The following is a 144179-nucleotide window of genomic DNA, read 5'->3' on the forward strand; positions in this document are numbered from 1 at the left end:
ATCACACGCACGGCACAGCGGACACACCAGGAACCGCGGTGTTGGCCGTCGAATGGCGCTAGCTGCGCAGCATTTGTGCACCGCCGCCGTCAGTGTCAGCCACTTTGCCGTGGCATACGGAGCTCCATCGCAGTCTTTAACACTGGTAGCATGCCGCGACAGCGTGGACGTGAACCGTATGTGCAGTTGACGGACTTTGAGCGAGGGCGTATAGTGGGCATGCGGGAGGCCGGGTGGACGTACCGCCGAATTGCTCAACACGTGGGGCGTGAGATCTCCACAGTACATCTATGTTGTCGCCAGTGGTCGGCGGAAGGTGCACGTGCCCGTCGACCTGGGACCGGACCGCAGCGACGCACGGATGCACGCCAAGACCGTAGGATCCTACGCAGTGCCGTAGGGGACCGCACCGCCACTTCCCAGCAAATTAGGGACACTGTTGCTCCTGGGGTATCGGCGAGGACCATTCGCAACCGTCTCCATGAAGCTGGGCTACGGTCCCGCACACCGTTAGGCCGTCTTCCGCTCACGCCCCAACATCGTGCAGCCCGCCTCCAGTGGTGTCGCGACAGGCGTGAATGGAGGGACGAATGGAGACGTGTCGTCTTCAGCGATGAGAGTTGCTTCTGCCTTGGTGCCAATGATGTTCGTATGCGTGTTTGGCTCCGTGCAGGTGAGCGCCACAATCAGGACTGCATACGACCGAGGCACACAGGACCAACACCCGGCATCATGGTGTGGGGAGCGATCTCTTACACTGGCTGTACACCACTGGTGATCGTCGAGGGGACACTGAATAGTGCACGGTACATCCAAACCGTCATCGAACCCATCGTTCTACCATTCCTAGACCGGCAAGGTAACTTGCTGTTCCAACAGGACAATGCGCGTCCGCATGTATCCCGTGCCACCCAACGTGCTCTAGAAGGTGTAAGTCAACTACCCTGGCCAGCAAGATCTCCGGATCTGTCCCCCATTGAGCATGTTTGGGACTGGATGAAGCGTCGTCTCACGCGGTCTGCACGTCCAGCACGAACGCTGGTCCAACTGAGGCGCCAGGTGGAAATGGCATGGCAAGCCGTTCCACAGGACTACATCCAGCATCTCTACGATCGTCTCCATGGGAGAATAGCAGCCTGCATTGCTGCGAAAGGTGGATATACACTGTACTAGTGCCGACATTGTGCATGCTCTGTTGCCTGTGTCTATGTGCCTGTGGTTCTGTCAGTGTGATCATGTGATGTATCTGACCCCAGGAATGTGTCAATAAAGTTTCCCCTTCCTGGGACAATGAATTTCCAGGAGTGTAGATTGTGGTCTGCGCTTGTGTGTGTTTTGGTGTGATATAACTCTTTTTTTTGCATCGAAAGAAGTGTTCAGTTGATAGTGCTGTGGAATGCGGGGAAAAAACCGCGAATTGGCATTCATAAGAAGCAGAACAACACCAAGAATGCAGCAGGAGCGTAATATGTAGGCAATCGTCCACGCAACCTGTAAGTACGGTTCAAAATATATTACTACTTAATAGGAAATACCAACCACCAGAACTGTTTGTAACCTATAGGTACAGTGACCAAAATGTAAATTAAATAGCACACATATGTACATATTCCTGGCCTTACGGAAAATAAAGGCGAAACGCGTATGGCACTAAAATTGTGTTTTATTCAGTTGCTGTCAGACAGTCCATAAGTGTAATATTACACGTAACTGGGGAAGACAGGACTACAAAAGTTGAAGGTTGAAGACGTTCATTTTAATTCGTTAACCGCTCTTTTTTATCTAATTATACACGCTGCATGGATTTTAGATAAATTTCCATAAAAAATATCGAGTACCTACAACTATTATTTCTGCACGACATGTTACATAGACAGGTTGTTAACTCGATTTGCTTAGCAGAATGCATCTTTAGAAAGTATCATGTTTATCGGCTGACACGACCGGCTAGTGAACGAAAGACAGTAAAGGGGAGGCCAGAGCAGGCTGAACGGAATTACGGATTATGGAACTTGCTTACGACCCAGCACTGACCATCACAGCCGTCATTCACTTTCGAGGTATGCTCGTGATCGTAGTAAGTACCAGCGTCTTCGTTTTCCGTTCGTTTGTAGAAAATAATAGGTCCTATATACTCGCGTCTGCTTTACTAGCATGAAACAGCTGAAAGTTAAGCGTCATCTATCAGTTCAACAACAATAGTTTTCTTTTACAATGTGTGGGTGTGTAAATTAGGTACACATCAAAGTGTCATACTATCTGCGTGTGAAGTGAAGATTTACAAAATCAAGACTTCCGACACAACAACAAAGAAATTGCGTACTGAAATGAGAAGCTTTGTGTCAGCAACGCAGCCAGCTACATAAATATGCTCGGGGATCGTCGAAACTCCTCAAGCGAAAAGAAACAACGCTATTTTTTTTCCAAAACCTTCGAGACGTAGCAAACATCATGACTTTGAAGATCTCTGCAGTCGAAAAAGGTAATAACTTTTTGATCAGTAACAAGCTGAAAGGGGCGCCACGATATGCCATCAGCCATCATTTCTTAGAGAAAAAGAACTTCTGAGCGGTCGCAGGCAGCCATTAACAGACGAGAGTGAAACGAATACGAAATTCAACAATTTACTAAATACGTATTAATGTACTTAAAATAGAAATGTTACACACAAATGTATTTCAAAATAAGAGGCAATTAAAGTTCACCACTAGTTCATGCTCATAATTTCACTCATATTTCGGTCGTTTAACTTACTACGGAAAAGAGCAGGAACTATCCATGAAACTCGCGCTGAATGGCTTTTTAGTTTCATCATTACTTTCTTTCACAACACCATAAAATATGAACACTTTTAGAGATGTGTGTGTTTTAATTAGAAACATTTTGGAAAAATATCTCTCATACTTACTTTGCAGGTGTAACACGCATGAAATGATTATATTGATAGATTGCGATGATTTTGTAAAAACTGCGAACTATCTCGAACAAGAACCATCTCATGGACTATCTTTTCGCACTCCAAGGGGATCCATCATGCAAGGTGGATGGTGAAAACGTATATGTATCGAAAACGTTTATTTTGCCTTATCAAATTGTATTACGACCATGAGAACAAGCTGCATTTTGTTCTGTTCGTATTTTCCTTGCCGGTACGTGCGTCGAAACATAATAATGTGCCGCTACAGAAGCCAGAGATCCATATTTGGATTTCAGGATTGTTTCAAATATACAGGGTGGTCCATTGATCTTGACCGGGCCAAATACCTCACGAAATAAGCGTCAAACGAAAACCTACAAAGTACGAAACTTGTCTAGCTTGAAGGGAGAAACCAGATGGCGCTACGGTTGGCCCGCTAGATGGCTCTGTCATAGCTCAAACTGATATCAACTGCGTTTTTTAAAAATAGGAACCCCCATTTTTATTACATATTCGTGTAGTACGTAAGGAAATATGAATGTTTTAGTTGTACAACTTTTTTCGCTTTGTGATAGATGGCGCTGTAATAGCACAAACATACGGCTCACAATTTTAGACCAACAGTTGGTAACAGGTAGGTTTCTTAAATTAAAATACAGGACGTACGTACGTTTGAACATTTTATTTCGGTTGTTCCAATGTGATACATGTACCTTTGTCAACTTATCATTTCTGAGAACGCATGCTGTCATAACATGATTACCTCTAAGTACCACATTAATGCAGATAATGCTCAAAACGATGTCCGTCGACCACAATGCATTTGGCAGTACGTGTAACGACATTCCTCTCAACAGCGACTAGTTCGCCTTCCGCAATGTTCGCACATGCATCGACAATGCGCTGACGCATGTTGTCAGGCGTTGTTGGTGGATCACCATAGCAAATATCCTTCAACTTTCGCCACAGAAAGAAATCCGGGGACGTCAGATCCGGTGAACGTGCGGGCCATGGTAGGCTGCTTCGACGACCAATCCAGCTGTCATGAAATATGCTATTCAATACCGCTTCAACCGCACGCGAGCTATGTGCCGGACATCCGTCATGTTGGAAGTACATCGCCATTCCGTCATGCAGTGAAACATCTTGTAGTAACTTCGATAGAACATTACGTAGGAAATCAGCATACATTGCACCATTTAGATTGCCATCGATAAAATGGGACCAATTATCCTTCCTCCCATAATGCCGCACCATACATTAACCTGCCAAGGTCGCTTATGTTCCACTTGTAGCAGCCATCGTGGATTTTCCGTTGCCCAATAGTGCCTATTATGCCGGTTTACGTTACCGCTGTTGGTGAATGACGCTTCGTCGCTAAATAGAACGCGTGCAAAAAATTTGTCATCGTCCATTAACTTCTCTTGTGCCCAGTGGCAGAACTGCACACGACGTTCAAAGTCGTCGCCATGCAATTCCTGGTGCGTAGAAATATGGTACGGGTGCAATCGATGTTGATGTAGCATTCTCAACACCGACGTTTTTGAGATACCCGATTGTCTGCTAGTGATTTGCGGATTAGCCGCGACAGCAACTAAAATACCTACTTGGGCATCGTCGTTTGCTGCAGGTCGCGGTTGACTTTTCACATGTGGCTGAACACTTCCTGTTTCCTTAAATAAAGTAACTATCCGGCGAACGGTCCGGACACTTGGATGACGTCGCCCAGGATACCGAGCAGCATACATAGCACACGCCTGTTGGGCATTTTGATCACAATAGCCATACATCAACACGATATCGACCTTTTCCGCAATTGGTAAACGGTCTATTTTAACACGGGTAATGTATCACGAAGCAAATACCGTCCGCACTGGCGGAATGTTACGTGATACCACGTACTTATACGTTTGTGACTATTACAGCGCCATCTATCACAAAGCAAAAAAAGTGGTACAACTAAAACATTCATATTTCTTTACGTACTAAACGAATGTGTAATAAAAAATGGGGGTTCCTATTTAAAAAAACGCAGTTGATATCCGTTTGACCTATGGCAAGGGCTATCTAGCGGGTCAACCATAGCGCCATCTGGTTCCCCCCTTCAAGCTAGACAAGTTTCGTTCTTTGTAGTTTTTTCGTTTGACGCTTATTTCGTGAGATATTTGGCCCGGTCACGATCAATTGACCACCCTGTATAAGGTCGTAAAAAGTGTTACTCGGCTTGTGGCTTTAGAGAAATTGAAAAATCGTTTATGGTTCCTGTCTCCTGTTCTCTCGCCTTAATCTTCTAAATTAAAAATGAAAACTGTCACTACACTGAATCATTAAGTCCCAAACACCCAATGTGGCTTTCGACCTTCCTTCTCTGCTGATGACCAACTCCTCCGCCTCACTCATCTCCTCTCCCTCCAGCTTAACTCCCGTCGCTCCGCCATTTTTGTCTCACTTGACCTCGAAAAGGCCTACGACCGTGTCTGGCATCCCGGTTTCCTGTTTAAACTCCAAACCTACGCCCTTCCTATCAACTACATCCGTCTGGTGGCCTCCTTCCTCTCCCACCGCCCCTCCTATGTTACCATCCATCATCCCAATTCCCACACCTTCTACCCCTCTGCCGGTGTGCCCCAGGGCTCTGTCCACTCCCCTCTCCTCCACCTCCTGTACACGGCAGATATGCCCCAACCCCGCCCCCCCTCCAGTACACCTCTTGCAATATGCTGATGACACCGCATACCTCGCCCTCGCTCCTACCCTCCAACGGTCCCAACGCCTTCTCCAGAATCACCTTGACCTTTTTGCTGCATGGTGTAACTAATGGCTCCTGAAACTCAATCCTTCCAAGACCCAGGCAATCATCGTAGGTCGTACCACTCGCTCCTTCCGGCTCCTGGATTTCTCCCTTACTGTCTGCGCACATCCTGTCCGCCTCACCCCCACCCTCACCTACCTTGGCCTCATCATTGACCGTCACCTCACCTGGATACCTCATCTCCGCTCCATCCAATCCAAAGCCCACAACCGCCTCCGACTCCTCAAACTCCTCTCTGGCCGGACATGGGGGTTGCACCCCTCTACCATCCTCCACACCTACAAATCCTTAATCCGTCCCATCCTCTGTTATGCCAGTCCTGCCTGGATCTCTGCCCCCCCCCAAATTCTATCAGTCCCTCCAGATCCTTGAGCGTCATGCACTCTGCCTCGCCTTCTGTATCCGCCTCCCGTCCCCCACACGGATCCTCTATGATCTCATTCCTTTCCCCCATATGCTCCTATTTCTCGAACATATCCGCATCCTCTCCACCTCCCGCCGCCTTGATCCCCCTCACCCCCTGGTTGCTCCTCTCCTCTCCCATCCCCGCCCCCTGCCGCGTCCACTGTTGTGTCCCCCCTACCCTCCATCTCTACACCCTCCATCTCCTTTCCCAAGGTGGCTTCCGTCAACTCCCCCTCCCAGATGATGCCCTCTCTCCCTCCATTTATCCTCCCTATCAACTCTGATCCTCCATCCCCCTCCTTTCCTCTGTCCTTTCCCTGGGCTCCCCCTTCCCCCCCCTTCCCCCCCCCTTCCGTCCTGTTTTTCTCCCCACTAAACCTCTCCCTACCTCCCTTCTCCCCCCCCCAGTCCTTTTGTATTCCCCTCCTCTGCCTACCCCACTCCCTGTCGCGTCTGCCCCCCACCCCTCTCATGGGTCCTCATCCTCCTTCAGCTCCTTTCCCGGCTCCCCCCTTCGCTTTTGCTCTCCTTTCCCCCCCTTTTTTCCCATCTTCTGTCCAGTTTCCCTCCACCTGCTCTCGACTGTGGTGTCACATTTGCCGACTTTTTAGTGCAGTGTTCCAGTGACTATTCAGTGTTGTTTGTCTTTCTCGTGTTGCGAACAGAAACCATGCTGTCGCTAGGTGTGAATTTTATGTCCTTTGCGAACAGAATCCAGACTGTCGCCGTGTTTTTTTTTAATTGTCTACTGTTTTCCCTGTCTGCTTCGTATGTATTTTTATTAGCGTCATCATCCCTGTGTTGTTGTTTTAAGTTCCACGATTTCTTTTCGCCTTGTTACTCTCTAAGTCTCCGATTTTATCGCCTGTTTTTTATTATTTGTTCTCTTGATCTTTGTCACAAAATCTGTCGGCTGAAGAGCGGCATACTAAGCTGCTGCCAGCCCGCCCCCTTCGGGGGGAATTGAAATTCAATAAATGAAAAAAAAATCATTAAGCAGAACCAACAGAAGTAAATACTTAAGGATTCAAGTAGGTATCGATTAAACCCCAAACATTATGACTTATGTGACATAACAGGGCATGTTTAAACAGATTCAAGTTGAGTGATAAGTTCCTTAAGACAGATTCTTCACGGCGAGATGAAAATTAAGATGTCACTAACGGCCTGCATCTAGTTGTTGAACTAAACGTTGCAAATCATCCGGTTCAGACAGGCGCCAAGCTCATGGAAAACAGTAACAAATGGTTAACAACAAACAACGAGGAACAGAAGCTACAGTATATATATATTTTAGGTTTTATCTGAGTATTTCCTCAAGGTTCCAGAGCAAAGAAACTTTATCGAAGAATAGGTATGCTTAAAATAAAATGTGTTTTTCACATCGTATTTGCCTGACACGGTTAGTAAATTGTAGCTTTATAGGTTGTATTACTGAAGTTACTGCACAAATACAGTAATAGTTCAGTTGAAATCACAAAAAGTATTTTGTTATAAAGCTACTTCTGAACAATATTTTCGAGATAAAAAGTAAATACGATTTTACGCCATTCCACGATTTTTGAAATGGAGAGGCACCACTTCCACTTTTCGCACTGATCCGAAATTTTGCACAATTAATTTTTTGTGCAAAGAAACCAAACTAGGGTATACCACAAGAAGCCAAACTTGAAAACTAAGAGGAACCTTAAAGTCTCAGAAGGCGCCTCGGTCTCTTCGTTCAATTCATTGAAAAGCCCCTTTGTACTCTTTCGTTCGCGAACGACCCACCTCTCGTCCTTACAGGGGATGGGTGACGGCTGTGACGAACACCGCTAGCAACGTCAAAAGGTGGAGAGATTCCAGGTGGGCTCCAAACTACACTGGTGGTATGATTAACAACTGTGAACGTGTTACATTTTAGTACACGCTTGTTTCAATAAATTTGCAACGGATATTCAAACAGTCTGCCTGGAGCGTCATTACATACCTGATACCTTCACAGCAATGACAGTTCCACTCTGCCAAGCATGGCAAGTTTTCGGTTTCACGTCGTGAAACGGATAGTTGATCCGGAATATTAAGCCTGCTGTTGTGGCAATCGGAATGATGTACGCCACACTCCTGACATGACCCCAAAGCGAAAGGGTAAAGGGCGTAAATCAGGAATATGCGTTAGCCACCCAAAAGAGCCTCCACGCCCTAACCAGCGTCCCCCAAAGTCGTGTATTTTAATGTTTGACTAAAATGCCTCCTAAAATAACTAGCATCCGTAACGTAAGCTTCATCATCGCACCTGTGAATAATGTAGAATAGTTACTATTCTGAGCAAGTACGTATTTCACCAATTCTACGCAATGTTCGAGACGTGTTGGTCCTAGTACCTGAAGTTATGAAAATGGTTAAGCTGGTATGTCTTATTCACACGATTGCCTCCAAATGATTAATTTAACTGTGCGTGGATTCACTGCTACAGACAATCTCAATTCATTATGCTGCAATCTAACGTGCCATTCTGCGACATCACTGCAGGATGTAGCATTTGTGAGTGGGTGTGAGCCAAATGTCCTACTGCGAAAGGTATGACGACACTTCCTGTGGGAACTCGGCTTTGCAACAGTGTTACGGCGCCAGGTTGCATGATGGACGACGTAAAGGTGAATCCACTTGAACTTCTCGGTTGATGACAGAGAGAAACGGAAAGAGAGAAGAGAAGGAGAAAGAGAGAGAATCATGAGCAATATCGTGAATGCTGAACGTATCAAAAATTAACCTACGTTGTGGTACTAGTACACACACGCAGATTGTTGTGTTGTAAAGCCACCTGAACAAATTTGGAGGAGGACGTAATACGGTAGTGACTTGTGAATCAAAACTTTTTTCCGTTGTGACGCAAATATATGCTATTTACAAATCAGGTTGCTATGACAAGTGAATTGTAAAAACGTCATTTAGGAGCATATTTGGTGCACACCACCTGTGGTACCATAATCAAAGCTAAAATCAAGTAATAATCTGCAGGACATTTAGTATTCAACAGAGGACAATATTACTTTTCCACAAGATCAATCTTTAGGATTATTCAGGAGAAAATGTTCAAAGTGTATAGCAAGTTTCAACAAAATGACGGAAGCTCGAAATTTAGTGTGTACATCAATGCGAGATGCTTTTAATAGTTTCCGCAATGAAATGTGGTCTCAAAATATCGTCGAAAACCTAAAGACATTCTGGTCTTATGTAAAGTACACCAGTGTCAAAAAACAGTCAATACCGTAACTGCGCTATACCAAATGAAATGTTACCGATGATGGTTCCACTAAAGCGGAGTTACTAAACACAGTTTCCCGTAATTCCTTCACGAAAGAAGACAAAGTAAATATTCCAGAATTCGAAACCAGAACAGCTGTTAGCATGCGTGACATAAAAGTAGATATATTAGATATTGCGAAACTACTCATATCACTTAAGAAAGGCAAGTCTTCCGGTCCAGATGGTATACCAATCAGGCTCCTCTCAGAGCATGCAGACACAATAGCTCCTTTCTTAGCAATGATATACAACCGCTCACTTGACGAAAGGTCTGTTCCTAAAGACTGGAAAGTAGCATAGGTCACACCAATATTCATGAAACGAAGAACGAGTAACTCATTGAATTTCAGTCTCATATCGCTGACCTCAATTTGCAGTAGGATTTTGGAGCAAATACTATACTCGAACATTATGAATCACACTGAAGAAAAAGACTTATTGATACATAACCAACACGGATTCAGAAAATATCGTTCTTGTGCAACGCAGCTAGCTCTTTATTCCCATGAAGTAATGAGTGCTGTCGACGAGGGATCTCAGATAGATTCCATATTCCTACATTTCCAGAATGCTTTTGATACCGTTCCTCACAAGCGACTATTAATCAAATTGCGTGCATATGGAGTATCGTCTCAGTTGTGTGACTGGATTCGTGATTTCCTCTCAGTGAGATCACAGTTCGTAGTGATAGACGGTAAATCATCGAGTAACCAGAAGTGATACCCGGCGTTCCGCAAGGTAGTGTCACAGGCCCTCTGCTGTTCCTCATTTATAGAAATGATCTAGGTGATAATCCGAGCAGCCCCCTTAGAATGTTTGCAAATGACGCTGTAATTTACCGTCTAGTAAAATCATCAGCCGATCAATTCCAATTACAAAATGATCTAGAGAGAATTTCTATATGGTGCGAAAAGTGGCAATTGGCACTAAAAGCACTAAACAAAGAAAAGTGCGAGGTCATCCACATGGGTACAAATAGAATCCGATAAATTTTGGGTATATGATAAATCGCACAAGTCTAAGGGCTGTCAATTCGACTAAATACCTGTTGTTGTTGTGGTCTTCAGTCCTGAGACTGGTTTGATGCAGCTCTCCATGCTACTCTATCCTCTGCAAGCTTCTTCATCTCCCAGTACCTACTGCAGCCTACATCCTTCTGAATCTGCTTAGTGTATTCATCTCTTGGTCTCCCTCTACGATTTTTACCCTCCACACTGCCATCCAAAACTAAATTGCTGATCCCTTGATGCCTCAGAATATGTCCTACCAACCGATCCCTTCTTCTAGTCAACTTGTGTCACAAATTTCTCTTCTCTCCAATCCTATTCAATACCTCCTCTTTAGTTATGTGATCTACCCATCTAATCTTCAGCATTCTTCTGTAACACCACATTGCGAAAGCTTCTATCCTCTTCTTGTCCAAACTATTTATCGTCCATGTTTCACTTCCATACATGGCTACACTCCATACAAATACTTTCAGAAACGAGTTCCTGACACTTAAATCTATACTCGAGGTCAACAAATTTCTCTTCTTCAGAAACTTTTTCCTTGCCATTGCCAGTCTACCTTTTATATCCTCTCTATTTCGACCATCATCAGTTATTTTGCTCCCCAAGTAGCAAAACTTCTTTACTACTTTAAGTGTCTCATTTCCTAATCTAATTCCCTCAGCATTACCCGACTTAATTCGACCACATTCCATTATCTTTCTTTTGCTTTTGTTGATGTTCATCTTATATCCTCCTTTCAAGACACAGTCCATTCCGTTCAACCGCTCTTCCAAGTCCTTCGCTGTCTCTGACAGAATTACAATGTCATCGGCGAGCCTCGAAGTTTTTATTTCTTCTTCATGGATGTTAATACTTACTCCGCATTTTTCTTTTGTTTCCTTTACTGCTTGCTCAATATACAGACTGAATAACATCGGGGAGAGGCTACAACCCTGTCTCACTCCCTTCCCAACCACTGCTTCCCTTTCATGTCTCTCGACTCATACCTAGGAATTAAAATTACCAGCAACTTAAGCTGGAAAGACGACATAGATAATATTGTGGGGATGGCAAAAAAATACTGCGCTTTGTTGGCAGAACACTTAGAAGATGCGACAAACCCACTAAAGAGACAGCCTACATTATACTTGTCCGTCCTCTGCTGGAATATTGCTGCGCGGTGTGGGATCCTTACCAGGTAGGATTGACGGAGGACATCGAAAAAGTGCAAAGAAGGGCAGCTCGTTTCACGTTATCGCGCAATAAGGGTAAAGGAGTCACTGATACGATAGGCGAGTTGTGGTGGCAGTCACTGAAAAAAGGCTGTTTTCTTAGCGGCGAGATCTATTTACGAAATTTCAATCACCAACTTTCTCTTCCGAATGCGTAAATATTTTGTTGACACCCACCTACGTTGGGAGAAAAGATCATCATAATAAAATAAGAGAAATCAAAGCTCGAACGGAAAGATTTAGGTGTTCCTTTCTCCCACTCGCCATTCAAGAGTGGAATGGTAGAGAGATAGTATGAAAATGTTCCGATGTACCCTCTGCCAGGCACTTCAGTGTGAATTGCAGAGTAACCATATAGATGTAGATGTAGAAATACTGCGCTTGAGCCCTGTAAAACGTAGTACCACTCTCGTTGTTTTGTGGGTGTGTAATTCGTTCCTCCTTCCAGCAGGTGGTCGTAGATTTGTTCTGCAGTTACACACTCTTGCGTCCCAATAACGACCTCACACTTCGTTTATATGAATGACGTATTGGCATCTGACACTCCAGTTATCCATCAGTTAAGTTAGCTGTCGTGTTTCGGTTTTAATATACCACGATAGTCATCTTGCCGAAGAAGATTTCAAGTCGCAATTAATGTCATTCTAATCTGAGATTTATGTAAATCGTTTATTGCAACTCGTTTGTCATTATCTACAACTGTTATCCGAGATGCTTAACTGCGGGTAATTAATTGCGCTTCAAATTTGACCAATTAGTCTATCTCAGAAACTTAAATATCTGAAATGAAACCGCCGATACTTATCGAGAAACATATTTAATTCGTAATGAAAATCGCAGCCAAAAGTCTACAACAGTTTAATATCTGTAAACGTACAGTATTCTGCATTGTTTTCGTGAAGCAGTAAGTTTTGTGCAAACATTTACGAAAGGTGCATAATTTTTGCATGAGCAGCTCTAGAAACAAAACAAACATTCACATTGTAGTCAGTTTCATTAGTATAATTAGAAAGCACCGAAATATTCTAGTAGCTACTAGAAGTACATAGAATCTAATGGTCTTTGATACGAAGCACATTTAAACCCTTGTGAAGTCTCATGGAGAAATATGTCATTCCGCCTTAACCCGGCGGATCATTCAACAGTGGCAGCAACAGCACAAAAATCCCTATATTCAATGTATTCTTACTCCGTGATTCCTTGTTAGATGTCTAAAAGAGTTTCATTCACAAAAAGTTTGATGCACAAAATACGTATATGTAGCAAATTTGGGCTATGTAAATGGAGCTGTATCTTGTAAACACCTTCCTCTCTGCACAGTGCACTCAAATAGTCGTATATGTAAAGAGAAACTGTGCCACCACAAATAAATGTTATGTTTAATATACGTCATCATAGGTAAGTTTTATGCTATTAATAACCTGTTATCTACATAACATGTGTTTTACGGCTTTATGTGCCATTTATAACTTGTAATTTTATTATGTCCCTTTAAAATTAGTTTTGTAACTGCGTATGTTTTTTAGACTTTTATGTGTGAACGCCCGAAAAAGTGGCGGATATATGCCATCGTTTAGTGATATTTGTTTTTTCTGTATCACATAGCTTTGCATAAGATTTCATGAAGTAGTTTCAACGCAAGAGCGTAACGCCAGGGCTCTGACTCTATCAACAGGAAATGCTATATCTTGCTGTTTGATCTTAGAATGCATGTAGCGTTCTCGCTTCCCACGCCCGGGTTCCCGGGTTCGATTCCCGGCGGGGTCAGGGATTTTCTCTCTGCCTCGTGATGACTGGGTGTTGTGTGATGTCCTTAGGTTAGTTAGGTTTAAGTAGTTCTAAGTTGTAGGGGACTGATGACCATAGATGTTAAGTCCCATAGTGCTCAGAGCCATGTGTTGGAATGCATCTGACCAGACTGTTTACGTTAACTTCACACAACCAACTTACTCCATTTTACATATAACGGCGATGCCACACACGGGCCCGACAATAGTTAACAAGTGGCCCTCGCCCACGCAATGTAATTTATCATGTTGTAAGTTGACCCGGTCGTAGTGGCCGAGCGGTTCTAGGCGCTACAGTCTGGAACCGCGCGACCGCTGCGGTCGCAGGTTCGAAACCTGCCTCGGGCATGGATGTGTTTGATGTCCTTAGGTTAGTTAGGTTTAAGTAGTCCTAAGTTCTAGGGGACTGATGACCTCAGAAGTTAAGTCCCATAGTGCTCAGAGCCATTTGAACCATTTTTTTGAAGATACGCTCGACTATACAACTGGAGATGTGAGTTCCCTAGCAGACGAAAACAGTGAATAGTCTTTGAGACGTGCTGGTGAATTGCAAACAATGTAGAAATAAATAATACAAAAGACGATTGTTACAGTTGAAACCTCTTACAGCACAATGACCGCTTCTCATCGCGCACACGCGATTATTAACCACAAACACGTGAGTCACTTAAATGTGACCGCTGTTTCTCAATGACTTCTTATAATACCTCTGCACTAAATTCTTAAATAATCTTCTACCTGTTATTCTTCTCACTTCCCGTGGATATTTATTTCACTTTCAATATTCACAGTATTCAATATGACTTTCTTTTACTCGGTATTATGCCTATCTCTCTTCACAACGTGACCTGCTGGCTCACTCTTCCACACTCGATTTCCCGTTCTCAGCTGACTAGAGAAACTTCCGCGCGCTTTTGAGTTGTAAGAGTCGCATTGCTAACACGATAACGCTCAGCGAATGTCTGTCTCCGGTACAACTGGTAGGTATTCTTATACATTGAAATAGACTTGGCCACTGTTTCTATGTTTCGATACAGTGTATCGATACGCGGACCTGTTTCAGTGTTTCGGAACGGCTGTGGTTCACTGTTTCGAAACAGTAGTGTTTCATTCCGCCTCTGTCTCGGATAACCGCACCAGATTCGATCTCGAGCCAGACACATGAACTGTATCGTTGTTTCAAAATAAGGCTGTTTCAGTCCATCTGCGCTTGGAACGGACTAATTGTATCGAAACAGTGATGTTTCATTCCGCTCTGTGTCGGACGAGATTCGGGCTCGGCACAGATACTGAAACACAACATAACACTTAATGAAACACTTTCAAGAGTGGCGAAATATTTTTGACAAGCAATAGAATGAAGCTTAAGATATCCGAAAATAAAGCTTCGTTTCTAGCTGACTGTCCTATTACGAAATGGCGTAACATCTGCTTTATAAACACTACCCAGCCGGCCGCGGTGGTCTAGCGGTTCTAGGCGCGCAGTCCGGAACCGCGTGACTGCTACGGTCGCAGGTTCGAATCCTGCCTCGGGCATGGGTGTGTGTGATGTCCTTAGGTTAGTTAGGTTTAATTAGTTCTAAGTTCTAGGGGACTGATGACCACAGATGTTAAGTCCCATAGTGCTCAGAGCCATTTGAACCATTTTGAAACACTACCCAAACAATAAAACAACGCATACTATTCATATTCAAAATAATAAATATGTGAAAATCATTCGATTAGATTACACTTTTTTTTATAACATACTCTTCTCTTTTCATTTACAGTAATCGTATTAAGAAACGCAAGTAAGCCTACAACATTCTGAATAAAAAAAGGCGTAGACTGACAGTTATTAGACATATACATAAATTTGATGTAGGTATAATTGCAAGCAATCTGTTTGACATATCACTGATAGTGTAGTGGTGAACGGGAAGGGCTGGGTTCGAAACACCATGAAAGACAAATTTTTTTTCTGTTATATTTTGTGATTTATTCGATACCCTTTGTGTGCATGGAAATTAGCAGGATGGGTATATTACCCATACTAACGGAATGTGGGAATCCCAGTAGCATATCCGTTGTTTCTGCAGTTTGCTTCCACCTCCAGTTCCGTTCGTGGTGGTTCTTCTGTCTTCAGCTATGACTGTCCTCAGCCAGTTGAAAAGTATGAAAGTCACATCACACGAAAGCAGCGCATTTGCTGCAGGAAATATGAAACTGCCAAGACGCCCAAGTGATAGATTCATACTTTCTGCGAAATGATTAGCTCTCTCGCACCTCATTTGTGTTTATATGGACATACTTATACAGTAGACATTCGAGATGATAAAATGTGTAGGTTTATTAGATTACATCTCCGACTGCACTGGAAGTCGTCATTTACTGAAACACACCGAGCGAGGTGGCGCAGTGGTTAGCACACTGGACTCGCATTCGGGAGGACGACGGTTCAATCCCGCGTCCGGCCATCCTGATTTAGGTTTTCCGTGATTTCCCTAAATCGCTCCAGGCAAATGCCGGGATGGTTTCTTTGAAAGGGCACGTCCGACTTCCTTCCCCGTCCTCCCCTAATCCGATGACCTCGCTGTTTGGTCTCTTCCCCCAAACAACCCAACCAACCCATTTACTGAAACAACATACTGCTCGTTGCGTGGCAGTCTGTTGATGGGTACCTTGACGGAGCAAGTGCTGCCGGCTAAGTGGTCCGTGACCAGCAACGGCCGACTCTAAATAGATGGGCGCGTCTCATGGCTGTACTCCAGGTATTGACCAAACTCATTGCATAGCTTCCGGCTGACGCTTTCTCAATGGGGCGAAGCGGACATTAATCTGTCTAAACTTAGAGCTGCAGGCCGTTCTCCTACACAAATAGGAGACAATAAACTGTACGACGCCTCCACGCACACAACATCGAACATTCGTCGCACGTATGGCGGAGTTTTTGTCACGAATTTTCGCAGTAACTGGAAAGAAGGAGTGGCTGGGGACTCGGAATGATAAAAAGATGTTAAACGCAGATGTGACAGCGGTCTGCCAAACGTCGTTGACTAGAGCGACCATCTCTCCTGTACGTTCCGCGACTCTCATATTATAGCAATTTTTTAAAAATCCCCCCAACTCCCTTTTTACTGCCTGTTTGTCCCACATATCTCGTCATTGATCACTGTTGACAACTGAAATTCCATGGCCGTCATATCTCGAAAGTCTTCGTATAGTAATCGATACTATTACCGACATACAGTCTTTTTTCTATTCGTGCTTCTACGGAAAGAAGACAGGTTGCTTCAAGGGAATGTGAAGCGCGGAGAGAGAACGACATGGCCTACAAGTCTAGAGGGGCCGACAGTGGACGAACGTTTACTTGTTTCTCGAGTCAGTACAATCAACTGGATGGATGGTCTCTCCTCGTACCGATCAGCAGCTATGATATCCATAAGACATGGAAATAACAAGGACTCGCGAAAGCCGGTTATAGAGACTTTCATGTTTAAATACATTTATTTCATTTTATTTAAATTTCTCAATGTGAGTCAATTGTTTACATTAGATTAGGTGTATTTTGCATTTCATGGACCCAAAGATGAAGAGATCCTCGTAGTTGTGGAACATGTCAGAAAACATAATCAAACACTTTTAGAAATTTTATGTAATACTCGTATCGCTGATCTTTAGTTGCATGCTGTTAAGTTGAAATGTCTAATATTTACATAATTCTACATCTACATCTACATATATACACCGCTAGCCGCTAAGCTGTATGTGACGGAGGGCACAATTCGCGCCGAAGTCGTATTTCCCCCCTTCCCTCTGTTCCACTCGCGGATCGCGCGAGGGAAAAACGACTGTCTGAACGCCTCGGTACGAGCTCTAATTTCCCTTACCTTTGCATGGTGATCATTAATATAATATCAGAACGAAACATAAACATACATTTATAATATATTGATCACATGCAAAAGTACCTAATTGCCTGACTACTGCAACTAAATTTTATAAAAAAAAGTAATCTATTAGGTAGTGTTGCCTAAATTCGTCTAACAGTTTAAGTCATTCATCTACAGAGCAGGACTTGGCCAGCAAAACGTCTTTCGAGCACTGTTAAAACTGTGCTTCGTCTGACACTAAGCTCATCACAACTGCTTGCTGCTCATTGAAAATATATGTTGCTGAATATTAGGCCCCTTTTTGCAAAAAAGTACGTGCATTCAAGTCTTTACATCCATTGTTTTTATTCCTAGCATTGAAATTGTGTACTAAGCTATTCGTAGCAAAAAGAGATATGTTACTTAAACAAACTGTGTTAAGGAGTAAATATACAGAGGAGCGGTAGTTAGTATATACAATTCTTTGAATAGATTCCTCTTGAATTTACATCACAAATGAGTCTCGTTACATGCTTCTGCTCTCTAGCAACTTCCTGTCGGTTTGTGGAGTTACCGCAAAATGTGATACCGTTTGACAGCAAAGAATAACGGTAAGCAAAAGATGCCAGTTTTTTATATCTCCATTGTCACCCATTCTAAGAAAGTGCGATTAAATTTCCTTTCAACATCGCTTAAAATTATGATCATGTGCTTGAAAACCATATCAAATGTTTGTAGCCCTATCGTTGGCTGAGACAAGAAATTGATGACTGTGGAATTGATGAAGTTTACACTCACAGTCAGTAAACCTGTGAAAATCCAAATATGTACAAATGCCATATGACATATCTATTATGAGTAGCCAAGAGCACTACGTCGACCAATCAAACACTTTTTCGCACACCATTGTTTTCCGTTTATTTTTATACATCTGTGTATTGTGGTTTGTGTTTTGTAGTGTTGTCAACATAACATTTGCGCTGGTTTGTCTCTGACCTATACTTTTTTATTTTAGTTAGTTGTACGTATGTAATTCTGTTTAATACTGTGGCTCCTTTTTTTGGTGTGAGATGAGGAAGCCATAACGAATGTCATAAGGGTATAGTACCGTGATGGAGTGTGAGTTGGAGGAGAAAGTAAGGAGCAAGAAGTGAAATGAAATGGGGGGGGGGGGGGGGGGTGGATTGGGAGATCGTGAAGAATTGAAAAGGCTCATTTGTTTGTTATGTAGTTTCTTCAGTTATTTTATATAGTGCCTGGTTTCCAATATTTATTTGGTCATTGAGCAACTGTTTATTTTGTGTTAATGATTTGCGCATTTGGAAATTTTCTTGGAAACAGAGGAGGTGTCTGTCTTTACCGATTCGTTCATATTTCTTTCGATGTTGCTTGGTCTATGGTATTCTTGTTTTAGATGATCTGCAAATGTTGAACGGTTTGTAGCATATTTAAATCTTCTGAGATGTTCTTTATATCTTGTGTCGAATGTCTTGCCAATCATTCCAATGTATATCCAAAAATGGTTCAAATGGCTCTGCGCACTATGGAACTTAACTGCTGAGGTCATCAGTCCCCTAGAACTTAGAACTACTTAAACCTAACTAACCTAAGGACGTCACACACATCCATGCCTGAGGCAGGATTCGAACCTGCGACCGTAGCAGTTTCGCGGTTCCAGACTGGAGCGCCTAGAACCGCTCGGCCACCGCGGCCGGCGCAATGTATATTTTCCACAATCTCTGCAACTGTGTAAAACATAGGAAATGCATAGTTATGCAGAGCAACTAAAAATTAGATTACAAGTATCACTGTCTCATGAAGAAAAACACCAAAGACTTGCTGGCAGACGGCATTTGCCAATGTAGCGGAGAAACCAAGAGGAAATCACCGTAAGTAAAAACTGTTTTTCGATCTTAAAGACAAATCAGATTGTAAATATCTTTAATTACAGACCACAGATGATGCTTTACCTCAATAAAGCGAGATGGTCTGGAGAAAAAAAGCACGCATTTTCTTGCAGTTGCAACCACAGAATGAAAATACCCTAATATATTGTAAATCAACTACGGAAAATATGGCCACACAAATGAACAATTTACCTTACATTCAAATCTTGAAACAAATATTGGAGAGTGTAATCATACATTTCAATACACAGGGTGCTTCCGTAAAAGCGTGCAAAAATGTAACAGGACATAGAGAATGCTTTACTGAGCAATTTGAGGAAGGGAAGCTGCGGTGCGAGAAGCCGCCTCAAGGAGATATGGAAGTATTCTCGTCTACAGCTTTCTCTAGCTTTACTGTTTTCCGGTTTATTTACAACTAAAATGCGTGCAAGTTTACACATAGTGCACTGTGTATTTACATGTACATTGTTTATTTCCTGCAAAGAAACAAGACAGTCGGTCCTGATTACTAGGAAGTCATGCTGCAGGTTCAATTGACTTTACTTGTCGATAAGGTGGCTCTGTTCTACCTGAGTTGTTGGAGAACGTACCGCTGGCTGCGCGTGAGAGGATTTGCGTTCAACACCATGGTTCACCGCCTCACTTCAGTGGGATGTCCGCAACCATGTCAGTGCTGTATTTCCTGGTAGTTGGATTTGAAGGGGAGACCCTATTAGCAGGCCTGCGAGGTCACCTGACCAGAATACCCTTGATCATTTTGTATGGGGATATCTACAGTCACATGTGTATGAGAGTCCAGTGGATACGGAGATGGAATTAGTTGCCAGAATTGTAGCTGCCTGTGATGTGATTTGAAGCACGACAGGGATGTTTGACAGAGTGTATCAGAAACTTTTTCGCCGATGACGTGCTTGCATTGGGGTTGATAGCCGTCAGTTTCAGAACATTTTGTAAGATACAGTACAAATGGAATGTTCATTGTGTCAATGATGGTATTTGCTGTTAACTGTAACTAATGTAAATGAAAAAGTACGCAGTAATGTAAATTTATTCCTATTATTTCCTTAAGCTGGCTTTTCCGACCCCAGGTTCCCTGCCTCAAATTGTTCAGTGGAGCATCCTCTAAGCCCTGATAAATTTTTGCACGGTCTTGCGGAAACGCCCTTTATATCATTATTTCATTACTTTGGTGTAGATCTGCAGACATTCTACTTAATTATTCTTTCATACAGAGAAACTGCGAAGTTTATGCACACACGTAAGTTTTGAAAAAATTTCCAAAGCTGCTTGGGTACTGACGACTTGGTTTGATCCTGCAAGAAAAGATCCTTGTAGTCAGAGCGTCCGTGCTTCGAACGCAGTCACAGCTGTTCTGGCATAGTAATTCGCATTTCTTCTACATGAAGCTAGGCAAGTGAGGGGATGATTTTTCTGATCAGTTTTTTTCCACCCTTATTAAATAGTACCGTATCGTTCCCATTTACATACAATAAGAAACTGACCAGTTTCGTTACCACGGATCAGGTAAAGTAACTTCTCCCAACAAACTGCACAACATCGCTCAGGGTGGATACAACTGACGTTGTAGCGTTCTTACTGCATGACGACGTTGCTAACTAAGCTGTTGCACTTCCAAACTTAGTGCAACGAAGGGTAGAGCTGAACGTCCGGTTTACGTTGATGTTATCAAAGATGTAACAACACTTCGGGTGAACCAGAGTGGGGACGAAAAAAGGCCATGAACGCAGTAAATACATCCTTCCGGCAACCGTTAGCTAGCAGTGACTTAAAGAAACTTCAGGAAACCTACAGCACTGCCGCTTAGGGATCTGATTCATGTCTTAACTTCGTTTTTAGAGTTAAACATAGTGAAAGTGAGTTCAGTTTAACGAAGAAATTTTTGATGCAGTCATCTGGAGATGCAGATAAGAAGAGCACGAAGACCAGCAGCGCGTATACAACAGTTTAGAGGACATTTAAGTTCTTAAATGGAAGGTAAATATCTAATAAAGCCATAAAATTTTCCACGTCAGTAATTAGGGGAAAGATAGGCCCATTTTACGCACACATAGACCTATCCAGTGATCTGAATTAGTACTTCAGATAGAATCTTGAATTTGGACTCCTGCTGCAAAGCGTTTAACAGTAAATTTTGAGACCGTGAAGTTTTGCGATGACCAGCGTCGTCGGAAGGCGTCGGTTTGTTTCTCGTTATGAATAAAATAATTTTTGAAGCGGAATTGTATGCTCTTATTCGATCGAACGGTTTCGTATTAGTCTCAGCAGCGGTAGCATTCAGCGGGGGGGCCATTGTGCTACTCAGTCACTGCTATAATACTGGTTATTCTTCATGTTTTACTGTCCCGTTAATACTTACGTGTAAGACGAATATCGCAATAGATTAATAATTTGGAATCGCTCTGTCAAATGAGAACGTTAAATTCTGGTTTAAAGATAATTTTGTTCGTAACGGGAAAGAAACCGACGTTTTGCTCTAGTAATACGACACATTTGGCCCCGTTAATGTAACTTACTTTTTGTTGACATTACGTATAACCAAGACGAGTAGGATGTAATGTGACAAGGTTGCTTTCGTAATCCATTTAATTTCGCATTTACTGTATTTGTATCGATAGCAAATCAAGCTAGAACTCCGAATCCAACAAAGGCTTGTTTGCTTACTGGTACTGTTTCTTGTTCGTCACATTTTCAGCCCGTACGCACAACATTTTTAATGTTAACGATTGCAAAAAACTTACCTGCGTGTTCTTTGCTAGCACATAAATGTGTGCAATGAAAGAAGACGCAAGGCATGCTATCGTATCTTGTGCAAGTCAACAAAGTGAAAGATTGATGAAACGTGAAAGAGACAGAACTGCATAGAATGCAGAGGTGTATCTCCATGCAGAATAGCTTTCTTGTTTTATTAGACTGTCAGTGAATTAGTTTCATTAGGTTTACACATCTTCTCATTTTGAAGTCCTACCTGTGATGTCCTGTTCAGTGTGTGGCCAATAATAGCAATTTACAATGTGAAAAAGGATAAAATTTTTTAAATCTTCCAACATTGTATACTGGTATAAATGTGATAAATGATCTCAAACGCTTAAGACATGATAAAATGGATATTTTGCTTTAACAAGTATGCGCGTATTTTTTTTTAGTAATGATAGCCTAACCTGTGCAAGATATAGGCCTACCTTTCCAACAGCAGCCTATTTGCTTCTTTTCGCAGAATACTTCACGCTTGTAGCTCTGTCAATTTTTCAGTAATAATCAAGCACAGCACAGTTAGAATGTACGTCTACTTTGATCATCTGCTTGATTTTGCTGCTGAATTTCGTTTCCAGGTTTTCAAAGTATATAATACCCATACCATGCTTTGAGATATAACAATATTTGGCTACTTAGTTCGTTAGTTACATGTATCATTTACCATTTGCATGACAAATCGTTATTATGTGAAACGAGTCATTATATACTGACATCAATTTTTTGGATAAATATGCCACGACGCTGATCATTTATTAGTTTTTTTCGTTCTTTAATCAAATACAGGCAGATGTTAGTCTGTAATACCTATCCATCATCACTTATACATTACAGTAACAGATAATGTTTTGGGAAACAGGAGGAGTTGTCAAAGCGAAACCTTTACTGTATGGTTAAATGATTATGGCGTCCTCTTGGGTAAAATATTCCGGTGGTAAAATAGTCCCCCATTCGAATCTCCGGGCGGGGACTACTCAAGAGGATGTCGTTATCAGGAGAAAGAAAACTGGCGTTCTACGGATCGGAGCGTGGAGTGTCAGATCCCTTAATCGGGCAGGTAGGATAGAAAATTTAAAAAGGGAAATGGATAGGCTAAAGTTAGATATAGTGGGAATTAGTGAAGTTTGGTGCCGGCCGGGGTGGCCGAGCGGTTCTAGGCGCTACAGTCTGGCACCTCACGACCGCTACGGTCGCAGATTCGAATCCTGCCTCGGGAATGCATGTGTGTGATGTCCTTAGGTTAGTTATGTTTAATTAGTTCTAAGTTCTAGGGGACTGATGACCGCAGAAGTTAAGTCCCATAGCGCTCAGAGCCATTTCAACCATTTCTTTGAAGTTCGGTGGCAGGGGGAACAAGACTTATGGTCAGGTGAATAGAGGCTTTATAAATACAAAATCAAATAGGGCTGATGTAGAAGTAAGTTTAATAATGAATAAAAAGATAGGAGTGCGGGTAAGCTACTACAAACAGCATAGTGAACACATTATTGTGGCCAAGATAGACACGAAGCCCATGCCTACTACTGTAGTATAAGTTTATATGCCAACTAGCTCTGCAGATGTTGAAGTAATTGATGAAATGTATGATGAGGTAAAAGAAATTATTCAGGTAGCGAAGGAAGACGAAAATTTAATAGTCAAGGGTGACTGGAATTCGATAGTAGGAAAAGGGAGAGAAGGAAACATAGTAGGTGAATATGGATTGGGGGTAACAAATGAAAGAGGATGCCGCCTGGTAGATTTTTGCCCAGAGCATAAATTAATCATCGCTAACACTTGGTTCAAGAATCATGAAAGAAAGCTGTATACATGGAAGAAGCCTGGAAATACTAGAAGGTATGAGATAGATTATATAATGGTAAGAGAGAGATTTAGGAACCAGGTTTTAAATTGTAATACATATCCAGGGGCGGATGTGGACTCTGACCACAATCTATTGGTTATGAACTGTAAATTAAAACTGAAATAACTGCAAAAAGGTGGGAATTTAAGGAGATGGGACCTGGATAAACTGACTAAACCAGAGGTTGTACAGAGTTTCAGGGAGAGCATAAGGAACAACTGACAAGAATGGGGGAAAGAAATACAGTAGAAGAAGAATGGGTAGCTTTGAAGGATGAAGTAGTGAAGGCAGCAGAGGATTAAGTAGGTAAAAGGACGAGGGCTAGTAGAAATCCTTGGGTAACAGAAGAAATATTGAATTTAGTTGATGAAAAGAGAAAATATACAATGCAGTAAATGAAGCAGGCAATAAGGAATACAAACGTCTCAAAAATGAGATCGACAGGAAGTGCAAAATGGCTAAGCAGGGATGGCTAGAGGACAAATGTTAGGATGTAGAGGCGTATACCGTTAGGGGTAAGATAGAAACTGCCTACACGAAAATTAAAGAGACGTTTGGAGAAAAGAGAACCACTTGCATGAATATCAAGAGCTCAGGTGGAAACCCAGTTCTAAGCAAAGAAGGGAAAGCACACAAGAGCGATGTACTTGAGGACAATATTATGGAAATGGAAGAGGATGTAGATGAAGATGGAATGGGAGATATGATACTGCGTGAAGAGTTTGACAGAGCACTGAAAGACCTGAGTCGAAACAAGGCCCTGGGAGTAGACAACATTCCATTAGAACTACTGATGGCCTTGGGAGAGCCAGTCTTGACAAAACTCTACCATCTGGTGAGCAAGATGTATGAGAGAGGCGAAATACCCTCTGACTACAAGAAGAATATAATAATTCCAATCCCAAAGAAATCAGGTGTCGATAGATGTGAAAATTTAATAAGTCACAGCTGCAAATTACTAACGCGAAATCTTTACAGACGAATGGAAAAATTGGTAGAAGCCGACCTCGGGGAAGATCAGTTTGGATTCCGTAGAAATGTTGGAACACGTGAGGCAATACTGACCCTACGACTTATCTTAGAAGAAAGATTAAGGAAAGGCAAACCTACGTTTTTAGCATTTGTAGACTTAGAGAAAGCTTTTGACAATGTTGACTGGAATACTCGCTTTCAAATAGTGAAGCTGGCAGAGGTAAAATACAGGGAGCGAAAGGCTATTTATAATGTGTACAGAAACCAGATGGCAGTTATAAGAGTCGAGGGTGATGAAAGGGAAGCAGTGGTTGGGAAGGGAGTGAGACAGGGTTGTAGCCTATCCCCGATGTTATTCAATCTGTATATTGAGCAAGCAGTAACGGAAACAAAAGAAAAATTCGGAGTAGCTATTAAAATCCATGGAGAAGAAATAAAAACTTTGAGGTTCGCCGATGACATTGTAATTCTGTCAGAGACAGCAAAGGACCTGGAAGAGAAGTTGAACGGAATGGAAAGTGTCTTGAAAGGAGGATATAAGATGAACATCAAAAAAAGGAAAACGAGGATAATGGAATGTAGTCGAATTAAGTCGGGTGATGCTGAGGGAATTAGATTAGGAAATGAGACACTTAATGTAGTAAAGGAGTTTTGCTGTTTGGGGAGCAAAATAAGTGATGATGGTCGAAGTAGAGAGGATATAAAATGTAGACTGGCAATGTCAAGGAAAGCATTTCTGAAGAAGAGAAATTTGTTAAGATCGATGTAGATTTAAGTGTCAGGAAGTCGTTTCTGAAAGTATTTGTATGGAGTGAAACCATGAATGGAAGTGAAACATGGACGATAAATAGTTTAGACAAGAAGGGAAGAGATTCTTTCGAAATGTGGTGCTACAGAAGAATGCTGAAGATTAGATAGGTAGATCACATAACTAATGAGGAGGTACTGAATAGAATTGGGGAGAAGAGGAGTTTGTGGCAGAACTTGACCAGAAGAAAGGATCGGTTGGCAGGACATGTTCTGAGACATCAGGGAATCACCAGTTTAGTACTGGAGGGCAGTGTGGACGGTAAAAATCGTAGAGGGAGACCAAGAGATGAATACACTAAACAGATACAGAAGGATATAGGCTGCAGTAGGTACTGGGAGATGAAGGAACTTGCACACGATAGAGTAGCATGGAGAGCTGCATCAAACCAGTCTCAGGACTGAAGACCACAACAACAACAAGACTGATGAGAAGATCCAGCAAAAAGATGAGCAGAGAATCTTTAACTTCTTGCTAGTCGTCTGAATATTCAATAATTCTGACAATTTATAGAAAGAGCTCTATGAATTTTGTTTGACCCCTAGTTATGATTTTACAGGAACTTACAATAAGGAATACAACATGCCAAGATTTTAGTGACGGTTTACAGTGAGGAATGTCATTTATACGGACTACAGGTCACAACTGCTGGGTATTTGTGAAGTCTATGGGACATCTGTATAGATACAGTACTCTATAGGTAAATGGCTAAACATAATGTTACAAATGATTGAGTGCACGAAAGACAAATTCTCAAATTCTTTTTGGAATATGGTGACTACGAGTTAGTTTGGAAAGCCGCCAACAGCGGCGCCACCGACCACAGATGCAGAAAATGGCGGTGAACAAGGCAGAGAAAGCATTTTGTTTGGTTGTATTTGCTCCCTTTCTAATCGGCAGTGAATGTGCAAAGAAATTCCCTTGGAAAGTTTCACAAGACACCACCAGCTTACAACAGCACAGTAAAGTGGTACAAGAAATTCGAGGAAGATGGTTGTTTGTGTGAAGAAAAACGTTCGGGCTCATGAGGCACGTCAGAACAGACAGTGGACCATGTGAGGGACGTGAGTTTGCGACGTCCCACAAAGTCTATCCATCGAGCTAGTGTCGAAGTGACATACATCAGCCAACAGTGTGGAAACTTCGTAAGCGATTAAGAATAAAGCCACGCTAATTGTACCTCCTGCAAGCCACAAGCCATGACGGCAAAGTGCGCTGTCTGCTGTTCTACATTGATATGCAGAACCATCTTGACGCTTTCGCAATAATCTTCAGTGACAAAACCACTTTTCTTATTTCAGGAAAGGTCTATTGGGGAAACTATTGGTCTCTTCCATCCCTCTTCCAGGAGTCTGACGCAGGGAGAAGCTAGTGCAATACCAATCTTTCACACAAATGACGTCAAAATGACGTGTCATTTGATGCGACTACGAAAGTCGGTAGCAGTCGGCAAATGAGCAAGGAGCCATCCATACTGGATTCCGTTGTTTTCGTGTTATAACAAATGTGTTATGACTGTGGGCCATTTTAAGGCAATGACGCCTTCAAGATTTATCCCAAACATGTCACTCTTTTTCATTTAATAACACATCGTCGGTAAAAGCTTTCAGGAGATCCTAAGGCGAATTATAATATAGATGACATTTTTACGTATTCACTGTGGTCTTGCGATTAGAGATGTGGAGTTATTGTTTCGAAGAAAGTATGTTCGCGTCTTGCCATACGCTACATTCTTCTTTTTTACGTTTGCAACAGATTTGGGGCCTTTCTTATTATTGTAACAGAAGTATTTTCTGCAGTTTTCTATGTTATTTGTGTATAAGAGCGCATTCTCTCAGGAATGAGTTTCTTCTATCTTGTGACTTCAGTCTGATTAATAAACGATACATGAAATTTCTGTGATTGAATTCGTACGGCTGCTTGTCACAATATTTGGCTGTTTATTTCCTAATATGTCGCGATTTCTGAGTGCCTGGTTAGCACAACTTCAGTTGCCGCAAGTGAAACCAGCAGCAATGACAATTATATTCTTGTATGTCCTAAATATTTACCTGTTCTTTTTTCTTTTTTTTCCTGTCGCAATTTCCAAATGTTCACTTACACAACACAGGAGAAGTTTTAGTGTCAGTCACAACTTGCTGGGTTGACTGCAATAGATTTTCGTGACCGCATTGAGTGACACGCGATTTTGACATAACTTCTGTGGAAGATTCGTGTGACTCCAGTTGCCCCTTAACCTGCGGGTATCGCTGCCATTGCTATCAGCTGTTCCGTTATTAAACCTGTGCCTATTGTTTGTTTGTTGTGCTTGTTCAGTCCATTCGTGGCGTGAGTAACTCTTTCCTGCCGTCGCGTCCTCCTGGACAACATCAATTAACTCTAACACCGTGATGAAAGAGAAATACGAATGTCAGCTGCATGAGGGCGCTCCATTAATTCTGTGGTGACGAGTGAAAATTCGTGACGAACCGGGCCTCGAACCCGGATTTCCGGCTTTATGCGGGAGCTCACCTTTACCGTTCGGCTACCCGAGCATGCTTATGTCCGAACCAAGTTCCCAACTTGTCACCCACTACTTCCATAAGGTCCTCCTGTCCATTTTCCTCACTATTTGTAGCATCTCGCATGATTCCCGCGAGATGTCGGACCTAGGCTGCATCCACACTGAAGGTATCGTGAAATGCAGTAAAGGCTTAGATATTACTATTACATGCGTGGTTTCTGTTCTTTTGGACATGTCGGAAAGAACAGCCAACATATATATAATAATAAATATAATACTGGCTTAAAATCTCCTATGTCAGATTCTGGAACATTTATTGGTTGATTGGTTGGTTGGTTTGGGGGAGGGATCCAAACAACGAGGTCATTGGTCCCATCGGATTAGGGGAGAAAGGAGAACGAAATCTGCTGTGCCCTTTCAAAGGAACCATCCCGGCATTTGCCTGAAATGATTTAGAGAAATCACGGAAAACCTGAATCAGGATGGTCGGACGCGGGTTTGAACCGTCGTCCTCCCGAGTGCGAATCCAGTGTGCTAACCACTGCGCTACCTGCTCGGTGAACATTTGTTAATTTTTTCCTTAATTCAATGGACAACTTTGCATTTAACAAATGTAGACCATCTCGATATGAGATAGGCTTATCCCAGTACCTAATCTTGTTGAGAATTTCTCAAAATATCGACGGAGATCATCCCAGTACCCAATTTTGTTGAGAATTTCTCAAAATATCGACGCAGATCAATCTGGAGCCTTTTCACAGTTTGCGATGGAGCGTACTTTTGATTTATACTCGTATGTATAACAGTATTCAGCGAGACCCTAATGTGTGGTGGTGTTGAAGCCGCATCGAAGCTCGACTACTGGAAATGCTGCAGTCTCATCTGAAATGTTGGGCTGCAGTTCTCCAAGACTACAAGGGTTGTTGCGTTACACCTCAGACTCGAGGACTCCGCACACAAAGCAGTCACACACTTACAGATCAGGTGAACTGGGCGGCCAGCTAGTGCGGCAACCAGACTGAGCTCTCCTAACAACTCTGTCAAACGTGAAGATTACGTAAATGTGTTCCAAGGGTAGGCTGGCTGTTTGGGCAGTTTCTCCATCCTGTTAGAGGTTACTGTAGGTCATTCCTCCACCGTCAATGCTGCCACAGGTGGTTTCAAAAAGTGGCAATGTAAATAAGTTAGCCTCCGAGACAAGAAGATGGGACGCATTATTAAGCAGCGTGGAAACACTGCACACCAATACCTAGCCTTGCGACCATGCAGTGGTGTTTCTACTGCCCAGATCCTGTACTCTGTGAGGTGACACGACCAATGAGGTGCAACCAGGCTTCATCAGACATAAAGACCTAAAGAACAAACCCGTGTCCAAGCCATTCATTGTTATCTCAGTGAACAGCCTCTCACAAATGTGGAGGCGCCGATGAACATTTGCTGGATTTAATGCACGGCACAGACATTCGGTAAGGATACATGTGTAGGTCCAGAATACAGTCCACATGATCGATGTGATATGTCGGTCTCTTGAGACAGGCCTCAGGTTGATTTGGCAGGACTCAGAATCACTTTCTAGTAAGCTGCAGCCACATTTTCTGGTGTGTGGCGATGTTTCGTGTTGTTTTTTGACCTCTACAAAACATTTTTGATTTTATCCATACTGGATCAGAGGTCGTGGTTGTCAATGTCAATGTTAAAAAATATATCGGCTCAAACCATAAACAAGTGGTTGAGCCGATATATTTTTTAACCTCTACAAAACAGATCCTGTCTGACGCCACTTTCAGGCAAAGCATTGCCTGACACTCGTTGCTGGCACTTTGACACCATTAACCGTGTCAGCAAACAACAGACCACAGTGATTCCAGGACTTTGTTGTCACGTAACTTTTCACAATGAACATCCGCTGCTGCACTGTGAGTACCATCGTCCCCTTTGGACTGCTCCACTCACACTGACATTGTCCACACTGCGCTCTGAACCGGTGTGGATCACGTGCCGGGCATATACATAGTGTGTGCTTCATGGGCTGACATTTGTACACATTCACCTCCAATCATAGCCACTCGCCCAGACCACTTTATTTTGCACCACTCTGTATTATTTATGCCTTCTTGACAGAACCGTCTTTTGTTTCTCTTTCCAACTGTGGTGTCTGCTAACACATACGACTGGCCACTTTTAAATTACCACAGTTAGATAACAGCGCTTGTAATAAACATTTAAATAAAGTTAGTAACAAAATACAGTTATGCTCATAAATTAAGGGTAATGCTGATATATGGTGAAATAACGCTCTGGTGGGCGGTTTGCGGGTTTAAATCACCTCCGGGTATGATCATGCGGTGCATTTGACCTGCGGTCGTCGCATGGTGGCGCTGGCAGCAGTCCACATACGCAGAGGTGTGTTGCTGCATGTCAGAGTACGGTGCAGCGAGTAAGTGGGCAGACGTTTCCAGACGTGCTAATGGTGACGGTGTGTTGAAAATGGCTCAAACAACACATGTTGGTGACATTATAGGGGGTAGAATACTAGAGCGACTGCAGGCTGGTCAAACACAGCAGGGCGTAACACGGGCCCTCTGTGTGACACAAAGTGTGATCTCAAGGTTATGGCAACTATTCCAGCAGACAGGAAACGTGTCCAGGCACTACAGTACGGGACGTCCACAGTGTACAACACAAGAAGACCTATATCTGACCATCAGTGCCCGCAGACGGCCACGGAGTACTGCAGGTAGCCTTGCTCGGGGCCCTAGCGCAGCCACTGGAACAGTTGTCTCCAGACACACAGTCTACAGACGACTGAACACACATGGTTCTTTCGCCCGGAGACCTAAAAGGTGCATTTCACTGACCCCTGGTCACAGGAGAGCCCGTAAAGCCTGGTGTCAAGAACACACTACATGGTCATTAGAACAGTGGTCCCAGTTTATGTTCACGGACGAGTCCAGGTATAGTCTGAACAGTGATTCTCGTCGAGTTTCCATCTGGCGTGAACCAGGAACCAGATACCAACCCCTAATGTCCTTGAAAGGGACCTATATGGAGGTCGTGGTTTGATGGTGTGGCGTGGGATTATGATTGGTGCACGTACACCCCTGCATGTCTTTGACAGAGGGACTGTTAACAGGTCAGGTGTAACGGGACGTCATTTTGCACCAGTACGTCCGCCTTTTCAGAGGTGCAGTGGGCCCCACCTTCCTCCTGATGGATGATAACACACGGCCCCACCGAGCTGCCATCGTGGAGGAGTCCCTTGAAACAGAAGATATCAGGCAAATGGAGTGGCCTGCCTGTTCTCCAGACCTAAACCCCATCGAGCACGTCTGGGATGCTCTCGTTCGACGTATCGCTGAACGTCTTCAGACCCCTACGACACTTCAGGAGCTCCGACAGGCACTGGTGCAAGAATGGGAGGCTATAACCCAGCAGCTGCTCCACCACCTGATCCAGAGTACGCCAACCCGTTGTGCGGCCTGTGTACGGGTGCGTGGTGATCATATCCCATATTGATGTCGGGGTACGTGCGCAGGAAACAGTGGCGTTTTGTAGCCCATGTGTTTCGGGTCGGTTTTCTCAACTTAACACCAATACCGTAGACTTTCAGATCTCTGTCGTGCGTGTTCCCTATGTGCCAATGCTATTAGCGACAGTTTTGTTTAGTGCCACGTTGTGTAGCACCACATTCTGCAATTATCCTTAATTTATGAGCATGAGTGTAGTAAATTGTTCATTAAATAAGTGCGCAAGTATGGCAATATGTGAGGTATTCGTGCTGTACTCACTGGCTGTGAAAATGTTCTGACAAACATTTACGTAACAAAAAAGTCATAAAAGACGTCATACATCAATACATAAGATAGGTACAGAGGAATGGTTTTCAGGAACGATAGCTCTCGTGCAATGCTATCATCTGAGGTATCAAATGCTGAAATCGCATGAAGAGTTTAAAAGTTCTGAATTCAGAGATTAATTTTGAAAATATTGATTCTCTGTGAAATGTTATTTCCTTAGTTTCAAATATATTGAAATGTTACTGTGTGTTATTGTGTCACTGGATGCGCCTCATTTATCAGACATAGCAATTCAGATTCACATTAATATTTGGCTGTAAATGATATAGATTCTCAGAGAGATGGAAGAAGCCGTCTTTCAGCTTGCCTGACACTCCGCCATTTTTTGGAGCATTGTCTCCTGCACAAAGGCCATGCGACTGACAGCCATCCAGATTTCCAGCGTTAGGATACGGCCATATCCGGTGACACTGCTCTTCTCTGTACCAAGCTGCCCGGAACCGGTCAACTAGCCTGGACGGCCGCGGTGCAGCCTGTGCCGTGGAACCACTGGAGTTCGCTTGTGCAAAAAAGTTCACCTTACCTCGTACCAGCACTGGGCGGCCTGTTAGCTAGCCTAAATAGGTGTAACGTAACAATGGGTACATCTTTTACCACAGGGCAGTATTTTTTCGAGGAGATGAGTCGTGCAGATCCTTTTACGTGTACCGCCACTGGTATACGCTACGAGAGTGTTTTTCATACCAATATCATGTCAACTCCTCAACAGTGTGGTTGTGTGGGTAGGATTATTTTTACGCAAAATGGCCCATCTGTGCCGTTTGGACAACCAGTGAAGCATCTGCTGCAGAGGCGTTCCAGAAAAGCAACGCTTAACAGCCATCATTTACCTACAGCCTGGCCGTCCAGATTACCTGATTTTAATGCAATTTCTGGCCGTGGTCTTATCTGAAAGATGTTGCAATAAGTGCTCCAATTACGAACGTAGCTGAATTGGACGCACGCGTTGCGCAATCGATTCTGAAAGTGACCCCTGAGACACCTCGATCTGTTGCTAAACACGCTGTTTCTCGATTTCAAATTGTGGAAGAAAACGGTGAATAGCATTGAACAAGTCTTGCGCCAGTCTCACAACAATTAGAAAACGATATCTTTTTGCTTTTTTATTCAGTTTTTGGGCGCAGGACATTTAAAAGCCGGTGTAATTTCGTCTTTCGGCCACAGTACAAATAGGAACCGACGTCATTTCGTTCTTTATCCTGTTTTTGGCCTCACGTCAATAAAAAACAGATTTATATCCAATGGATGTTGTTTGACTTTGCTGTGGTGTATGGGCTTACCTAACAGTGCAGTAACTGTCGACTACCAAACTTATGCAGTCATGCACATTCAACAGTATGCATGGTGTAAGGTGCAACTCAGGCCATAGCCATAAATATTGCGATTTATTAGTCTTTTACAGCTGACCCCACTTACATTAAGCCGCCTACAGTGGTATCTTTTAGTGACATTTTGTTTAAGTTATTTTTTCCCACGACGTTTCGTCCCACGTCAGCAATACCCTTTACAAATTTGACGACCTCCTGAGCAGTTGTTCTCTTTCTAGAGTGTTTTGAAACTGGAACTTTTTGGACATCCTATACTTATGTCGTGTGACGTGGAATTGTGGCACTAGTTCATAGTTCAGACAGTCGATCCATTTGGATACTCATTTTAACTCCATCCAGTTCCAGTTTGTACTTACAGTGTATTTGTTTGAATAATCCAGTACGATAACTCTTAAGAAGCTAACAGGCAGTTGCTGACTGCTGGTGTTGCCACTGTGATGAGTCAGCAGCGGCAGCAAGGCCCACCGCACAGTGGTCAGGTTTCAAGGTTCACTCGGACTGCAGGTGGCTATGTCCGTGGAACTGACTTTAGAATCCAAAACGCCAATTTATCTTTGATATCCCTTATATCTGAAGTATCATGTAAAGTAATGTGGGTATAGTAAAGAGCATCAAATCCATCATTTTCATGCAAGTATGCCATCAAAAGCAGTCATTTTCATGTCAAAACCAGTCAATTGTATTTATGTCAAAATCAGTTAGGATGGATCGAAATAATCGAACTTTGTGTTGAAATCATTTGTATGCCGAAACTATAAATTTTGTCCTGGAGTCGATTAGTTTTATATGAAAGCAGTGAATTTTCTATCACTAATACTGCCAAAGATACCAGCAGAAAAGATAACTGCAATTCTAATATCTGACTTACAATTAGGCACATGTTGAGTAATAATATTAGTTGCTAATCTTGAATGTATACAAAATTTGTGCAGTCATTACAACGCTGCTGGTTGGGGGAACAGTAATCTATTTTCTGTACGAATTCATTTTGATTTATTACCATCAATTGCGGTGTGATAACGGAGATACATTATATTTGCTGTACAATCTAGTATCTTACCAGTAGAGCTATAAATTCCACACATATTTACAGTCCTTGTGTAAATGTTGTATCTTTTCACAGGTGGACAGTGACAGATATTACAATGTGATTATTAGCATCAAATTTCTTTGGTCGCTCGTCAGCAATATTTTCATATTTAAATATTTTTTTCCAAATTTTTACTCATTTTATCGTTTACCCCACTAGGTTTCTTTAGTATCCATCAGTTATTCATATTCCTCTAACGAGCCAGAGAGAATTTAGAATTTATTTGCAAGATCGCTTGTTCTTCTACTTCATCCAGGCGTCAACGCAGAAAAAAAAAGCTTTGCCAACACACGATTATAACTCCTTATACACAGTGAAACACGTATGGGTTGCAGATGAGGTCAAGTATTGACTTCAGATATCTTAAATACAGTTTTATGGCTACTGATTCCTGCAAAAAATCGCCCACTGACCACCTAACAACGATGATATCCAGTTACATACAGTAAAGTTACAAGATGCATCTAACCGGTGCAAGTAACATTCAGAACGCTGATCAGCTGCAGCTGTCAAAGCTTCTCACATACGTTTAAGATCCATGTTGTATGTCACTTATGAGAATAATGTTCAAAAACTGGCTTTATCCTCTAGTAAACATTTAATCGCCCTCCCCCTCTCCCTATCGAGGATAGGCTGAGGGGTAGGGTTAAGAGAAGGATCCACCTGTGAAACTTTCAGAGGTCGATACACCTGTGCTATAACCTGGATAGTGTTCAGAGGTGGATACAGTAGCGGTAGGTTGGGGTACTGATCAAAGGTGGATCCACCAGCAAAAGGCCCGAACGCTGCATGTCGACTAGGTGCTTATGAAGGAGAAAGTCGGTTTAAGCGATACACCACACATCGAAATACAATATTGAGATGGATAATATCTAAAAACATCAGTGTGTCGAGCAGACTACAACTAAGGATTTTGTTTTGCAATATGTCTGACTGATGTAAAAGCACACCTTCCAGACAATCAACACTGAGGAAAGGTTATAAACTATTTTCTGTCTGCCTAGTTTTAATTATTTGACCAGGAAATCTATTGCACAAACTCATACAGTTGGTTTACCTGTATGAAAAACGCATTCTGGACATTTACTACAGAGGAAACATGAACACATGTTAGGTAAGGCTGGGTGTCTAAATCAGCTGAGTCCTTCTCTGTCTAATCTAACAGATAAGGATCCCATACCGCACAGCAGTAGACTAGACGATATCAGTGATTTGTACATCTTCTGTTCTGCAGTCTTTGGTTTGCTCTTCCACATGAGTTGGACACTGTTGCGCAGAAGGTGGTATCTCGTCTTGGAGCATATGGCTTATCTTAGGCACACACACACACACACACACACAAGTGCTCCATGCATTTTGTAAGGATACCATGTAACAAGGCAAATCACGATCACCAAAGAAAAACATTGGAGATACATGGGGCATTGTTGTAGGTATCGCGTTACTGCACAAGGATGTAATATGTGTCACTTTAACGACGACATATTTCTCGCGAGATGCTACTCTGACAAAATGTATACAATGAGGACTGCAACACCATGATATATATATGGAGCAGCGATCGTAGGACAGATACGGGCATGTACGAAGACATACAGATAATCATTTTCCCTCAGTCAGTATGTCGCAGTGTAATAGGAAAGAAAACTGATACTGCTGCTACATTGTACCCTCTGCCATGCACTCAAAGCACCTTGTAGAATATCCCATTGGATGTACAGGGGGGGTTGCAACGCCATCAAGATACAGAGAAAGGTACGAATGAAAACTACACATAGGATCGATGATTGATGAAAGTACTGACTGTGAATAAATGTAACGTAATATGTATATAAAGAGGTGAAACAACGATTTGTCTTCTGTTACGCTATTCGTAGAACGCTATAGGGATCGGTAACAAGCATATCATATCTCACGTAGAATGCTTACATGTTTTAGGAGAACCAGATGCATGCAGAGCTTCGATGCTAGAATCTTAAGAAAATTCAATTCTTCATCTAAAGAATATACAACTTGAGAAATACCTCTTCAACTGATGGCATTCTGCCACACACACGTCTCGAGAAATTACAGCTAATATCATTGCTCACCCAAAGGATCTGAATAACGGTCCTGTATGCATGTGAATTACGAATGCAGTAATCTCATTGTTCTGAGTAATACCGTGAAGAGATGCAAACTTTGGTCTATTGAATCCACTTTTCCACACAACCACATCTACATATACAGGGTGGTCCACTGATCGTCATGAAAAAAGCGTCAAACGAAAAAACTGCAAAGAACGAAACTTGTCTAGCTTGAAGGGAGAAACCAGATCGCACTATGGTTGGCCCGCTAGATGGCGCTGCCATAGCTCAAACTGATATCAACTGCGTAGGACCCCACATTTTTATTACATATTCGTGTAGTACGTAAGGAAATATGAATGTTTTAGTTGTACCACTTTTTTCGCTTTGTGATAGATGGCGCTGTAATAGTCACAAACATACGGCTCACAATTTTAGACGAACAGTTGGCAACAGGTAGGTTTTTTAAATTAAAATACAGAACGTAGGTACGTTTGAACAGTTTATTTCGGTTGTTCCAATGTGATACATGTACCTTTGTGAACTTATCATTTCTGAGAACCAATGCGTGATTACCTGTAAATACCACATTAATGGAATAAATGCTCAAAATGATTTCCGTCAACCTCAATGCATTTGGCAATACATGTAACGACATTCCTCTCAACAGCGACTAGTTCGCCTTCCGTAATGTTCGCACATGCATTGGCAATGCGCTGACGCATGTTGTCAGGCGTTGTTGGTGGATCACGATAGCAAATATCCTTCAACTTCCGCCACAGAAAGAAATCCGGGGACGTCAGATCCAGTGAACGTGCGGACCACGGTATGGTGCTTCGACGACCAATCCACCTGTCATGAAATATGCTATTCAATACCGCTTCAACCGGACGCGAGCTATGTGCCAGACATCCATCATGTTGGAAGTACATCGCCATTCTGTCATGCAGTCAAACATCTTGTAGTAACATCGATAGAACATTACGCAGGAAATCAGCATACATTGCACCATTTAGATTGCCAGCGATAAAATGGGGGCCAATTATCCTTCCTCCCATAATGCCGCACCATACATTAATCCGCCAAGGTCACTGATGTTCCACTTGTCGCAGCCATCGTGGATTTTCCGTTGCCCAATAGTGCATATTATGCCGGTTTACGTTACCGCTGTTGGTGAATGACGCTTCGTTGCTAAATAGAACGCGTGCAAAAAATGTGTCATTGTCCCGTAATTTCTCTTGTGCCTAGTGGCAGAACTGTACACGACGATCAAAGTCGTCGCCATGCAATTCCTGGTGCATAGAAATATGGTACGGGTGCAATCGATGTTGATGTAGCATTCTCAACACCGATGTTTTTGAGATTCCCGATTCTCGCGCAATTTGTCTGCTGATGACGTGCGGATTAGCCGTGACAGCAGCGAAAACAACTTCTTGGGCATCATCATTTGTTGCAGGTCGTGGTTGACGTTTCACATGTGGCTGAACACTTCCTGTTTCCTTAAATAACGTAACTTTCCGGCGAACGGTCCGGACACTTGGATGAGGTCGTCCAGGATACCGAGCAGCGTACATAGCACACGCCCGTTGGGCATTTTGATCACAATAGCCATACATCAACACGATGTCTACCTTTTCCGCAGTTGGTAAACGGTCCATTTTAACACGGGTAATGTATCACGAAGCAAATACCGTCCGCACTGGCGGAATGTTACGTGATACCACGTACCTATACGTTTGTGACTATTACAGCGCCATCTATCACAAAGCGAAAAAAGTGGTCCAACTAAAACATTCATATTTATTTACGTACTACACGAATATGTAATAAAAATGAGGGTTCCTATTTTAAAAAACGCAGTTGATATCCGTTTGACCTATGGCAGCGCCATCTAGCGGGCCTACCATATCGTCATCTGGTTTCCCCCTTCAAGTTAGACGGATTTCGTTCTTTGTAGTTTTTTCGTTTGATGCTTATTTCGTGAGATATATGGCCCGGTCACTATCACTGGACCACCCTGTATGTTGTGTCAGCATATAGTGAAATGGCGTTCCGCCGGTAGGTGCTTACATATGCCTCTGAAACCTGGACATTAGCAGCTAAAGGTATTGAAACACTGGATGCATTTGAAAGAAAGGTGCTTGGACGAATTATCGGCCCAATCTGTGAAAGAGGAAGATGGACGAGGAGATACAACCATGAGTTGTATACCATATACAAACGCCAACCCATCAGAAGTATATCGAAGTCATCCAGACGGAGGTGGGCGGGACATGTGGCTCGCATGAATGATACAGAAGTACCAAAAAGAATATTACAAGGGAAGCCAGGAGGGCAGAGAGGACGTGGTCGACCAAGAGCCAGATGGGAAGATCGAGTAATCGAAGATCTTAGAAAGATGGGCTGTAGAAACTGGAGAGTATTGCCAAAGGACTGAGAGAGATGGAAGGAAATTGTACTCGTGGAAGAGGCCAAGGCACATCATGAGCTGTAAAACCAAGAAAGAAGAAGAAGATAGAAATGGTCATTGTTGCTATCCCATGGGCCTTGAGGAAGAAAGTGCCTTAAGCTGCTGGTGCTCCCACAAATATCATCATGCTGCAGGTCTTAAGAAAATGATGCCGTGTATCGAGTAGGCTTAGGTAGGTTCCTATTATAGAATTTACTTGCAGGTTCCTGCAACAGATGGACGAGATATCTGCTATATTACCTGATCTGTGCTTTGTCTTCAAAGTCGATGTCGGAGACAGGATGTTGACCTACAATATTCCTTACATTTTTTTACCCCTCCCTCAAAACAGTGTCCAATGTCAGTCACCACACAATGAGTGAGTGGTTCTCTTCCCTCGCACGAGTGAAACAATCGCTATGAATTGGCGTAATGCTGAATTTTACAAAATAGCATTCACTGCTGACGGTCTTCAGACATCTAAGACTGAGTTCAGGCACTATCGTATAATATGACGGTGTCCATTCGTTTGTCACACAAGACAGTATGCAAATACATATTGACATAGAATAAGAAATCCTTCTAGTCCTCAACTAAGTTTCGGTATCATTTCAGTTTCTTGTCGAACATAGGATATGCTGTGCATGTCCAACTATCTCAGTGTGATTCATAGACCAAGACCATCGGTTCCTGACTTCGTTTCTCACAGAGTACTTTCAGTGACAGAAAGACAAAATTAGTCAGTGTCATCCGAGTGGGACAAAAAGTATCCAAAAAACAAAACTACGATGCCAGTTTGCGCCACTTAGGCAACACACTTCAAATACCGCTCAGTGTGAAACTGTTAGGTCTACAACTTTGCCTCCGTCGTTTTGCAATAGACGGCAGTAGCGGTAAGTGGGGTTCGGGTGGTTGGTCATAGCTACAATACAACAAACTTAGGCATCTGTAAACATAATGCCATAAAAATATTAGTCAACTTGTGATTGCATCATAAGGTTATTCTCGATTAAGTACGTCAACTTACGTACCCATTTCTCGCCATTTACGGGAAGTTTTAATTTTCTGCTTTAACATGAAGAAATCTGAGGCTGTGGCTCTTAAAATGCTGGTAAGACCTATGGTGAGGAAACTATTAGTGGAAGAACGTGCAGAGAATGTTTTCAACGCCTTAAGAACGGTGATTTTGATGTCGAAGACCGGAATGACGGTGGAAGACAGAACGTTTACGTAGCTACTGAAACAGACGAAGACAGTCACAGGACATCATTATCGAAAGCAATTGATGCGTTCGGGCCCAGCACTGAAACACAAACGGCCACAATACAGCGATAGACGCGTAAAGTTAGTTTTGCAGCAGGTGAGTGCTCGACCCCGTGTCGCAAAACCCGTCAAAATATACATGGAAACGTTGAAATGAGAAGTCCTATCCTTCCCGCCGTATTCTCCATACGTTGCTCTCTATGACTACCAGATCAGTGGCATACAGTATGGCTGACCAGCACTTCCGATCATAATGAACAATGGCAAGATTGAATCGATTCATGGATCCCCACAAAAGACGCCCAGTTCTTTCGCCACGGAAATCGTATGCCATCCGAAAGATTGGAGAATGTAGTGGCCAGCGATGGGCAGTACTATGAATCATAATTATTTGTAAGTTTTTCACAATAAAGCTCCGAACTTCGATAAAATCGGCGGAATCAGAGTTGTAGACCTCGTAATTTCTCTGTTTGTGCAAAAATACAACAGGTTACGAGACATTATGAGAAAAGAAGCACGCTCAAAATGATTGATAAAAAATGCCAAGTAACTAGAGCTGTAAGCTTGCCACTACTTAACAAGGTACGTGTGCATCACGTTTCTTTTACTCCCAATTGCGAGCCACCTTTTCCCAACTAGCTGGTAATTGACTGTCCACTCCGTATGTTAGGAAATGAGAGGTGGGAAAAAGTTACACAAGGAACCAATGTGAGGACGTGTACTGCAAGTGACGTAATTATGTCACGTGATACAAGTCACTATCATGAGACAGTTCATTAGACACACCTAGCCACGCGGGGTAGCCGTGCGGCCTAGGGGGCCTTGCCACGGATGGCGCGGCTACCCCACGTTGGAGGTTCGAGACCTCCCTGAGGCATGGGTGTGTGTGTTGTTCTTAGAGTAGGTTGGTTTAAATTAGATTAAGTAGTGCGTAAGCCTAGGGACCGATCACCTTCGCAGTTTGGTCCCATAGTATATTACCCCCACCAGACACACCTATCGTGGTTAACCACTATATACATAAAAAAGCGTACATTTAAAGATACCATCACAGTTGTTAATCATGGTCGGGCTGTCACTATGATCTAACTCATTGTATAATTGTCATTACTAATGCCCCAGAATATGTTTACTGCAGTCAGCAAAAAAAAAAAAAAAAAAAAAAAAAAAAATTGCTGTACTAGTGATCTTTATTAGTATGTGGAATGCTAATAACAACTCATTACTGGAAATATTTCCAGGGAATTAGAAAGACACTTAATAAAATAAAATATTAGACTGTTTTAACACAGGGGGCATGTTGTATCCTCAAGCTGCAGTTCTTGTCGCTGCTGGATCCGTATTATAATAGGGCTATCCGGAAAATAAGTTACGATTGATCGCGAAATGGAAACCACTTTGAAGATCAGAAATATTTTATCTGCAACAGTTAGCTACAGCTTCCAGCCACTGTTCTACGTAGGAACCACTCCGACTTAGACATTTGTCCTAGCGTTATACCAACTTTCCAATACACTCGTCATAGAAGGCAGCCGCCTGTGCTTCCCGCCAATTATCTACGCTCATCTATAGCCCGTTATCTGTGTGAAAATGTTGTCTTCATAGCCAGTAGCTAATGTGAGCAGAGATGAAACACAGAGGGAGCCAATTATGGGCTGTGATCAAACACTTCCCATCGAAAACGCTGTAGGAGCATTTTCATTGCCCCTGCAGATTGCGACCGAGGAAAGTAGGAACAGTATGACAGTTCTGTTTGTGGGCTGCATAACATCAGGCGAAATCTCTCACCAGGACCTCATGCTTGGCAGGAGACGCTATTTTCTACGCATCTTTATGTGCTCACCATGCGCTCAGAACTGGAAAGAGCGAAGTGATGTAACCGAAAGGCATATTTGAGACACTGTCGAACACATATGCGCAAATCTTTATTAGATTTTCACAGTGGTTTCCATTTCTTGACCGATCGGAATTTACTTTCCGAATATCCCTCGTACAATATGGGTGGTAGCGTGTGGTCTCTTTAACTCTGCTATGACAACCTGCTGTCTGTCATTTGTCGAGTGCGAGTTTTTTTTTGATGATTGGTGGCTGGTGCAGCCGAGAGCCCCGAAGAGGTCATCTCACCTTCTTTCTCCTACAGCGTTGTCTGTCAGCTGTGCGGGACACTTATAACTATTTCCCATCCTGGATGCACCAGCTGGTGTGACAGAGAGATCATTCTCCACCTCTGCCACACTCACTCACGTAGCATTACCTCTGGTGTTGAGAGGCGACACAGACAGTGGCCAGTACCACAACTGAGAGATTCCTGTCAGTGGTGTCATTGTTTTTAACCTACTATGAAGTAATTTATATGTTGTTGGTGGTGGTTAGCAGCACAAGTAGGTTCAGGTGATCGTTTACGTCGTAAATTTAACGATGTCGTGGGTGTGGGTTTCTACGTATTTGGATTTTCCGCCGTTATTTACAAGTCCACCGTTCACCTGTAGGATCAGTCTCCTTTATGGGGGTCTTACAACGATGTCTTTGATGTTTTAAGACACTAATAATTGTGGGATAATTTTCTTGCGTGAAATGTTGTCTTGGCACATAGCAAGAGCATATTTGTAGCAATCTGCTAATTATTTAACTTGGATAGCAGCTTATTTGTTAAAATATCACTCTGTGCTAATTGTATGTCATGGGATATCGGTGAATTTGTTTAAAATATTACACTGTAGATATTGTTTAATATTTAAAGTCTGGTATTCATGTGTGTCTTAGGATGATGATTACGGAAAGCTGGAGAAAATGGATGACGTCTCAAAAAATTACCCCATAACTGTAATTAGCAGTGAATTATACATTCGAGTACGCAGGCTTCAGATATTAATAATGCAGTGACAACTTCCTTATAGTGTAATGTAGACTTGGTATATGGTAATTACTCAGTATCGTAATTGTGCAACATTACAAGTGTCGCATTTACGTGAGTATTTGGATTATGATACTGGAAAGTTTGGTGTTTGGGAGAAATCGACTAGAAATACAACAGATTGCTATAAAATTGTAAACAGCGATGGAAGGCGGTCACACTTAGGTGTGTTTACAGAATATGCGATGAGGTAATTGAATTAGAGTAATGCAGCCAATAGGGCAATGCAACTCTTCGAATATTTGCCGTTTGGTAGTCACCGTAATGTCAAAGTATCTTACGTAATTTTGGATAATAAGTTAGGATAATATTTACCGACACATTTAAGTGATCCTTTTAATATGGAGCACAGAGCTCGAATGACGACACTCAGTTCGCCTTGAAAGAGGAAGAGGAGATGGGGGACTTGTTTTTCCACCATTTTTATGCACTGCTATTGGCCTCGATCAATGCAGGGTGGGTGACCTTCATTGTGGTTCATGTTCCGGCACAGTGGATGTGTCATCTTCATTTTTCATCAATTTTTTTAGTCACACAAATGCCCTAGAGGCGTGAAAGATGGAAGGAGGGCTTACCCCGACGCGTGACTGGTATCAGGTTACATCCTAATCTCAATATACCACTCGCAATTGCCCGAGTGGTGTATCAGGCTACAAAATGACGCGGAAAATACCCTACTACACAACTATTAGGATGGGCCTCCTACATTTGTTTTGAAGTAAGTGAAAATGAAATAGCAGCAGAGCTAAAATCACTCATGTGAGCTCCTGGTCAATAATAAGGAACAGTTACTCAAAACAAAAGAAAACAAAGAGAAGAAACGTTATTTAACACCACAGTGATAACAATTAAATGTCGCTGCCAGGGGTGGTGTGATGTATTACACCTGACACCGCCGACTATAGCCTCCAGCCTGATTTCCGCTGTTATTACACGTCTGTTCGTCAGAGTCAGTGCAGCAATCCCACGAATTCCTTACATTGTTGTCCTTCTGGGACCTGGGCCTACTCTTTTTGCCACACTCTTTTCCTGAGTACGTCTCGTCACCACTCGTTCTGAAATCTGAGCGATCGGTCGGTATGATGCTGCCCCGTCCCTCATACCAATGATTCTACCTTTCTCAAAGTCCAAAAGACTAGGACAAGCAGCATGTCCGCTTTGTCTCTTCTAGGCACGCTGCGTTGTAGGCTCCTTCTGAAAAAACTCATCTAACACTCATATCAGCGCACACTCCGCTGCAGAGTGAAAATCTCATTCTGGAAACATCCCCCAGGCTGTGGCTAAGCCATGTCTCCGCAGTATCCTTTCTTTCAGCAGTGCTAGTTCTGCAAGGTTCGCAGGAGATCTTCTGTGAAGTTTGGAAGGTTGGAGACGAGGTACTGGCAGAAGTAAGGCTGTGAGGACGGGGCGCGAGACGTGCTTGGGTAGCTCAGATAGCCAGCCCGGTAGCTCAGCGTGTTCGGTCAGAGAGCTGGTTGGCCTCTGTAATAAAAAACTGAGTGGAAGGGTGTAGAAACGAACTTGACCGGATGTCATGTGACGTCCGCAACGAGCAAACACACACAAAAAAAGAGATTGTAGAGCACTTGCCCACGAAAGTCAAAGGTCCCGAGTTCGAGTCTCGGTCCGGCACACAGTTTTAATCTGCCAGAAAGTTTCATAACAGCGCACACTCCGCTGCAGAGTGAAAATCTCATTCTGGAATCATCTAACATTACACGCAGAGCAACCATCACGCACCTAAACCTTTAATCATCTGTAATAATGTTTTCGTTTCTGTACTGGAAATACTGAAAATAAGCTCGCATAAGGATTAGCGTTTTATCAACGTCTCCCACATGTTTGGAAAAACACTGGAGTCTCAATCTTGTAGCCCTCAATGAAGATATCAGTGGAGTCACGTTTTCAGTTGCCGTCACTGCGTATTTATGCATTTACATCTAGGTACCCTTGATTACTGAGCACTCTTTCCGGAGATGTTATGGAAAATAATTTCCTCATGATATCAATATTCATCGGTAAAAGTTTTGAAAACGGACGAATGGCGTGCTAATCTCATATCCACATGAATTCCAAAAGAAATTCGTTGGAATTCGATAACTCGATAAATAGTACAATTCTCAAGGCTGTCAATTCAACTAAGTACCTGGGTGTTAAAATTACGAACAACTTCAGTTGGAAAGACCACATAGATAATATTGAGGGGAAGGCGAGCCAAAGGTTGCGTTTCATTGGCAGGACACTTAGAAGATGCAACAAGTCCACTAAAGAGACAGCTTACACTACACTCGTTCGTCCTCTGTTAGAATATTGCTGCGTGGTGTGGGATCCTTACCAGGTGGGATTGACGGAGGACATCGAAAGGGTGCAAAAAAGGGCAGCTAATTTTGTATTATCACGTAATAGGGGAGAGAGTGTGACGGATATGATACGCGAGTTGGGATGGAAGTCATTAAAGCAAAGACGCTTTTCGTCACGGCGAGATCTATTTACGAAATTTCAGTCACCAACTTTCTCTTCCGAATGCGAAAATATTTTGTTGAGCCCAACCTACATAGGTAGGAATGATCATCAAAATAAAATAAGAGAAATCAGAGCTCGAACAGAAAGGTTTAGGTGTTCGTTTTTCCCGCGCGCTATTCGGGAGTGGAATGGTAGAGAGATAGTATGATTGTGGTTCGATGAACCCTCTGCCAAGCACTTAAATGTGAATTGCAGAGTAATCATGTAGATGTAGATGTAGATTAGTGAAGACAGCAATTTCTTTTACATTTTTTTGCGGATGGAAGAAAACCGTCCACGAGCGGGTTAACACGATGCAGTTGGCGAACTAGGCTGGTAAGGCCGGCCGGTGCTCCCCGCTCGGCATGCAGTGGGCGAGGAATGTGCCCTGTGGACGCTTACGACTGCGTCAAATGTCAGTCATGCGAGCGCTATATCGGGCGCAACACGTTGTGCCACGGGTACAATATAGTGCATTGCAGAGCGCGTGCTGAGTTACTGCCGCTTATTTCGACTGCGGTCATAAAATTAGAGTGTTTAAGTAACCACGTGCGCGCAACCGAACGGCCCCAGTAGTTGAGTGCTACAGAACGCTGCACCATCGCCTCCAGACATCATGGTACGTCTGACAATGAGTACTGTACAACGGATTCTCGTGCATGCTGACGCGATTTCAGGGAACTATGCGCTCCACAGTGTGTGTGTATATCCGTGGCGTTTCTACTCAGTCTGATTAAAATTATTGTATGTGTGCGACCACATCAAATTTTATTGTACTCAAGCTTGCTCGGCAATAACGCAGCATTATGACGGGTACGGTGTGGTTCGGAGGCTAATTGGATAAGTATCATACGACGATTCTTGAAGTAAATACTCTGTTAATAGTAGGATTGGTTTGAGTACTGTGCTGCTTTTCTTCGTATCGTAATGTTGAACTGACATTGTCAGTCAGTAACAAGGAAATCGATCACGCATTTAAATTCCTTCATCATCCGCTGTACTAGTAGGCATATACAAGGTGAGACCGGAAAGACTTACAGACGCTGTTCAGGGATAGCTTCTGAGCATTTTGAGGTAAGAGACTCTAACACCTCCGTTTTTATCCCGACCTGATCTGATCGAATAGCAGCCGAATATTTATTATTAGCATGACCGTGAACCTAATGGGGCTGGTAATCGGAATTGACTGCTACGGAAGTTGTTACTTTCCAGTTCGTCCTGTACAATAATATAATACTGAATGTATGGTAATAAGGAACACCAACACAGTTTTACTAATGACGAACTTATATTCTTCTCAAAACACAAAAAGGAGACATCCACTGCCTTCGTCATACATATCTAATTACGGCTAATCTCAGCACAGGGTTTCTTCATTTGCCATTATCGTCACACGATAATCCATCACTGCATCCAACACTGCAATCCGAGGCTAGGCTGGCGTGGTAGACGCAAAACTGTATATCGGCACTAGTAACGTCACTGAACACTTTTATAAAGATACTTCATCATTTTCCCGGTATTTATTTATTATTTAGGGGTCTAACCACGGCGATTGTGACACCCTTCTCGGTTTAAAACCCTGTATTCCAATAATGGCCTCCACACACACACACACCATTCCCGCCAACCACTCTGGCGCGTCTCGACACTCGCTCTCGCAACACAATCGATTGTTCGCCCTATCGACCTGTGCCGAGTGCAAAGTTATAGTAAGGGCCTAGGACCCCTTACAAGACCCACCGTCTCCAGCGGCTCGGTAAACAGTTAAAACAGTGCGTTATAGTGAAAATGTCGACAGTATGCGGTGTGTCTTGTTTCCATTCGCTCGCGCTTCCAGCTGTTGACAACAGTAGTAGACGTTTCATTCTTCGCCTTCAAACCTGCATTCGGTACTGCTCGGTTCTGTCTTGGCTTTGTTTCCACAACAATGTTAGTTGTACGTTAATATATACAGCTGTGTGGAGTTTGTCGATATGCGCCTCGCGTGTAGGTTCGATGAAAACAATGGAACAGCGCCACGATGACGCTATGTTCAACTGTCCGCGCGTCGAGGCAGCCATATTGCAGTTCAGTGTTTCCGCAGTGTTTCCCAGTCGTTCGCTTAAACGCGTTGGCAAACGGTTGCCAGAGATTCGGCGCCCGTGTTGCTAAGCGATCCGAGATGCGTCGTGTCCTCGAAAACAGTTGAGTTTGGTTTGGAGAATGAGATTTTCACTCTACAGCGGAGTGTGCGCTGATATGAAACTTCCTGGCAGATTAAAACTGTGTGTCGGACCGAGACTCGAACTCGGGACCTTTGCCTTTCGCAGGCAAGTGCTCTACCAACTGAGCTACCCAAGCACGACTCACGACCCGTCCTCACAGTTTTAATTCAGCCAGTACCTCGTCTGCCACCTTCCAAACTTCGCAGAAGCTCTTCTACATAGCAGTTGAGTATTAGTGTACTTTAAAGGTCAACAAGAAGATTGCGAACATTACGTATGTATGAAAAATCGAAAAACATTTTATGATATACAACTAGAAGCTCCCAGGCTACTACAGAAGAGATCTGACAGAGAAAGCGGGATGTGAAGTGGGGAAAGAATTTCATATGACGTCTGCAGTATCCTGCACAGAACTGCTTCAAATAAATTTATCGGTATGTCAGTGGCAGCAAATGTACAAGAAAAAAAAACTGCAAGTTGTACCATTAGTACAAGATGAGTGAAAAAGGACTATCAGTTTGCAGTTATGCAGAAATTCATTCAGATAACATACACAATTGGTAATGTGTCATTTTGTTGCAAACAACCTCAACTTTCACGTAAATGTGGCCGGCCGCTGTGGCCGAGCGGTTCTAGGCGCTTCAGTCCGGAACCGCGCTGCTGCTACTGTTGCAGGTTCGAATCCTGCTTCGGGCATGGATGTGTGTGATGGCCTCAGGTTAGTTAGGTTTAAGTAGTTCTAAGTCTAGGGGACTGATGACATCAGATGTTAAGTTCCATAGTGCTTAGAGCCATTTGAATTTGAACGTAAAAGTGTGAGGTCTCATTTTGGTTCGATGTGAGTATCATTTATGATATGGCAAACATTCCACCGATAATCAATTTCTTCCCACAATTGTCGCAGCAAATCCGGCGTAACTTGTGCAGCGGTAGCGTAGATTCGATTTTTCAGGTCGGCTAAATTGTTTGGTAGGGGAGGAACATTCACAAGGTCTTTAATGAAACACCAGAGAAAGAAATCGACTGTGTCAAGTCTGGGGAGCGAGATGGCCGTGCGACTGGCCCTTCACAGTCAATAGACCGACCTGGGAAGGGATTACCGAAAAATGGTTCAAATGGCTCTGAGCACTATGGGGCTTAACTTCTGAGGTCATCAGTCCCCTGGAACATAGACCTACTTGAACCTAACTAACCTAAGGACATCACATACAGCCATGCCCGAGGCAGTATTCGAACCTGCGACCGTAGCGGTTACGCGGTTCCAGAGTGAAGCGCCTAGAACCGCTCGGCCACACCGGCCGACTGAAGGGATTACCGAGGAAATTTTGAACCTCCTTGAGGAAGTGAGGTGTAGCGCCGTCTTGCTGGTAGTAAACCATCCCATCTCGGTCATCTTCATCGATCTGAGGAATTAAAAAATTTTGAAGCCTATAGAAATAGACAAATGAAAAAACGATCGGATGGCATTGTTGGCCGAGAGGCCCCTTTCAGGGGAGTTCGGCCTCCGTATTGCAAGTCCTTTTTAGTTGACGCCACTTTGGCGACTTGCGTGTCAATGATGATGAAGGACACACAACACCCAGTCCCCTGCCGGGAATCGAACCCGGACCCTTGCGTGGTAGGCGGTAACGCTACCGCTACGCTACGGAGGCGCACAGAGATAATCAATAGCAGGGACAGTTTTTTCCACGAAGAAGAAAGAGCCAGTGTAACTGTGCACTACACTGGCGCTCCTGGTGGCGGATTGTGGTACTGATGTAGTACATCATTTGAACTAAGTTTTGCTTGCTGCAAAATGACACATCTACCAGTTACGTAAGTTGTCTCAATAAATTTCTGTATCATTTCAAAGTTGTACAGTCATTTTTGACCCGCCCTGTATTCTCTTGCGTGACAGACTTTGTCGTACTGCAAAATTAAATTCTCAAGTGGGAGCAAACAATGAAAAGCCACAGATCCCCGATACCTGTAAATACAATTGCGCTCATATGCAAATGATATAACGAGCACAAACCACCGTTGTCACATTTCCGTGTGTGTAAAACTCAGGATACGTTATTTGGGTTTTCAAAATAAAAGTAACCATGTGTTCTGGCGGAAGAAATTAACTGCGCCGAATGACCGTAGCACTGCTTAGTCGTTCTATAAACAGCTACGAATTTCGATTCTGCCTGTCTACTTGACTGCTAGATACAGCCTATAGTTTGTTTGTTTCGATGTACGTACCAATCCAGAACTTCCTTCGTTTTCTTAATCGTGTGTAGTAATAATACAGAAGCGTATCTCCTTCTGAGCCTGAATCTGTGATCGACATGCAGAGTGTAGCCAAAAGAATCTCGGGTGCGACAAACAATACTCCCTGTCTTCCACACTCGCACACGGCAACTGAAAGTTCTCATTTCAGAGCTAGTCCGTGCGCGGAACAGCGTTACCAGCTAGTCAGCAACCAGTTGCCGATACTGGTAAATCGCCTGCCCGCTGCGTTCCTTTTCAGTTGCTCCGCGTGCGGCGTTAGAGTTGTCGCATTACTCTGTGTTGTGTGGTGCACGTTTTGGTTGCTGCGTATAGCTGGTCTCTTCACTTTTACGAAGGTTCTCTCGCAGAAACAAGGGTGACTGTAGTACCAAACCGAAAAAACTTATAACTACGTTGTCACTCCGTAACGAGTCGCCCGAGATCACAAGAAAAGATCACCAACATGACCTCGTATTTTAAGGAGGAAAAAGCAACCGATACCACGCGAACATTTGGGCCGTAATTCTGACAGAACGTAGTTACGACCTTCTGAAAGTACAGCTTTTAAACATGTGCATGCGCAACTTGTCACTCGTTCAGTCCCGTTGCAGCCACTTAATGCCGGTCGCCAAGTAGTGTGCAGTGGAGTAAGAGGTTTGCGAAATACTGTTTTGACATTCGTAACATACCTTTTTCAGTGTGTCAACAGCAACGGGCGCAGTTTCTAACCTGCAGCTGCTGCCAGAGATCTTTTGGCTTTGAACGTTTAGATGCTGCGATTCACAACTGCAGTATGACTGAATGAAACGAATGAGTGCTTCATTAAAGACGCAGTGCAGCGCCATTTAATTATTAACATCACTGCTGTGCGTTATTTTCTTTGGATTTTAAAGCTGGCACGTTAAAGTGGATTGCATTTGCAGGAGATGTGCTATTATTCAATACGTTGACGTGATTAAATTGTGAGTCGAAAATCGTTAACTTTACTTCATAATAATTCTTCAGTTTCTTGGGTTTCTTCATTTTGATTTTGAGGCATACACGTAGCTGCAGAATATCAATATGAGAATGATCATCATCATTTCCTTAGGGCTTTTGTCCCACTGAGAAGGACTTTGCCGGCCGCGGTGGTCTAGCGGTTCTGGCGCTGCAGTCCGGAACCGCGGGACTGCTATGGTCGCAGGTTCGAATCCTGCCTCGGGCATGGGTGTGTGTGATGTCCTTAGGTTAGTTAGGTTTAAGTAGTTCTAAGTTCTTGGGGACTTATGACCTAAGATGTTGAGTCCCATAGTGCTCAGAGCCATTTGAACCATTTGAACCATTAGAAGGACTTTGAGGTTTCATAGGATGGCCTTCGGCTGTGTGTCTGATGAGAAGGACTTTGAGGTTTTTATTCTATTGAGGTTATAAGATCTTAACCTAAAAATCAACAAGATGTTAATTTATTTTAATTCATTCAAAAAAAAAAAAAATTCACGAGCGGTCTGGCGCGACCAATAACCACCACAATCAAACTTTAAAGATAAATAATTTAATTTAAAGATAAGAAATTAATGAAGAACAACTATAATACAGCGAGAACAAGTAGACAACCCGCCCACCTCCCCAGGGGACGTAACCCCTGCAACCCTCACGACAAAAAACGACCGAAAATCAATTAATCTGCAACACGGGTATCGTAAGACTAGGACCCGTGTTGTGTTGCAGTCCCGCCTGCTGGGCGCACGGTGACTCCAAGCCGCGAGCAGCGCGGCGGAAGTCCTTATCACCACTGATAAGAACCGGATGTAGTTCTCAGCTCTGCAGCAATCTCCCAGCGCCAAAACTCCATTAGAATAACATTGACGGAAGTGAATTATTCTGCAACACGGATCAAGTAAATATACGGCACGCTGAAAATTTCCAAGTCCGAATGAAGGTCACGCGTACAACGCCAGAGACTAAGTCCCAATCAAGGTCACGCGCTTTAACACGCGTACACCAACCAACAACGTAATCTACAAATGCAGTAGCGTCAAGTAACAACGTATTCTACGAATGCAGTAGCGTCAAGCCTTGTTGTGAGATTTGGCGATGTTAGAGGGTGGCCAGATGCCCTTTCTGGCGCCACCCTGTACCTCTTGGGGCGGAATTAGCGTACCCCAGCTGCCTGGGTCTAGCATAAACCATGAAATGGTGCGAGTCGTGTAACTGAGGCGGGACGTGGGGACCAGCCCAGTATTCAGCTAGTGGGATGTGGAAAACCGCCTAAAAACCACGTCCAAGTCGTTAGTCCGCCAGGCGGATTCGATCCGGGGCCGCCGCGCCTACTCGAGTCCATGAAGCAGCGCGTTAGCGCTCTTGGCTAACCTGGCGGGTAGAATACCAACATGAGAATGTTGAACATGTATGTGCTGAGGTTGACATACTACATACATTAATTATTACTTTTGGCATAGAATAGAATGTCCTGGAACAAGATTTCAAACAATGTTGGGCAAATATGTCCATCTCCCTTCTCCTACTTCTTCGCCTTCAAGATCCCATGAATAGGAGGACTCTGGTCGTGACTCCGCCGTACAGTACTTCGCACTCTGACATTAGAACATACCTTCACCGAGGAGGCAGCAGTATATTGCTCCCTCCTACGTATATCTCGCGAAGTGGCCATGAGGATAAAATGAGAGAGATTAGAGCCCACACAGAGGCATACCGACAATCCTTCTTTCCACGAACAATACGAGACTGGAATAGAAGGGAGAACCGATAGAGGTACTCAAGGTACCCTCCGCCACACACCGTCAGGTGGCTTGCGGAGTATGGATGCAGATGTAGATGTAGATTAGGCGGCTGCAGTGAGGAAAAGCGAGTGATAAACCGTATGCGCGAAAATTTAAAAGCTGTACTTCCAGAAGGTCTTAACTACGTAATACCAGAATTATGACCCAGATTTCCGCACGAGACCGATTGCTGGGGCTGAAATCTTTCAAATTTCCTTTTTTCTCCTTAAAACATGAGGTCAATTTGGTGACGGTTCTTGTCAGGAAATATCCCCGAGCAACCTCTAACGGTTTGTCAGTACAGTTCTGGTTCATTCTGTATTCATGTACTGCTGTGGTGTGTCGCGGCTTTTTGTCCTTTTGGCTGTGGCGAACTATCCGCTACGCTCTTCGTGTTAGGACGCCTATTCGATTTCGTGTTGGTAACTCGGGAGTCACCTGGCCAGAACCCACGCAGTTCCTGCTTCCGCACTTCACTGAGTCTCACCAGCCCATATCTTATCTATTCATTTCTCCTTTCAGATTGTCTACCTGCCTACTCGGTTAAGAGATCTAACGTTCCTTTCATCCAAAGCTAGATTTTTTATTTTTTATAAAAAAAAATGATAAGTAGTCCCCGTCCGGATATCCAAATAGAGGACTATTTTCTCTCCGGAAAACACTGGAGGACGACATTGTATATCCTCGAGAAGTATACTGGGTGTTGTCTTGCTCTTAGCAGTCCGCAGTACCGACATAGCAAGACAACGTTAGCTAATAATACATGGCCAGATCAGTCAGTCGGCCAGACTGTTGCGCTGTAACTACAGAAAATGTCGGTACCCCTGTTCAAGAATCATTTCTTAGGCTCTTGTCTGACACTGCTTTGATGAGGTTGCACCTACGGTACGGCAGGCCATCTGTGAATCGTTGAGTCACTCAGGCAAACCCGTCGCAGCACACTCCACGGTTCACGGGCAGTTTTACGGCACAATTTGACTGAGGGAAGAGATACCATGATAGGCCACGTCTTGAAGCATCAAGGAATAGTTAGGTCAGTAATGGAGAGAATTGTGTGACGTTGAAAACATGTAGACATAGAGTACGAACTGATAACAAAAATCATACAAGTACTGAAGTAGATGTAGGTTGCAGTATTCATCCAGAGGAGAAGAGACTTGCAAAGGCCGGAGTAGCGTGAACAGCTGCATGGAAACGGACTTGAGACCACGTCCAAACAACAATGGTAACAACAACAAGAACAACAACAGTAGCAACTACATCGCTTTTTCCACCTTTGACAGTGATATACGTTTGAAATGAATGCCAATTTGAAAAAGTGGATAAGAATCCAAGGGAAACAGTAGATTCCTTTGTTACTGGCTGGTTAAGTCAGTCCAAAGTTCGGAGGGAAGTAACTGGCTACCGCGTTTAGTAGGATTAACCATTGTGAAACACTGCAGTGTTCAAAACGACCTTAGGGCTGAGCACAGCGTTGCAAGACTCTGAGCACACGCTGTTCGGCGATTGCTGTTATTTTCTTCTAGTCTTTGTAGACGCGCCTCCGAAGATAACGTTTTACACAAGAACACTGTGTACTCATACGGTCCCGTTTCTACGTTACTAGGAAATCAAAGCGACTCAAATTTTGGACGAGGGCACTAATAGTGACTTACTACATATTTTTGCAGGACAGTAAGTTTTCAAAATTCAGTACTTACAGGGGATAGGGAAAATAATGTGAACACCTATACTTACTTGGGAATGGTTAATTAATAAAGGATTGGGCCTCCATAATGCAGCTGCGATTCTTCTTGGAATACTGGCATACAATGATTGTATAGTCACCAGTGGAATGTTACGCCACTCTTCGATCAGAACTTCTAACTCCTGTAGTGACGAGGGAGGCGGATATCTCCTCTGGAGTCTGCGCTCCAATACCGCCCACAAGTGTTCCATAATGTTCAAGTCCGGGGACTGTGCCGGCCAGGGAAGACTCTGCAGTTCAGTTGCATGCTCCTCACACCACGATTTTTGTCCTGGCTGTGTGAAGGGGTGCATTATCTTGCTGAAATATGGCATCATCGTTGGGGAAGAACATTGGAATCATGATGAATCATGAGGTGCAACTGATTGCCTAAAATGTTCACATAATCGCTGGCTTAACATGGCCTTTGAGATTAATGATGGGAACAGCAGAATACCGTGATATGGCTGCCCACACCATCACACTTCCACCTCCATGCTCAACCACAGGAATCAAGCAGCCAGGATTGTAGGCTTCTTCTGGTGTTCTCCAGACATAAACCCGGCCCGATGTTGCAAATAAGTAAGACGTAGACTCGTCGGACCGTATGACGTGTTTCTACCGATCAACTGTCCAGGATTTATGCTCCTAACACTGTGTTTTACGCTTATTTGCATTGGTTGTCCTCAGTAAAGATTTTGCTATAGCAGCTCGCCTATGAACATTCGTTTCATGGAGCTCTCGGCGCACAGTGTTGATAGATACGGAGTCTCAGAGATGGACATTGAGCTCTGCAGTCATTTTCGCCGCTGCAGTTTTGTGTTGTTTTGACACAATTCGTGTTGACAGCAGTCTGTGTCATTTAGTTATGATCTACGCCCAACTATTACGTTTACACGATGATGTCTTTCCATGTTTTGTGTAGGCTGTTATGACTGTGGATACAGTTGCTCTTGACACGTTCAATAAGTTGTCTTCCTTGGTTTACTGATGCTCCAGCTAATCGGGCCCCCACAATCTGCCATCTTTGGAGCTCTGTTAGGTCTTTCATTGAGTGTCGACCTCGGCCTCTGAGTGCAAATACGAAGTGTGCGCACCACTCTAAACAACGTCAACTCATGCCTAGTCCGTAGTGAACACGCACAGTCCAGCACGACACGTACTTTACATGCGTTGTTGACTATCAAACACAACCATCCCATTACTACCACTGTCCACATTATTTTGCCCATACGCTGTTCATGAAACGACCAAATGACATCACACAATGACGCCTCTGTAGATTACGTTGCACATCTGACGTCTTCCCGCACGGGTTGGAGCCCGATTTTCTTGTTGGATATACATATATATATATATATCGTAAACCACATCAAATACTGACTAACCGATTCCACAGACCGAACGTGAGGAGAGGGGCTAGTGTAATTGTTTAATACAAATTATACAAAAATCCACGGAAGTATGTTTTTAACAGAAACCTACGTTTTTTAAAATGGAACCACGTTAGTTTTGTTAGCACATCTGAACATATTAACAAATACGTAATCAGTGCCGTTTGTTGCATTGTAACATGTTAATTACATCCGGAGATATTGTAACCTAAATTTGACGCTTGAAACATTTTCCTCACTTCATTGCAGGGGCCCAAACAGCTGCAACATACATCGCGTTTCTACAGAATGATCTGCCAACGTTGCTCGAAAATATCCCACTGGAAACGCGTCGACGTATGTGGTATCAGCATGATGGTGCACCTGCACATTCCGCAATTAACACTAGGCTGACCCTTGACAGGATGTTCGACGGGCGTTTCATAGGACGTGGAGGACGCATAAATTGGCCAGCCCGTTCTCCTGATCTTACACCTCTGGACTTCTTTCTGTGGGGTACGTTAAAGGAGAATGTGTACCGTGATGTGCCTACAACCCCAGAGGATATGAAACAACGTATTGTGGCAGCCTGCGGCAACATTACACCAGATGTACTGCGGCGTGTACGACATTCATTACGCCAGAGATTGCATTTGTGTGCAGCAAATGATGGCCACCACATTGAACATCTATTGGCCTGACATGTCGGGACACACTCTATTCCACTCTGTAATTGAAAATGGAAACCACGTGTGTACGTGTACCTCACCCCTCATGCTAATGTACATGTGCGTCAGTGAAAAAGACCAATAAAAAGGTGTTAGCATGTGGACGTAATGTGCTCTTCCAGTCTCTTCTGTACCTAAGGACCATCACCGTTCCCTTTGGATCCCTACGTAATTCGGTGCTCTCCGATACACACGATCGAACAGCGGAGGAGTGGTACTCAAGCGTCAACTTTAGGTTACAATATCTCCGGATGTAATTGACATTTTAAAATGCAACAAACGGCACTGTTTACGTATTTGTTTATATGTTCAGATGTCCTAACAAAACTAACGGGGTTCCATTTAAAAAAAACGTAGGTTTGTGTTAAAAAACATACTTCCGTGCATTTTTTTATGGTTTGAAGTAACCAATTACACTAGCCCCTCTCCTCACGTTCGGTCTGTAAAATCGATTCGTCAGTATTTGATGTGGTTTACGAAATATATCCAGCGGTAATGTTAGGTGACTCACCCTATATACACTCCTGGAAATTGAAATAAGAACACCGTGAATTCATTGTCCCAGGAAGGGGAAACTTTATTGACACATTCCTGGGGTCAGATACATCACATGATCACACTGACAGAACCACAGGCACATAGACACAGGCAACAGAGCATGCACAATGTCGGCACTAGTACAGTGTATATCCACCTTTCGCAGCAATGCAGGCTGCTATTCTCCCATGGAGACGATCGTAGAGATGCTGGATGTAGTCCTGTGGAACGGCTTGCCATGCCATTTCCACCTGGCGCCTCAGTTGGACCAGCGTTCGTGCTGGACGTGCAGACCGCGTGAGACGACGCTTCATCCAGTCCCAAACATGCTCAATGGGGGACAGATCCGGAGATCTTGCTGGCCAGGGTAGTTGACTTACACCTTCTAGAGCACGTTGGGTGGCACGGGATACATGCGGACGTGCATTGTCCTGTTGGAACAGCAAGTTCCCTTGCCGGTCTAGGAATGGTAGAACGATGGGTTCGATGACGGTTTGGATGTACCGTGCACTATTCAGTGTCCCCTCGACGATCACCAGTGGTGTACGGCCAGTGTAGGAGATCGCTCCCCACACCATGATGCCGGGTGTTGGCCCTGTGTGCCTCGGTCGTATGCAGTCCTGATTGTGGCGCTCACCTGCACGGCGCCAAACACGCATACGACCATCATTGGCACCAAGGCAGAAGCGACTCTCATCGCTGAAGACGACACGTCTCCATTCGTCCCTCCATTCACGCCTGTCGCGACACCACTGGAGGCGGGCTGCACGATGTTGGGGCGTGAGCGGAAGACGGCCTAACGGTGTGCGGGACCGTAGCCCAGCTTCATGGAGGCGGTTGCGAATGGTCCTCGCCGATACCCCAGGAGCAACAGTGTCCCTAATTTGCTGGGAAGTGGCGGTGCGGTCCCCTACGGCACTGCGTAGGATCCTACGGTCTTGGCGTGCATCCGTGCGTCGCTGCGGTCCGGTCCCAGGTCGACGGGCACGTGCACCTTCCGCCGACCACTGGCGACAACATCGATGTACTGTGGAGACCTCACGCCCCACGTGTTGAGCAATTCGGCGGTACGTCCACCCGGCCTCCCGCATGCCCACTATACGCCCTCGCTCAAAGTCCGTCAACTGCACATACGGTTCACGTCCACGCTGTCGCGGCATGCTACCAGTGTTAAAGACTGCGATGGAGCTCCGTATGCCACGGCAAACTGGCTGACACTGACGGCGGCGGTGCACAAATGCTGCGCAGCTAGCGCCATTCGACGGCCAACACCGCGGTTCCTGGTGTGTCCGCTGTGCCGTGCGTGTGATCATTGCTTGTACAGCCCTCTCGCAGTGTCCGGAGCAAGTATGGTGGGTCTGACACACCGGTGTCAATGTGTTCTTTTTTCCATTACCAGGAGTATATATATATATATATATATATATATATATATATATATATATTCACTGGAACATCTAACACAGCATATGTTGATCTCAGTACGAAGGTACAATCTGAAGTGGCCCTCTGCTGAATCGACGAAGAAAGGGTCATATGGGCAACACTGACTAGAAGGGACAGAATGCTAAGATGTTATGATGTCTGTTAAACATCGGGGAATAACTACCATGGTTCTAGAGTGATTTGTAGAGGGTAAAAACTGTAGCGGAACACAGAGCTTGGAATACATCCAGCAAATAATTGAGTACGATGAGTGCAAGCAGTACTCTGAAGTACAGGGATAGAAAATTGTGACGGGTCATGAAACCAGTGAGAAGACTGATGCCAATAAATAAATAAACCACATGTACCATATTGTTGTTGTTGTAGTCTTCAGTCCTGAGACTGGTTTGATGCAGCTCCCCATGCTATTCTATCCTGTGCAAGCTTCTTCATCTCCCAGTACTTACTGCAGATTCCATCCTTCTGAATCTGGTTAGTGTATCCATCTCTTGGTCTCCCTCTACGATTTTTACCCTCCACGCTGCCCTCCAATGCTAAATTTGTGATCCCTTGATGCCTCAAAACATATCCTACCAACCGATCCCTTCTTCTAGTCAAGTTGTGCCACAAATTTCTGTCCTCCCCAATCCTATTCAATACTTCCTCATTAGTTATGTGATCTACCCATCTAATCTTCAGCATTCGTCTGTACCACCACATTTCGAAAGCTTCTATTCTCTTCTTGTCCAAACTATTTATCGTCCATGTTTCACTTCCATACGTGGCTACGCTCCATACAAATACTTTCAGAAACGACTTCCTGACACTTGAATCTATACTCGATGTTAACAAATTTATCTTCTTCAGAAACGCTTTGCTTCAGTCCGCTTTCATCTACTTACTCAGCGAGAGAAAAACGGCTGTTTATGTGACTCGGTAGACTTTACGATCTCTCAAATCTTATTCTCATGGTCCCTATACGAGATAAAAGATGCATCAATGTTGGAGTCGCCTTCTGTGCTTTTGATTTATTTTGTTTGTCCCATTTCATTTACCAATTCGTAGCTGTACCACTAGATACTTAAATTACACATTGTTTAAATATTCAAGTACTGAGTTATTATACATGCCAGATTTTTGGTATATGTCAGTATCATCTTCCTTCTTTGGCTACTTTTGTACTGAGTTATTATAAATGGCAAATTTTTGGTATATGTCGGTGTCATATTCCTTCTTTAGACTTTTTTGCAGTTAGATTTTTTGTATACATCAGTGTCATCTTCCTTCTTTACACTTTTCTGCACCGAGATTTTTGGTGTATGTCAGTGTCATCTACTTCTTTGCACTATTTTGTATTGAGTTGTTATAAATCAATACAGAAATGTCTAAAGAAGGAAGATCACACTGATTTACACCAAAAATCTGGCATTTACCAACTCCAGTGTGACAGATGCGATGCTCTGTACTCAGGGCAGATCAACAGACCCTTGAAATAAGGTATAAAGAATATAAAAAGGCCTAGAAGTATGGTACCAGCCATTCAATATTTGCAGAGCACCTTCAGCAATAAAACCTCCGCCCCACCGCAACTGAACAGGGAATGAAAACAGTCAGATTTAGTAACAAAAAGCATGTGCTATCCCTACAATAGAACTTCCAAGTCCAAACAGCTATAACAGAGAGGAAACACATAATAAATTACCAGATAAACACCAGCAACCAAACGTTATTTGAATTAATAAAATATATTATAGATAAAGAGAAACCCCCATAGACATCACAAAATAATACCACAAACTTGGTAGTATCCCCACCCTATATCACCTACTACTGTACCATAGCAAAGGAATAATTTACAAAAAAAAAAAAAAAAAAGATTCAAATGGCTCTGAGCACTACGGGACTTAATTTCTGAGGTTATCAGTCCCCTAGAACTTAGAACTACTGAAACGTAACTAACCTAAGGACATCACACACATCCATGCCCGAGGCAGGATTCGAACCTGCGACCGTAGCGGTCGCGCGGTTCCAGACTGTAGCGCCTAGAACCGCTCGGCCACCCAGGCCGGCTAATAATTTACACACACAGTAGTTAGAACATGTTAGCTACCTTCAAATACACAGACACACACGGTCACACACACAGACACACACACACACACACACACACACACACACACACACACACACACACACACACACACACACCTGTCGGAAAATATGAACACATACACTAGCCAAAAAATATAAACACTCGTACATACAGAGCAGCAGCAGACGATCAACCTGCTATGAAAGCAAATGACGAATGCATCCCGCAATAGCAAAACAAAATCACTCGAAAAGGAGAGATGGCAGTCGTTCGTCACAACACAAAACCGTGAATATATTTACTGTCAGTGAAAGTTCTGTGTGCTAAAATCTACAACATATATGTAGAAGAACAGGAAGAATGACTTAAGCAACAGAAAACCGTGAGTACGTATAATATTTAATACTGTTTATAGAAGTAACTTAAAACATATGAACTGTTCACGATCCTAGCAAACAAAACTGTAAGAAAAACCATTTTGTTACAGTGACCACTGAAGATGCTTTCAAATAAAGATAAAAGCTAATAACCCGTTCATTGGCGTCGCAAAAAACAGTATTTAATTTACATAACTTATATTTATTTATAATTTATCATTTCAAGGCAGTTTTTCAGGCTAAAATATTTCTCAGCTATTGCCTTGATTTTCAGTCGCTATAAACACTTTGGATTTTACGCACCCGTCACTAATTCTGTTGTTTCTTATTTCAGGATGACCTTCCTCCAGAACAGATACAAGGTGAGTAGAACACAAATCTTGCTGATCCATCAACGTCACTTATCGAATGGAATTGCTGGCCAAGGGAAAAAACCTATTTTGAGAGCAGTAGCCGTAACATCAACAAGATAGAGGATGCCACAGGGCCAACTTCTATCACTGCTGAATTTTAAATTTAATTTTGTTTTAAGTCTCGACTTGCTTTAAGTAAACGTCCATTTTGAAGTTGCGGGCACGTACGTGTGGGAATCTGCATGCACTAATGGAGGAAAAAAATAATCAGTTCTTCTTATTATATTTTTCTTATTACACAAATGGACACGAAACTGGTCATTGTCTATGGATCTGACAGGTTACGCTCGTCAAACATTAGAGTCGTTGACTTCCCAATTACTGAAAACGTACACCAAATAATTGCGCATATCAAACTTGGAATTTAGTATCCAGCTGTCGCAGTCTTCAATCCTCTGACAACCATTTTCAAGCTGCCCAACATCAAAGCACTTCAACTGAAACCGTTTGATCACCATGATCAGTCGCTGACTTTTTTACCATTAGGTGACAGGACGGTGTAGGAGATATCTAGATGCGAGCATTCTCTACAACAGCATGCGAAACCAATATGTTGCTTCAGAGAAACTTTTCGGTTGGTGCAATTTACGCGATAACGAATTCAACATTAACCTAAAATATACTTTTATCTAATACTTGACACTGAAGTCATTATATCCACCACATGTAAGTTCCCCCAAGTATTTAGTGATTGAGAGTTTGTATGAACAGTTTTCTTCGCGGTCAGATTGAGGTTTTCCATTCCACAGAGCAAAGATTCCAATCCAATTGCTACATTTTATTCATAGCTTGCGAAAGGAATGCTGAAATGTAGTTGTCATAACGGCCATTCGTTTTCTGCTCCAGTCCTGAAAAAGGCGTTCGATGCCTTTGACCACGAGAAGAAGGGCTACATCACCATAGACACGGTGCAGACCATCCTGGACATGCTGGGTATCAAGCTGGACGCGGACACGCTGCAGGAGGTCGTCGACGAGCTGGACGCAGACGGTGAGCAAAAGTACTACAGTATCCCGACACTTAACGGACACTAACAAGGGAACCTCCCCATCGCACCCCCCTCAGATTTCGTTATAAGTTGGCACAGTGGATAGGCCTTGAAAACCTGAACACAGATCAATCGAGAAAACAGGAAGAAGTTGTGTGGAACTATGAAAAAATAAGCAAAATATACAAACTGAGTAGTCCATGTGCGAGATAGGCAACATCAAGCATAATCTGATCGCAGGAGCGCCGTGGTCCCGTGGTTAGCGTGAGCAGCTGCGGAACGAGGGGTCCTTGGTTCAAGTCTACCCCGAGCGAAAAAGTTTTCTTTATTTTCGCAAAGTTATGATCTGTCCATTCGTTCATTGACGTCTCTGTTCACTGTAATAAGTTTAGTGTCTGTGTTTTTCGACCGCACCGCAAAACCGTGCGATTAGTAGACGAAAGGACGTGACTCTTCAATGAGAACCGAAAACTTTTGATCGCAAGGTCATAGGTCAACAGATTCCTCCACAGGAAAACACGTCTGATATATTCTATACGACACTGGTGACGGCATGTGCGTCACATGACAGGAATATGTTGTCGACCCACATAACTTGTACACTTGGCGAATGGGAAAAAACATTCTTCTACCTTGCCCGCTTTAGGTTTTCTTGTGGATGTGATAATTACTCCCAAAAAAGTGATGAAAACATAAGAGTTTGTCACATAAACTGCAATAAATGAATCTAACAGTTTCAAAGTCGCTCACTTTTCCCTGTGCTCTGTTAAAACATATGTTTTTAACGTTTTCAAATTTTTCCGTGTGTAGACCGTCAAATCCTGCATATGTCCAAGCAAAACTGAACATGTCCTGGAATTTTGGAGAGCGAAGTTGATTATGTGTGAGTGCCTGAACTTTGATAATTGTCTGAAAATAAAAAATTAAAATTTTCGCTCGAAGGAAGATTTGAACCAAGGACCTCTCGCTCTGCAGTTGCTCACGCTAACCTCGGGAACACGGCGCTCCTAAGTGGAGTCTACCCCAGATGGTGTTCCCTATCATTCGCATGAATTACTCAGTTTGTATATTTTGCTTAATTTTTCAGAGTTCCATACAACTTCTTCCTGTTTTCTCGATTGATCTGTGTTCAGTTTTTCAAGGCCTATCCACTGTGCCAACTTATAACTGAATCTGAGGGGGGTGCGATGGGGAGGTTCCCTTGTAAGCACCTTATGTAAAAAAAATTTAAATCCAGAAAACTCCAACCCGTCGCTTTTTTTGAAATAGTTATTGATTGCATGAACCGTTTTTCGAATCATCACAGACTCACCTTCAGGAGGGTGCATACTGTAGCTATTTCAAAATGTAATGCTCTGTGACGTGTCGGTGGAACATGCTTTTTGCCTCAGGGCCACTTTGAAACATCTACAATTTGTACCCTCCTACGAGTATGCACGATAACGAATTCTGCCTTAACATAAAATACACAACAAAAGTCTGGATATACTTTTATGTATCACCTGTTCCTAGAGTCATTATATCCATTATATCCCACATGTCTTCAGTGATGAAGGATCTGTACGAATAGTTTTCTCCACTGTCACATTGAGGTTCTCCATTCCACAGAACAACTCATATGCACCGTTTGAGGATGAGCCTATAAACATTCGAAAACCGGTTCATGCAATAAATAACTAATTCAAAAAAGTGACTGGTTGCAGTTTTCTGTATTTATCTTGACTAAACAGTCGCGAGTCCTTAAAGATCTGTAATGGATAAGCTTAAGAAGAAACAGTCTCAGCAGATACGGATTTCAATGTTAACTGAAAACAATACTAAGATTTTATATTAATCTTGCAATCTTTATTGTTTGTGTTGCATTATAGTTTTTTCTTAGATCCATTTTCCTAATTCAAAAGAATGATCCTTAGGTTGTTGCTTCTACAAAGAAATAAATTTTTTCAAATGGCTTTTCATACCAGTTACTGTTGTTTATCGATGTTTAAAATTATATACATGTTATAGTACACTGCCGGCCGGTGTGGCCGTGCGGTTAAAGGCGCTTCAGTCTGGAACCGCGTGTCCGCTACGGTCGCAGGTTCGAATCCTGCCTCGGGCATGGATGTGTGTGGTGTCCTTAGATTAGTTAGGTTTAATTAGTTCTAAGTTCTAGGCGACTGATGACCTCAGAAGTTAAGTCGCATAGTGCTCAGAGCAATTTGAACCATTTTTATAGTACACTAGCGACCATTCCCACGTTAATACATTCACTGTCCATGAACCTGCACAAAGAACTACCCCTCTGTAATCACGGGTCCGCCAACGTTGCGGACAAAACAAAGACAACAGAAATAAAAGAGTGATTGAGTCTCTGAGATAATTTTGTAATTTACAAACTTTTTCGTATCAACAAAATGTTGCGCCCTACAAACACTCTTAGTTAAATTCATTACTATAAAATTTGTATTGTTCTTATATGATTGTTGTGAGATGTTAATTTGATTTCTGTTTCCATCGCTGCCGAATATCTCTTTAGAATCTACGAATTTTTGAACAGAATTGTGAGAAATTATTACAGGGTTATTACAAATGATTGAAGCGATTTCACAGCTCTACAATAACTTTATTATTTGAGATAATTTCACAATGCTTTGCACACACATACAAAAACTCAAAAAGATTTTTTAGGCATTCACAAATGTTCGATATGTGCCCCTTTAGTGATTCGGCAGACATCAAGCCGATAATCAAGTTCCTCCCACACTCGGCGCAGCATGTCCCCATCAATGAGTTCGAAAGCATCGTTGATGCGAGCTCGCAGTTCTGGCACGTTTCTTGGTAGAGGAGGTTTAAACCCTGAATCTTTCACATAACCCCACAGAAAGAAATCGCATGGGGTTAAGTCGGGAGAGCGTGGAGGCCATGACATGAATTGCTGATCATGATCTCCACCACGACCGATCCATCGGTTTTCCGATCTCCTGTTTAAGAAATGCCGAACATCATGATGGAAGTGCGGTGCAGCACCATCCTGTTGAAAGATGAAGTCGGCGCTGTCGGTCTCCAGTTGCGGCATGAGCCAATTTCCGCGGGCTACGCGTGAAACTTGCCCGCACGCGTTCAACTGTTTCTTCGCTCACTGCAGGCCGACCCGTTGATTTCCCCTTACAGAGGCACCCAGAAGCTTTAAACTGCGCGTACCATCGCCGAATGGAGTTAGCAGTTGGTGGATCTTTGTTGAACTTCGTCCTGAAGTGTCGTTGCACTGTTATGACTGACTGATGTGAGTGCATTTCAAGCACGACATACGCTTTCTCGGCTCCTGTCGCCATTTTGTCTCACTGCGCTCTCGAGCGCTCTGGCGGCAGAAACCTGAAGTGCGGCTTCAGCCGAAAAAACTTTATGAGTTTTTCTACGTATCTGTAGTGTGTCGTGACCATATGTCAATGAATGGAGCTACAGTGAATTTATGAAATCGCTTCAATCATTTGTAATAGCCCTGTATTTAACAGAAATGCTATACATAGCTTCAGAAACTGATGCACAAGGCTCAACAACTGCTATCGAAAACTACATTATGATAAAGCTGCGTGCGATTAACAGAACCACATTCATTTAAGATTTATTCAGTATCTCCCAGCTCTGAAACTGTAAATGACGTAACTAATACACACGTGTCAGGAAACTATAAATGAAGTGAAGTGTCACGTCAGAGGGGATAGAGTGAGTTAACGAGATACAGAAAGAGAGAAAGGATATGTTTGTTTGTAGTGTGTATGTATGTGTGAGTGTGTGCGATACAGAGAGACATGACTTCTGACAGAAAATCATAGTGAGAGAAAATGAGACACAGGGAGACACACGAAAGAGAAAGTTAAGAACGAGAGAGAGAGAGAGAGAGAGAGAGAGAGAGAGAGAGAGGATAAGGGGGAAATAAAACAGCTCCGGTGATGAAAGAGGGAAGAGAGATGGAAATGAAGATGACAAATAGATACAGTGGGACAGATTCGTAACAATTTTCTAAGATAACGGCTTTTTTTGTTAAGAAACATGACGCTTGAATTACGCTCTGCAATAGATACCAAAAATATGTGACATTATTTGTTCTAAAATCTAAGCACTTTTCTTATGTGCTATCTGACGCGATATTCAAAATGATTTTGGTTAAGGCTCTACCACAGCAAATTTGTTGCCTCTATTTCCATTAATGTTGAAAAGTTTAGTTCATATCCAAGACAAAATAATAAATATTCCAATATTTGTCTTCAGGTTGTTCTTCTTTACTGTACAACACGAATAAGGCGAGATATATGAGCAGCTCGCTCTACAGTCTTTCTTGTACGTAGTCTTCCTACAATCCTCTTTCGTGTTGCTTAATATTGATTTACTTGTTTATGTAGTCTGACATCATCAATTTACTTCAAATGAGTTTATCGTTTTTGTCTATATTGCTACACTTCATCAATTACAGTGAATTTAAGCAGATGGGGTTGGTCAAATGATTGAATGGTACGAAAATAAGACTCCCAATATATTGCACAGTAGATTTTTGTCCGAATTTTCATAATCAAACGAAGAGTCGGAAGTGGACAAATGGGGTATCAAGTTGACCAGCGTGAAGTCTAGTTCTGCAAAAAAGGGTTTATTTGCTTGAAAGTATTCAGTGTAATTAAGATAAACTTAATAAGAGATGTGAGGGAAAATTTTGTCAGTTTTTCCATGGCCACACGAAGGGTGAGAAATGGCCAAATGAGGCAACAAATTGTCCTGTGTGAGGTCTACTTCTGTTTTGTGTCTTCTTTACTCTAACTTTACAGTAGCATGCACGCTTTCACTCAGTCGAGGCTCTGAGCACTATGCGACGTAACTTCTGAGGTCATCAGTTGCCTAGAACTTAGAACTAATTAAACCTAACTAACCTAAGGACATCACACACATCCATGCCCGAGGCAGGATTCGAACCTGCGACCGTAGCGGTGGCTCGGCTCCAGACTGCAGCGCCTAGAACCGCACGGCCACTCCGGCCGGCTTAGTCGAGGATCTTCGTTTCAGATTCCTGTGTATTTGACGTTTTGTCTTTTAGAAGGAAGGTCAGCGTTGGCCGTAATTTTGATGGTTTATTGACAACACAATCGATTTTCAATCACATAATGATCGTCTTCAGTACTGTAATGTAGGAATTAAAACTCATAGGCACTGGTGTCAAGTTATTATCAGTAACCAAAGGTATGAAACGATCACAGTAACTAATTTTGTATTTTGTTAGGGAACGCAATATCTGCAGGGCGTCCCAGCAGGAACAGTCAGTAGAGGTATGACATGAACGATCATTCTAAGACAAAAATTTTATTAAACATGGGCTCAACAATCCATGCCTTAAGAGCTATAAGTACTTCCTCAGCTTCGACGCTGTGAAACAAATCTCTTCTACTGCAAAATCTTTGCTTTCCATATTTTGAGAGATGGTAGTATGGGCCAAAACACGAAAAAAAGTCTAATGAACTTGGGTTTTAAAGTGCATTCCCTGACAGCTGAGTGCTCTTGTTCATCTTCGGTACTGTCAAACTCATCTCTTCTACTGAACAGGTGCCCTTAGCTCTTCAGATATGCATTGTAGACCCATGTTTACTCGTGGACTGGGTGTTGTGTTGTCCTCACAATCATTTCATCTCCATCACCGGCACGCAAGTCAGCCAGTGTGGCGTCGACTGAAATTAAGACTCGCACTCGGCGGCCAAACTTCCCTGGACGGGGCCTCCCAGCCAACAATGCCATACGCTCATTTCATTTCATTTCCATAAGTTATAGGGGGCAATAAGCTTTCTGGCCTTGATAGACACCTAATTATGAAACTGAATTTTTTATTTTATGGAACTTTATACTTTACTGTGGCACTGGGAACTTAAATGACACAACATTTGCGAGTCTAGATCAAATATAGAGGCGAACAAAAAATTCCGATGTATGTCGTTGCTACAGCTTGTACACAACGCAGCGCGACTCCGATGCGGGTATATAAGCACCAACATTCAGGTAAGGAATTAGTGTGGCATTCGAGCTTTTCGGACGTGTCTGTCGTAAATGCGGAAGTGTGAACTATAGCGACGTTATTACCGAACGGGTCCAAACAGGACCAACATGCTGTTATTCTTTTCTTAGCTGTCGAATGATAAACACTGACAGACATCCACTGGAGAATGAATAATGTGTACGGGGCAGCGTATCTGTCGGAAACCAACGTTGTGGAATGGTGCGACAAGTATATAATACACATTCCCATATCTCAGATATCGTAAGGCAGACGTTACGCCAACTCAAATGGGAGGCAGTCGAACACCCGCCCTATAATACTGATCTCTCCCCATGCAATTATCACACCATCGGCAACTTAAAAAAGGCCTTGAAGTGTCGAAGATTCATTTTGGACGAGGATATGCAGTAGGCAGATACGGATTCCTTCACGCAGCACGATACGGTGTTTTACCAAATGTTTATCATCAAACTGGTGCGTTGGTGGGATAATTGTCTCAATGCTCACTGAGATTTTGCCACATTGGCAATACCGATTCTGGACTGTACGACCTTCTGAACTGTACAGTCTTCGAACTGAAACTTTCTGATCGTCCCCTATGGCTCTAACGTTCACGCCATTGGCTAGTGATGCTGGGGACTGGGCATAGGTATATTATTAGTGATCTATTTAACGCAATGGCAACGGCCTTGCCGCAGTGGATACACCGGTTCCCGTCAGATCACCGAAGTTAAGCGCTCTCGGGCGTGGCCGGCACTTGGATGGGTGACCATGCGCTGTTGCCATTTTTCGGGGTGCACTCAGCTTCGTGATGCCCATTGAGGAGCTACTCGACCGAATAGTAGCGGCTCCGGACAAAGAAAACCATCATAACGACCGGGAGAGCGGTGTGCTGACCACACGCCCATCCCCATCCTCATCTGAGGATGACACAGCGGTCGGATGGTCCCGATGGGCCACTTGTGACCCCAAGACGGAGTGCTTCTTTAACGCAATAGATTTTATAATGCAATGTGATGAGTGCCTTGACAGATATATGTACCCCCAGTAAGAGCTCATTAATCTTATTTGCATTAATCTGGCAAAATGCCAATGGTTTGCTCATCCGTTACCTAGAATTATCCTGCGGAAAATTAGTTATTCAGGATAAGCAGACAAGTTGCCTGTCCCCTTCAAACTGACTCAAAAGTCATACTGCATCAAAAAATCAAACACAAGTAAATTAAATGATCAGGGTAAATTGTTGTTGTTGTGGTCTTCAGTCCTGAGACTGGCTTGATGCAGCTCTCCATGCTACTCTATCCTGTGCAAGTTTCTTCATCTCCCAATACGTACTGCAGCCTACATCCTTCTGAATCTGTTTAGTGTATTCATCTCTTGGTCTTCCTCTACGATTTTTACCCTCCACGCTGCCCTCCAATACAAAATTGGTGATCCCTTGATGCCTCAGAACATGTCCTACCAACCGATCCCTTCTTCTTGTCAAGTTGTGCCACAAACTCCTCTTTTCCCCAATCCTATTCAATACTTCCTCATTAGTTACGTGATCTACCCATCTAATCTTCAGCGTTCTTCTGTAGCATCACATTTCAAAGGCTTCTATTCTCTTCTTGTCCTAACTATTTATCGTCCATGTTTCACTTCCATACATGGCTACACTCCATACAAATACTTTCAGAAACAACTTCCCGACATTTAAATCTATACTCGATGTTAACAAATTTCTCTTCGTCAGAAATGCTTTCCTTGCCATTGCCAGTCTACATTTTATACCCTCTCTACTTCGACCATCATCAGTTATTTTGCTCCCCAAATAGCAAAACTCCTTTACTACTTTAAGTGTCTCATTTCCTAATGTAATTCCCTCAGCATCACCCGACTTAAATCGACTACATTCCATTACCCTCGTTTTGTTTTTGTTGATGTTCATCTTATATCCTCCCTTCAAGACACTGTCCATTCCGTTCAACTGCTCTTCCAAGTCCTTTGCTGTCTCTGACAGAATTACAATGTCATCGGCGAACCTCAAAGTTTTTATTTCTTCTCCATGGATTTTAATACCTATTCCGAATTTTTCTTTTGTTTCCTTTACTGCTTGCTCAATATACAGATTGAATAACATTGGGGAGAGGCTACAACCCTGTCTTACTCCCTTCCCAACCACTGCTTCCCTTTCATGCCCCTCAAGCGGGGTAAATTACTACCTACGAAAGAACCAATGCTGTTATCTTCACCACATCTTTTTAATACTGAACCCGTAGATATTGAAATCACTGACAAAATTAATATTCTCTGAAATATTAGCAAGTACAGATTTTCGCTGCCTTGGTATTGGTCCTTCACTGCTTAGCCCTGCCCTGTTTAACGCTTGCAATCTGCTGATAATACACATGGAATGACTGACATCACACCCAATGTAAGAAATATACCCTAGTAAGCAATGTGAAATGTGAGTGCCGAAAGAATAGTTATAGTTTTAAACATGGCTGTTACTTAGCAACCGTATACTACTTTCAACATAGTATTTTACAGCCAACCGGTTGCACATGATTGGTAGGTACATTGACCTACATTTAGACACCTACTAGGGGTGCCTTCATCAGCATGAAATTTTCACAAATCGCAAAACCACATTGCTAAACAGCAAGTCAAAAGTGAAATACAACGTTCTAGCCTTTGCCACGTGTGACCAGCTGTGAACAACATCAGATTAATCATCGTCAGACCGTATGCATATCACAGGTATCGTAGAAATGCGGCAATACAGAAGGCTCCTCCTCGGCGCCAACAGCTCTGCTGAAGCCTCTCAGATCTCTGGAACATGACTCGGAAACCTTGAATGGTTGACTGCGGTCAAAATACTGCTCAACCAGTACTACCTTATAACTTCACTGTACAACAGCTGAAGCGGTCTCTATCACTCTTTGCTGAACCAGACGCGAACTCAGCCCTTGGGGTGAAGCTCGGGTAATGCCAAGTACAGCCGCAAGTACAGTGTCGTAACAGCTATCTACTACAAAAGAGCACAAGACGGCAAGTCTGTCCGATCTCTCTACCAAGTCTCCTCTACCAAGTCTCGGTTCCCCTCCTCTTTAAACGTGGGTGGCGAATCATGTTTCTGGAAGTCGCTTTCTTCCGCGTTCCGACCAATCTCCGACTTAGTTTCTGGAATATCTCCCTATTTCATCGACGAAATATAACCTAACAATGTGCGTCAAGTTGGTTACACGCCATGCGTGCGTGCTCTACATTTAAACTGCTGCCCCTATTCACCGCCGAACTCTACAAAGATTGCCACCACGGACCGATAGTCATGCCCTCAGCTATGCGTCTTAAGAATTTCGCGGAAGGAAAACTGCTTGGTATAACCACACGCTCCCACTCTCTCTTACACTGAGCTAGTACAGAATTGCTTCTACCCAGTCACCCAAAATGCACAAACAATATGAATTAATCAATAACGAATTAGTACCTATTTCATACCTCCTTGTAGTCGCTTAATCATGTAATATTGGAGGGAAAGGCTCCTTGTAAGGTACAAAGTACTACTGCCTTACACCGAGCGAGGTGGCGCAGTGGTTAGACACTGGACTCGCATTCGGGAGGACGACGGTTCAATCCCGCGTCCGGCCATCCTGATTTAGGTTTTCCGTGATTTCCCTAAACCGCTCCAGGCAAATGCCGGGATGGTTCCTCTGAAAGGGCACGGCCGACTTCCTTCCCCATACTCCCCTATTCCGATGAGACCGATGACCTCGCTGTCTGGTCTCCTTCCCCGAAACAACCAACCAACTACTACCTTACAAAGTAACAAGGTAACAGCGTCTCACACGCCCTTCCGCAGTCTCCCCTACAGAATGAAATGCAAGAGAACACGTGACTCTCATATGTTTCATATGTTCACATGTGCGCTTGAAGCCCGTAGGTCGGTCTTTTGCTGTTTTAGCGATCAGACAGCTTAGCTATTCATTCGCAATGTACAAGTTTCAAAATGCTTCAAATGACTCTGAGCACTGTGGGACTTAACATCTGAGGTCATCAGTCCCCTAGAACGTAGAGCTACTTAAACCTAACTAACCTAAGGACATCACACACATCCATGCCCGAGGCAGGATTCGAACCTGCGACCGTAGCGGTCGCGCGGTTCCTGGGACTTAACAACTGAAGTCGTCAGTCCCCTAGAACGTAGAGCTACTTAAACCTAACTAACCTAAGGACATCACACACATCCAAGCACCGAGGCAGGATTCGAACCTGCGACCGTAGCGGTCGCGCGGTTCAAGAATGTAGCACCTAGAACCGCTCGGCCACCCCGGCCGGCAGTGTACAAGGCAGACGAAAAAGTGGAGCACTATTCGACTGACGCGAATGTCGTAAATTTTGTATTGCGGATAGGCTTTGAGATACTGCCAAGTCCTGGTGATCTGTCTTTACAAATGTTCAAATGTGAATTCCTAAGGGACCAAACTGCTGAGGTCATCGGTCCCTAGACTTACACACTACTTAAATGAACTCATACTGAGAACAATACACACATCCATGCCCGAGGGAGGACTCGAACCTCCGACGCGAGTGGCCGTGCAAATCCGTGACATGGCGCCTCAAACCGCGCGGCTGTCTTTGCAAATATAGAAACTTTGCGCTACAATATGAACAAGTTTCACATACGTTATGTCGTTGAATTGCTCTTCGATGTCTCTTTTCGGTACTGCAAAAAATTTAGTTCCATTAAAAAAAGATTGGTGTCACAGTTCCACAGCTACTCGTAAAAACTTTAAAAACTACTTGCGTACGTCAGGAAATTCATCTTCCTTCTGTAAAACTAATCTGTCACCTTCATAATACGACAGCCACTACTGCCAGTCTCTTGTTTATAATCTTTCCAATATCTATACTATTTATTCTTTAGTTCTCACAGCTGTTTCGATCTTCTTTTTTAGGATTGGATTGTTTCTTCGGACTTATCTTTATGTTTAGCTTATAAACTGTTATAGCATTGTCTCCTAACGGTGCATTGAGATTCCTCTTTAAAAAGTGTTATATACTGATAAGACGAAGCATCATTTACTTATTTATACAATTGTTTCAGATGGCAATATTAAGGTTCAAATGGTTCAAATGGCTCTGAGCACTATGGGACTTAACATCTTAGGTCATCAGTCCCCTAGAACTTAGAACTACTTAAACCTAACTAACCTAAGGACATCACACAACACCCAGCCATCACGAGGCAGAGAAAATCCCTGACCCCGCCGGGATTCGAACCCGGGAACCCGGGCGTGGGAAGCAAGAACGCTACCGCACGACCACGAGATGCGGGCAAGCAATATTAAGGCCTTCAACCACTAACCAGACATCCTCAGTTGATAAACACTGAAATTTGTATGGTATAATAATAATATCTATGGTAATGAATAAGCGACCTCTAACAGAAATGTATGACAACAGTATAGAAGGAATTAATGTGAAGAAAAAATTTCTTGGTCAGTAATATTTTATAGACAATTTTTCCATTATGAATTTGTACTCACACTACATACAATCTTTAAGCAAAGATACATACATACAATCTTTAAGCAAATACCAGTCCACAAGATCCATCTAAATTCTTTATATTGACTAACTACACAGTGAAACTTCTTGGCAGATAAAAACTATGTGCTGAACGAGGCTCGAACTCAGCCTCTTTGCCCCTCGCGAGGAAGAGCTCCGCCGACTTTTTTTATTTTATTTTTTAAGAAATGTAGGAGAAGCAAAAAGCTTTATTATTCACAAAACCATAATATGTTGTTATAACATTATAAGTCCTGGATGGAACCTTGCTGCAGTCCGAAAATGCAGCAGGAAATAACAACAAAGTCAAAGTAGGGCACCTCCGGCACCTTTAAAAACTTGTTTATGCACGAGGGTTATTCGGAAAGTAAGGGTTGATCGGCCGCAAAATGGAAAATACAGTGAAAATCTGATGAAGCTTTGCACAGATGCGTTGGGCACTGTGTCTACAACGCCCGTTGATCGCTTCATGTCGCTCTTTTCAGTTCTGAGCTGACAGTGAGAACGTAAAGATTCCTGGAAATTAGCGTCTACCGCCAAGCATGAGGGCCTGGGGAAAGATTTCGCCTGAAGCTATGCAATCCACATAACATAACCGTCATGCGGTTCGTTCTACACGACAATTCTCGGCCGCACTCTGCAGGGCCAATGAAGATAATCCTGCAGCGTTTTCGGTGGGGAGTGTTTGATCACCCACAATACAGTCTGTAATTGGCTACCCCTGAGGTCCATCTCTGCTCAAATGAACCGCTGGCTATAAAGACAATATTTTGACACAGAAAACGGGCTGCAGTCCACAGTAGAAAATTGTCGAACAGTACTGGCGGCTGTCTCCTATAACGAGGGAATTGAAAAATTCGTACAACGCTACGACGGATGTCTAAGTCTGAGCGGCGACTGTTTATAGAAGTAGCTGGGAGGTGTAGCTAACCGTTGCAAATAAAACAGTTTTGATTTTCACTGTGGTTTCCACTTCGGTGACCTATCGTTCCTTCCTTTCCGGATAGCCCTCGTGTATTAAAACAAAATTTAAAGAAGCATCCCATTGCTAGCTGTGCAACTGTTAGTTCTTCCTGGCGCATACTCGCGCAGTTTTCCTTAGCTGATCACTCATCTTGCTCGGTTCCACAAACACCGGCGCTCATCTTTGCCCACCTGGCACACCCCAGCTACCTGGAGGGTCCGCAAAAACCGTTCCTAGGAAATTTGCACGCCTGTCCTTGTACTTTCGTAGCTGTAAGAGTTTTATGTGTCCGTCCTGTAAGCATTGCCAGTAATCCAGTACGTTCATATGTGTATCTCTATATACGTAATGGACCGTCATACCAGTGATCCACGCAACTACGTTCGTCTTATAATGCGGAAAATACGTTTCCTCTAGAAAACGTACAGTCTCGAAAGATATTGCTGTATGTACAGTGCGCCGCATGAACGCTATGATCTTCCTCGCCAGAGTCCTCACAGCCAACTCCTCGCTGGTGGTCGTCCGTGACACATGGGCGAATCCGCCAAATGTTTTGCGTTCTTTCTGTCATTCGTTGGATTTCCGGTTTGCAGATCTGTCGAAGAAGCAGATGGTGCACATCCTTCGAGTTCGGCTCTCGGAACGTCGGTAAATGCTCCAGAACGTAACTACGTTCAGCGATGGACGTGCGCACGTACGTTACCCGGGGAGGTATATGGCCGACACTGACTGGGAGAAGATGCGATGCTGGTACTAGTTCTTCGATAATCGTCCCCGTAAGGGAGTGATTCCTGCCGTGCCACCGTTCCAGCATGGTATTAATATACATGGCATTCGCCTCATCTGGTCGTTGACTAAACGCCCCCTACTAGTGCTGGGAGGGTAAGCGTGTTGTACTGTACCTTAAATAGCTGTCCCAAGCTTACATAGCACCCAAAAACCGCCTGAATCCTCATAGCAACATCTGAGCTACCCAAGCCCGACTCACGACCTGTCTTCACAGCTTTACTTCCCCCAGTAGCTCATCTCATACTTCCAAAACTCCTGGAAGAAAGGACATTTGGGAGACATAACTTAGCCACAGCCTGCGGAATGTTTCCAGAATGAAATTTTCACTCTGTAGCAGAGTGTGCCATGATATGGAATTTGGGGCAGGTTAAGGCTGTGTGAGTCGTGCTTGGGTAGCAATGTCGGTAGGACGTATGCCCGCGAAAGGGAAAGGTCCCGAATTTGAGTTTCGGTCCCGCACAGTTTTAAGCTGTCGGGAAATTTCACATCAGCGTACACACCGGTGCAGGGTGAAGATTTCATTCTGTAACCAAACAGTGATTTCCACATTCAGTACCTCAGCACTTTCGAAACAATAATGATAATTTATATTGCACCTGGTGCACTGTTAGAATGTTCCTAAGTAGCTCTACTGCATGTTACTAATCGCCGATGTTACTTTTGCTTAAAGTTATTCGTAGTATGGTGGAAAAAGTTTTTCTGTATAGAGGGAGGTCAGAAAGTGAAATGACATATAATACTTACGATAAATATAAGTCACTGTTGCTCATGGGGACGCAGTCTTAAGTTACACATCTACGTGGAAATTTCCGGAAGGATTTTGCCAGACAATTATGATATTACAGTTCAACGTTAAAAATTGTTTACATGTACAACATTCTAAATGAAGGCATCTTCCATGAAATACGACAATATTACGAGGGGCAGATGAGTGCGATATTTCTAAGGAAAACGATACATCGAGATGTAATGCAAAAACTGAATTACGAGGAAAGAAGGACACATAAGTGCCCGGCAGATACTCCGTCGCACCACCTTCACAATAATAACGGAAGGTCAACGGATTGCTTTTAGCACTGATGTGGATGACCTCACACTAGCCGGCCGCAGTGGCCGAGCAGTTCTACGCGCTTCACTCCGGAACCGCCCGACTACTACCGTCGCAGGTTCGAATCCTGCCTCGGACATGGATGTGTGTGATGGTTCAAATGGCTCTGAGCACTATGGGACTCAACTGCTGTGGTCATCAGTCCCCTAGAACTTAGAACTACTTAAACCTAACTAACCTAAGGACATCACACATATCCATCCCCGAGGCAGGATTCGAACCTGCGACCGTAGCAGCAGCGCGGCTCCGCACTGGAGCGCCTAGAACCGCACGACCACCGCGGCCGGATGATGTGTGTGATGTCCTTAGGTTAGTTAGGTTTAAGTAGTTGTAAGTCCTAGGGGACTGATGGCCACAGATGTTAAGTCCCATAGTGGTCAGAACCATTTGTACCCTAAATCGTTTACATAGATAAGGAACAGCACAGGGCCTACAACACTACCTCGGGGGACGCCAGATATGACTCCTGTTTTACGATTGTCCGCCCGTTACTACGAACTGTGACCTCTCTGACAGGATATCAGGAATCCAGTAGCATAACTGAAATGATATTTCATAAGCACGCAATTTGATTACAAGCCGTTGAGTACAGTGTCCAAAGTCTTCTGGAAATCTAGAAATACGGAATCAATTTGAAACTCCTTGTCAATAGCACTCAAAAGTTTGTGTGAGTAAAGAGATATTTGTGTTTCACAGGAACAATGTTTTCTAAATCCGTGTGACTATGTCTCAATAGACCGTTCTCTTCGAGGTAATTCATAATGTTCGAACACAATATATGTTCTAAAAGCCTGCTCCATGTCGACGTTAATGATATGGGCTTGTAACTTAGTGGATTACTCATACTGCCTTTCTTGAATATTGGTGTGACCTGTGCAACTTTCTAGTCTTTGGGTACGGATGTTTCGTCGAGGATGGTAATTCAGGAAATCACTTTGAGGTGAGAAAGGTAGGAATAATAGCAAATCTATGAAACTTCCTGGCACATTAAAACTGTGTGCCGGACTCGAACTCGGGACCTTTGCCTTTCGCGGGCAAGTGCTCTACCATCTGAGCTACCCAAGCACGACCCACGGCCCGTCCTCACAGCTTTACTTCCGCCAGTACCTCGTCTCCTACCTTCCAAACTTTCCAGAAGCTCTCCTGCAAACCTTGCAGAACTAGCACTCCTGAAAGACAGGATATTGCGGAGACATGGCTTAGCCACAGCCTGGGGGATGTTCTGCGAGGTTCGCAGGAGAGCTTCTGTAAAGTTTGGAAGGTAGGAGACGAGGTACTGGCAGAAGTAAAGCTGTGAGGACGTGGGTAGGTCAGTTGGTAGAGCACTTGCCCGCGAAAGGCAAAGCTCCCGAGTTAGAGTCTCGGTCCGGCACACAGTTTTAATCTGCCAGAAAGTTTCATATCAGCGCACACTCCGCAGCAGAGTGAAAATCTCATTCTGTAAATAGCAAATCTAGTCGATAAAGAGTATATAGCTAGTTACGTGGAAACATAAAATTAAACGTGGACTCCGAAACACAGCGCAATCAGAGTTTTCGCACTAAGAAACCATGGCCTCAGGTGAAAGAAGCAAAAAGTAACTCTCAATAAAATCGCAGAACCGACCGAGAAATGACCCTCAGCTCTTCGTATCTGTAGCATCACCCCTGCTTACCCGCTAGCCAACCAATGTTTACATTCCAGAAACACACACAGACACGCGGCTGCATGATTTGCTGGTCTCTCCTTAGCTGGGGGACTGATGACCTTAGCTGTTTAGTCCCCCTTGAACATCCCAACAACCACCATCTCTCCTCAGCTAGAGTGACCCCTCAGACGCTGCCTCCTGTGGTTGCAGGCTTGGGCCAGCTGGGCTTCGACGAGTTCGTCATCCTGGCGGCCAGGTTCCTGGTTGAGGAGGACGCGGAGGCGATGCAAGAGGAGCTGCGGGAGGCCTTCCGCCTGTACGACAAGGAGGGTGAGTTGTGGACCGCAACGGCACGCCCACCCTCAGGAATCAACCTAGTTTATTTTCGATGTGCAGACACTGTGTTCAAAGATTGCATTCAAATTCAACACAAAGGGACAATTGAAGAGCTTACTTCAATAGTGGTACAAGACCATTTTTGTTCATTTTGAGATACAGAGTACTAAAGTTAAATGAGCGCTGAAACACCTGCAGTTGACATACCAGAAATATTCAAGCATATGGCTTCCTGTTGGAGATGAACCTTTCTTTCTGTTTGTTTGGATCATTAATTTCAGAAGCATTATAGACAGAAACGTGGAGGTAATGGACTTGTACCACTATTGACATAAGTCCTTCAATTAATTACTGAAATACAGGGTGATTCAAAAAGAATACCACAACTTTAGGAATTTAAAACTCTGCAACAACAAAAGGCAGAGCTAAGCACTATCTGTCGGCGAATTAAGGGAGCTATAAAGTTTCATTTAGTTGTACATTTGTTCGCTTGAGGCGCTGTTGACTAGGCGTCAGCGTCAGTTGATGCTAAGATGGCGACCGCTCAACAGAAAGCTTTTTGTGTTATTGAGTACGGCAGAAGTGAATCGACGACAGTTGTTCAGCGTGCATTTCGAACGAAGTATGGTGTTAAACCTCCTGATAGGTGGTGTATTAAACGTTGGTATAAACAGTTTACAGAGAATGGGTGTTTGTGGAAAGGGAAAAGTTCTGGACGGCCGAGAACGAGTGATGAAAATGTAGCACGCATCCAGCAAGCATTTGTTCGCAGCCCAGGAAAATCGACTCGCAGAGCTAGCAGAGAGCTGCAAATTCCACAATCAACTGTATGGAGAGTCCTACGAAAAAGGTTAGTTATGAAACCTTATCGTCTGAAATTGGATGGATCGGCCGCCAGGCAGCCCGTGACAGAGCACTTCATCACTGGCCTCCAAGAAGCCCTGATCTTACCCCCTGCGATTTTTTCTTATGGGGGTATGTTAAGGATATGGTGTTTAGGCCACCTCTCCCAGCCACCATTGATGATTTGAAACGAGAAATAACAGCAGCTATCCAAACTGTTACGCCTGATATGCTACAGAGAGTGTGGAACGAGTTGGAGTATCGGGTTGATATTGCTCGAGTGTCTGGAGGGGGCCATATTGAACATCTCTGAACTTGTTTTTGAGTGAAAAAAAACCTTTTTAAATACTCTCTGTAATGATGTATAACAGAAGGTTATATTATGTTTCTTTCATTAAATACACATTTTTAAAGTTGTGGTATTCTTTTTGAATCACCCTGTATTATGCGGAAGTCAGACAAAAGTGACTTGTTGTTTGCTACATTAGACTTTAAGTAAATCAATTACAAAATCCATTGTATGTACACTGAGGAGCCAAAGAAACTGGTACAAATGCCTAAAATCGTGTAGGGCCCCAGAAAGCAGGCAGAAGTGCCGCAACTCGATATGGCATGGACTCGACTAATGTCTGAAGTAGTGCTGGAGGGAATAAACACCACGAATCCTGCAGGGCTGTACATAAACCCGCAAAAGTTCGAGGGAGTGGAGATCTCTTCTGAACAGCACGCTGCAAGGCATCTCAGATATGTTCAATAATGTTCGTGTCTGGGGGGTTTGGTGGCCAGTGGAAGTGTTTATACTCAGAAGAGTAAAAAATTTGGAAATCTGTAGTAAGTGCTTATGGGACCAACCTGCTGAGGTCATCGGTCCCTAAGCTTACGCACTACTTCATCTAACTTAAACTAACTTACGCTAAGGACAACACACACAACCATACCCGACGGAGGACCCGATCTTACGACGGGGGGGCGCCACGCGGACCGTGACAAGGCGCCCTCAGACCGCGCGGTTACCCCGCGCCGCTCTCAGGAGAGTGTTCCTGGAGCCACTCTGTAGCAGTTCTGGACGTGTCGGGTGTCGCATTGTCCTGCTGGAATTGCCCAAGTCCATCGGAATGTACAATGGACATGAATGGATGCAGATAATCGGACAGGATGCGTAAGTACGTGTCACCTGTCATAGTCTTATCTACACGTATCAGGGGTCCCATATCACTTCAGTTACACACGCCCCACACCATTACAGAGCCTCCACCAACTGGAACAGTCCCTTGCTGACATGCAGGCTCCATGTCTTCATAGCCGTACACGTTCATCCGCTAGATTCAATTTGAAACGAGACTTGTTCAACCAGGCAACATGTTTCCAGTCATCAACAGTCCAATGTCGGTGTTGACGGGCCCAGGCGAGACGTATAGCTTGTGTCATGCAGTCATCAAGTGTGCTCCAGTGGACCTTCGGCTCGGAATGGCGATATTGATGATGTTTCGTTAAACGGCTCGCAAGCTGACACTTGTTAATGGCCCAGCGTTGAAATCCTCAACAATTTGGGGAATGGTTGTACTTCTGTCACGTTGAAGGATTCTCTTCAGTCGTCGTTGGTCCCGTTCTTGCAGGTTCTTTCTGAGTCCGCAGCGATGTCGGAGCTTAGATGTTTTACTGGTTTCCTGGTATTCACAGTAGACTCGTGGAATGGTCGTACTGGAAAATCCCCACTTCATCGCTACTTGGGAGATGCTGTGTCCCATCGCTCGTGCGCCGACTATAACACTACGTTCAAACTCACTTAAATCTTTATAGCCTGCCATTGTAACAGCAGTAGCCGATCAAACAACTGCGACAGACCCTTCTTGTCTTATATAGGCCTTTCCGACCACAGTGCCGTATTTTGCCTGTTTGCAAATCTCTCTCTTTGAATACGCATGTCTATAGCAGTGTCTTTGGCACTTCAGTGCGTAAGATACATGAAAGTGATTTAGTTTGATGTGTTGCCTGTTGGCTTCTGCCTCGCGATCTTCCGACGGTGTATAACGATTTTTCTACTGTTTAGCCAGCAGTTTGTCAGAGATCCACGCTCCATCGCCGGTGGCAGACTGTTGATGGTGGATGAACCTTTGAGAATGCCAGCGACTCGTGCTGGCGAAATCAGAGAAATTCGATCAGACTAAAATCCTTCTCAGAATGTAGTATGCTAGTTTCGACCATCCCTTGTTAATTATGGAATCAAATATTTGATAAAAGGATACAAAAACGCGGCAACTTGTACCACCAAGAGATGGCCTTTAATATGTGGCCTTTTAATTTCTCTTCACCTATTACTTTTATTACAAACGCAATGCATATTTGCTTATGCTACAATTAAAAATCAGCCAAAATTTAAAGACTTCTCTACTGCCATTCTGCTTCCCCTTCTCGTGAAAGAAGGCAATCTGTAAATTAATTTCGGGCTTCTTTGATTGTGGTGGTCGATTATATACGTTTAGGGGTTGCAGTGGTACATCTGGTTTGGGCCGTCAGTCTTTGCGCGCTCCTCCTTTTCGACACTGACATTTTCTTGCCGGTAATGAGCACACTAAACTTCTGCAAGTTTGAGAAAAACTTCCAGCAGTTGGCCAGTTCGTCAAGTACTTGTAGGAAGAAGATTACGGCAGTTACTTCTGCAAGTTGACGAATTTTGCGCGAAGTCGGCTTGCCGGGGGTGTTTCTACGTCAAACAACTTTTCAGAAGTAGTTTTTTCAAGCGATTTTCTGAAGTTTACTTGCTATTGGACACACTCGTTTAGTTAAACAGTTCGATGCCTAAACACCGACGATCTATAGTAGTAAATCTTGGTAGGCAGGTAAAGTATCCATCGCCGCGTGCTATTTCGGCGATTTTCTGAACAAATTTGTTGATGCAGAAAATACTGTCAGAACGGTCCATCAAGTTACACACAGTGCATTTCCCAGTGCTTCTACGCATCGCCGTGTACCGAGGTCACAGAGTCCTTTTGTTTGCAGGTAACGGTTACATCACGACCGGAGTCCTGAGGGAGATCCTGCGAGAGCTGGACGACAAGATCACGCAGGAAGAGCTCGACATGATGATCGAAGAGATCGACTCGGACGGCTCCGGGACCGTTGATTTCGAAGGTATGGACTTTTGCGCCATTATCAAAGTATGAGGTGCATTCAAGTTCTAAGGCCTCCGATTTTTTTCTAATTAACTACTCACCCGAAATCGATGAAACTGGCGTTACTTCTCGACGTAATCGCCCTGCAGACGTACACATTTTTCACAACGCTGACGCCATGATTCCATGGCAGCGGCGAAGGCTTCTTTAAGAGTCTGTTTTGACCACTGGAAAATCGTTGAGGCAATACCAGCACGGCTGATGAATGTGCGGCCACGGAGAGTGTCTTTCATTGTTGGAAAAAGCCAAAAGTCACTAGGAGCCAGGTCAGGCGAGTAGGGAGCATGAGGAATCACTTCAAAGTTGTTATCACGAAGAAACTGTTGCGTAACGTTAGCTCGATGTGCGGGTGCGTTGTCTTGGTGAAACAGCACACGCGCAGCCCTTCGCGTACGTTTTTGTTGCAGTGCAGGAAGGAATTTGTTCTTCAAAACATTTTCGTACGATGCACCTGTTACAGTAGTGCCCTTTGGAACGCAATGGGTAAGGATTAAGCCCTCGCTGTCCCAGAACATGGACACCATCATTTTTCCAGCACTGGTGGTTACCCGAAATTTTTTTTGGTGGCGGTGAATCTGTGTGCTTCCATTGAGCTGACTGGCGCTGTGTTTCTGGATTGAAAAATGGCATCCACGTCTCATCCATTGTCACAACCGACGAAAAGAAAGTCCCATTCGTGCTGTCGTTGCGCGTCAACATTGCTCTGCAACGTGCCACACGGGCAGCCGTGTGGTCGTTCGTCAGCATTCGTGGCACCCACCTGGATGACACTTTTCGCATTTTCAGGTCGTCGTGCAGGATTGTGTGCACAGAACCCACAGAAATGGCAACTCTGGAGGCGATCTGTTCAATAGTCATTCGGCGATCCCCCCAAAACAATTCTCTCCACTTTCTCGATGGTGTCGTCAGACCGGCTTGTGTGAGCCCGAGGTTGTTTCGGTTTGTTGTCACATGATGTTCTGCCTTCATTAAACTGTCGCACCCACGAACGCACTTTCGACACATCCATAACTCCATCACCACATGTCTCCTTCAACTGTCGATGAATTTCAATTGGTTTCACACCACGCAAATTCAGAAAACGAATGATTGCACGCTGTTCAAGTAAGGAAAACGTCGCCACTTTAAGTACTTAAAACAGTTCTCATTCTCGCCGCTGGTGGTAAAATTCCATCTGCCGTACGGTGCTTCCATCGCTGGGACGTATTGACAATGAACGCGGCCTCATGTTAAAACAATGCGCATGTTTCTATTTCTTTCCAGTCCAGAGAAAAAAAATCGGAGGCCTTAGAACTTGAATGCACCTCGTAGTTACAGCAAGCTCACCTAAGAATTGCGCCCGGCGGGCGCGCCCGCGCCCCGCGGGCGCAATGCAATGTAGTTCAGCGCCCCGTCCGCCACCGTGTGTCGCTAGTGTCGCCATAGGAGGGGGGAGGGAGAGAGAGAGAGAGAGAGAGAGAGAGAGAGAGAGAGAGAGAGAGAGAGAGATCGCACAGCACTGCTCTGCGCTGGACTGTCACGCGGTCAGATCTAACGTAAACAAAATATTCTCTTTTAGAATTAATTTTATGTAAGGGATATAGAATCTCATTGTTACTCTTGGTGGTTAAAAGTAAGTATTTTTTGTTATACTTCGTGCTACAATTCTTTGTATCCCTTTTCACAGTTTAGAAATCGGATCCTTAGTTTGCTGTTTTGTACGTAATAATTTTAACTGACCAAGTTTGAAAACTTATTAAAATAGAATTAAGGTTATAAACCTCCTTAATTCTTACAGTCAACATTGTGAAAGAAGACAATTAACATTTTACACGTTTTTCTTTTTCGAGGAAACGATTTTGTCTAGGCTTGGTACAATATTCTGTGGGACTGCTAACCTCAAAGAATTGGTCAAATTTTTATCGCCAAGGAATAAACGGTTTTAGCAAGTTTTAGAAGAGAGAAAAAGCGCTCACCAGTATACGTGGAACCAAACATTGAGAGAACTTTGACCGCGTGCTTGTGCAATAGAGGATATTTCTCTCGTGGAAGACAGCTGTAAAAGTCACCCAAAGCTTAACACATAAGAAAGCGGTCCGTCGGGCGGATATGGCACTGCAGGTCAATCAGCTGTAGTTGAAGCTCTTGTGAGACGTCCTCTGCCCGAAGGGAAAACGGGCGAACAAATATTTCTATCGGCTGGCGTTCGGGCGGTCCGCACGGCCAGCTAAGCGAGACGGCTCGGCCACTGCGACAACATACGAATTTGCCCGGGGCACAGTTTGGACGAGCCTGACTTACAGGAAGTTTAACGTCCATTTTGGCGATTATGATTCTGGCATTTAGCAAAATGCTAAAAATCCAATGCGGATGATGATGATGGTCATAATATTCCGTTCTGAATAACGGTGTAAAGTTGTGTTCCGGAAAACTGGTTGCACCCGTTTTTTCCCCTATGCATTGTTTTGCCTGGATCATACTTCACTCACTCCAATACGCCTGTATTTGTCTTCATACCCATTTTCCATTACAGAGCAATTCATTCCTGTCTAACTGACGGATAACTATGTTTATAAGGATCATGAAGTTGGAAAATTGTTTAATTACTGCAATATTAGTAATTTCGAAGTAGCATTACACAATGTTCTGTTGTCTCAGGAGGGTAATTTTACGACAGTTTGTGCTTGTTCTTTGCAGTCACTGGACCTCCCTGTAGTAGTGCGAATTTATACATCTACATAGGTACTCCGCAAGCCAAGTGCAGTCCGTTGCGCAGGGTATCCTGTACCAATACTAGTCATTTCCTTTCCTGTTCCCCTCTCAAATAGAGCGGGGGAGAACGATTGTATGTATGCCTCCGAATGAAACCTAATTTCCCGTATCGTACGTTTGTGGAGCTTCCTCACAATGCACGTTGGCGGAAGTAGAATCTTTCGTCAGCAAGTTTGAAATACTGGGTCTCTAAATTTTTTCAACATTGTTCTTCGAAAAGAACGTCGTTCTCCCCCCAGGGATTCCCATCTGAGTTCCTGAACTATCTCCGTAAGACTTAACGTATTGTTCGAACCTACCGGTAACAAATCTAGTACTCCACCTCTGAATTGCTTTGATGTCCACCATCAATCCGACCTGGTACGGATCCCAAACACTTGAGTAGTATTCAAGAGTAGGTTGCACCAGCGTCCTATATACGGTCTCCTTTACAAATGAACAACACTTTTCTAAAATTCTCCCAGTAACCGAAGTCGACTATTCGTCTTCCCTTACACAGTCTTCACATGCTCGTACCATGTCATATCGCTTTGCTACATTACGACCAGATATTTACGAGGTGCATTCAAGTTATAAGGCCTCCGATTTTTTTTCTCCAGACTGGAAAGAGATAGAAACATGCGCATTGTTTTAAAATGAGGCCGCGTTCATTGTCAATACGTCCTAGAGATGGCAGCACCGTACGGCAGATGGAATTTTACCGCCAGCGGCGAGAATGAGAACTGTTTTAAATACTTAAAATGGCGACGTTTTCCTTACTTGAACAGCGTGCATTCATTCGTTTTCTGAATTTGCGTGGTGTGAAACCAATTGAAATTCATCGACAGTTGAAGGAGACATGTGGTGACGGAGTTATGCATGTGTCGAAAGTGCGTTCGTGGGTGCGACAGTTTAATGAAGGCAGAACATCGTGTGACAACAAACCGAAACAACCTCGGGCTCGCACAAGCCGGTCTGACGACACGATCGAGAAAGTGGAGAGAATTGTTTTGGGGGATCGCCGAATGACTGTTGAACAGATCGCCTCCAGAGTTGGCATTTCTGTGGGTTCTGTGCACATAATCCTGCATGACGGCCTAAAAATGCGAAAAGTGTCATCCAGGTGGGTGCCACGAATGCTGACGGACGACCACACGGCTGCCTGTGTGGCATGTTGCTGAGCAATGTTGATGCGCAATGACAGCAGGAATGGGACTTTCTTTTCGTCGGTTGTGACAATGGATGAGACGTGGATGCCATTTTTCAATCCAGAAACAAAGCGCCAGTCAGCTCAACGGAAGCACACAGATTCACTGCCACCAAAAAAATTTCGGGTAACCGCCAGTGCTGAAAAACGATGGTGTCCATGTTCTGGGACAGCGAGGGCGTAACCCTTACCGATTGCGTTCCAAAGGGCACTACGGTAAGAGGTGCATCCTACGAAAATGTTTTGACGAACAAATTCCTTCCTGCACTGCAGCAAAAACGTCCGGGAAGGGCTGCGCGTGTGCTGTTTCACAGAGACAACGCACCCGCACATCGAGCTAACGTTACGCAACAGTTTCTTCGTGATAACAACTTTGAAGTGATTCCTCATGCTCCCTACTCACCCGAACTGGCTCCTAGTGACTTTTGGATTTTTCCAACAATGAAAGACACTCTCCGTGGCCTCACATTCACCAGCCGTGCTGCTGTTGCCTCAGCCATTTTCCAGTGGTCAAAACAGACTCCTAAAGAAGCCTTCGCAGCTGCCTTGGAATCATGGCGTCAGCGTTGTGAAAAATGCGTACGTCTGCAGGGCGATTACGTCGAGAAGTAACGCCAGTTTCATCGATTTCGGGTGAGTAGTTAATTAGAAAGAGTAATCGGAGGCCTTCGAACTTGAATGCACCTCGTAAACCACGTGACTGTGTCAAGCGGGACGCTACTAATGCTGTATCGGAACATTGCCGGTTGGTTTTTTCTACTCAGCCGCATTCAGAAAAGGCTCTGAGCATTATGAGACTTAACGTCTGAGGTCATCAGTCCCCTAGAACATAGAACTTCTTAAACCTCACTAACCTAAGGACATCACACACATCCATGCCCGAGGCAGGATTCGAACCTGCGACCGTAGCGGTCGCGCGCACTGTAGCGCCTAGAAGCGCTCGTCCACCACGGCCGGCTCAACCGCATTAACTCACATTTTCTCACATTTAATGCTAGCTGCCATTAATCACACCAACTACAAATTTTGTCTACTTCGTCTTCTATTTTCCTACACTCACTCAACTTGGACACCTTACCGCACACCACAGCATCATCGGCAAACATGCGCAGATTGTTGCCCACCATTTACGCCAAATCATTTGTGTATACAGTGGACAGCAGCGGTACTATCACACTTCCCTGGGGCATTCCTGACGATACCCTTGTCTCTGATGAACACTCGCCGCCGAGGACGACATACTGGATTCTATTACTTACGTAGTCTTCGAGCCACTCACATATCTGTGAACTTATTCCGTATGCTCGTACCTTCTTTAACAGTCTGCAAATGGGGCACCGTCTCAAATGCTTTCCGGAAATCTAAAAATATGAAAGTATGGTACCTGCCTGTTGCCCTTCATCCATAGCTCGCAGCATATCATGTGAGAAAAGGGCAAGTGAGTTTCGCACGAGCAACGCTTTCTAAAATCATGATGATTCGTGGAGATAAGCTCATAGTCTCAAGAAAATTTATTATATTCGAACAGAGAGTATGTTTAAGGACTCCGCTGCAAACCGAAGTTAATGATATTGGTCTGTAATTTTGTGGGTCCGTTCTTTTACGCTTCTTATATAGACGAGTCACCTGCGCTTTCTTCCAGTCGCTTGTGGGGCTTTGTGCTGGGTGAGACATTCGTTGTACATGCAAGCTAGGTAACGGGCCAATGCCATAGAGTACTCTTTGTAAAACCGAGTAGTCTGTCCTATGATCAAATGATGGTATGTTTGTACGATTCTCCCGTGTGAACGATTTCTTGAACGCGAAATTTAAAACTTCGGCTTTCGTTTTGCTATCTTCAACTGCCACACTAGCGTGGTCAACAAGGAACTGAATGGAAACCTTAGACCGGCTTAGCGATTTTACATAGAACCAGAATTTTCTACTGTTCTCTGGCAGATCTTTTGCTAAGGTATGACGGTGGTAGTTGTATGCTTCGCGCATAGATCTTTTCACAGACGCACGAATCTCTGCTAACCTTCGTTTGGCGTCATTTGTGCAGTCCCTAATCCACGCTGACACTTGTTGATGATCCAGTATTGAAATCTACAGCAATCTGCGGAAGGGTTGCACTTTTGTCATGGTGAACGATTCTCTTCGGGCTTCTTTGTTCCCTTTAAAATGCAGGATCTTTTTCCGACCGCAGCGTTGTCGGAGATTTGAGGTTTTACTGGACGCCTGATATTCACGGTACACTCGTGAAATGGTCGTACGGAAAAATCTCCACTTCATCGCTATCTCGGAGACGTGGTACCCCATCGCTCGTGCCCCGACTATAACACAACGTCCAAACTCACTTAAATCTTGATAACGTGCAATTGTAGCAGCAGTAACCGATCTAACAACTGCACCAGACACTTGCTATCCTATGTAGGTGTCTCCAACCGCAACGCCGTATTCTGCCTGTTTACATCTCTGTATTTGGATACGCATACATATACCAGATTATTTGGCGCTCTAGTATATTTTAAACACTAAAAATAATAAGCTGAGTACGGGTGTAAAGCTTACAGCATATACATTGTGGTTATAATTAAGTTTTCTCTACGTGTACAGAAAGGGCAACAGCCTCAACGGGTGCGGGGCAAAGTCAGGACATGCGGGGAACAAGCAGCAATCGGTATTCTAATTGTCAACTGTCGAAGCTGCGTTGGTAAAGTACCGGAACTTCAAGCGCTGATAGAAAGCACCGAAGCTGAAATCGTTATAGGTACAGAAAGCTGGCTTAAGCCAGAGATAAATTCTGCCGAAATTTTTACAAAGGTACAGACGGTGTTTAGAAAGGATAGATTGCATGCAACCGGTGGTGGAGTGTTCATCGCTGTTAGTAGTAGTTTATCCTGTAGTGAAGTAGAAGTGGATAGTTCCTGTGAATTATTATGGGTGGAGGTTACACTAAACAACCGAACTAGGTTAATAATTGGCTCCTTTTACCGACCTCCCGACTCAGCAGCATTAGTGGCAGAACAACTGAGAGAAAATTTGGAATACATTTCACATAAATTTCCTCAGCATGTTATAGTCTTAGGTGGAGATTTCAATTTACCAGATATAGACTGGGACACTCAGATGTTTAGGACGGGTGGTAGGGACAGAGCATCGAGTGACATTATACTGAGTGCACTATCCGAAAATTACCTCGAGCAATTAAACAGAGAACCGACTCGTGGAGATAACATATTGGACCTACTGATAACAAACAGACCCGAACTTTTCGAATCTGTATGTACAGAGCAGGGAATCAGTGATCATAAGGCCGTTGCAGCATCCCTGAATATGGAAGTTAATAGGAATATAAAAAAAGGGAGGAAGGTTTATCTGTTTAGCAAGAGTAATAGAAGGCAGATTTCAGACTACCTAACAGATCAAAACGAAAATTTCTGTTCCGACACTGACAATGTTGAGTGTTTATGGAAAAAGTTCAAGGCAATCGTAAAATGCGTTTTAGACAGGTACGTGCCGAGTAAAACTGTGAGGGACGGGAAAAACCCACCGTGGTACAACAACAAAGTTAGGAAACTACTGCGAAAGCAAAGAGAGCTCCACTCCAAGTTTAAACGCAGCCAAAACCTCTCAGACAAACAGAAGCTAAACGATGTCAAAGTTAGCGTAAGGAGGGCTATGCGTGAAGCGTTCATTGAATTCGAAAGTAAAATTCTATGTACCGACTTGACAGAAAATCCTAGGAAGTTCTGGTCTTACGTTAAATCAGTAAGTGGCTCGAAACAGCATATCCAGACACTACGGGATGATGATGGCATTGAAACAGAGGATGACTCGCGTAAAGCTGAAATACTAAACACCTTTTTCCAAAGCTGTTTCACAGAGGAAGACCGCACTGCAGTTCCTTCTCTAAATCCTCGCACAAACGAAAAAATGGCTGACATCGAAATAAGTGTCCAAGGAATAGAAAAGCAACTGGAATCACTCAATAGAGGAAAGTCCACTGGACCTGACGGGATACCAATTCGATTCTACACAGAGTACGCGAAAGAACTTGCCCCCCTTCTAACAGCCGTGTACCGCAAGTCTCTAGAGGAACGGAGGGTTCCAAATGATTGGAAAAGAGCACAGATAGTCCCAGTCTTCAAGAAGGGTCGTCGAGCAGATGCGCAAAACTATAGACCTATATCTCTTACGTCGATCTCTTGTAGAATTTTAGAACATGTTTTTTGCTCGCGTATCATGTCATTTCTGGAAACCCAGAATCTACTATGTAGGAATCAACATGGATTCCGGAAACAGCGATCGTGTGAGACCCAACTCGCCTTATTTGTTCATGAGACCCAGAAAATATTAGATACAGGCTCCCAGGTAGATGCTATTTTTCTTGACTTCCGGAAGGCGTTCGATACAGTTCCGCACTGTCGCCTGATAAACAAAGTAAGAGCCTACGGAATATCAGACCAGCTGTGTGGCTGGATTGAAGAGTTTTTAGCAAACAGAACACAGCATGTTGTTATCAATGGAGAGACGTCTACCGACGTTAAAGTAACCTCTGGCGTGCCACAGGGGAGTGTTATGGGACCATTGCTTTTCACAATATATATAAATGACTTAGTAGATAGTGTCGGAAGTTCCATGCGGCTTTTCGCGGATGATGCTGTAGTATACAGAGAAGTTGCTGCATTAGAAAATTGTAGCGAAATACAGAAAGATCTGCAGCCGATAGGCACTTGGTGCAGGGAGTGGCAACTGACCCTTAACATAGACAAATGTAATGTATTGCGAATACATAGAAAGAAGGATCCTTTATTGTATGATTATATGATAGCGGAACAAACACTGGTAGCAGTTACTTCTGTAAAATATCTGGGAGTATGCGTACCGAACGATTTGAAGTGGAATGATCATATAAAACTAATTGTTGGTAAGGCGGGTACCAGGTTGAGATTCATTGGGAGAGTGCTTAGAAAATGTAGTCCATCAACAAAGGAGGTGGCTTACAAAACACTCGTTCGACCTATACTTGAGTATTGCTCATCAGTGTGGGATCTGTACCAGGTCGGGTTGACGGAGGAGATAGAGAAGATCCAAAGAAGAGCGGCGCGTTTCGTCACTGGGTTATTTGGTAACCGTGATAGCGTTACGGAGATGTTTAATAAACTCAAGTGGCAGACTCTGCAAGAGAGGCGCTCTGCATCGCGCTGTAGCTTGCTCGCCAGGTTTCGAGAGGGTGCGTTTCTGGATGAGGTATCGAATATATTGCTTCCCCCTACTTATACTTCCCGAGGAGATCACGAATGTAAAATTAGAGAGATTAGAGCGCGCACGGAGGCTTTCAGACAGTCGTTCTTCCCGCGAACCATACGCGACTGGAACAGGAAAGGGAGGTAATGACAGTGGCACGTAAAGTGCCCTCCGCCACACACCGTTGGGTGGCTTGCGGAGTATCAATGTAGATGTGTAGATGTAGATGCCATGACAAACTAGTGATCGTAGGACAATGAAACGTTTTGCATACGTTTTCACGGACGTATAGAAGAGAATTAACGAATAAACCACTGAAAGAAGCACATTTTAACTTCCACATGAAAGGGTAACATTGTTTAATTGCGTACCATCTTTACGTTCGAGGTTACAATGTGACGACCATTTGCATCAACGACAGCCTGAAATTGCACTAGAGATAGCTCTATTGCTGCCCGAAGCAACGATGGGCCACGGAATACTCAGGTGTCGTGACACAGCCGGTGCACTGCCTTTTTTGCACATTGCGTCCAGCATTGTTAGCCATGGCAACAGTACGCCTCCAGTAAGTTGAGGCGCAATTGGGCAACGGTCTGTCCTAGGAGAACTTCCCAAGTCGCCAGTTAACTCGAACCTCCGAATCACATTCTTCAACCCCGGTGCCAAAAGAGGTGGTGTCGATACTCGTGGAGCAGCACTATAGCTGTGGTTTTGGTAAAACAGCTTTACGAATAAAGCCCTGTTCACCTTATCCAGACCCATGTTCACTGTCTGCAATTGTAAATGCACACTGATACTTGTGTTTCAGCCTAACGGCAAGTAATGACTCTATCATTACTAACAACGCAAATACTGAAGCGCACAGTCTGGGTGTGCAAGGGTAAATAGTTTTCAGTTTACACTGTCTAAAGTAGCGAAAGTTGAATTATAACCACCCTGTACAGTGGGCCCGACAACCACATGTTACCATGTGTTACTAGAAGACACGTGTCCTGAACTTTGTTGGCTCTCCGCTTCATCAAAAGAGGACGAAATACATTTTCCGAATTATTATTTCATAAGACTAGCAGCGTAGCTCTAGGTTAATCTTAGAGGTTATAACAGGGAAATAAAGTGTACTGTAATCAAAACTCCTGTAATAATAATGTGGCTACTATCGAGATAGTTTTGACTGCCCTAAACTCCCCAGTTGGGAATCGATGCCTTCGCCAAATATGGCAAACATGACCATGGCTGGAAAATTTATTTTGCTTACTGATGCTAATGCGACGAGAGATGTCTCAAAACACAAAGCATCCACTGTCATAATACTGCCCGCCTTCTGTAGCCTCGAGGTGACGTCGTTTTTCTCTTGCACTAAATTATTTCAGCGGCTGCAGCCGTATGAGCGTGCTATATAAAGGAGTGCTAGGGAACCAGTTCCTCCTGCGAGAATTAGAGGGCGGTCCTCTCATAATACCTGCCAATAACAGTCACTCCTGCACCGGCTCGAGTCCCTGCCAACGGTTCTCGAAATTGCAGACGGCGACATTTACGTCTTCCATTTTGCTGGCGCTAAACGCATTCCTCGGAGGTTCGAGACGAGTTATGTGTGCCTACAGCAAATAACGCCAGGGCAGCACGAAAAACGTTTACATCGTCTGTGTTGAAACACGTCCGAATGACGTACTTGACAAATGTGGAGCATTTTACAGACTCGGCGTATAATTTTCCGTCAGGACAGATTGAGAACGTTGTACAGACAGCGCTAATATAATACAAAGAAGTGGAAAGCGAAAGGCCCGTAAAAACCACATGTACACAAAACGCAGTAAACACACCTTTACGGAGAAAACTTTTTACTAAGTACTCATGCTCATAACACAAGCTGTGATTGTTCTCGAGTGTTTAATGTTTTGCTTAAAAGTTCGCGGCCATTCAATAAATGACTATAGCGTAAAAGACGATGCTGAACTGAACAACTTTGGAACATATATTAACGTGTTATGATAAAAGAAAATAGGGTGAATGAATTTCTTTAGCAGCAACTGCTGACGCTACAACCGTTTGATGTCATTTCTCCGTTAGTCTTACCGGGCTGAGACAGGCAATGTCAAGTTGGAACACTTTCAGTTCTCCGCAAGCCACCGTACAGTGCGTGGTGGAGGGTACCCTGTTCCAAAACTTGTCATTTCCTTTCCAGTTCCACTCGCAAACCGATATCACGGTATAACTTCATATGATGTTGGGTGCACTTATCACGGGATAATTACATATTTTTATAATTATATATTTTATGATTTTGGTTGGGGTGTCTTTAAATATTGTGGGCTAGTATGACACTTCTAATACCTTATACCGCGATAGCACTAGTACGGACATCGGCTGCCCCAAAGTACGTGCGGTATAATATGTTTTAAACACAAAGCGCGACTCACCGCCTTCTAATAAACAGTTTGCGTGAGCGCTGCTATTTAGAAAAGAAAATATGCGTATTCTTACGCAAACTGCAATTATTAATATGGGTCTCAGGGGCTACTGGTTATTTATGTACCAAACTACACAAAGATTAACTGAGATATTGCTGAGCCTATTAAATGGAATGATTTGCAATATTTCTTGTTCATAATTTGCAAGGCAAAACTGGAGAGAATCTCATCTGCCGTTAGACGGCCAAAATGAAACATACTGAACTCATTCAGTGCTGTGGATTTTAGTAAATGAAACCCATCACTACTCTTTTTAACTTTGAAATTAATGAAAGATCAAAATTGAGAAGTATCTCGCATTTACATTTAATATTATGACATGAAATTTTAATTAAATAATACAGTCAGCGTAATGACCGACTAAATCCTGCTAGGGGAGATGAGCTCCCTGCACTACGAAATTCTGTAAAAAATTTGTTAATTATAATTAATGGTTGCCATCATGAGGTGACAACTAATTCATAATACACACTTTCTAATCACAATTATAAGTATATTTTACTAAAGTACAACCAAACTTACATTAAATGTTATCCAGCGCTACAATGGCGGCCTACTCTAGACGAAACAAAAACAGGAGAGCTGGCTCAATCAATGCATTGTCTCTGATCTTCATGGCCTATGTTACACAGAGGTTATACCAAAAAACTGTGTTTTGTTTATTACATCGATATTTGTGTTTTGATAATAATAACTTACGTTCTTTACTATTTGTTATACATCACGCAGGCGTACTTACTCTTTAGATAATTTATGTTTCACACGTCTCATAGCAAAAACTTCTTTTCCCTTTCTCCAAATGTCCATTTATGTGACGTACCGTCACACAGAGCGAGGGAAAAACGACTGTCTGTCTGCCGCCGTAGGAGTCCTAATTTCTCGTGTCTTATCTTCGTGGTCCTTACGCGCAATGTATGTTAGCGGCAGTAGAATCGTTCGGCAGTCAGCTTCAAATGCCGGTTCTCTAAATTTTCTCAATAGTGTTTCTCGACAAGAACGTCGCCCGCCGTCCAGGGATTCCTATTTGAGTTCCCGAAGCAGCTCTGTAGCACTTACGCGTTGTTCGAACCTACCGCTAACAAATCGAGCAGCCCACCTCTGAATTGCTTCGCTGTCTCCCTTCAGTCCGATCTGGTACTGATCCCAAACACTGGAGCAGTACTTAAGAATAGGCCATCGAGCGTCCTATATGCGGCCTCCTTTACAGGTGAACCACTCTTTCCTAAAATTGACCCAGTAAACAGAAGTCAACATTCGCCTTGCCTGCCACAGTTCTCACGTGCTCGTTCCATTTCGTATTGCTTTACAACGGTTTGTCCAAATATTTAAACGACTTGACCGTGTCTGGCGCGCATCGTGGTTTTCGGACAACGCGAGAACGTTAAGTCCTGTTTCAATTTGCAAGAAAGTGCCAAATAAAGTCATGAAACGTTGAAATTGGTGTATAGCGATAATGCTGTAACTATAAGACTGTTTCTAAGTGATATGAGCGATTTAAAAATTGAAATGAGCCGTTAGAAGACGGGCAACGTTCTTTGTACATCCATAGTTGAAATGGAGGACAGTTATTATCCCTTCCTTTCTGTAGTTATTATTATTATTATTATTAAGTGAAACACAAGAAAGGGATAATATATATATATATATATATATATATATATATATATATATATATATATATATATTAATTTGTAGGTGGCCAAAGATAAATATTAAATTATGTTTCAAATGAGCGCCAGGCTCCCTACAAATTATTTCAAATGCTTTCGGCGAAATGTAATGCAGGCCAAGTTCACTGACCTAGAATAAATCGTATCTTTGAAATTATGCATTTTTTGACGAAATAAAATTAGTGAGGCTTTGCACTTTAGTTAATTGAATAACTTGAAACGATTCTTTCTGCTCCGGCTCTGGTGATATGTTACACAAAAAAATAAATTTAAATACGCAACGTAATGCCGGCCAATTGTTGCCAGTCAAAGATCACCGCTGCTCGCTTCGCAGAGGCTGAAAAAATGCTAAATAACTTCTTGCAGTTATTAATTCAGGAAGAATTGTTTGCATGAGTTCTTTAAGTATTTTCCAAAAGACCTAGAATCATCAAAAGGTACGAGTACAATGTAGATGTTTTAATATAAATAGCAACGTTCTGGACGTCCATTAACATAACAAACAGAAGAAAACGTGCCAAAAAAAACACAAAAATTGATCGTTCAAGCAGGCGAATGACTGTTCGAGAGCTTATCGAAGAACTTAGCATCTTGTATGGATTCGTGCAAAATCGATAAATTGCTAATGACACGAGTTAGTGCCAAATTTGTTTCCAGACAGAAGAATAATCGTGTGTCAGTTTTCACAGAATTGAAGGATCGTCTTCATTCAGATCCGCACTTCATGTTGAAAATTTTAACTGAAAAATGGTTCAAATGGCTCTGAGCACTATGGGACTCAACTGCTGAGGTCATTAGTCCCCTAGAACTTAGAACTAGTTAAACCTAACTAACCTAAGGACATCACACACATCCATGCCCGAGGCAGGATTCGAACCTGCGATCGTAGCGGTCTCGCGGTTCCAGACTGCAGCGCCAGAACCGCGCGGCCACTTCGGCCGGAACTGAAGATGAACTTCAGTCTGTGGGTATGACCTTGAGACAAAAATTCATTTCTCAATGGGAAACCAGTGAATCTTCTCGCCCTAAACATGTACGTCGGTCTGAAACGGATATCAAAGTCAAACTCATTCGTTTTTTCTATACAGAGGGCATAGTGCGACGAGAATTAGTTCCAAGTGAAACAACTGTAAGCGCCGAATTTTTCAAGGACGTACTGCAACGTTTGCGAGACGATGTATCGGAAAAAGGACCAATGCGTTCCTTCTTTATGAAGACAAAGCATCGTTCCAGATCTCGCTTTTAATTCGCCAGTTTTGGGATGGAAAGTGTGTTCCTGTCGGTCCAAATACGCCTTGCCCGATTCAGCACTATGCGACTTCCGGCTCTTCCCAAAAATTAAAACCGTTCCTTAAGGACAATGTTTTGACACCGTTCCTGGCACTATGAGGGCCACGACAGAGTTGCTGAAAGCCCTTCCAAAAAGAAGCCTTCCAGAAATGTTTCCAGTCATGAATTCAACATTGGGATAAGTGCATTACTAGCCAAAGACAGAACTTTGAAGGAGATTAAATGAAATTCTATGTAAGCTAATTACTTTGTATCTAATACAATTATTCACGTTATTTTTCAAAAAACCTCGCATATTGCAAATATTCGTAGAATGAAACCATAGAAGATAGGTCAACAGAGAGCTCAGAACCTGTTCAAAATAAGTCAAGAAAAAAGTGAAGCTATTTTTTTTTTTCTGGGGAAGTGGAGAGCATGTGAACGGTGAAACTGGTACGTGGCTAAAATTTCTACTGCAACTATGTTGAATTTATACAATTATTCCCCAAGTTATATATTTAGGACAGATGCTGTAAAATAATTAAAGTATTGCACGTGACCTCAGAAAACTGTTTAGCGATTTCCAGTACATTAAAAAATTAAAGAAAAACAAATGCAAATTCAAAGGGATAAGTAGGCTGGAAAGGACAGAGAGGTAGTTGTTTCGATAAAGTCTAAGAGTTCGGAACTGCAAACTGCGTTCGAGCATTTAAAACCAAACAATGATTGTTAGATGTTTACAGATATCGACTGCTTTGAAGACGTTCACCTTTCGTCTTTTCCTCCCAAGTGGAGGACATGGGAACAGCCCGACTCAGATTGCGCTGCGCAGTTGTAGGGGCTTTTGCAGTGCCAGTGTTGACATGATTGCTTTAAATTCGCCGAGAATTATGTTGGCTTTTCCGTACGCCGTATATGTCCGACGACCTCATCGATTTTCTCACACTTTTCCTGCAGCCATTCCATTTAAGCTTACTTGCACTAGTGATCGCTTTCATACGTGAGTTTCATGACGTATTACTCTCACTTGCTTTGCATTTAACCTTCTTATAACTACGTTTGACCTTACAACTTCTGTTATTACTCCTTTCAGAGATATTCATTCCTACTGAACTGAACTACCTACTGTGTGATTCAGTATAGCATTATCTATAGGTTCAGATAACTCTGAACGCACATAATCGTTTCCCCACGCATCAATATTGATTGCACTTCCTGAAGACCCTCTTAAATCTGACTCTACTATTCATCCTAGATTTTATGAAATTTAATAATTAGAGGAATGCTGTGTTTTGGTCAAATTCCTGCGTACCTGTTCTTGTTCGGTATAGCACATCCTTTACGAAAAACACTGGATAAAACTGTAATGCGATCACACAGGAAGAAGATATTTTCACGCGTGAGCCGACTCCACTATTTATTTTTTAAGGTGGCTGATTTCAGGCGTAATCTATTTTGACAAGACAAATAGACTGTCTTAGAAACTATGTGTAATTTGTGTGGACAATTGGCATTGTATCATCACATTTCAGATGAATTGCCTCTCAGTTTTACAATGGGATTCTGTTCAAACAGAAATAAATGCACATTTCTTCCGGCGTGTATTGTTCTGAGATGAACCAACTTTCACGAATCGTTGCCTTATTAAAGAAATCGTCTTTGTTATTTTGTACTAGGATACATGGTTCTCTATAAGTTTTGATATCTGCGCTTAAAGTACCGTGTCACAAATATAACTGTCCATACAAGATACGCACATTTACAGAAACAGAACCTATTCTACAGCTTATTTTAGATCTATGTGACGATGCTGTGCTGATTATATTTGTATGTTTTGACGATGCCATTATGGCCTTATCACTTTAGGTTCAAATGGTTCAAATGGCTCTGAGCACTATGGGACTCAACCGCTGAGGTCATTAGTCCCCTAGAACTTAGAACTAGTTAAACCTAACTAACCTAAGGACATCACAAACATCCATGCCCGAGGCAGGATTCGAACCTGCGACCGTAGCGGTCTTGCGGTTCCAGACTGCAGCGCCTTTAACCGCACGGACACTTCGGCCGGCCTTATCACTTTAGGACATGGTGTAAAAAAGCTCCGAGGATGGTCATTACGGACTGAAACCGGTCATCGTCTAAAGAATTGATATTCTGATCAAAGACTGGAATAAAAAACATTTGACTTGTAAAAGTGACTTACGGCCGAAGTTAGTCAGTCAGTAAAATTAATGGAGGTTTGTTTCACATATGGAAATTTCTTTCTTAGGGTATTTAAGACTTGCAAGAAACGACACACTAAACAAATTGCATTTAAATTGACGTGACATTGGGTTGTTGGCGAAACATGATAATTATTGACACCATAAATAAAATCTTGCCCATGTTTACCAACGTTTTATTTCACGTGATCTAGGCCTCTGATCGTAAACTCATTTACTACTGTTAATATTTAAAAGTTTTCTTTCATAATAAACGAAAAGCACCAGTTTGCTTTTGTTCTACAATATTACTGTTATTGTTAACAGGTCTTCGGCTTACAAGGCAATCTTCATTTACTGAGTCTTATAGCTTCCGTTATACTACCATAAAAAAAGGTATTGGCAGGTAGGAGTACAACGACATATTTCAGTACAAAAGAAATAAAATGAAAGACGAGAAAGATTGTTGGCGTAATATTTAACTAAAATTTTCAGAGTAAATATACTTTTTCCCACTTTACAGTATTGTCTGCGTTCCATTATGTACTGCACAACAGGAAGTCAATGGATTGCTACAATTCTCACAGTGTTCAATAAGTGTATTTTTGGCACAAACCACATAATTATGATAGAACATAGAGTTTGAGTAGGGGAAAAACCAATCTGGTTTCACGGTAGCCAATCTAGGAGAATCCGAAGACAGGGAGGAAGAAAAATCTATTTCATCATTCAGTATTAGTTCTAGGTGGCCCTTATTTTTATTTATAATATTTCAAGCCATGCTTTCATTTCTGTATTTCGACGTCTATGAAACAATGTTCGTCTCATCGACCTTTGACGATCCAGCATTAACTGGCATAGTATGCCATCTGACGTGTCATTATGTTCGTGAGCGTTTCTATAATGATTTTTCGCTTTCAGGTGTATCAACATAGATGATGCGCCCGTATTTCTGTTTGTATAGTCCAAATGCAAATACAAAAGACGAGCTATTTTTCAAGGGTGTCCTCGTATGGCTCTGAAAGCTTTCCTGCTTTCGATTGAGGCTAATGTGCGTTGGGCAATTCGTTTCTTATGTCCTCGATACCACACATACTAAATCGTACGAAAGAAATATACCGTGGTGACATTTGATATTCGACTGCTTGGAGAACACATCCAGTAATTTTCGGAGGTGGTCGGTGCAGTTATTTCATTCGTTACCGTATTTCGCAAACGTATTGAGATCGCCACTGAAGTCCTTACATTCACTCCGGTGCAAGGCTGAGAAAACCAGGACACGATTCAATAGCAGCCTACCGAGTTGTCACTGCTCCCACGAGAAGATTTGTAGTGATTAGATTAGATTAGATTGGTACTTGTCCCATCGATCATGAATACGACACTTCGTAATAATGTGGAACGTGTCAGGTTAATAAAAGGTGTCTATACAAGATATTACATTACACAAAATATTACATGACACTTAATATTTTTAATTTTTTTTTTGTAGGGGATGGGGAAATTACTCACTTACTATATCCAAAAATTCATCTAATGAGTAGAAGGAGTTGCCATTAAGAAATTCTTTTAACTTCCTTTTAAATGCTATATGGCTATCTGTCAGACTATTGATGCTATTAGGTAAGTGACCAAAGACTTTTGTGCAGCATAATTTAGCCCCTTCTGAGCAGAAGTTAGATTTGACCTTGAATAGTGATACGATCTGCCTTTCTAAATCCTTTCGGTCGTGTCTCTATCTGATACATTAAGAAACGATGGAAGTTAATGACATCAAACGGTCAAAAAGGGAAGAGCTACAGAACATGTAGTTTGATTATGACGTTTGAAGTGTCTGTTCCGTCGCACATGTTCGAGAAAACAGGCGCCACGCATATAATAACATACATGTGCCTTGACGATAATGATAATTTCACTGTGGACTTGGACAGGATTTGTGATTGGTGTAGGGAATGGAAGCTAACTCTAAATATAGATAAATGTAAATTAACGCAGATGAATAGGAAAAAGAACCCACTAATGTTCGAATACTCCATTAGTAGTGTAGCGCATGAGACAGTCACGTCGATTAAATATTTGGGCGTAACATTGCAGAGCGATACGAAATGGGACAAGCATGTAATGGCAGTTGTGGGGAAGGCGGATAGTCGTCTTCGGTTCATTGGCAGAATTTTGAGAAGATGTGGTTCATCTGTAAAGGAGATCGCTTATAAAATACTAATACGACCTATTCTTGAGTACTGCTCGAGCGTTTGGGATCCCTATCAGGTCGGATTGAGGAAGGACATAGAAGCAATTCAGGGGCGGGCCGCTAGATTTGTTACTGGTAGGTTTGATCATCACGCGTGTGTTACGGAAATGCTTCAGGAACTCGGGTGGGAGTCTCTAGAGGAAAGGAGGTGTTCTTTACGTGAATCGCTTCTGAGGAAATTTAGGGAACCAGCAATTGAGGCTCACTGCAGTACAATTTTACTGCCGCCAACTTACTTTTTGCGGAAAGACCACAAAGATAAGCTAAGAGAGATTGGGGCTCGTACAGAGACATATAGGCAGTCATTTTTCCCTCGTTCGTTTGGGAGTGGAACAGGAAGAGAAGATGCTAGTTGTGGTACGAGGTACCCTCCGCCACGCACCGTATGGTGCATTGCGGAGTATGTATGTAGATGTATGTAGATGTAGTGTAGATGCGCACTATGTGCGATGAGGATATTGGACTACGGACGCTACATACAGGGTGTTTATAAATGAATATCGGAGTTTTAACGCTTTACAATGTTTATTGTATTAAACTTACAGTTATAAATGATATGTCAAATGAAAGAGCAACTCAAACAGCTTTGCCAAGAACCTTATAAATGTTCAATGTGAGCACCATTTGTCACACGGCACACATCAAGTCTATAGCCGAGTTCTTCCTAAACGTTGATAAGTGTGTCTTCAGTGATTGTAGCAACAGCTGCTTCAGTCTGGTTTCTTAATTCAGGGAGGTCTGCTGGTAGCGGAGGCACGTACACACTGTCCTTGATGAAGCCCCAAAGGAAAAGAACTTGCCCCCCTTCTAACAGCCGTGTACCGCAAGTCTCTAGAGGAACGGAAGGTTCCAAATGATTGGAAAAGAGCACAGGTAGTCCCAGTCTTCAAGAAGGGTCGTCGAGCAGATGCGCAAAACTATAGGCCTATATCTCTGATGTCGATCTGTTGTAGAATTTTAGAACATGTTTTTTGCTCGCGTATATTGAGCAAGCAGTAAAGGAAACAAAAGAAAAATTCGGAGTAGGTATTAAAATCCAGGGAGAAGAAATAAAAACTTTGAGGTTCGCCGATGACATTGTAATTCTATCAGAGACAGCAAAGAACTTGGAAGAGCAGTTGAACGGAATGGACAATGTCTTGAAAGGAGGATATAAGATGAACATCAAGAAAACCAAAACGAGGATAATGGAATGTAGTCGAATTAAGTCGGGCGATGCTGAGGGAATTAGAGTAGGAAATGAGACACTTAAAGTAGTAACGGAGTTTTGCTATTTGGGGAGCAACATAACTGATGATGGTCGAAGTAGAGAGGATATAAAATGTAGACTGGCAATGGCAAGGAAAGCCTTTCTGAAGAAGAGAAATTTGTTAACATCGAGTATAGATTTAAGTGTCAGGAAGTCGTTTCTGAAAGTATTTGTATGGAATGTAACCATGTTTGGAAGTGAAACATGGACGATAAATAGTTTGGACAAGAAGAGAATAGAAGCTTTCGAAATGTGGTGCTACAGAAGAATGCTGAAGATTAGATGGGTAGATCACATAACTAATGAGGAGGTATTGATATGATTGGGGAGAAGAGACGTTTGTGGCACAACTTCACTAGAAGAAGGGATCGGCTGGTAGGACATGTCCTGAGGCATCAAGGGATCACAAATTTAGCATTGGAGGGCAGCGTGGAGGGTAAAAATCGTAGAGGGAGACCAAGAGATGAATACACTAAGCAGATTCAGAAGGATGTAGGTTGCAGTAGGTACTGGGAGATGAAGGAACTTGCACAGGATAGAGTAGCATGGAGAGCTGCATCAAACCAGTCTCAGGACTGAAGATCACAACAACAACATCATGTCATTTCTGGAAACCCAGAATCTACTCTGTAGGAATCAAAATGGATTCAGGAAACAGCGATCGTGTAAGACCCAACTCGCTTTATTTGTTCATGAGACCCAGAAAATATTAGATGTAGGCTCCAAGGTAGACGCCATTTTCCTTTACTTCCGGAAGGCGTTCGATACAGTTCCGCACTGTCGCCTGATAAACAGAGTAAGAGCCTACGGAATATCAGACCAGCTGTGTGGCTGGATTGAAGAGTTTTTAGCAAACAGAACACAGCATGTTGTTATCAATGGAGAGACGTCTACAGACGTTAAAGTAACCTCTGGCGTGCCACAGGGGAGTGTTATGGGACCATTGCTTTTCACAATATATATAAATGACCTAGTAGATACTGTTGCAAGTTCCATGCGGCTTTTCGCGGATGATGCTGTAGTATACAGAGAAGTTGCAGCATTAGAAAATTGTAGCGAAATGCAGGAAGATCTGCAGCCGATAGGGACTTGGTGCAGGGAGTGGCAACTGACCCTCAACATAGACAGTGGTAATGTATTGGGAACACATAGAAAGAAGGATCATTTAGTGTATGATTATATGATAGCGGAACAAACACTGGTAGCAGTTGCTTCTGTAAAATATCTGGGAGTATGCGTACGGAACGATTTGAAGTGGAATGATCATATAAAATTAATTGTTGGTAAGGCGGGTACCAGGTTGAGATTCATTGGGAGAGTGCTTAGAAAATGTAGTCCATCAACAAAGGAGGTGGCTTACAAAACACTCGTTCGACCTATACTTGAGTATTGCTCGACAGTGTGGGGTCCGTACCAGATCGGGTTGACGGAGGAGATAGAGAAGATCCAAAGAAGAGCGGCGCGTTTCGTCACAGGGTTATTTGGTAACCGTGATAGCGTTACGGAGATGTTTAGCAAACTCAAGTGGCAGACTCTGCAAGAGAGGCGCTCTGCATCGCGGTGTAGCTTGCTCGCCAGGTTTCGAGAGGGTGCGTTTCTGGATGAGGTGTCAAATATATTGCTTCCCGTTACTTATACCTCCCGAGGAGATCACGAATGTAAAATTAGAGAGATTAGAGCGCGCACGGAGGCTTTCCGGCAGTCGTTCTTCCCGCGAGCCATACGCGACTGGAACAGGAAACGGAGGTAATGACAGTGGCACGTAAAGTGCCCTCCGCCACACACCGTTCGGTGGCTTGCGAAGTATAAATGTAGATGTAGAAAATCGCATGGCGTTAGGTCGGGTGAACGTGGAGGCCATGCCAGGCAAGCCCTGTCATTGGGCCCACTGCGGCCTATCCAGCGCTTGGCTACAGTTGAGTTCAACCAATCGCGCACTTCGCTATGCCAGTGAGGTTTATAAGGTTCTTGCTAAAACTGTTTGAGTTGCTCTTTCATTTCACACATCATTTATAACGGTAAGTTTAATACAATAAATATTATAAAGCGTTAAAACCCCAATATTCATTCATAAACACCCTGCATTAAGTGAGGGATAAGTTGGGAATTAGGATTGGAAGGGAAGCATGTCCGGATAGCCGAAGCAACTGAGGCAACTGCTCGCGTAAAACGGGAAATTTGGGGTCGAGCCCCGGTTCAGGATAGCATTTCACTTGTTGCCACTGAATTTAATTCAATGTACAGCACCGGTTGACAGCAGTATTTCTTTTAAATCATATACACTGAAGAGCCAAAGAAACTGGTACAGCTTCCTGATATCGTGTACGGCCCTGGCGAGCAAGCTGAAGTGCCGCAACACGACGTGGCATGGACTTCACTAAAGTCTGAAGTAGTGCTGGAGGGAACTGATATCATGAATCCTGCAGGGCTGTCCATAAATCCGTAAGAGTACGAGGGAGGTCGAGATCTCTTCTGAACAGTACGTTGCAAGGCATCCCAGATACGCTCAAATAATGTTTATGTCTGGGGGAGTTTGGTGGCCAGCGGAAGTGTTTAAACTCATAACACTGTTCCTGGAGCCATTCTGTAGCAATTATGGATGTGTGGGGTGTCGCATTGTCCTGCTGGAATAGCCCAAGTGCCGTCGGAATGCACAATGGACATGCATTGGTGCAGGTGATCAGGCAGGATGGGGCTGTCTCCATACCCGCACACCTCCGTCTGCTCGATACAATTTGAAACGAGACTAGCCCCGCCAGGCAAAATGTTTCCAGACATCAACAGTCCAATATCGGTGTTGACGGGCCCAGGCGAGGCGTATAGCTTTGTGTCGTGCAGTCATCTACACCTACGTGATTACTCTGCTATTCACAATAAAGTGCCTGGCAGAGGGTTCAATGAACCACCTTGAAGGTGTCTCTCTACCGTTCCACTCTCGAACGGCACGCAGGAAAAACGAGCACTTAAATTTTTCTGTGGGAGCTCTGATTTCTCTTATTTTAACGTGATGATCATTTGTCCCTATGTAGGTGGGTGGCAACAGAATGTTTTCGCAATCGGAGGAGAAAATTGGTCTTTGAAACTGCATGAGAATGATGCCAGTCCAATTCACGTATCATGCCTGTGGCACTATCTCCCTCCCCTATTCGCGATAATACAAAACGAGTAGCCCTTCTTTGTACTTTTTCGATGTCATCCATCAGTCCCACCTGATGCGGATCCCACACCGCACAGCAGTACTCCAGAATAGGGCGGACAAGCGTCGTGTAAGCAGTCTCTTTGGTAGACCTGCTGCAACTTCTAAGTGTTCTGCCAATGAATCGCAGTCTTTCGTTTGCTCTACCCACAATATTATCTATGTGATCGTTCTAATTTAGGTTATTTGTAATTGTAATCCCTAAGTATTTAGCTGAATTTACAGCCTTCAGATTTGTGTGACTTATCGCGTAATCGTAATTTAGCTGATTTCTTTTAGTACTCATGTGATAACTTCACACTTTTCCTCATTCAGGGTCAATTGCCACTTATTTCGCTCCATAAGGTATCTTACCTAAATCATTTTGCAATTCGCTTTGATCATCTGATGACTTTACAAGACGGTAAATGACAGCATCATCTGCAAACAATCGTAGAGGGCTTGTCAGATTGTCTCCTATGTCGCTAATATAGATCACGAACAATAGAGGGCCTATAACACTTCCTTGGGGAACGCTGGATACTACTTCTGTTTTACTCGATGACTTTCTGTCTGTTACTATGAACTGTGACCTTTCTGACAGGAAACCACGAATCTAGTCGCATAACTGACGCGATATTCCATAGGCACGCAGTTTGATTAGAAGACGCTTGTGAGGAACGGTGTCGAAAGCCTTCTGGAAATCTAAAAATACGGAATCAATTTGACATCACCTGTCGATAGCACTTATTACTTCATGAGTATAAAGAGCCAGCCGTGTTTCAAAAGAACGATATTTTCTGAATCCGTGCAGACTATATGTCAATGAATCGTTTTCTTCGAGGTACTGCATAATGTTCGAATACAGTATATGTTCCAAAACCCTACTGCAAATCGACGTTAGTGATATAGGGTACACCGGTGGGCCTTCGGCTCAGAAAGCCCATATCGATGACGTTGCGTTAAATGGTTCGCACGCTGACACTTGTTGACGGCCCAGCATAGATATCTGCAGCATTTGCGGAAGGGCTGCACTTCTGTCACGGTGAACGAGTCTCTTCAGTAATAGTTGGTCGCGTTCTTGCAGGATCTTTCTGCGGCCGCAGCGATGTTGGCGATTTGATGTTTTACGGGATTCCTGATATTAACGGTACACTCGTGAAATGATCGCATGCGAAAATCCCCACTTCATCGCTACCTCGGAGATGCTGCGTCCCATAGCTCGTGCGCCAACTTCACACCAAGTTCAAACCCACTAATCTTGATAACCTGCCATTGTAGCAGCAGTAACCGACGTAACAACTGCACCAGACGTTCGTTGTCTTATACAGGCGCTGCCGACCGCAGCACCGCATTCTGCCTGTTTGCATATCACTCTATTTTAATACGCATGCCTATACCAGTTTCTTTGGCGCTTCAGTGTATTTTTATTGTTGTGAGAAAAAAGGAAGATTTTTAAACGAAGCACGTGTTTTCGTGTCACGTTACGTAAACAGACGGTCCAGTCACATTAACGTGGACACTGCCTATGATCGACGTCAACGTTCAGTAGCCACTCACAACGGCAGGCGCAAGCACTAGCTGTGGAAGGTGGATAAAGCATGTCGGGGAGACGCAGAAAACCGTGCAGTCGTTGTCGTATTTTGGGAACGGAGCGAGTCATCTGACGTTTAAAAGGGCACAATCACTGGCTTTCGCCCCTACGGTGCAAGAATTTCCCAAGCGGGTAAATCTGTAAATAACGTGCCGCTTTGGGTGAATTATACATTTACCGTGGATGAAAAAATGGCGCTATACAAAAACCCATGAACCCCATGAACCATGGACCTTGCCGTTGGTGGGGAGGCTTGCGTGCCTCAGCGATACAGATAGCCGTACCGTAGGTGCAACCAAAACGGAGGGGTATCTGTTGAGAGGCCAGACAAACGTGTGGTTCCTGAAGAGGGGCAGCAGCCTTTTCAGTAGTTGCAAGGGCAACAGTCTGGATGATTGACTGATCTGGCCTTGTAACAGTAACCAAAACGGCCTTGCTGTGCTGGTACTGCGAACGGCTGAAAGCAAGGGGAAACTACAGCCGTAATTCTTTCCGAGGGCATGCAGCTTTACTGTATGATTAAATGATGATGGCGTCCTCTTGGGTAAAATATTCCGGAGGTAAAATAGTCCCCCATTCGGATCTCCGGGCGGGGACTACTCAAGAGGATGTCGTTATCAGGAGAAAGAAAACTGGCGTTCTACGGATCGGAGCGTGGAATGTCAGATCCCTTAATCGGGCAGGTAGGTTAGAAAATTTAAAAAGGGAAATGGATAGGTTGAAGTTAGATATAGTGGGAATTAGTGAAGTTCGGTGGCAGGAGGAACAAGACTTCTGGTCAGGTGACTACAGGGTTATAAACACAAAATCAAATAGGGGTAATGCAGGAGTAGGTTTAATAATGAATAGGAAAATAGGAATGCGGGTAAGCTACTACAAACAGCATAGTGAACGCATTATTGTGGCCAAGATAGATACGAAGCCCACGCCTACTACAGTAGTACAAGTTTATATGCCAACTAGCTCTGCAGATGACGAAGAAATTGAAGAAATGTGTGATGAAATAAAAGAAATTATTCAGATTGTGAAGGGAGACGAAAATTTAATAGTCATGGGTGACTGGAATTCAAGTGTAGGAAAAGGGAGAGAAGGAAACATAGTAGGTGAATATGGATTGGGGGACAGAAATGAAAGAGGAAGCCGCCTGGTCGAATTTTGCACAGAGCACAACATAATCATAACTAACACTTGGTTTCAGAATCATGAAAGAAGGTTGTATACATGGAAGAACCCTGGAGATACTAAAAGGTATCAGATAGATTATATAATGGTAAGACAGAGATTTAGGAACCAGGTTTTAAATTGTAAGACATTTCCAGGGGCAGATGTGGACTCTGACCACAATCTATTGGTGATGACCTGTAGATTAAAACTGAAGAAACTGCAAAAAGGTGGGAATTTAAGGAGATGGGACCTGGATAAACTAAAAGAACCAGAGGTTGTACAGAGATTCAGGGAGAGCATAAGGGCGCAAATGACAGGAATGGGGGAAATAAATACAGTAGAAGAAGAATGGGTAGCTTTGAGGGATGAAGTAGTGAAGGCAGCAGAGGATCAAGTAGGTAAAAAGACGAAGGCTAGTAGAAATCCTTGGGTAACAGAAGAAATATTGAATTTAATTGATGAAAGGAGAAAATATAAAAATGCAGCAAGTGAAACAGGCAAAAAGGAATACAAACGTCTCAAAAATGAGATCGACAGGAAGTGCAAAATGGCTAAGCAGGGATGGCTAGAGGACAAATGTAAGGATGTAGAGGCCTATCTCACTAGGGGTAACATAGATACCGCCTACAGGAAAATTGAAGAGACCTTTGGAGATAAGAGAACGACTTGTATGAATATCAAGAGCTCAGATGGAAACCCAGTTCTAAGCAAAGAAGGGAAAGCAGAAAGGTGGAAGGAGTATATAGAGGGTCTATACAAGGGCGATGTACTTGAGGACAATATTATGGAAATGGAAGAGGATGTAGATGAAGATGAAATGGGAGATATGATACTGCGTGAAGAGTTTGACAGAGCACTGAAAGACCTAAGTCGAAACAAGGCCCCCGGAGTAGACAATATTCCATTGGAACTACTGACGGCCGTGGGAGAGCCAGTCCTGACAAAACTCTACCATCTGGTGAGCAAGATGTATGAAACAGGCGAAATACCCTCAGACTTCAAGAAGATTATAATAATTCCAATCCCAAAGAAAGCAGGTGTTGACAGATGTGAAAATTACCGAACTATCAGCTTAATAAGTCACAGCTGCAAAATACTAACACGAATTCTATACAGACGAATGGAAAAACTAGTAGAAGCCAACCTCGGGGAAGATCAGTTTGGATTCCGTAGAAACACTGGAACACGTGAGGCAATACTGACCTTACGACTTATCTTAGAAGAAAGATTAAGGAAAGGCAAACCTACGTTTCTAGCATTTGTAGACTTAGAGAAAGCTTTTGACAATGTTGACTGGAGTACTCTCTTTCAAATTCTAAAGGTGGCAGGGGTAAAATACAGGGAGCGAAAGGCTATTTACAATTTGTACAGAAACCAGATGGCAGTTATAAGAGTCGAGGGACATGAAAGGGAAGCAGTGGTTGGGAAGGGAGTAAGACAGGGTTGTAGCCTCTCCCCGATGTTGTTCAATCTGTATATTGAGCAAGCAGTAAAGGAAACAAAAGAAAAATTCGGAGTAGGTATTAAAACTCATGGAGAAGAAATAAAAACTTTGAGGTTCGCCGATGACATTGTAATTCTGTCAGAGACAGCAAAGGACTTGGAAGAGCAGTTGAATGGAATGGAAAGTATCTTGAAAGGAGGATATAAGATGAACATCAACAAAAGCAAAACAAGGATAATGGAATGTAGTCTAATTAAGTCGGGTGATGCTGAGGGAATTAGATTAGGAAATGAGGCACTTAAAGTAGTAAAGGAGTTTTGCTATTTGGGGAGCAAAATAACTGATGATGGTCGAAGTAGAGAGGATATAAAATGTAGGCTGGCAATGGCAAGGAAAGCGTTTCTGAAGAAGAGAAATTTGTTAACATCCAGTATTGATTTAAGTGTCAGGAAGTCATTTCTGAAAGTATTCGTATGGAGTGTAGCCATGTATGGAAGTGAAACATGGACGTTAAATAGTTTGGACAAGAAGAGAATAGAAGCTTTCGAAATGTGGTGCTACAGAAGAATGCTGAAGATTAGATGGGTAGATCACATAACTAATGAGGAAGTATTGAATAGGATTGGGGAGAAGAGAAGTTTGTGGCACAACTTGATCAGAAGAAGGGATCGGTTGGTAGGACATGTTCTGAGGCATCAAGGGATCACCAATTTAGTATTGGAGGGCAGCGTGGAGGGTAAAAATCGTAGAGGGAGACCAAGAGATGAATACACTAAGCAGATTCAGAAGGATGTAAGTTGCAGTAGGTACTGGGAGATGAAAAAGCTTGCACAGGATAGAGTAGCATGGAGAGCTGCATCAAACCAGTCTCAGGACTGAAGACCACAACAACAACAACAACATACAAAAACGGCGCCGAGGTAACTGTGGTGCACAGGGGTGAATGGCAGCTGCGGAGATGTGCAGAGGTGCAGCTGTTGAGCAACTGACCGCCAGACGAACCGAGTGGCTGCCAACAGTATAAAGTGTACGACCGCTCGGCGAACGCCACTGCGTATGGGCCCCTGCACCAGGTGCCTGGCTCCTATGCCAATGACGACTGCTGTTCGCAGGCTGGAATTTGCACGCCAATGAGGATACTGCACACCCACTCAGTGGCGATGGGCGGTCTTTTCAGATGAACAGCAAGAAAAGCATTTATGAATGAATTTGACTGCATTGCGTTAAGCCAGTTTCATATTTGAGGATGATTATGTTATAATTGCTTTTCAAGACATTATTCATTCCACTCGACTACTCTTCCAGATTATTTGACGTCTCTAACATAATTACAGTGTTATCAGAGTTTCTTTTATTCCTTCTTCTTGAACTTCAATTCCCTTTTCAAAAAAGTTACATGACGTCCTTCACAGTTTGCACAATATACAGATTGAATAACATTGGGAGAGGCTACAACCCTTACTCCATTCTCGACTACTGCTTCCCTTTCATATCTTTCGACTATAAAATCGCAATCCGGTTTCTACTCAACTCGTAGGTAACTTTTCGCTCCCTGTATTTTGTCACTGTTCTCTTTAGTATTTCAAAGCGAGTATTCCGGTCATCACTGTTAAAAGCTATCCTGAAATCTACTGAAACGGTACTGTTACTTTCGTTTCATAAGATTTGTCGCTCGTCGTCTCGAAGCATGGTATTAATGCGTGAGCCACATTCAACCTTACTCTCTTACGAGGGACCTCTGGGGGAAGGATGAACGGCAGAATGTGTTTACTTATTATACAAAGATATCTTTCTCATCCACTTCCCATCCTGGAACTTTTCTTGAGTGACTGGATGGATGAATCAGTTTGTTTTGAAAGTTCCGCTGGGAAGTAAGAGAACCTACACCAGAACACATCAGTTGTGCGAACCTTACAGTGTTTGGTACTAGCGATAAACGCAGGGTGTGTCAGCTACCTTCCGTTCCTTTTCAGCCTCGCTGTCCACAACTTGGCAGTGAGTACCAGTTCTCCCTGCGAAACCCTAGATTTCAGAAGGATAATGCACGACCGCATGTTGCAGGTCCTGTACGGACCTTTCTGGATAGAGAAAATGTTCGACTGCTGCACTGGCCAGCACATTCTCCAGATCTCTCACCAATTGAAAACGTCTGGTCAATGGTGGCCGAGGAACTGGCTCGTCACAGTACGCCAGTCACTACTCTTGATGAACTGTGGTATCGTGTTGAAGCTGCATGGGGATCTGTACCTGTACGCGCCATCCAAGCTCTGTTTGACTCAATGCCTAGGCGTATCAAGGCCGTTATTACGGCCAGAGGTAGTTGTTCTGGGTACTGATTTCTCAGGATCTAAGTACCCAAATTGCGTGAAAATGTAATGACGTATCAGTTCTAGTATAACATTTTTGTCCAATGAATACCCGTTTATCATCTGTATTTTTTCTTAATGTAGCAATTTTAATGGTCAGTAGTGTAAGTGTTTGTTCATGAAAATATAAACTTTTTTCCTTTCGCAATTCATGCGATTTTAATGTGATCATTGGTGCTCTAAGCCGGCTGTTATCGCCGAGCAGTTCTAGGCGCTTCTATCCGGAACCGCGCTGCTGCTACGTCGCAGTTTCGAATCCTGCCTCGGGCGTGGATGTGTGTCATGTCCTTACGTTACTTACGTTTAAGTAGTTCTAAGTCTAGGGCACTGATGACATCAGATGTTAAGTTCCATAGTGCTTAGAGCCAATTGAACCATTTCGTGCTCTAGGCGTACTCAACTGCGGCGAGTGCCACATTAGTAAACAGAACCTCGCCCTGAGCTGTTTAAATGAAAATATCGTCACGATCGCATTTAGTTACTTCGCGCTTGTCTCACTGACAATATTTCCTGCTAGTTAAAACATTTCCCTTCAATGTGAACATAGACGTAGTAGGAAGAACCTGTCATGCGTCATTTATCTTCCATCCAGAGACCAGCAAAATGATTCATACAGACGTATGTAAAATTACGAATCGAACTAGTCCCGTTATACACTCAAGCGCTAAAGAAACTGGTATAGGCAGAGATATGCAAACAGGTGGAATACGGCGCTGCGGTCGGCAACGCCTATATAAGACAACAAGTGTCTGCTGCAGTTGTTAGATCGGTTACTGCCGCTACTGTGGCAGGTTATCAAAGATTTAAGTGGATTTGAAAGTGGTGTTATAGTCGGTGCGCGACCGATGAGCCACAGCATCTCCGAGGCAGCAATGAATTGGGAATTTTCTCGTACGACCATTTCACTAGTGTACCGTGAATATAAGTAATCCGGTAAAACATCAGATCTCCGACATCGCTGCGGCCGGAAAGAGATCCTGCAAGAACGGGACCAACGACGACTGAAGAGAAGCGTTCAACATGATAGAAGTGCCACCCTTCCGCAAATTGCTTTAGATTTAAATGGTGGGGCATCAACAAACGTCAGCGTGCAAAGCGTTGAACGAAACATTATCGATATGGGCTTTCGGAGCCGAAGGCCCACTCGTGTACCCTTGATGACTGTACGACACAAAGCTTTACGCCTCGCCCGTCCCCGTCAACACCGATATTGGACTGTTTATGACTGGAAACATGTTGCCTGGCCGGTCGAGATTCGTTTCAAATTTTGTGGTGTGGTTGGACGTGTATGGAGACAACCTCATGAATCCATGAAGCCTGCATGTCAGTAGTGGACTGTTAAAGCTAGTGGAGGCTCTGTAATGGTGTGGGGCGTGTGCAGTTGGGAGTGATATGTCTAGATACGTCTAGATACGACTCTGACAGATGACACGTACGTAAGCATCTTGTTTGATCACCTGCATTCATTCGTGTCCATTGTGCATTCCGACGGACTTGATGCACTGGAGACATTTATAATATGACTTCTGTGCGTGATTATCCCTTGTCATTAATTGTATGCCTTATGATGAGTCGGTAATTATAAACGATTTCGTATGTTTATTCGTCTCGAGTGTTATCTTACTTGTAAAATATCAGCTAAGAAGAAGAAATGCCGCGCGTGATTAGCCGAGAGGTCATAGGCGCTGCAGTCATAGACCATGCGGCTGGTACCGGCGGAGGTTCGAGTCCTCCCTCGGGCATGGGTGTGTGTGTTTGTCCTTAGGATAATTTAGGTTAAGTAGTGTGTAAGCTTAGGGACTGATGACCTTAGCAGTTAAGTCCCATAAGATTTCACACACATTTGAACATTTGAAGAAGAAATAATGTGTGGCCATTATTAACAAAACTTCCTGCATACTTCCTTATTTTAACTCGTGACGTGATGGATATCTGAGTTGTAGACTGGGCACCAACTCGACAATCAGCGTGATCAAAACTCGAACACCAGTAAAAACCACAACCAAGAATGAAGGAATGGTCATTATTTGACAGCGGTTGATTGCAGATCTCAACTACACTAACCCGAAAAATTAATCCCCTACATGTTGTACCGTTCAGAAGAACTATAAAAGACTATAACGGCGCTTTTTCTGGTATTTGTTCTTCGCTCGAGCTTTGGCATTTGTTGCAGATGATATTTCGTGCTTACTGGGAAAGTGGTATTCTTGCTGTGAGTGTAGAGAAAAAGCTGAAAGCGTACTAATTAGTTGCTGGTTACTGTAACATTGAATGTCTTGTCGACAGCAAGGTTTAAAGTGAACGTTTCGCTTTAATAGAAGCATCCGAATTTTATTGATACGCAAGCTATTTACTCTATCAAAGGTTTATAAACGTAACACGCGCGGCTGAAGCAGCCAATCACTGACCATGGGAAATACGCGACATAGTCTGAATACCATCTCATTGCACGTATTATGTTTGTGATTCAGCTGTCCTGTCCAAACTTCAGGACAGTCCATTGAGATCTGCCCATGTAAATCGTGTGGCGCATTCTATTCCGCTTTCTGATGGTGTTACCATGTTTCATTTCCTTCTCATGACAGCAGGATGGGCTGAGTCTTTTCAGACAAATCCTCAAGAGCTAGAAATGGCGCTATTTGGCTCCCAGTTAGGAGTAGTCGGCAGGGAATTACCAGCTTCAGCATATACCTTACAACCAAGGAAACCTCCAGAAGACTTCCGGCGGAACCGGAATGTACCAGCTATTTTAATTTTTTTTTTCCATGACAAATATGCCCATTTCCCACACAAAAATAAAAATGTGTATGTGTGCATTCGTGTGTATTTTCTTTAACATTGTGAATTTGTCATTCTCTACTCGTGAGAGTTAGGCTCACTTTTGTGGAACATATTTTTATGATTTTTTTTTTTCTGTATGGTTGCAGAGTTTATGGAGGTGATGACGGGAGAGTAATTACACGAAACACATTCCGGGCGGCGTCTGTGGTCGTCCTGTTCCAGGGTCTACGGTTACAACTGTATGAAGTACTGCAGTACACCCTACTACCAGGAAACACGATATATTTAATTATTTTTTTACTTTGTTAATCAGCAGAAACATATAGTGTGTATTCTTGTGCTGGTGACTTCACTGTGTAACACAGTTATGAAAATAAGCATTTTCTTATACAAATTCTTGTTTTACTTCTTCTAACCGTCAAATACACTGTATTGTTAATGTTTCCGAACCGACTACAATCCTATTTTATCATTTGTTTCCCAACTGTGTGACAAATGCAACAGAATTAAAGAATACGCGTGTCGGAAATGACCTGTACCATAGTAGGTACACTCCACTGTAAAAGTGACTAGGAACTTAGAACTGAACACGATCTCTGACTTTGGAAATACAAAATTGTGTGATGTCCCATGTGTCTATATATTGATGCAGGAGCCAAGTACAGCTGTGACACGTATCCTGAGGAGGACTGATCCACGCCTTGCGTATGCGAGCCGACAAACAATAAATAATTGTAGGTGGACGACTCTGACGAGAAAGCTGTCAACCACCAAATCCTAGGGCAGTTCTTTGGATGGTGAGTCAAGCTAATGTGGGATACAGAGAAGCAATGGTGGCGTTCTTTATTCTGAGAAGACTGGCACATTCCTCGAAGAGTGGAGTACGACACATGATGTTGCATCAAGAAGGACTATGGTCCATCATGTAGAGGCTGTCTGTTCAGATTATCTGAACCAGCAAGCACTTACATCTGCACAAATATGTACATCTACAGCTAGACCTACATCCACATGTGCACCTTACATCTAGCGCGCATCTACACCTGCTTCTACCATACATCTACATGGTGGTCCATTGATCGTGACCGGTCCAAATATCAAACGAAATAAGCGTCAAACGAAAAAACTACAAAGAACGAAACTTGTCTAGCTTGAAGGGGGAAACCAGATGGCGCTATGGTTGACCCGCTAGATGGCGCTGCCATAGGTCAAACGGGTATCAACAGCGTTTTTTTTTTAAATGGGTGCTCACATTTTTTATTACATATTCGTGTAGTACGTAAAGAAATGTTTTAGTTGGACCACTTTTTTCGCTTTGTGATAGATGGCGCTGTAATAGGCACAAACATATGGCTCACAATTTTAGACGAACAGTTGGTAACAGGCAGGTTCTTTAAATTAAAATACAGAACGTAGGTACGTTTGAACATTTTATTTCGGTTGTTCCAATGTGATACATGTACCTTTGTGAACTTATCATTTCTGAGTACGCATGCTGTTACAGCGTGATTACCTGTAAATACCACATTTATGCAATAAATGCTCAAAATGATGTCCGTCAACCTCAATGCATTTGGCAATACGTGTAACGACATTCCTCTCAACAGCGAGTATTTCGTCTTCCGTAATGTTCGCACATGCATTGACAATGCGCTGACAAATGTTGTCAGGCGTTGTCGATGGATCACGATAGCAAATATCCTTCAACTTTCCCAACGGAAAGAAATCCGGGGACGTCAGATCCGTTGAGCTTTCGGGCCATGGTATGGTGCTTCGACGACCAATCCACCTGTCATGAAATATGCTATTCAATACCGCTTCAACCGCACGCGAGCTATGTGCCGGACATCCAGGCCAGCCGGGGTGGCCGAGCGGTTCTAGGCGCTACAGTCTGGAACCGCGCGACCGCTACGGTCGCAGGTTCAAATCCTGCCTCGGGCATGGATGTGTGTGATGTCCTTAGATTAGTTAGGTTTAAATAGTTTTAAGTTCTAGGGGACTGATGACCTCAGAAGATAAGTCCCATAGTGCTCAGAGCCATTTGAACCATTTGAACCGGGCATCCATCATGTTGGAAGTACATCGCCATTCTCTCATGCAGTGAAACATCTTGTAGTAACATCGGTAGAACATTACGAAGGAAATCAGCATACCTTGCACCATTTAGATTGCCATCGATAAAATGGGGGCCAATTATCCTTCCACCCATAATGGCGCACCATACATTAACCCGCCAAGGTCGCTGATGATCCACTTGTCGCAGCCATCGTGGATTTTCGGTTGCCCAATAGTGCATATTATACCGGTTTACGTTACCGCTGTTCGTGAATGACGCTTCGTCGCTAAATACACTCCTGGAAATTGAAATAAGAACACCGTGAATTCATTGTCCCAGGAAGGGGAAACTTTATTGACGCATTCCTGGGGTCAGATACATCACATGATCACACTGACAGAACCACAGGCACATAGATACAGGCAACAGAGCATACACAATGTCGGCACTAGTACAGTGTATATCCACCTTTCGCAGCAATGCAGGCTGCTATTCTCCCATGGAGACAATCGTAGAGATGCTGGATGTAGTCCTGTGGAACGGCTTGCCATGCCATTTCCACCTGGCGCCTCAGTTGGACCAGCGTTCGTGCTGGACGTGCAGACCGCGTGAGACGACGCTTCATCCAGTCCCAAACATGCTCAATGGGGTACAGATCCGGAGATCTTGCTGGCCAGGGTAGTTGACTTACACCTTCTAGAGCACGTTGGGTGGCACGGGATACATGCGGACGTGCATTGTCCTGTTGGAACAGCAAGTTCCCTTGCCGGTCTAGGAATGGTAGAACGATGGGTTCGATGACGGTTTGGATGTACCGTGCACTATTCAGTGTCCCATCGACGATCACCAGTGGTGTACGGCCAGTGTAGGAGATCGCTCCCCACACCATGATGCCGGGTGTTGGCCCTGTGTGCCTCGGTCGTATGCAGTCCTGATTGTGGCGCTCACCTGCACGGTGCCAAACACGCATACGACCATCATTGGCACCAAGGCAGAAGCGACTCTCATCGCTGAAGACGACACGTCTCCATTCGTCCCTCCATTCACGCCTGTCGCGACACCACTGGAGGCGGGCTGCACGATGTTGGGGCGTGAGAGGAAGACGGCCTAACGGTGTGCGGGACCGTAGCCCAGCTTCATGGAGACGGTTGCGAATGGTCCTCGCCGATACCCCAGGAGCAACAGTGTCCCTAATTTGCTGGGAAGTGGCGGTGCGGTCCCCTACGGCACTGCGTAGGATCCTACGGTCTTGGCGTGCATCCGTGCGTCGCTGCGGTCCGGTCCCAGGTCGACGGGCACGTGCACCTTCCGCCGACCACTGGCGACAACATCGATGTACTGTGGAGACCTCACGCCCCACGTGTTGAGCAATTCGTCGGTACGTCCACCCGGCCTCCCGCATGCCCACTATACGCCCTCGCTCAAAGTCCGTCAACTGCACATACGGTTCACGTCCACGCTGTCGCGGCATGCTACCAGTGTTAAAGACTGCGATGGAGCTCCGTATGCCACGGCAAACTGGCTGACACTGACGGCGGCGGTGCACAAATGCTGCGCAGCTAGCGCCATTCGACGGCCAACACCGTGGTTCCTGGTGTGTCCGCTGTGCCGTGCGTGTGATCATTGCTTGTACAGCCCTCTCGCAGTGTCCGGAGCAAGTATGGTGGGTCTGACACACCGGTGTCAATGTGTTCTGTTTTCCATTTCCAGGAGTGTAGAACGCGTGCAAAAAATCTGTCATCGTCCCGTAATTTCTCTTGTACCCAGTGGCAGAACTGTTCACGACGTTCAAAGTCGTCGCCATGCAATTCCTGGTGCGTAGAAATCTGGTACGGGTGCAATCGATGTTGATGTAGCATTCTCAACACCGACGTCTTGATCCCCGATTCTCGCGGAATTTGTCTGCTACTGATGTGAGGATTAGCCGCGACAGCAGCTAAAACACCTACTCGGGCACCATCATTTGTTGCAGGTCGTGGTTGAAGTTTCACATGTGGCTGAACACTTCCTGTATCCTTAAATAACGTAACTATCCGGCGAACGGTCCGGACACTTGGATGATGTCGTCCAGGATACCGAGCAGCATACATAGCACACGCCCGTTGGGCATTTTGATCACAATAGCTATACGTCAACACGATGTCGATCTTTTCCAGAAATGGTAAACGGTCTATTTTAACACTGGTAATGTATCACGAAGCAAATACCGTCCGCACTGGCGGAATGTTACGTGATACAATGTACTTATACGTTTGTGACTAGTACAGCGCCATCTATCACAAAGCGGATAAAGTGGTCCAACTAAAACATTCATATTTCTTTACGTACTACACCAATATGTAATAGAAATGGGGGTTCCTATTTTAAAAAAATGCAGTTGATATCCTTTTGACCTATGGCAGCGCCATCTAGCGGGCCAACCATAGCGCCATCTGGTTTCCCCCTTGAAGCTAGACGAGTATCGTTCTTTGTAGCTTTTTCGTTTGATGCTTATGTCGTGAGATATTCGGACCGGTCACAATCAATGGATCACGTATCTACATAAATATCTACATAAATAATCCGAAAATATTGTATAGTGCATGGCAGAGAGAATTTCGAAGCACGGTTAGTAAGTCATATTCCTGTCCCACTCGTAAACTGAGCGAAGGAAAAGCACCTGCTAGTATGGCTCCTTGTGAACCCTAATTTCCCTTACTCTGTCCTTAAGAGTCCATGCGCGAGTTATATGTTGGAGGCATTAGGATAGTGCTGCAATCTCTCTGAAATATTTGTCTCTAAACTCCTCCAATAGCATTTTATGAAAAGATCATATTCTTTCTTCCAAGATGAAGCGCCCCGAAATAATACGCTTTGGAGTGGAGTAGAATTTTAAAGCAAAGCACGCCGAAATAATATGTGTGGGAGTGAAGTAGAATTTTAGAAGTAAATCAGGTTACTGCACGAAGGCTAGGTGGAATGCTAATAAGGCAGGATTACTGTTATTACATGCAATGTGGCCACAAGACAAAGTTAATTGCTGCACATTATAAGACCTGGTTGTCCAAAGTGACAATACAACAGAATGAGATCAGAGAGAGAGAGAAGGAGGCCATAACTGTGTTGACCATGCTGAGTGAAGTAGCAAGTTATAAGTCAGACATAAGAACGATTGTTCAAAGCATTGTCAATGCAGTATACATCCAGATCTGTTTCTAAAAAGCGAAGTTAAGACACCTTTCAACTACAGCCAAAGTGTCCGTAAACCTCATCAGTCTAGAAAAGCAGGCCAAGTGAAGCCATTGTCGCCTCGCAATGTCAACACATGCGAGACAGTTGCTGTATAAATATTGCTCCTATCCGGTAGTTTGATCTACTTCTACTTGTAACGATGCAGGGTTGCCCACTGCTATCCTGTTTTGGTTTTACACTCCTTCAGTAACTTAGTTAAGCAATGAACTTTTATTTTATTTTTTATTTTCACTGCTCAGATTCCGACTACAGATTCTGTGGCCTTCAGCGTCATAGCACAGAATTCAGAAATAGTTTAAATAAAATTTCCCTAGTAAAATCTATTATTTCAGTACATTCTAATGTGTATTCTGAAAGTAATGAGCAATTAGTTTTATTGGAAATGCATTCTATTAAAAGTTATGAAGAATGACGTATATTGTGCAATACATATTAAGTAGAATTCGAGTGAGCTAATAGATCGAATTCAGCTATAAGACTGCATCCAAGAGAAAGCCTAAATTTCACTGATTCCAGCAAAGTGTTTAAATTAACCTAAAGCCTATTACTTAAATAGATATTAAGACTTGAAATCTGTAGCCTGTATGACTTTCAGTGCCAATTGTGACCAAACTAATGAATAATTCTGAGATCTGTTTTGATACCTTTGCTACCTATATTTTTCTACGTAAAATGACTCCAATGTCAACTTTTTAAGTGCATTAATTAAGAATTAAGTGAATCTGAATAAGTAAAAATTATTGTTCAAGAGGGCAGGCATGGTTATAAGTCGGAAATTCCCACTGCGGATGCATAAACTCTCAATATCTAATACGCACTCGCATGAGGGACGGGTAACTGAAATTTCTTATAAAACGGTACTACAGTACCATGCAGAAAGAATATAAAGATTTAGCTGACAATGGAAGAGGAAAATATTATAACGATTAACTGACAGAATTCTTTGTTCAGTAAATCAAGAAGCACTTAGTGCTAAATTTGCAGGGATACAGCACGTGAAGAAATTGGTGGTATGAATAGCAAAATTTCTAAAGTCGCACCCATTAGTTGCAACTGAACGAAAAGAGTATGGACTCTTTATATTATGCTATTTTCTCTAAAATTGACATAGTGAGACCGTGGCTGTTGCACAATTAATGTAGATTGATTCTTACAAAGAAGAAGACAGCAACCAGCTGCTTATTTAAGTAAACAGCGCCGTAACCGGTTTCGAACTGGCAAGTTCATCATCAGACGGCTGTTCACATGGTTTGCAAGATACACTTTACATAATCGTCAGTTTTCAATTTTTATTCTTCCACTGTGGCGAAATATTCTTGCTGTGTTGACGCCCTACGGTAGGAAACAGTGTTAGAAGCGCCCTATGTGAACATAACTAACCTCCAAACGATGAAATACAGAGTAAATAAATTTGTGAGGTTAAGTGGGTATGGTAGTTACATCGAAAATTCCGCGTGATTTTGTTGCGAAGTTGCAGGATTGTATTTTTCAAATATTCCAAAATATATCCAGCACCTCTGTAATTTGTACATCAACATATTCTGCAAAGCACCACACACACACACATACACACACACCAAAAAGTATTTGCCACATGTGAAGTTATCACAAAGATTGCAGATTTACAAATACAACAGTGTCAGAGAAGTTCTCTCTCAGAGACATTGCAGTATACGGATTGCTTTGTTTTCACAGAATGATTGTTTTTAAAGAAAAGACATAACGTAATGAAAATTAAAACACAGAGATAAACTTTACACTATGAGCGCGTAATATTACAGATGAAGTTGACAGATGTAGTAACCAGCTTGTGTGAATGCTACTTATATGGTATTATCGGTCGACGAGTTCTTCGCCTCAAAAACACGTGATTTCCACAGTTGCAGAATCGAGAAGTTGCCTTAGGTTTGGCAGACTGTTGTAAATAATGAAAGAGAGTATGTTGTTGGTGACTAAAGCCTCTGTGTTGTGTATCTGTTGTGTTTGTTAAAATTATGGAAAAACACTACGTACTTACGCACCAAAGCTACACTTTACTAAAAAGTACATTGGTTAATTCAAAGGGGATGTCTTGAAAACATTCCAGTTTAAAACTAGCAATTGTTGAGTTTATGGGGGAGAAGGAGTGCAGGAACGAAAATTAGAACGTCCGGAATAGATTGCAGACCTTGAATTTAAAAGGACTTGACGGCGCACTACTCACAGTAAGATATGCATGATGAGAAACAACTTCTTTCTGATTTGGTGGTGATACATTTGCAAAGAAAATCGTGTTATAGGATGCATACATTCTGACAAACGTAATCCTGCTCCCTAAGATCACTGCCATCAAAGAGAACGCTACGTTTGAACAACTCATTGTCGCCTTGAAAGAATTACAAGGATAATTTCCTCAAGATTTTGAGGACACCGTCGGTCTTACATTTGTTTTCGACCTGCTTTCCAGACCGTTTGCCGTTTCCGTTAAAAGCGCCCCTGTCCATGTGCAGATGTAACTGACTGACCTGCGACGTAATTCCCGTTTTGATGACAGAATCTTTTACGTCAGAACTGCCCAGGTCGTCTACATTGCTTTTCTCAGGTAGAGTTTCTACATCTCCATAATGAGGTTGCAAAAGTACGACAACAATTCGATCGACATATTTGTGTGAAAGAACTTTTTTCGACTATGAGACTAAATAAGTCACGATTACATAGCAACTTAAATCTGTCGAATTGTACAGGGTCGTCCATTGACAGTGACCGGGCCAAATATCTCACGAAATAAGCGTCAAACGAAAAAACTACAAAGTATGAAACTTGTCTAGCTTGAAGGGGGAAACCAGATGGCGCTATGGTTGGCCCGCTAGATGGCGCTGCGGTAGGTCAAACGGATATCAACTACGTTTTTTTAATTAGGAACCCGCATTTTCTACTACATATTCGTGCAGTACGTAAAGAAATATTAATGTTTTAGTTGGACCACTTTTTTCGCTTTGTGATAGATGGCACTGTAATAGTCACAAACGTATAAGTACGTGGTATCACGTAACATTCCGCCAGTGCGGACGGTATTTGCTTTGTGATACATTACCCGTGTTAAAATAGACCGTTTACCAATTGCGGAAAAGGTCGATATCGTGTTGATGTATGGCTATTGTCATCAAAATGCCCAACGGGCGTCTGCTATGTATGCTGCTCGGTATCCTGGACATCATCCAAGCGTCCGGACCGTTCGCCGGATAGTTACGTTATTTAAGGAAACAGGAAGTGTTAAGCCAGATGTGAAACGTCAACCACGACCTGCAACAAATGATGATGCCCAAGTAGGTGTTTTAGCTGCTGTCCCGGCTAATCCACCCATTAGTAGCAGACAAATTGCGCGAGAATCGGGAATCTCAAAAACTTCGGTATTGAGAATGCTGCATCAACATCGATTGCACCCGTACCGTATTACTATGCACCATGAATTGCGTGGCGACGACTTTGAACGTCGTGTACAGTTCTGCTACTGGGCACAAGAGAAATTACGGGACGATGACAGATGTTTTGCACGCGTTCTATTTAGCGACGAAGCGTCATTCACAAACTGCGGTAACGTAAACCGGCATAATACGCACTGTTGGGCAACGGAAAATCCACGATGGCTGCGACAAGTGGATCATCAGCGACCTTGGCGGGTTAATGTATGGTGCTGCATTATGGGAGGAAGGATAATTGGGCCCCATTTTATCGATGGCAATCTAAATGGTGCAATGTATGCTGATTTCCTGCGTAATGTTCTACCGATGTTACTACAAGATGTTTCACTGCATGAGAGAATGGCGATGTACTTCCAACATGATGGATGTCCGGCACATAGCTCGCGTGCGGTTGAAGCGTTATTGAAAAGCATATTTCATGACAGGTGGATTGGTCGTCGAAGCACCATGGCCCGCACGTCCACCGGGTATGACGTCCCCGGATTTCTTTTCTGTGGGGAAAGTTGAAGGATATTTGAAATCGTGTTCCACCGACAACGCCTGACAACATGCGTCAGCGCATTGTCAATGCATGTGCGAACATTACGGAAGGCGAACTACTCGCTGTTGAGAGGAATGTCGTTACACGTATCGCCAAATGCATTGAGGTTGACGGACATCATTTTGAGCATTTATTGCATTAATGTGGTATTTACAGGTAATCACGCTGTAACAGCATGCGTTATCAGAAATGATAAGTTCACTAAGGTTCATGTATCACATTGGAACAACCGAAATAAAATGTTTAAACGCACCTACGTTCTGTATTTTAATTTAAAAAACCTATCTGTTACCAACGGTTCGTCTAAAATTGTGAGCCAAATGTTTGTGACTATTACAGCTCCATCTATCACAAAGCGAAAAAAAAGTGGTCCAACTAAAACATTCATATTTCTTTACGTACTACACGAATATGTAATAAAAAATGGGGGTTCCTGTTTGAAAAAACATACTTGATATCGGTTTGACCTATGGCAGCGCCATCTGGCGGGCCAACCATAGCGCCATCTGGTTTCCCCCATCAAGCTAGACCAGTTTCGATCTTTGTAGTTTTTTCGTTTGACGCTTATTTCATGAGATATTTGGCCCGGTCACTATCAATGGGCCACCCTGTATACATCTGTCCGTATGCCGACAGTTTGTACAAGATAACAATTATATTACACCCTACGTGTTCGGGGCCTCAAAAATTAAACAATACTGTAAATTTGTTTTGTTGGTGACGTGTGTTGTTGACAAATGTGTATATAAAACAAAGTCGTATAGGCGCGTTCGCGGTTCCCTCATCTATCCCATCCAAGCGCTCACACAGCGTGGCGTAGAGGTAGGGGAAATGTGCCATCCAGGCGGACCGCTATGGTCCACGGTCCAGGGATCGCCCCCCCCCCCCCCCCCCCCCCCAGAGATGTAATCTTGCCACCGCTCGTCTCACACATGTGCAACCGTCATTGCAGGAGGAACGAGATCGGCTCTCGCACAAAAACACTGCATTTTGTCATTCAGGAACACAGCGATGGCGTTTACGTAGCTGTTGCGGACAGACGTGGTAGTGAATTCTGGTCAACAAAATATAACGTTGATTTGCATCCTCCTCTCACTAAACCAAATTTCAGTAGCTTCTATGTTGCATTGTACATCGTTTATGTTCCTTTGTTGTCGCCCACTAACCGCAAAATAAACTGTATCATTCGCAAATTGTTCTATGTATATCTGATCTGAGCGATAAGGTCACTGTTTGTGTTTAAGTTAAAATAAACATAGGTCATAAAACAGAACCCCGCGGTAAGCCAGTGTTCATGCTTTTAGTGGAGAACTTTTCTCAAAATATTTCTATTCTCAAAGTCCGATTTACTAGAAAACTGTCTATGATACGTATATCACAGTCTCGTATTTGTTCCTAAAGTTACACGATGAGGTACTGTTGACAAACTTTGTCATAAGCTTTTGTTTGGTCAAGGAGCATAGCTGCAGTAGGGGTGGAAAGATTCAGCTGTTTAATCGGTCTGTAACATGGGAGAGGCAAAATAACGTGAACACCTGTGCTTACATGGGAATGGTTTATTAATAACGGATTGGACCCCCATTTGCCCGTAATACAGTTGCGATTCTTCTTGGAATACTGACTTATAATGATTGTATAGTCTCCAGTGGAATGTTACGCCACTCTTCGATCAGAACCTCTTCGAACTCCTCTAGTGACGAGGGAGTCGGAAATCTGCACTCCAATACCGCCCACAAGGATTCGGTAATGTTCAAGTGCGGGGAGTGTGCTGATCAAGGAAGACGCTGCAGTTCAGTTGCATGCTCCTCAGAACATGATTGTGTGAATGGGAGCATTACAGTCCTGAAATATATCGTCATTGTTGGGGAACAACACTTGAATCATGGGGTGCACCTGATCACCTAAAATTCTCACATAATCGTTGGCTGTAACACGGCCTTTGAGAGTAATTATGGGACCAGCAGAATACCATGATATGGCTGTCCACACCATCACACTTCCACCTCCATGCTTAACAGTTGCAATCAAGCAATCGGGACTGTAGGCTCCTTTTGGTGTTCTCCAGACGAAAACACGGCCCGATGTTGGAAACAACGAAAACGTTGACTCGTCGGACCACGTGACGTGTTTCCACTGATCAGCCGTCCGGGATTTGTGCTCCTAACACGATGTTTTACGCTTCTTTGCGTTGTTTGCTGTCACTAATGTCACTAATGTCGTCCATGAATATTCGCTTTATGGAGTTCTCAGCGGACAGTGTGGATAGATACGGGGTTTCGAAGATAGATATTCAACTCTGCAATCACTTTTGCCGCCGTTGTTTTGACACAATTTTTGTGTTAGCGTATGACACTGTCTTATTTAGTTTTGATTTGCGCCCATTATTATATTTACACGATGATGTCTCTCCATGTTTTGTGTAGGCTGTCATGACTGTAGAAACAGTTGCTCTTGAAACATTCAATAAATTGGCTGTCTTGGTTACTGATGCTCCAGCTAATCGGGACTCCACAACCTGCCCTCTTTGGAACTCTGTTAGGTCTTTCACTGCACGTCGAACTCGGCCTCTGAATGCAAATACAAAGGGTGCTCTACTCTGAACAACCCGCACTGACAGCTAGTTCGTGCTGAACAAGCACAGTCCAGCACGACACGTGCCTTAACTGCATTGTTGACAGTCAAACACAACCATCCCATTACTACCACTGTTCACATTATTTTGCCAGTCCCCTGTATGTGTAACAGTAGGAGTTCGGTAGAAAGTTTTTTTCTGAAAACTAAAATTCCTTTGGCGTATTACGCTGTCTTCTGATAGTGGTATCGCAATGCGCTGTAAAACGAAACGTTCCATACTAATAGATCTGTCGTTGAATACTTCCCTCAAGGTTTTTGTTGTCAACCTTCGTCGATGATCTTCAATTTTCGTGGGAGACAGCCCCGTCTTTAGCGGATATTGGTTAAACATCCTTGTTAGTAGACAAAATGTTTGCTCGACACGGATCTTCACTGTTCGTTGTGAGATAGTTTTATGTACTTCATTGGGCATCGTTCACTGAGGCAGAGTGAGGGCTGGTGAGCGCCGGAACTCCAATTGAGTGTGATAATTTCTGTTTTTTCTTCTGCTGTCTCATCTGAGCTTACACTATAGTTAATAATATTCACAGGAATTATGATTGTGTGCATAAAGGGATAAGTCCATAGGGTAAATTTTTGAATTTAAATTAGTATAAGTATGACTATGGAAAGTTACACATGGAAACAGAACGCTGCTAATAAATTTGTTATTATAGATGACAGAAATTGCTAAGTAAAACGTATCTCATACATTAGTATTCTAAATGTAAAATGTATCCTACGAACACAAACAGGAAGAAAAGGTACGTCACGTAAAGAATATTTCAGCATTCAGTCTTGGACGACAGTAGCATTAACAGTCCAAGAACAACGTCGTAAGAAAATACAGGATACGAATTATTGAAGGAAATACATTTCCTTGTTGCCGTAAAAGGGCGTGCATCGTGGAAGAAGACGCAATGAAACATTAACACTTTATGATTTGTTTCTTAAAGACGAAATTGTCTTACGAAAGATCGATGAAGGCGTCCATTAGCATAAAATGATACATCGTGCCGTCCTAAGCTCTGCCTCTGGTCTAGATAGCTCGCATCATCTCAAGATAAACAGCTACTCGTTAATACTGTATTTGTCTCTGAGCTCCAATGCATCATCCTTTACGACTTCCAATTATGTCATCTGTGTAGCTATTAGTTCCTCTCCGACACTTCAGTTTAATGAATTTATGGGTGTTAATGGCCGAAGAAGGGTGTAATTTTCAACCGTGCATACAAGTCAGAAAGCAATCCGATGCTTTCCCTGCTCTGATTCCCATTGCCTCTTGCTTCTCTGATTTACTCTACCCGCGGTAATATTCAGATCATCTTCTCTGAACAGGTCTCTGCAGAATGTTCACCTGTTATATTAACTGCGTCAACTGTTATGCTTTGCAACTTTGAAGTAACTGTTCTTAACTCTGCAAAGTTTTTCTTTTTATAGAACTATTACAGTGGAGTTGAGTGCGTTCTTGTGAAACAAGCTCTTCTCATCTTCCAGCTATATAAGTCTGACTAGATGACCAAAATGTCTCAAATAATATGTAAACAAAAGGTCTCGTTAATGAAAAATAAACACGAGTTTACCTAGATTTTAACATGCTTTAACAGCGGCTAATAACAGAAATAACACCGACAGACTAGGTATATGTTGAAAGGTGGCTACACCGAGTCACAGCGCCAGAGATTGCGCCAAAGAGTATTATTGCGCCGCCTCTACTGGGGCATTTGTAGTTCAGAGGTTGCCGTGGGCAGTGCTTGTTGAGAGGATGTCGATAGCTGTACTAGTTGAGGCCATGTCGTGTGCAGTTATGTTGAGCCAGACAGCAGATGCTGTTCGATTGCGGATGTTGTAATGATCTCAGTGTAATTTTCGTCAATATATATGAAGGTAACCAAAAATTTTTTTATTTCAAATTTCCTAAATAACAATGCCTCTCGGTCACAGGTTCAGTCAACAAAGCATCTGGCTTGTGTTCATGTATTAGACTGTAATTCTGGTTTTCATGTGCAATTATAGTATTTCTGGTTTTTTAATTACTTCATTGTAAATGCGGTTTAAAATATCTTGTCGTATTGAGGAAGAACCGTGCCAGATGTGTACGTTGAATCACACTTCCACACACAGAACAGTTACACTTGTGCTTTGTTGTTTCGTAGCTTTTATAGTTGCTGGGGACTTAATTAATCAACTGTGTTAACGTAAATTTCCTTTCATTCTTTATTGTTATTCTATGCAGTCAGATTGCGTACTAATACTACTCGGGGCCAACCGGATACGAGACTTCGTAACCAGACATACAGCTACTAAAATTATTTGCATTTTTATTTAATTAAGCCCCCATACAATGTGTCAGATAAAGTATCCGGATAGAACAATGGAAAGGAAGAAAGCTTAGGGTTAACGACTTCTCGATGAAGACTTCATTACAGATGGGGCACAAATTTGGATAAGGCGAGGATGGAGGACGAGGATCGCCACTTCATTTTTTTTCCAGAGAATCCGCTCATCAATCGACTTAACGGAGTCAGGAGAACAACAGAGATCTGAAACTCGTTCCTCCTGAATGCGAGTCTAATGGCTCAGTCATTACACCAACTCACTCGATTGATCTTCATGAACTAATGTTCATTTTTACCATTTATTTTATTATGATCCAAGGAAACTACAATCGTCCGGTCATAGCTGTGGGTTCTTGGATTGCCCTGCGAGATGGCTGATCGCAACTACAGCATATGAAACATCAGTTCACTTTTGTTACATAAACGATGCAAGATTTGCTTAACTTTATACAGTCCACTGCCATAGGAATGGGTCGAATTTTTGCAACTGTCTTTGAACAGTAAAGCATCACTTGATGCACACAATTAAAAACTGTTCACTTGAAGTTCGGGTTCACCACAGAAGTACAGTTCCATCTGAGACTTGAATAGTCGCCGGTCGAAGTGGCCGAGCGGTTCTAGGCGCTTCAGTCCCGAACCGGACTTCTAGGGGACTGATGACCCAAGATGTTAAGTCCCATAGTTCTCGGAGCCATTTGAACCATTTTGAACTTCAATAGCCCTGATGTCCTTCCTACATGCTAAACGCTTCATCGGGGGTCAGCAACTGCGGCAGTGCGTGTCCATGCTCATCTCTATATCGACCACCGTGCGATGGCGCTGCGGTGCTGAGTGAGAAGGGCGTGTCTTTGAGAGCACATCCCATTTGTCGTCGTGGATTACAGCGAGACATCGCTAGTATCTGTGGTATCGATGCATGTTGCCGACTTTGGTGTGGTCCTGCAGTCTTTGGAGGATACAACACTTTTTATGGTGAGTATTATCGATGAGGTTTCTGTCTTTGTCTATTTTTGTCATATCATGTATTAAAACGAACTCAACAGTATATTTTCTGACAACAGTGAAAACCATCACTGGAGAAAAGCATGAGCGACATGTGTTTGAAATGAGATCGTCTCTTGGTGGTGGCTATCACAAACTCTTCTCTCCTACATAGACCACAAAGGCTCAGTAATATTGACGTCTGCACCGTACGGCAGATGGAATTTTACCGCCAGCGGCGAGAATGAGAACTGTTTTAAATACTTAAAATGGCGACGTTTTCCTTACTTGAACAGCGTGCAATCATTCGTTTTCTGAATTCGCGTGGTGTGAAACCAATTGAAATTCATCGACAGTTGAAGGAGACATGTGGTGATGGAGGTACGGATGTGTCGAAAGTGCGTTCGTGGGTGCGACAGTTTAATGAAGGCAGAACATCGTGTGACAACAAACCGAAACAACCTCGGGCTCGCACAAGCCGGTCTGACGACACGATCGAGAAAGTGGACAGAATTGTTTTGGGGGATCGCCGATTGACTGTCGAACAGATCGCCTCCAGAGTTGGCATTTCTGTGGGTTCTGTGCACACAATCCTGCATGACGACCTGAAAATGCGAAAAGTGTCATCCAGGTGGGTGCCACGAATGCTGATGGACGACCACATGGCTGCCCGTGTGGCATGTTGCCAAGCAATGTTGACGCGCAACGACAGAACGAATGGGACTTTCTTTTCGTCGGTTGTGACAATGGATGAGACGTGGATGCCATTTTTCAATCCGGAAACAAAGCGCCAGTCAGCTCAATGGAAGCACACAGATTCACTGCCACCAAAAAAATTTCGGGTAACCGCCAGTGCTCAAAAAATGATGGTGTCCATGTTCTGGGACAGCGAGGGCGTAATCCTTACCCATTGCGTTCCAAAGAGCACTACGGTAACAGGTGCATCCTACGAAAATGTTCTGAAGAACAAATTCCTTCCTGCACTGCAACAAAAACGTCCGGGAAGGGCTGCGTGTGTGCTGTTTCACCAAGACAATGCACCCGCACATCGAGCTAACGTTACGCAACAGTTTCTTCGTGATAACAACTTTGAAGTGATTCCTCATGCTCCCTACTAACCTGACCTGGCTCCTAGTGACTTTTGGCTTTTTGCCACAATGAAAGACAATCTCCGTGGCCGCACATTCACCAGCCGTGCTGCTATTGCTATTTTCCAGTGGTCAAAACAGACTCCTAAAGAAGCCTTCGCCGCTGCCATGGAATCATGGCGTCAGCGTTGTGAAAAATGTGTACGTCTGCAGGGCGATTACGTCGAGAAGTAACGCCAGTTTCATCGATTTCGGATGAGTAGTTAATTAGAAAAAAAATCGGAGGCCTTAGAACTTCAATGCATATATATATATATATATATATATATGGTCGCGGGTGCACATCTCAGCTGTTAAACAAGATATGAAGTTATTAGTTATAAGTACGCCACGTGTCGTGGGCATTGTCTATGATTATGTAAGGTCAGAAAACTGTGTTAATGTGTGTAAAGAGTCGAAAATAACGGCGTAGTCCAGAGCCGTCATATTGCAAATGCTGATTCTCTGACGTGTGTGACAAAGCAATTTCTGTGTTAAAAGAAGTATGATACAAACGTTGTTGACAATTAACAACTTGCATCCCGAAACACTCCAATTCAGCGGGATCATCACTTACATGGAACCTGGCGACTGAGCGCTACTTCTGTGCTACAAGGGACTTACCGAAGCAGCAAGACACCAGATTAGTGATACCGCCCAGAGAAGCACTTCCTTCTCGCTACAACGCCACTGAGGGTGTTGTAAGCACCAAAACTTTGACAGTATTGCACAGGTGCCGTTCGAGGTCAAGTACAACAGCGAAACCTAGAGGCTTCGCTAGCATCTGTATCTATATTCAAGCGTACATTTCTAGTGCAATTTTTCATAATTTTGTCCAAAACTTGTATAATGTCCATATGTAAATAGTAAATGTTTTTCCCATAAGGTGCTAGAGTTTATTTCTGTACATTGGCATTTAGTTTACATCCCATGCAGCCAGATCTATATGACATAAGAGGTACATTCGATAATTAAAACAAATTGTAGCTATAAACATAATACACAGTAGACGATAAAACATCACAATAACGCATCAGGGTCGTATTGAGGAAAAAAGCTTAAGTACAGGACAGATATACTACGTGATTTTGAAGTGATATTGCGACACTATTTTCTGTTTACATGATGGATTCCCTAAGGTAAAGATTAAACAATGCGCAGATATGGCAACATCGCCTGACAGCGAGTCCATGCGACAGTGCAGGCCTTTGCAGAGATACTAGACACACTGTTATAAGTCCCGTGCAAGTTGTTACAATTGGGAGGCAGGGATACACTAATCTTGGACTGCACCTGAATAGGAGGGGGAAGGGAAGATTAGGTGAGCATCTCGTAAAAAGTGTGCGGGGGCCACAAGCGCACTAGACGAAACTGCTGTGATTACTGGAGCCAAACTGGTAAATTTTAGGTAAGACTCACAAAGTACAAGACAGATGATCTCCTTGTATGCCCAGAAGATGTAGAAGATTCTGATGTGATAGTTGTTCGATTCTGATGTGATAGTTGTTCTGTGGCTCTCTGAACACCACTTAACCACAGAGATGTACAAGTGAAATATTAGTGATTATGGACACTGTCGCATCTCCCCACCGCGCGCTTTTTGATTTTATATGCAGTTTATGTTGCATAACATTTTAATTAACTGCATATTGCTTATTGTTGCGAGCACGAAAGATAACATGCGATTCTCACCATTAGTTTCTGTAATCGAAAAACTTTAACTTTGTCCGCCTCAACCTATTAGGTGGAGATACAACACTAAAAGATTTCCTGCTGTGAATGCGTGATCTTTAATTTGCAAACTATTTTCATATAACCCTGTTAGAAATGGAACACGGTATCATTACTGTAACTAATTACGAAACTAAACATATCCTTCTCCACTTTAATCTCTGAAATGCACTAAAAATTACTCTTATTTACACGTACAGAGGTTACAGTATGCTATGTTCGCTAAACATAAAAGTTGCAGTGGATTTTGTAACATATGAACACTATTGATTGCCGCGACTATCACGAGAGCATCAAACAAAGAATGAAATTTGTTTAATATTATTATTAGCCAGAACAGGTTTCAGCCAGCAGTCTTTGATATCACACAAGTAAAGTTTTACCACTCTGATTTAGGTAAATTATTTACGTCACTAAGATTGTAATAGCAGTTGTCCATGTCCACCTGAAAATGACATAATAAAATCCACAATTCTCCTCTTAGGTCTCCGGGGAGTTGAAAGAAATAATTTTAATGTACCATTACCAGCCCGCTTAACTGCCGGAAAGCTGCTTTCATTCAATTATAATTTGAACTTTCCGCGGCAGCGGCTCCCGCGATCGCGGCGCAGCCCTGCTTCATGAAAAATTCTAAATATGCTGAAAACGGCTAAAAATGTGGGATGAAATACTGGGCAAGATAGCAATAAATTATTACAAGTATTTTTAACAATTTCTACATTCAAAAATCAGCCTCCAATGGCGTCATTCTCTTACAGCATTAACGGTTACAAGAAGAAAGAGATAGTAACATTTAATCCTCCACTGTTTATAATCAATTCAGTACCCTAATAAATATCTTTGTTAATTTTTTCAGTTATCATTGTCTGCTTGATTTCCACACTCGCCAACCATAGAGTAGAAATATCTCTGGAGTGAGCATTACGTCCTGCGCACGTTGTCAACATTAAACTGGAATTGTCACGTGATCTAGGGACGACGTCGATTGTTTAGCGCCAATTCGCGTCCGCCATCAGGTAACGTCACGTCTTGTCACATAACGCCAAAACATTCTGCAATACCTTTCGAGTGGAGGCATTCGCACAGGTCGTCAACGGAACGCCACGTCCTTTCACGGTACGTCAAGGTTTCTCCGGAAGAAAATTTTAACGGTACCAGCCTGTTAACATCTAAAGTTAACCTATTTTCGCCACGCTCATTCTCCTTATAATACTGGAATTTGTACTGTTGTATCTTCATAAGCTTTATTTTATAATAGCACTTTGTTTTAGTGACAAATTGGAGATGTTCCATGACGACTGGGATATTTTTTCCACTTTCTTACACAACCGAGGTCGTATATCTGAAGGCGAAAAGTTATTTAGGTTTTACGATAACACAACGGCGCTGACGCCCACAATGTATATGTATAAGAACATAAGCAGACGAAGCAAATTCCACCATATGACATTTTAAGCAAAAAAGTAAGCTTTAATGCAGGAGTAAAATACAGTTGTTTATGACGTTATTAATTACGTAAGAAAAAACATAATGGATAAGTTTAAAAGGCTTCATTAATTCGTTTGAAGCTTACTTTGATGTGTATGAATGTACATATTTTCCCTAGCAAATAATCGTCGATGTTTTGAAACGTTGTCTCACTTCTCAGTAATTTACCAAACATAATTGATAAAGAATATAGGTTATAAAGTTTGCTACGGCCATTGACAAATTTTGTCGTTGTTAGCTCCTCAGTTCTGATAATATAACATTTTATGCATATTATGGATGGTGAGTCAAAACCCCAATTTCGCCGTTCAGTACTGTGTTGAGCGACTTGACGAGATGTGACATGAAAGACATTGTAAATACATGCTGACGTGAAGCTTCTGTGACGTCATGCTCGTTCATTTTGCTCTTCAAAGCTAAGAGCCCAATTTATTTCAAATATCAGAAGTAAACTGCTATGGTGCCTGCAAAACGTCTATACTAAATTCACAGCACTTATGGAGGGAATCTGTCTTTACTAGCGATATGACAACATACAAAATTTATAGGACATATGTCAGACAAATCTACGGCGTCCCGAGATCACGTGACCATTGTGGCAACATATGTTGACAACACAAAATCAATTCTGCGCTTCTGAATGCTCACTCCAGAGATATTTCTACTCTATGTCGCCGACCACAGACGTTATTTGCAAAATATAGATACATAAATATTCCACAAACACAAAAATTAAAAATAATTATTTCTTTTTTTACAGACTCTACATAATAGACAACCGTTCATACACAAATGAAATAATAATAATAATAATAATAATAATACAGATAAATGTTTCTTTTTTCACGTATATTACATCGATTTTGCAAATGTCTTGCCAGAAGATGTCGTAACACCCATCATTCTCGCGTAGAGCTAATATGGAAAAAGGAGGACTTGCAACATATGAAAACTTGGACACTAAGTCAACAATATTGAAACAAATAGTTTTTGAGTCGATCAGCACCTAGAAGCATGTGCCTGAGAGCTATTAGTGCAGTATACTTATCTTAGAGTCTACAGATACTCTCTAGGAAACTTTCAACTATTTACGTGAAACCTGGATGCATAATTGAGCTATCTGTCGGACAAGAAGAAACAGTTAGTAGTTTGTGGGGATTTTAGTGTAGACTTCTTGAAAAATACGGACGGGAAATTGAACTAGAATTATTATTTGGGTGTTTCAATCTCATTTCGGCAGTTTTCCATTTCGTGTGCAACAAGATAGTAGGACACTGATTGATAGCATTTTTGTAGACTGTGATCAGGCTGCAACAATTAATATGTACACAATCGCTAATGGACTATCTGATCTTAATGCACAATTAATGCAAATAAACAATATGGCACCTTATAACCCTGGAGAAGGTTCTTAGAAAGCGGTGAGAATTATTAATGAGAAGAGGACAGAATGCTTTAAAAATAGCTTAAAAAGGGTGCTATGGGATGAGGCATATACAGAAAGAGATGCTAATGTCAAATTGAATTTATTCCGTAGTGAATTTGTATCAGTGTATGGAAATCTATTTGCAAAACATTATCTAGAAGATCTATAAAGAAAATGAGCCGTGGATAACTAAGGAAATTAAAATCTCATGTAAGAGGATGAGGAAAATTTATAAAATGGCCAGAGTAAATCAGTATCCGACATTACTCGCATGTTACCAAAATCACTCTAGTGTTTTAAGGAGAGTCATTAAAATTCCGCTCTTCAATAGCATTTTAATATGCCGCATATTAATAGTCCTCCACTTGGATCTTCAGGTGGGGATTACTCAGAAGGATGTCATAATCAGGAGAAACATTACTGGCATTCCACGGATCAGAGCTTGGAATGTCAGATGTTAGAGATAGCTTCAGTGGCAGGAGGAAGAGGATTTCTGGCCAGGTAAGTGCAGGGTTATAAATACGAGATCAAGCACAGTAATACAGAAGTAGTCTAATAATAAACAAGAAAATAGGAATGCGAGTAAGCTACTATGAACAGCGTAGTGAATGCATTATCGTAGCCAAGACAGACACAAAGCCAACACCCACCAGAATGCCAACTAGCTGGTGATGAAGACATTGAAAAAATGTATGGTGAGACAAAGGAAATAATCAAAAAAATTTTCAGATAGTTGAGGGCAAGCACAATTTAAAAGTGATGGTGGACTGGAATACGATAGTAGGAAAAGAAAATAAGGAAAAATAGGAGGTGAATATGGACTGGGAGATAGGAATTAAAGAGGAAGGTCCCATTTAGATTTGCATAGAGCATCCGTGCTCGCGTTAAAACTTGTTTTAAGACTCATAAAAGATGACTATACACGTGGAGGACACCTGGAGACACTGGATGCTTTCAATTTGATTATGTAATGTTAAGGCCGACGGGTGACCATTTCAGTAAATGGGAAAAAGTCACGAATGAAGTCCAACGGGTTTGGGACCGACATTTATTCTTTACATATGTGAATGACATTTCTCTTAATATGTATCAAGCAGAGTAGGTACTTTTTACAAAGGACTCAATTAATCATCCTGTTGTGATTTTTTAGGTTAGAGGGTATCGGGAAAACACAAGAAGGGCTCCAGTCACAAAGGGTGCAGGCTGAACACAGGAAGAACGCAGATACAGGAACCATTGGTATAAAAGTTGTAAATTGTCGTAGCTGTGTTGGGAAAGTACCAGAGCTCCAAGGGCTAATAGAAAGCATTGATGCTGAAATCATTATACTCACTGAAAGCTGGCTACAGACGGATATAAGCTCAGCCGAAATTTTTGCGAAGAACCTAACGGCGTTCCGAAAGGATAGGCTAAACACGGTTGGCGACGGCGTGTTTGTTGCTGTCAGAAGTAGTTTAACTTCCTCTTTTGCAACTCGTGCGAAATACGAATAATCATCTTTCAGGTGTAGAAACACGCCTACCAACTTTTGTTTATTTCTCACAACTTGTTCTTGGTGTTGCGATTTTTTCCCATCAGTGTATTTCTTTTTTTCCCCAGTTCGTTTCAGTATCTCCTCATTAGTTATTCGATCTACCCATCCAACCTTAAACATTCTTCTAGACATCACATTTCAAAATCTGCGGTTCTCTTCTTATATGAATTGTTTATATAGTCCACCATTCACTTCCTTACAAAGCTACATTCCAAATATCTACAAGCCAATTATTTTACAACTTACATTTATGTAAGACGTTGGCAAATTCCTCTATTTACGAAATGCTTTTCGTACTATAGCCAGTCTGCATTTTATATCCTTTCTACTGCTTTCATCGCCAGCTGTTCTGTCGCTGCCATGACAAAACTCATCTATTACTCTTAATGTTATATTTCCTCATCCAGCAGCACATGATTGAAGTCGACTACATTCTGTTACCCTTCTTTTTACTTTTGTTGATGTTCGTCTAACAATCTCTTTTCAAAACACTATCCGTTTCACTCAACGCCTTTGCAGACTCGCTCCAGGCAAATGCCGGGATGGTTCCTTTCAAAGGGCACGGCCGACTTCCTTCCCTAATCCGATGAGACCGATGACCTCGCTGTCTGGTCTCCTTCCCCAAAACAACCAACCAACCTTTGCAGAATGGCTGTGAAATCTGGTTTTTGGTGCTGCCAGTTGCTGATTTCATGGTTTAACTATTTCGAAAGCTGTGTGTAATGAAGTCACTGACATCCTCATTGTTTCACTTGAGTTCGCGCGCGAAAACTGTCGTACAATGATTGTTGATTTCCAATCAGTGCCGAACAGGGCAGTGCTGAAGTGTGAAAACAAACTTCTGCACAGTTGATATCTGATTTAGTTAACCATTACCTCTTCAACGGAACTGCTGTGTATGTATCTCTAAATATATACTCAAAAAGGATTCGTTAGCAACAATTAAGGCTAGTGTTTAGTTGAGTTAGTTTTAAGACCGGCTGAGTGAATTTTCGAGGTAACTTGGGCCATGTCGAAAACTTGTAACAAAAACGCTGGAGGGCACGCCTATTGTAATTACAAACAGCGTTATTTACAAAACGGACTGGAAGAGATTCGGAAAGGGAAAATATCGTTACGCCAGGACTCCAAAATATACGCTGTACCTAGAACAATCTTCTAGGGCAAAATGAAAGAAATTAGTATAAGAAAAATGGGGCGTCCATGCGTTCTTTCGGAGGAGGTTCTTTAATTTTCATATTACTATTATTATTTAGAAATTTATATTCTGAGATCCTTAAATCTTGTTGCATACATAACTGCCTGCTGAAAAACATGCTTAAGACAATAGGCCCTAACTTCCTAATTTATTTCACTAGGAAGAAGATGCTCTATGCTCGGACTACACTTTATCGCAGAAAAATTTCAAGGGCAGAAATGAAGTGTTCATAATTCTAGTGAAAATAGAGACTGATGTATATTCTCCAAGAGGGAACAACCATGGGGATGGTGAAACATTCTGACAGAAAAAGTGAAGAAGCATGAAGAAAGTAATCCGAACACCGCAGTGCTTTACTGGGCATGTTCTTAGACTTTAGAACCAGCAAACTTAGAGTGTTATAACTGGGACCTACAGTTTAACGTGATCTCAAAGCACGATGAAACTCGGTATTTTTGTCAGGAATAGACATCGTCAAAGGTGAAAGAAGTGACAAGTGACAGGTATAAATTCTTGCACTGCCCAGGCCTAGAACCCCATGCCTTGACAGCTGTAGTCTGACACTTTACTACAGTACTACCCAGCCATCTTAGAATTTAGTGACTTGGAGCAACTATTGCTCGTTGTACAAAGTAACAGAGCAGCACCATTCATCTTCCGGCTGACTTGCGCGCTTGAGGAGGTTTTACGCCGCCAGTGTGCTAAAACTGTGTAGATATTTACGACTGCATGTAATGGAAGGCGAAGTCGAAAGGTTAACTGCCTGCTTCATCAGGTATGCTGCCCAGCTGGAAAATCACTTTAGAAAACTCATGAATGTTTGGCTAAGTTACCAGTTTTGGTACACAGGCAAGTAATATTAAAAAAAAAAAGATTAATTAATCTCGAGTGCAATAACCGACAAGGTAGTTGATTGGAACGTATAATAACTTGCAAATTTCAATTGCCCTTTTTTCGCGGAGACCGTTCATCAAGCATAAACGTCCAACGTAACAAAGAAAAACATGCTCACACTCACATCCCTCGTAGAATGTGAAGGTTTTTACAATAAGTAACTGGACAGTTGTATAAATTCCGCAAAAACTACAGAAACAATTGCAGTCACACAATGAGAAATGAGAACAAAAAATTAACCTTACGAAAGATACTGATAGTATGTCCCAGAGATCGATCTTGGGAACTAAAAAATGTGTCCCGCACGATATTCATTGCGACCTGGATGTTAAACTGATTGTATTTTCTGTACTATGTACGAGGGCTATCCACAAAGTACATCACGTTTTGGAATTAAAAATAAATAAAGTATTGGAATTTTTTTTTATTATATACAGATGAAAGCCACATTTAAATACTACTTTTCTACATAGTTGCCATTTAAATTAAGGCACTTATCGTAGCGATGGACGAGCTTGGAAATTCCTTCGTCGTAAAATTCGGCCGCCTGCGCCTTCAACCACGTGGTTACCTCTTCTTGAAGCTGTGCGTCGTCATCAAAACGCTGCAGAGCCAACCACTTCTTCATTGCTGGGAATAAGTGGAAGTCGCTCGGTGCCAGGTCGGGACCGTACGACGGATGAGGAAACAACTCCCACTTAAAAGATTCGAGAACTTCACGAGTGGCATTTGCCGTGTGGGCCCGGGCGTTGTCGTGAATCAGCAAGATCTTTGAGCCCAACTTTCCCCTGCGCCTGTTTTGTATTGCTCTTCTGAGGTTGTGCAGAGTTTGGCAATACCTTTGAGAGTTTATTGTTGTGCCTTTTTGCAGGAAATCCACAAAAACCACACCTTTTCTGTCGCAAAAGACTGTCGCCATCACCTTCCTTGCCGACATTGTCTGCATGCATTTCTTGGGTTTTTGGGGGGAATTTGTCTGCCCCCACTGCATTGACTGCAATTTTGTCTCGCAGTTCACACGCTTAACCCATGTTTCGTCACCAGTAACGATGCGATCGAGTAATGAGTCGCCATCTTTCTCGTAAGCGACCAAAAACGTTAACGCTGCAGCCATTCGCTGATTTTTGTGAATCTCTGTCAAGATTTTTGGTATCCATCTTGCACAAAACTTGGGCTAACCAAGCTTTTCGGTAATGATTTCGTGCAACAAACTTCGTGAAATTTGTGGAAAACTCATAGAGAGTTCCGTTATTGTGAAATTACGGTTTTCACGGACCGCGGCATCGACTTTTTCGACAAGTTCGGCAGTCACTATGCTGGGTCTTCCACTTCGCTCTTCGTCGTGAACGTTAGTTCGGCCATTTTTAAATTTTATGACCCATTGACGCACTCCACCTTCAGTGATTATGTTGTCCCCATACACTTCACAAAGCTGCCGATAGATTTCTATCGGTGTACAGTTTTTTGCAGTCAGAAACCTTATTACAGCACGCACTTCACACTTCGCGGCATTTTCAATTAACGCTGACATTTCAAACTGTCACAGTAACTCAACGGAGTACAGCACGAACTTCTCACTAGCATGGCAGGATGCCGACTGAGCGGCGGAATGCCATGACACCAAGATGGCCGCGCTAGCCCCGCCCCTAACGGACACAAACGAAAACGTAAAGTACTTTGTGGATAGCCCTCGTAAAACCTTTGCGTTTTCCAGTTGAAACCAGCTATTTCCGGCGTCTGTGCAGTTATTTCAGAATTGTGGCAATGGCACTAGAAGAGTACCAAGGTAATGGGGAATGTCAAATTTATTGCACAGTTCTAGGGAGTTTGATTTACACACGAAAAACGTCCAATACAAGATTAAGGAAAGGCAAACCGACGTTTCTAGCATTTGTGGACTTAGAGAAAGCTTCTGACAATGTTAACTGGAATACTCTGTTTCAAATTCTGAAGGTGGCGGGGGAAAAATACTGGGAGCGAAAGGCTATTTACAATTTGTACAGAAACCAGATGGCAGTTGTAAGAGTCGAGGGACACGAAAGGGAAGCAGTGGTTGGGAAGGGAGTGAGACAGGCTTGTAGCCTCTACCTGATGTTATTTAATCTGTATACTGAGCAAGCAGTAAAGGAAACAAAAGAATAATTCGGAGTAGGTATTAAAATCCATGGAGAAGAAATAAAAACTTTTGAGGTTCGCCGATGACATTGTAATTCTGTCAGAGACAACAACGGACCTGGAAGAGCAGCTGAATGGATTGGACATGGTCTTGAAAGGAGGATATAAGATGAACATCAACAAAAGCAAAACGAGGATAATGGAATGTAGTCGAGTTAACTCGGGTGATGCTGAGGGAATTAGATTAAGAAATGAGACACATAAGTAGTAAAGGAGTTTTGCTATTTGGGGAGCAAAATAACTGATCATGGTTCAAGTAGAGAGGATATAAAATGTAGACTGGCAATGGCAAGGAAAGCATTTCTGAAGAAGAGAAATTTGTTAACATGGAGTATAGATTTAACTGTCAGGAAGTTGTTTCTGAAAGTATTCGTATGTAGTGTAGCCATGTATGGAAGTGAAACGTGGACGATAAATAGTTTAGACAAGAAGAGAATAGAAGCATTCGAAATGTGGTGCACCAGAAGAATGCTGAAGATAAGATGGGTAGATCACATAACTAATGAAGAGGTACTGAATAGAATTGGAGAGAAGAGAAATTTCTGGCACAACTTGACTAGAAGTAGGGATCTGTTGGTACGGCATATTCTGAGGCATCAAGGGATCACCAATTTAGTATTGGAGGACAGCGTGGAGGGAAAAAATCGCATAGGGAGACCAAGGGATGAATACACTAAACAGATTCAAAAGGATGTAGGTTGCAGTACGTACTGGGAGATGAAGAATCTTGCACAGGATAGAGTAGCATGGAGAGCTGCATCAAACCAGTCTCTGGACTGAAGACCACAACAACAACAACAACAACAAGACCCTCGTTTTATCACTTCTAGAACGTTGTCCGTCAGTCTGGTTGGATTAACCGAAGAGGTAGAAAGGATCCAAAGAAGAGCTGCACTAACGCTCATGGGTTTGCTCCGTATGGGTGAGAGTCGCATCAAAAGAACTCAACAAACTACAGGGAGAGACTACAAGAATGTCACTGTGCATCGCGGAGAGACTTGCTCAATTTGTAAAACAAATAAAGAAATATACTGATTTCTCCAAGATACATCTCCCGTAATGATCAAGATGGTAAAATTAGGAATTAGTGCTTATACAGAAGGGTCCCGGCGAAGTTTCTTTGTGCGTATCATCCGCGAATTGAACTGAAACCGGGAAGAATGGGGCTGATATAACCTCCGCTACACACAGTACGTTGGGTGGGGGTGTACAGCTGTAGATGTAGATTATGTTAAATCCAGCCAAGTCGTCAAATACGGGATGTCTAGGAAACCTGCTTTCTCGCATCGCTGGACAACATTCAAACAAATCGTATTAATAAGTTTTATTACCAAAGGAAGGCGTCGCACAAGTGATTCAGGGAAGGACGTACGTCGTTGGCCAATAGCGCACGGTCTGCGACACCACATCGCATCACCGATGTCATTGTTCCGCAGCTGGATGCCCTCATTATTTAAGATCGGTGAGTTGCCGACTTTGTGCCACACGGTCTTCAACCAGCACACAAAGCATGCCCTACGGGACTCTCTCTTGAACAGCTGAGCACTATTCCAAGCAAAGGAAAGAGGTCCAGTCCACGAGTGGTCGATGGAGACGACGTATGGTGTCATCACTTCGAACACGAACCAAAACAACGAAGTCCCCTGTGCAAGCATGCATGGTCGCTACTACCCAAAAAATCCAAGGCCGTTTATATCACGGTAACTCATAATTATCACTTCATTTAATTTTGCAATCTGAATATTTTTATATACAAATGTAT

At 43.1% G+C, this 144179-nt stretch overlaps 1 protein-coding gene across 1 annotated transcript; it reads left to right on the forward strand.

Annotated features, from left to right (window-relative positions):
- The first annotated feature begins 50077 nt into the window (after window positions 1-50077).
- LOC124606611 (troponin C, isoallergen Bla g 6.0101-like) lies at window positions 50078-116016 on the forward strand. Its single transcript, XM_047138596.1, has 6 exons — window positions 50078-50227; window positions 61352-61379; window positions 62277-62420; window positions 78683-78802; window positions 82652-82783; window positions 115769-116016. The coding sequence occupies exons 1-6, from the start codon at window positions 50078-50080 to the stop codon at window positions 115795-115797; spliced, it is 603 nt and encodes a 200-aa protein (XP_046994552.1). The 3' UTR covers window positions 115798-116016.
- Window positions 116017-144179: the final 28163 nt, after the last annotated feature.

The sequence above is a fragment of the Schistocerca americana genome, chromosome 3, assembly GCF_021461395.2.
Source record: "Schistocerca americana isolate TAMUIC-IGC-003095 chromosome 3, iqSchAmer2.1, whole genome shotgun sequence".
In the NCBI taxonomy this organism is placed as follows: domain Eukaryota; kingdom Metazoa; phylum Arthropoda; class Insecta; order Orthoptera; family Acrididae; genus Schistocerca; species Schistocerca americana.

What these genes read in the sequence shown, in the direction of transcription:
- LOC124606611 (XM_047138596.1), top strand. Translation starts at nt 50,078, where the DNA reads ATGCAGAGTGTAGCCAAAAGAATCTCGGGTGCGACAAACAATACTCCC. An exon ending in TCCTCCAGAACAGATACAAG is followed by an intron (nt 61,380 to 62,276) that starts GTGAGTAGAACA and finishes TTTCTGCTCCAG; the next exon opens with TCCTGAAAAAGGCGTTCGAT. An exon ending in CGACGAGCTGGACGCAGACG is followed by an intron (nt 62,421 to 78,682) that starts GTGAGCAAAAGT and finishes CTGTGGTTGCAG; the next exon opens with GCTTGGGCCAGCTGGGCTTC.